The following is a 144,179-nucleotide window of genomic DNA, read 5'->3' as shown; positions in this document are numbered from 1 at the left end:
CATGGCATTGTTCAGAAATTCATTATTTGTTGAATTAAAAGTCAAACGTAGTCTTTTAAATATAATCATTTTAGGGAAGCCTGTGTGGGTCAGTTGGTTGGTTGTCTGACTCTACATTTCACCTCAGGTCATGACCTCACAGTTTGTGGGATCCAGTCCTATGTCGGGCTCTGTGCTGTCAGCGCAGAGCCTGCTTGGGACTTTCTCTCTCCCTCTCTCTCTGCTCCACCCCCCGTCGCACTTGCTCACACACACACTCTTTCACTCTCTAAATAAATAAATAAATAAATAAATAAATAAATAAATAAATATTAAAAAACAAATAGAATAACTTTATTGTGAGAATATACATATATTTATTTATTGTTATATATATATTTATTGTGAGTGTGTGTGTGTGTATATATATATATATATACATATATTTATTGTGAGTGTGTGTGTATATATATATATATACACACACACACACACACACACACATGCCATATATACCATAAAATGTTTTTAATTACATTGAACATATTGAACATATAACCTTATATTTGGGTAAATTTCTATTGAAGTTACAATGAAAAACAACATTCAAAGCCTATTACAAAAAAAGTAGTAGCTTTTTTGACTGTTTCATATGTCTGACAATTATGTCATACAAGAAATATTTGAGCATAAGAAAGTGCTTTGACAAAAAAATGACAAAGGGATTATTTGACAGCTGTCTGAAGTATTTGAAGAGTTGTCATAGGAAAGAGTGATTGAAATTGTTTAGTAGATTGATTTTAACTTTCACAAAAAGAGCCAGCATTATTAGATGAAAGTAAGCTTACCACATTTTAATAGAAGATATAACTTTCTGAAAATTAAGGTTACATAACAATAGGCTGAGTAACATAGTGAAGAAGATGCATGTATGCATATAGAACTATCACAATGGCAGGCCAATGATGCTACAAAATATACTTCTATGGCTTATAATTTGGATCAAATGATCCTTAGGTATTCTTATATGTCTCTTATTTTATGACATAACTCATAAAAGTTAAAACATAAGGTGGTTGTAATATTTGTTAATATTAAATCATTTACATAAACTACAGAGCAATGGATATTAGACTTCCTAATTCTCTACAGTGTTCTCCAGAATATCATGAAATTGTGTATGTTCCACACATTGGTAGGATAAGTAGATATCCATCCATCAACATGGCAAAGAGAGAGAGAGAGAGAGACAGAGAGAGAGAGAGAGAGAGATCGATCAAATTCTGGAAAAGATAACAGCAAGTTAACACAAATGAAAAAAATATATAAATGATATAAATGGTAGTGAGAATTCTTTGTGTAATGTCATAGTAGAAAGAGTTCATATTTTGATTCAGGCAAGCAAATTAGAATTTTGGCTTCGGGAACTCCCCAACTATAAGATATAGGATAATTAGAAAGGTAGACAGCTGGTAAGGTAGGGATGAGAATAAGTTTCAGATGTGCTGATTTGGTGGCGTTTGATATTGATGAACCAGTGTTAACTGACTTCAGACAGAGTGAATATGTCATCATAGGTGAGAATCATATCAAGTTAGAAACATTTGGTAACTATAAATAAGAAACAAAAAAGAGAAAAAATGGTTTTGATAAGTGTGGGCTGATGTGAGATAAAAATAATGAAGTTGTCATTGTTTTATTTACCTCTGTGAGCCCATAAAAAATTAACAAAGATTTACATAAAGTTAAAGATAGGAGAAATGCTATTTTGCATTTGAATGTCAGTTCTAAATCTGAAGTAACATGAATAAGAATGAATGAAAAGAAGACATTATATGTAATTTTATGTAGCATGCATATATATATATATATATATATATATATATAAATTTTCACTTTGACAAGCTCTTTATTGCAAACAAATAGCAACTCTAAATTTGAATCTGCCAATCTTTCATAAAGTAGTCATTTGGAAAGTAAATTTTTGAAATTTTTTTCCTTCTGGGTATATAAATGCTCTGAATTGCTATGGAATTAGACTGTAATCTCATTAGGGGCAGGTATCACTCTATGTGTGTGTTTATGTATATAATATACTATAGCTGGCATAGTTTTTTTTCCCCATAGAATATTCATAATAATAAAGTATGTTGTTGAGAGTACTATTTTGATAGATATCTTAATTACATTAATTACATTAATTAATTACATTAATATTTGTAATTAATTACATTAATTACATTAATATTTTGGCTGTTTAATAATTACTTTACTCCTTTAGTTTTATCCTTTCTCCTTGAAAATAACTCTTTAATTTTATCTTTTAATTTGCCTACTTCTTAGTAAATAAATACTGCCGTGATGCTGTTTCCAGCATGATCATCTAGTGGTGAATAAAATACTTCCCAGGGGACTCAAAGTAACTTTCTTCTAAGCATGCTTTTACCAAATTGATCATTAGTAATTTCAACAAAGGCAGGATGATGATTTCCCCTATAATGCAGCTTGGTGCTATCAATATATAATTTCCAATTCATAAAATCTAGCTGTAGTCTCTTGGCTTTGTCCTTAAGTGCTTCTCGATGAATCCTATTTCTTATTTCTCACTTGATTTTATATTTTTCCTCTTTTTGGAATAAGTTTTGTTTGATTCTTGCTATCTAAAGCAACTTTTTTGAATCTTGTATTTATAGCTTGCACATTTCAAGTGTTACTTATCCATTATATATGTGTTTCTTGCTGCTCCCATAGGCTTGCTTCAGCATAATTTATTCCTTCCTTTGGTTTTTCTTTTTTATCTTTTCTTCCTTACTTGAAACTCTTTAATCTGTTACATATATAAGAATATTTTAAGATTTTAACAAAATTACTCATTCTAAAATTTGAGCATTGATAAAGCTTGGCTTAATAAGAGCACCATATCTTTTATTATAAGACTTTTTATTAAAATTGAAATTTGAATAAAAAAATTCCTGAAAATTCTAAAAATATTTCAGTGAGCATTTTGAAAACTCTAGTTTACTGGGCGATCAAGGTGAATTCTTTTCAAATGCCCTTATGATCTTTTATGATGTAGTCTTTATAGGGATAGGATGAAGTGCTTATACAGAACACATGTGTTAACAACAAAAAATTAAACTATAAATTCCAAAGTCTAAGCGTGTGATTTTTTAAATAGTATGTTAGTCAAAATCGAAATCACTCCACAGGCTGTAACATATTATGCACAAAAAGAATAGCAAATCTCACCAGCAGCATTAGTTTATTGATTCATTTTCTTGCCACTGGAATAATTTCCTCAATTAGCAACACTACCTTCCCCAGGATCTGCACCCTCAGAGGCTTTGCCAATGTCCACTATCTGACCCTTGCTTTAGAAAGAAGTGCTAGAAGTTTCCTTCATAGTACCTGTACAGATTTTGTATCTATATTCAGAGATTGCTAGCTTTATTGCAATATTCTAGATGGGAATTTTTGATTTCCATATACTCATTTGCTTTTTTTTAACCAATCAGAGTCCCTCCTCTTCATTATTCAATTTTACTTTATTAGATAGCAACATGGATGGAGGGCTCTGCTCAGTAGAAAATAATGAAGAGATATTGATTAAGTGTACATTCCTTCCTCTGACAAGCTAAAAAGAGGGATGTGTTGCAGAATACTTCTGGCATCTCACACATCCTAGGTACTCAAGATAGCCTTTGTTTCAAGGTACAGGTAAAAAAAAAATCCTGTCTTTGATTGCATTACCCAATTTCTGGCAAGAAACTCATTTTGTAACAGTGAAAGTGAAGACTCCAGGGCCATGTTCCTGGGTTTAATTCTTGGTAGTGCAAGCTACTAGCTATTGGCAACTAACTTAATATCTCTGTGCTAAAATGGAATAAAAGAAATACCTACCTTTTAGGACTGTTGTGAAAGTTAAATAAATTTATTACTATAAAACCCTTAGAACAACGTCTGGCACATAGTAAGAACTCAATATATGTTAGTTATGATGATTCAAAAAGTGACACTGATGATTTACAGTGAAGATGGCAGCAGAATAGGAGGACCCTAGTCTCATCTCATCCCATGAATACAACTAGGTAACTACCAAATCATCATAAATAACCCAGAAATTGATCTGAAGACTGTCAGAACAAACTCCACAACTAAAGAGAAGAGAAGAGAAGAGGCCACTTTGAAGAAGGTAGGAAGTGCAGACACGCAATTTGAGAGAGAAACAAATCATTGCTGCCATGGTGGGGAGGCAGCCAAGATTGTGAAGGGCAAAAGAAAGACTGACACACAGGAGAGCATGTTGGGGAGAATGAATCCCCATAGCATTTGTCTTAGAAAACAAAAGGGACTAAATTTCATGCATTCTTGCAACCAGTGGGGCTTAAAGCCTGGAGTTCAAAAGTCAGCAGGCTTGGTTTAGGGAGAACCCAAAGGCATTGTGGCTGCTCTTGGAGAGAAAAGGCAAACAGCTCATGCACATAAAGCCTGAAAACAGTGATCTGAAAAGTGCCTGGGGTACATAGTGGGTACCCCATTTGCTCATCTTGGAGCCTGTTTCAGAGAGGCAGAATTCACACTGAGACCCCTCCAAGAACAAAGGAACTAGCAGGTGCCATTTCCCTCTCCCACCTGTCAATATAAGCACAGGGCCACCTGTGGGAACCAGTGTTGACACTTGACACCTAACTTGCTTACACCAACCCCTGACACATGTGCTCCAGTAGAACCACCCTTCCCCATCACACTTGTCTCAATCCCCCAGAGAACAAACCCTCTCTCCTAGAAGAAAGGACCAAACCCCTACTCACACCACGTCTCCCAACATGGGAGTTTTGTGGACACTTTGTTCTGGCCAGTGGCAGTGTGACATATCTCATTACACTAGCAGATCAGAGAATACCTCGTTAAAATGTACCACATTCAGGTCAGGGACCAAACACTGCCTAGCGCAGGCAAAGAGAGCATCTGCAGACAAGTGGCCTGAAGGATAAAGTAACCAGAACAATATAGAAGATCACATGCAGCACATGTTGGAGACACTACCAGAAACATCAAGCCCTGTGGAATAAGGACACTACACAGCAGCACATTACAGGACCTCTTCTTCATAAGGCCATTACCTGCAAGAACAAGAGATGTGGTTCACATTCCTAGCACACAGAAACAGGCACAGAAACATAAAATAAAATGAGGAGACAGAGAAATTTGTCCCATATGAAAGGACAGAACAAGGCCACAGCCAGAGATCTAAGTTAAACAGATGTAAGTAACATTCCTAACGGAATATTTAAAGCAATGATCATAAGGATACTCACTGGACTTGATAAAAGAGTATAAGGGGTGCCTAGGTGGCTCAGTCAGTTAAGGGTCTCTCTCTCTCTATCTTTATTGTTTTAAATGTTTATTTATTTTTTTTTTGAGAGAGAGAGAGAGAGAGAGAGAGAGAGAGAGAGAGAGAGAAGGGGAGGCACAGAGAGAGAGAGAGAGGGAGACACAGAAACCAAAGCAGGCTCCAGTCTCTGAGCTGTCAGCACAGAGCCCACTGTGAGTCTCAAACCCATGGACTGCGAGATCTTGATTTTGGCTCAGGTCGTGTGGTATCGAGCGCTGCATTGGGCTTACTGCTGACAGTGTGGAGCCTGCTTGGGATTTTCTCTCCTCCCCTCTCTCTGCCCCTACTCTGCTTCACACTCTTCAAAATAAATAAACTTAAAAAAAAAAAGACAGCAAGACATCAGTGAGATCCTTAATAAAGAGATAAAAAAGAACCAACTGGAGATGAAGAGTGCAATAAATGGGATTAGAAACATACTTGATACAACAAATACAAGGCTATGAGAAGCAATGGAACAAATTAATAACGTAGGAGACAGAGAAAGTAATCAAGATGAACAAAAGAGAGAAAAAAAGAATTGTGCAAATGAGAATATACTAAGGGAATTTAATGATTCCATCAAACATACTAGCATCCATATTACACAAGTCCCAGAAGAAAAAGAAGAGAAAATAAGGCATAAAATTTATTTCAAGAGATAATAGATGAAAAGTTCCCTAAACTGGGGATGGAAACAGATATCCAGATCCAAAAGGCACAGAGAACCCCCAACAAAATGAACAAAAGCAAATCCACACCAAGGCTTATGTGTTATAATTAAAATGGCAAAATATACTGATAAAGAAACAAATTTAAAGAATCAAGACAAAAAAAGGACAGTAACATACAAAGGAAACCCCATTAAGCTAGCAGGAAATTTTTCAGCAGAAACATTACAAGCCAGAAGGGAGCGGCATGATATATTCAAAGTACTGAATGGGAAAAATCTGCAACCAAGAATACTCTACCCAGCAAGGTTATCATTCAGAATAGAAGGATAAATATTTCCCAGACAGACAAAAATTAAAGGACTTCATGACCACTAAACTAGCCCTGCAAAAAATATTAAAGGGGACACTTTGAGTGGAAAAGAAAGATCAAAAATGACTGTATGATGTTAGAAAACACAAAAGCAGTTAAAATTAATATTTTTATAAAATATCAGTCAAGGAATTCACTAAACAAAAGGATATAAAATATGACAATATATAGCTAAAATGTGGGAAGGAATAAATATAGGTTTAAACTTATACAACCATCAACTCAATATAGATATGCAGATGAGGTTATATACAAACCTAATGATAACCATAAATCAAAAACCACTAATAAATAGGCAAAGAATAAAGAGAAATAAATCCAAATATATGACTAAAGAAAACCAGAAAAACATGAAAGAGATAAAGACAGGAAAGAATTAGAGAAAATTTTCAGAAACAATCACAAAATAGGTAACAAAATGGCAATAAATACATATCTATCATTAATTACTTTGAATGTAAATGGACAATGCTCCAATCAAGAGATGTAGGATATTAGAATGGATGAAAAACACACATACACGAGACTCATCTACATGCTGCTTACAAGAGACTTATTTTATACATACAGAGACCTGCATATAGAAAGGGAAGGTATGGAGAAACATTTATCATGCAAATAGATGTCAAAAGAAAATTGAAGTAGCAATACTTCTATGAGACAAACTAGACTTTAAAGCAAATACTGTAATAACAGACAATGAAAGATACTACATAATAATAAAGGGGACATCCCATAAGAAGACCTAACAATTGTAAATATTTATGCACCCAACATAGAAACACCCAATACATAAAAGCTAATAGCAAACATAGAGGAACTATGGAACTAGGGGACTTTAACACTCCACGTACATTAATAGATCATCTGAACAAAAAATCAACAAGGAAAGAATGGCTTTGAATGACACACTAAACCAAGTGGATTTAATAGCTATTTTTAAAACATTCCACCCTAAAACAGTGTAATACACATTCTTTTCAAGTGCACGTGGAACATTCTCCAGAATATATCACCTATTAGGCAACATAACAAGCCTCAACAAATTAAAAAAGATCCAACTCAGGCAACATATCTTTTCTGACCACAAGACCATGAAACTAGAAGTCAGTAACAAGAAAAAGTCTGGAAAGACCACAAATGGATGGAGGTTAAATAACATGCCACTAAACAATGAATGAGTCAAGAAGGAAATAAAGGAAGAATTCAAAAAGTACATGGAAACAAATGAAAATGAAAACATAATGGTTCAAAACCTTTGGAATGCAGCAAAAGCAGTTCTAAGAGGGAAGTTTATAGCAATAGAGGCCTACTTCATGACGCAAGAAAAATCTTAAATAACCTAACTTTACACCTAAAGGAGCTAGAAAACAAACAAAAAGAAACAAAACCTAAAATGAGTAGAAGGAAAGAAGTTATAAAGATAAGAGCAGAAATAAATTATATAGAAATATAAAAAAACAATAGACCAGATCGATAAAACAAGGAGCTGTATTTTTGAAAAAAAATCAATAATTGATAAACCACTAGCCAGACCTATCAAGAAAAAGAGAAAGGACCCAAATAAATAAAATCTCACATGAGAGAGGACAAATAACAACCAACACCATAGCAATACAATTATAAGAGAATATTATGAAAACTATAGGCCAACAAACTGGACAGCCTAGAAGAAATTCTAATGAATTCCTAGAAGCTAAATGGAAAAAAAAATAAGTAGATGCAGAAAAGCATTTGCAAAGTACAATATCCTATTCATGATAAAAAGTCTCAACACAGGAGGTCTAGTGGGAACATACCTCAACATAATAAAGACCATATATGATGAACTCACAGCTAACATCATCCTTAATGGGGAAAAAAAAACTTAGAGAGCTTTTCTTCTAGGGTCAAAAACAAAGATGTCCACTATCCTCACTTTTATTCAATATAGCCCTGGAAATCCTAGCCACAGCAATCAGAGAGCAAAAAGAAATAAAAAGCATCCAAATTGGTAAGGAAGAAGTAAAATTTTCACTATTTGCCGATGCCATGATACTACATATAGAAAACCTGAAAGACTCCACCAGAAAACTGCTAGAACAGATGAACAAATTCAGAAAAATTACAGGATACAAAATCAATTTACAGAAATTTGTTCAATTTTTTACAGTGATAATGAAGCAGCAGAAAGAGAAATTAAGAAAAGAATCATATTTACAATTGTACAAAAAAATAATAAGATACCTAGGAATAAACCCAGTCAAAGAGGTGAAAGACCTGTACTCTGGAAATTATAAACACTAAAGAAAGTGAAAATGACACAAATAAATGGAAAGACATTCTATGCTCATGGATTAGAAGAATAAATACTGTTGAAATGTCCATACAATCCAAAACAATACAAATAATGCAATCCCTATCAAAACACCAACAGCATATTCCACAGAACAAGAACAAACAATCCTAAAATTTATATGGAACCACAAAGGACTCTGAGTAACTAAAGCAATCTTGTAAAAGAAAAGCAAAGTTGGAGACACAACAATGCTAGACTTCAAGTTATATTACAATGTTGTAGTGATCTAAAACAGTATTGTATTGCCATAAAATTAGATACATAGATCAATGAAACGGAAAACAGAAATAAACCCACATTTATATTCTTCAGCAAAGCAAGAAAGAATATCCAAATGGAAAAAGACAGTCTCTTTAACAAATGGTATTGGGAAAGCTGGACAGCAACATGCAGAAGAATGAAAGTGGACCACTTTCTCACACCATAAACAAAAATAAACTCAAAATGGATGAAAACAGGCAGTAACTTCTCTGACATTAGCTTTAGCAACTTTTTTCTAGATAGGTTCCACGAAGCAAGGGAAACAAAAGCAAAAATAAGGTGTTGGGACCACATCAAAATAAAAAGCTTCTACACAGCAAAAGAAACAATCAATAAAACTAAAAGGCAACCTTTATTTTTTGTGGAACCTCCACACTGTTTTCCAGAGCAGCTGCACCAGTTTGCATTCCCACCAACAGTGCAAGAGGGTTCCCATTTCTCCACATCCTCACCAGCATCTGTCTTTTCCTGAGTTGTTCATTTTAACCACTCTGACTGGTATGAAGTGGTATCTCAATGTGGTTTCATTTGTATTTCCCTGATGATGAGTGACGTTGAGTATCTTTTCATGTGTATGTTGACCATCTGGATGTCTTCTGCCCATTTCTTCATTGGATTATTTATTTTTCAGGTGTCGACTTTGGTAAGTTCTTTATAGATTTTGGATACTAACCCTTTAGCCGATATGTCATTTGCAAATATCTTCTCCCATTCCGTCAGTTGCCTTTTAGTTTTGTTGATTGTTTCCTTTGCAGTGCAGAATCTTTTTATTTTGATGAGGTCGCAATAGTTCATTTTTGCTTTTATTTCCCTTGCCTTCAGAGACATATTGAGTAAGAAGTTGCTGCGATTGAGGTCAAAGAAGTTGTTGCCTGTTTTTTTTTTCTCTAGGGTTTTGATGGCTTCCTGTCTCACATTGAGGTCTTTCATACACTTTGAGTTTATTTTTGTGTATGGTGTAAGAAAGCAGTCCAGTTTCATTCTTCTGCATGTTGCTGCCCAGTTAGTTCTCCCAGCACCATTTGCCAAAGGGACTGTCTTTTTTCCATTGGATACTTTCCTCCTTTGTCAAAGATTGGTTGGCCATACATTTGTGGGTCCAATTCTGGGTTCTCTATTCCATTCCACTGGTCTATGTGTCTGGTTTTGTGCCAATACCATACTTTCTTGATGATTATAGCTTTGTAGTAGAGGCTAAAGTCTGGGATTGTAATGCCTCCTGCTTTGTTTTTCTTTTCCAACATCACTTTGGCTGTTTGTGATTCCATACAAATTTTAGAATTACCCCATGACCCAGAAATAGCACTACTAGGAATCTATCCAAAGGGTACAGTAGTGCTGACTCACAAGGGCACACATACTTCAACGTTTATAGCAGCATTTTCAACAATAGCCAAATTATGGAAAGAGCCCAAATGTCCATCAACTGATGAATGGATAAAGAAGATGTGGTTTATGTATACAATGGAATACTACTTGGAAATGAGAAAGAATGAAATTCTGCCATTTGCAACAATGTGGATGAAACTGGAAGGTATTATGCTAAGTGTAGTAAGTTAATCGGAGGAAGACAGATATCGTCTATTTTCACTCATATGTGGAACTTGACAAACTTAACAGAAGACTATGGGGGAAGGGAAGGGGAAAAATAGTTTCAAACAGGAGGGAGGCACATCATAAGAGACTCTTAAATACAGAGAACAAACAGATGGTTGATGGGGGGGCAGGGGAGAGGGGCAAATGGATGATGGGCATTGAGGAGGGCATTTGTTGGGATGAACACTGGGTGTTGTATGTAAGCGATGAATCATGAGAATCTACCCCAAAGCCAAGAGCACACTGTACACACTGCATGTTAGCTAACTTGACAATAAATTATATTGAAAAGTATATATATGTCTTTATTTTTTTAAATAAAAAATAAAAGGCAACCTATGGAATGGGAGCAGATATTTGCAAATGACATATCTGATAAATGGTTAGTGTCAAAAATACATAAAGAACTTATAAAATTCAACACTCAAAAAATAAATAATCCAATTAAAAATAGGCAGAATACATTAACAAACATTTCTCCAAAGAAGACATCCAAATGGCCAACAGACACATGAAAAGATATTCATCATCACTCACCATCAGGGAAATGCAACTCGTAACTAGAAGGATGTACCATCTCACACTTATCAAAATGGTTAAAATCAACACAAGAAACAGCAAGTGTTGTCGAGGTGGTGGAGAAATAGGAACACTTTTGCACTGTTGTGGGAAGGCAAACTGGTGTAACTACTGTAGGAAATAGTGTGAAGTTTTCTCAAAAAGTGAAAACTACAACTACCCTACAATAGAGCAATCACCCTACCGGGTATGTACCCAAAGAATACAAAACACTAATTCACAGGGATACATGCCCCCCTATGTCTATAGCAGCATTATTTATAATAGCCAAGATATGGAGGCAACCCAAGTGTTCACTGACGAATGGATTAAGAAGATGTGGTCTAAATATACAATGGAACATTATTCAGCCATAAAAAGAATTAAATCTTGCCATTCCCAAGGACATGCATGGAGCTAGAGAGCATAATGGTAAGCAATATAAGTTAGAAAAAGACAAATATCATATGAGTTCACTCATATGTGAAATTTAAGAAACAAAACAAAAGAGCAAAGGGAAAAAGAGAGAGAGAGAGAAACCAAGAAACAGACTCCTATCTATAGAGAACAAATTGATGTTTACCAGAGGAGAGGTGGGTGGGGGGATGGGTTAAATAGGTGGTGGGTATTAAGCAGTGAGCTTGTCATGATGAGCATCAGATAATGTATGGATTTGTTGAATCACTACATTGTACATTTGAAACTAATATATTGCATGTAAATTAACTGGAATTACAATAAAAACTTTTTTAAAAAGTGACATAAATGTATATATGTCTGACCTAATCATTATTTTGAGCACACCAAATAGAACATACACCTAGACCAATAAATGACACAAATTGGACAGCTATATATTATATAAATGTGGCACAGGCTCCTTATTACCATTAGAGAGCAGAATGTTCACAGAGAACAAACATATGGCTACCTGGGATTATAAAGAGTGCTCTACAAAACTAAATTAGCTTAGATAGATAGCTACAGAAATGGATGGATGGATGGATGGATGGATGGGACAAACAGAGAAAGAGAGAGAGAGACAGATGGCTTAGCTTCATTTTACTTCTTTGCTACTTAAAACTTTCTGAGATAGTTTCAGAAAGAAATTCTATGTAGTCTCCACAAATTGCTCAAGCAGGTGGTTGAGCAAAAAAAAAAATGTACAACCATGAGAAGCATTATATCAAGCACAAAAAAATTATACTTTCCATGATAACCCATTTATTCCTGATATGTACACTTTAGAAAAACATTAAATCTCCAAAGAATATAGTTTTGCTTATTAAAATTCAGATGGACATTTTCCTCCTCCAGTATCTAAGTTAATGGTAAAGGAAACTATGCCTTACCACAATATTTTGCATAATGTGTTTGCAATGGACTCAACATTTGTATACCCCCCCATTCATGTTTTGAAACCCTAACCCAAGTGATAATTTTGAAGATGAGGTCATTGGGAGGTAATTAAATCCTAAAGATGGAGCTCTGAATGGGATTAGTGTCTTTACAAGAAGAGGCCTCAGAGCTAGCTCACTCTCTTTTGCCATGTGAATAGACAACAAGAAGTTACTAGTCTACATCCCAGAAGTGGGCTCTCCCCAGAACCAGAATAGTGCTGGCATCCTGATCCCTGACTTGCAGCCTCCAGAACTGTGAAAAATGCATTTCTTGACACTCTGTGGTACTCTGTCATTAACAACCTGAGCTAAGACAATATTTCTTTGCATATTAAGCAGTTCATAACTTGCAAGCATTTTTGCACAGCATATTTATTAATGACACTCAAAGGATCTTAAGGTTATTTTGATAGGTATCATTGAATAGAGTATCTCCTCCATCTCTGTCCTACAAAAGTGGTAATGATTGTAACGCTGGTTTCACATGTACTACATTATGTCTTTCTGCTTTATTCTCTGGTGGACACAAGGAGACTAAAAAGCAAAGAGGTGAAGGAAAAGAAAGAAACTTACAGTAAACTTTAAAACCTGTCCTAATTTAAGAGCAAATATTTTAAACTATACAATTCTCTAAACTACTAATGAAAATGATAGTCAATATAGTCTACCAAGTTATGTAACAAAAGCAAGTCAAAATACAAAGAAAATAATGTAGTTATAAAAATAGAAAGGGGCTCAGCTTTAAAAAGAAGCTTTTGATTTCATTCTGGATGTACCATACAGAACAAAAGTGCATGCATTTAGTTAATATATCCCCTTTTAGAAAAAGAATAATTGCATTTTAATTACAGCATTTAAAACAAGATCACATTTTAGAGACTCAGTTTCCCCAAGTAAAGGATTTAGCAAATGTCTTGGTTTAGAAATGGGTAAATGGAGGTTATTTCTAGGCAGAAGGAAGATACCAGATGGCCAGCTTTGAAACAAATACAAGAAAATATGGGAATAAATCTTTAAAGATATTTTGTAGTTCAAATTTCATGCAACCATACATTTGAGATCAAGTCTTATAAATACATGAAATTACTCATACAAGTCCAAAATATTTCCATGATTATGGTATGTTGTAGCTATAACATCAAAAGATACTTTGTGTTGTTTTTAATTATTATTTAACAAAATTTGTTTAATGTTTATTTATTCTTGAAAGACAGAGAGAGAGAGAGAGACAGAGCTTGAGGGGGTAGGGGCAGAGACAGAGAGGGAGACACAAAATCTGAAACAGGCTCCAGGCTCTGAGTTGTCAGCACAGAGCCCGAAGTGGGGGCTTGCACTCATGAATGGTGAGATCATGACCTGAGCTGAAGTCAGACACTTAACCGACTGAGCCACCCAGGTGCCCCAAAAAAGCACTTTCTAATGTTAGTGATTAAGTATATCCATTGGTAAGAAAGGCCCTGGGAGGCCAGAACCAGGTAGTCCAAACCTCAGAGACCTGGAAATAATAATGAAAAATGATTAAAAATTCTTATAGAAAAAAAATTTTTCCATAAGAGATATATAAATGGACCATGGTAACCAGAGCAAAAAACACAACAGTGCTACGTTTGCTATGCAGACTCCAGAAGGACAATGTGAATGAACCAGAATTTAAGAGAGTCCTTGTACATTAAGTTCAATCCTGGCTATTCTGCAGAGTAGCCTCCTTTTGAATACTAATACTAATACTAATACTAATACTAATACTAATACTAATACTAATACTAATATAGCAGCAATGACTCAAATGGAGATTTTAATGCGCCAGACAGTATTCTACATGATTCATAGCTAATCTTCACAACAACCTCAGGAAGTAGGAATTATTACTGGTTTAATTTTATATATGAGGAAACTACAATATGAAAGTTAATCTGCCCATGGACATACAGCTAATCCATAGCAAGGGCAGAATATGAATCAGAAATCATAATTGTAATGACTGCAATCTTCTAAGAGGCCTAGATTTTTAAGTTTATTTATTTACTTTGAGAGAGACAGAGATAGCATGAGTGGGAGGGAAACAGAAAGAGAGGGAGAGAGAATCCCAAGCAGGCTCTGTGCTGCCTGCTCAGAGCCCAACGTGGTGCTTGAACTCACAACACTGTGAGATCATGATGTGAGCTGAAACCAAGAGTCAAATGCTTAACTGACTGAGCCACACAGATGCCCCAGGACTATTTTAAAGAACTGTCTCGATTTGCACTGGAAGAGGGTGCATCTAGGCTTACAAAAATCAGAAGAACCAGAAACTCCTGAAAGATACCGACTTTTGCTAGTCAATGGGCAAAAACCCTCAAGTCAATGAAATGGAGACAGAGAAGTTGCAACCAGTAGTTCTGTCCTCTTATGCTTCTAATGCAGCTTTCATGATTTTGGTTCATAATGCTGTCTGTACTGAAATGCAAGGAGTATGTTTGGAGAGAAAAAAAAACACATAAGAAAGGAAAGGTAAAGAAAAAGAGATACAAGCAAAATGTTCACAGGTGCCAAGTTACATGTATTCTTCTTTAACACAAGTTCTATTAAATTTATGCTGATTTTCTGTTTGCACAGCACACAAAAACAGCTCTACTACTCTCCATTACATTTGGCACATAGATTTGAGATGGCATGACATACAATACAGAATGCATATTATGCACTCAGTCAATTTGGGGGCCACATGGAGCACCTCAAAGGGTTAAATAATCATTGACTCGAGCAGAGTTTCTCTACCTTGACACTACTGAAAGTTAGGATAATTCTCTGTTATGGGGGCTATACTGTGAATCAGGATTTTTTAAGTTTATTCATTTAATTACTTTTAAGTAATCTTTGCACCCAACGTGGGGCTTGAACTTACAACCTCAAGCTCAAGAGTCACATGGTTTTCTGACTTAGCCAGCTAGGTGCCTCAATCACAAGGTTTTTAACAGCATCCACAGACATTAGTAGCACTCCCCTGGTCATAACAAACTTTTTTGAGAAATTGCCAAATTTCCCATAAGGGAAAATTTTCCCCTGTTGAAAATTACTTTGCTAGAGCATCTATAAACATAGATTCCAACCACATTGTTTCTTATTTAGGCAACTCTATATAGGCATGATCTAAGGTGAATAGCAGTTATTATTTATTTAATAAATTTTAATACAATTTTTCTTGGAAAAATACATAAGGACAGCAATACTCTGTGTGTGTGTGTGTGTGCGTGTGTGTGTGTGTGTGTGTGTGTGTGTGTGTGTTAGTTGACAAAGAAAATAAGTTAGTGAAGGACTGAAAGTTTATAGATTCATAGGAGGGAATTAATTCTCTAGCAAATAACAAATACTATCCAACCAAATATAAACAGCTAAGTATATGATTATCTTTTATTAATTTCTCACTTTGAAATAATTTTAGACTTACAGAAAATGTTTTACATGGTATAATTAAACAATTAAATCAACATTGACTCAATATTAATAACTAATCTACAGACAATATTGCAATTACCCACTAGTCTCTCCTGGTTCTAGGTTTCAATCTGGGATCCCAGATTTCATTTATGTGCCATGTTTTCTTAGTCTTTCCCAATTTGTAACAGTTCTCAGACTTTCTTTGTTTTTCATTACCTTGACCCTGTTGAGTATTAGCCAGTTATTTTATGGAATGTTCCTCAGTTTTGATTAGTCTGTTGTTTCTTCATGATTAAAGCTATGCATTTTAAAAATTTTTTAATGTTTATTTTTGAGAGAGAGAGAGAGAGAGAGAGAGAGAGAGAGAGACCGAGCATGAGTGGGGGAAGGGCAGAGAGAGAGAAAGAGGGAGACACAGAATCTGAAGCAGGCTCCCGGATCTGAGATGTTAGCACATAGCCCGATGTGGGTCTCAAACCCATGGATTGTGAGATCACAACCTGAGCCAAAGTCAGCCACCCAACTGATTGAGCCATCCAGGCTCCCCAAAGCTATGTATTTTTTTTTTACTAAAATACCCTAGAAGTAATTGATGCCCTTCTCAGTGCATCATATCAGGAGTACACAATGTAGATGTGCCTTATTACAGGTACTGTTAACATTAATGACCTGATTAAGACAGTGTCTTCTGGGCTTTTCCAGTGTAAAGTTATTATTTTTCTCTTTGGAACTAATAAAATTCTTGTGGAGAAATACTAAGAAATCTGATGTCCTGTTTCTTATACTTTAATCCACTAATTTACCATCCATGGTTGAGTCTCACCTGTGGCAGTTAGTACTGTGCTGTTTGCCTAATGGTGATCTCGGAATTCTATGGTAAGGAGAAGCTATTCCTTTTCCTACATTCATTCATTCATTCATTCATTCATTTATATTAGGTGAATCCATGGATAGTTATTCTTGAGTCTATGGCTTAAAATTCATTAATCTCCTTATTTATACTGTCCTTTGGGCATGAAAATCATGTAAATATTAAAAACTAAAGAAGTCATTTATGATTCAAACAGATTTTGGGTGCTTGGATGAGGTAAAGGCAGAGGATTTTATAAGAGAACTTGAGAGGTTTTTTGATGTGCCACAATAAAAACATTTTTCTGTTTCAATTGTCAAGATTATTGGACAGATTTAAAGGGGGATGTCTGACTCTTTGGATTACATAGTGAGAGCCTCAGAAAGGGGTTCAGATATCTGGTAGGCAAGACACATTAAAACCATGGTAGTTTGGGGAGAATATCTGTATTCTAAAAAGCATTGATTTAAAATTTTATCTAAAAGAAGATTTTAGTTGGGAAGTTTTCTTTTTCATTTGCCTCAAAATATTTCTCTTTATTATATTGAAACCTGAAATTTCCTTCTTTAAAATGTGCAGTGTAGGATAGTTGTTAAAAACGTGGGCTGGAGCCAGATCACTACCGTTGGAATCTAGATTCTACCTATGAATTGTCTAAAGCTTTTGCACGTTAGGTAACTCCCTCCAAACCTCAGTTTCCTCTGCTTTAATAAAGGGAGACAAGAATGATTATCTATCTCATGTTGGTGTTACCAGGATTGGAGGAGATAAATAAATGTAAAGTGCTTGGTGACATGCTTGGCATATACTAAGACATTTAGAAATGAGATGTGTGATTATTTTAGGACATTTTACTTGAAAGCAAAGCTAATTAAAAATTATTAGAAGCAGGCAGAAAGCATTTTGCTTTTTCTTGAGTTAATCTGAATGACCTTAAAATGCACCGATCTATTTTCTCTGAAAGATCATTACTGTCATCTTATAAAAATTACCTAAAGTCCAAGCCCTTAATCACTGGAAATATGTTTTTGTCGCATCCTTTTTATTTCTTTTCTTACCACTTTTTCCTTCTTTCTTCACTGTCTAAATTATCTTTTCTAGTAGTATCCACTACTGTGCTGATGTGAGCTCAAATTGTTTTCACAGTTCACTAATTCTTTATACAACTATGGCTAGTCAACAATTCAAACCATACCCTGAGGTTTTATCTTATTTTATTGTTAATTCCAATGACTACAGTTTTCATTTCTGTAATTTCTATTTGGCTCTTTTTTGAATCTGCCTGCATTTTTCTTTCTCCTGTGAGGATAATGAGTCACTTATCTTGAAGTCCCTTTCAGGCTTTTTTCCAGTGTCTACATTTTTTTTCATCCTTCACTCTCTCTGAAAGTTCATTTCTTTGCTACGCATTCAGGTCTTTGATACTGAGTTTATCCTCAGCAGGCACCACTTTCCAGTGGGGTCTCTGTGTGCCCTACACCCCGGGACGCCCTCTGGAGGACGATTCCACATTCATCACCGCCAGGGCCCTCTGGGTCTGGATCAGTGTTTATACTGATTTCTCAGCTGGTTGGTGTCCCTCAATACTTTGGTCGTGTGAATTTGGACCCTACAGCAAGGTGCTAGCATGAGGTTCCTATTTTTCAAACATGAAAGTTTTCACCGAAAGTCATAACAGACGGCAAACATTTTTACTGTTTTCTAAAACAGTGAATCAAGGTGCTTTTTTTTTTCTTTTCAAATTCCCATTCTTCATCTCTTTAGTCTTTATGCAGATAATGAAACTGTAGCTCACCTAAGTATTTATAACCTAAAGCTTTCAGTTCCCTCTCTCCCTATTGAATTTTTGCAACACTTTTACGATGACTGGCTATTAATGCCTTCTTCATTTCTAACAGAAAGATCTCTGCTCTCTTGGTATCAAACTCAGTTATGTAGAACACTTCAAAAAATTGTTTTTATTTTATCCAACATGTGGATATGTTTCATACATAAGGTGGATTCTTTGCATATCAACTCACTCTATCATAATGGCAGGAGTTTGATAGCCCATTTCTAAGGTTGGCTATAATAATGCTAAATTTATTTAAAAGTTAATGGAAATTGAATTTACAGCGATAATTTTAGTACATATTTAATGCACTCATTGCAATGTCTTGAAGAACACTTTGTACCTAGAACTCAGGAAATGAACCTGATATTGACTGAAGAGCACCATGAAAAGGGATACCTTCTGAAAATGCAGAATCTTATTCCCGTGATAATCACCAATTTCAGAAGTCAATATAGTCCCTGTGAATGTTAGAATGGTCTTCTGTCTCGGACTCTTTCTCTCTATATATGCAATTCTATAGTAATTCTAAGGGAACATGAATTTTCTGTGATTATAATTCTACTCTCTTTTGCCTATTTGTGAGTTAATTACCTAACTACTTTGTTAATGAATTCATTCATGCTCCATCTTTTTAAGGAAAGGTTTTAAAGTAATGGACAGTATTAGGCAGTGTTTGAAACCTCTTATGTGAATTAATTAATATTAAAAGCACAATTATTTACCTAAAACTGGGTGAAATTTCATGGGACAGGTGTCTCAATGAAATGTAAAGACCTAATTTTAATATTTAAAAGATATACTAATTATATTATTCATTTTCTATAGCTATTAAGTTGTTTTGAATACTCACTGCTGTGTGCCTTGCTAACACCAGATTCCAATCACATATGCTTGAACTGCTTACCGTGAAGCTTCTGCGGATCCATTCAACTTTCAGCATCAGAGGGTTAGGTGTTCCTATCAAGCCATTCCCCACTGACAAAATTATGGATCAAAATTCTTCCTTCTGCATGTTACATAATTTTCAAGCACCAATGAAAAAGTATAAGCTTTTTTAGTATCCATAGAGACAAGAGAATATATAGGAAAAAAAACACTTTTTATGCCTAATAGGTATTCCGAGATCTTCCATTGTGTCCCAAAACAATACATCTAGAAGTGAAACCATCCTCTAAATGATAGTATCTTGAGGAACTATATGCCTCAAGTCTTTTCTGCCTCTCATAGTTCCATACTGCATCTTTAAAAATTGGTTTCAGTCACCAAAAGCTTAACAAATTTTGGATTTGTGAGCCCTAAATCCATCCTAATTTTCTATACTGTGAAAAATGGCAAAAATATGTTTATTCTTTAGCCCAACATTGCTTTATGTCCAGAGCTTATTTGACTACTGTATATTGTATATTACTCTAGCCTTGGTGCAGTATACAACTTTCTTTCTTTTGTTTTTCAAAATCAGCACAGATAACTCCCCTTTGCCCAACTTGTACCCCCCTGCTGTAGTACCAGACGCTGGTTTGATGGATATTTAAGCAAACAGCAACTCATGGTGCTATAAGGAAATATTTATAAAGATAAAGTACATCACACTGTGGACATATTCACTAGTATCCTTTCCTGCTATAGAACCCCATGATACTCTGACCACAGATAGATATCCACAGCACAGCTGCTTGTAAACAAAGATACAGTAGCACTTCCATTCCGCATTATTTCCTTTATACATTTCATACCATTTCCTTAATATAGTAGATATAATATTATAGGGAAATAACATAATGTAAATTAATTACAATAAGGACAAGATGGTAATGAAATTACATTTTATTATTCTATATATCATGTAGGGATATGTCGGTCAGCTCATGTAGGTGATGAGTAATTGCTTGTTTCCTTTGCATAGTATCTGCTGTTATATGGTAAAAATCCTAAGAACAGGAACTTTGTATTATTTAAAGCTGTAATCTCACAGCCTGGCTTAGTGCCTTGTAGGCTTTCTATAATGAAGGAGCGATGTGAGTATTAGAATATTAATAAGATTACCACTCGATATGCTACTAACTTTTAATAACCATAACATAACTTTTAGGAGAAAATGAGATTCCCAACTTAAATACTATTCTTAGATTCTCCCACCAAACCCTGCCCATTAAACATATAACTAGATGAATAAACAAACAACTAACTAATCAACTCACTTTTGATATCCCTAATTGGGGAATTATTAACTTTTAACACAGAACCACCTCTTGAAGAGTTGCCATGCTGTATTATCTAGAGGGAGTGTCTTTGATGGCTATAAAACCTAAAGGTTAGTCTGTTACCTGTTAAAGAATTAAATGACCTGTAACTCTCAGACATACTTCAAACCCCCTTAAGGGACATGAGAGCAGAGCCAGGAGGCCACAGAGCAAAAGTGAAATTCCAACCAAGATGACATTTTATTTCACTGATGATGACAGAGACTTTTTCAAAGTGATAGGCATATAGCAGTGTGTCTTGAATCTATTTCATTCTTGCCCCCTAAGGAATATTTTATACATTTATTTTTCCTAATTACCTCTTCCCCATGAAATTTTAATACCACAGTCATAGTGTGTGTGTGTGGGAATGCATGTGTCCGTGTGTGTGTACTGTAAGCAGAGTTGTGCTTTATACATAAAAATGTAATTTTTTTTCACATCACAAGAACCACTTCACCCCCCTGCCCCCCGCCTTTGGGACAAACGCATCACACTTGAGAATGAATGGGATATACTAACATTACAAAGTGCTGGCTTTTAGCAATGCCAAAATGCTTAAGGTAACACCCTAAGAATGATGAAAACCATGGGAGGTGGGCAAGAGCATCTCTGTAAATGTATACGTGTTTGAATGTAAAAGGATGTGTGCACATGGGTAGATGTATGTACATGGAGTTGTAACGGCTCTCAGTGAAATACTCTCTGAGTGCAGTGGAGAGGATTCTCAAAAATGGAGGGCACAACACTTATCAACATTTGGGGAATAGTTTTACTATGCTTGGAATAGCTAGACCTTTGTAGTCATATCCTCTCTTAGGTAAACTCACCATCAGAGCTGAAGAATGATAATCTCAGTTTGTAGCTCACTCCCAGCCAGAAATCCCAAGAAAGATGGGGAAAAAAACACAGATTAGCATGGAAGGACCAGCATGGAAGGATGACAGTGTTTTTATAGACAAGATAGGAGAGCAGTTCTTATGAAGGGTGACCGGGAGTAGAACAGTGTGATGTGTGTCTGGTTCTCACTTGTATAGTCTGAGAGAAAGATAATATTTTAATCAATGTTGAATAATGATACCATATTGGTTTTGAGTAAAACCACTGCTTTTATAAGAAGGTAGAATAAAGAAAGAACCATTTATAAGGTCAGCAATGGTTTCTCAGGGTCTGTACTATTTGGCTGAGTATAGCAAAAGTTTTGGTGGAAAAGAATTACAGATCATTTGTTTAAATTATTAACATTTTAAAATTAATTTAAGATAGGATCGATTGAATAAGATACAAAATTTTATTTAAAAGCTCTTTCTTTTCTTTTATCCTTTCTACCTCCCTCTCTCCTCCTTTCCATCCTAATAATTAGGTAAAAAAAAATAGGTGGGGACTAATAGATAGGCATCCTACTGAGGAATGGGGGTCAGGTGGGGAGGTGGAAGGGTAAAAATATGGGCAAGGCCCAGCATGAAAGATCAGAGTTGAAGCAGAGAGTGTAGATGCTAATGGGGATAGGGAGACAGTGATGGCAAATAGAGACTGGCTGTATATTCTAGAGACTAATTTAATAAGTAATTAAGTTGAGAAAATGGCAACCAGCTTTATCACTGTCAGAGAAAAGAGATACAAATAGGAAAAGGACATAACTATGAAGAACCCTGTAATACTGGATTAGAATTAGAACCACTGGTGCAAATATACAACTATGTAGAGAGAAATATAGATGTAAAAGTATATGTGAATGTATATATACATACATTTTCTAGCCCTGTCTGAAACTGATGACTATCCAGCACTGTATTTGGTTTCTAAATGTGGTTCCTCACAAAAAAGAAGCACAGTTTCCTAGAAAAAAGAAAGGTCAAAGAATAATGGAAATATGTCAAAAAGACATAGAATCCATCTTAAAGAGGCTCCTACTAAACAACACGTATAATAATTTGTGCATCAAAATAGATGACCTACTGAGACACCTGGGTGGCTCAGTCAGTGGCTGACTCTTGATTTCAGCTCAGGTCATGATCTCATGGTTCACGGGTTGGGGCCCACACTGGACTCTGCATTGACAGTGTCCATGTCTCTCTCCCTGTCTCTGTGTCCCTCTCCTTCTCACATGAGCTCATGCATGCATGTGTACTCTGTCCCTCAAAATAAACTTTAAAAATTAAAAAAAAAAAATAACCTATTGAATAAAAGACTGACTCATGTGTTCATAGTGATATCAATGAATGAAAGAATGAATGGAAGAGAAAGATATTCCTTGCCATAAAAATACAACAAATAATTGTAGAAAAAATAATGGAAATAGAAATGTACTGTTAGATAACATAATGATTCATTCAATTAAGAAAAATCAATGGCAAAAAGTTTTTAAGGAACATGATTTATACAGACTTAACTTACCTCTCTCTCATCAAAATTGTTACTCTAATGGAAAAAATAAAGTACTCTCACAAAGGAAAAACTTAGCAGATACTGATTTAATCAATAGAATGAACTTAGCTTCTCAAGTAATGGGAAAACTGAAATCATATGGAACCCAATACAATGCCAGCAGAGTAAAGCATCACAACTTTGACAAAGACACCAAAATGCACAACATGAAACTAATAATGATGATAGATCAGATAAATCCAAACTGAGACATATTCTACAAAATTATGTAGGTGGAGGAGCCAAGATGGTAACAGCATGGAAGCTTGTGTGTCTTGCGTCCATGAAATACAGCCAGACCAACACTAAACCATCCTATACACCTAGAAAACTGATTGGAGGATTAACACAACAATCTGCACAACATGAACCACAGAACTCAGCAGGTACGTGGCATGGAGAGGTGAACTTGGGGAGAGAGAAACTGGTGGCAGGCAGGGAGCCGCCTTTGCAGGCACAGAGGACGGAGACTGGGGTGGGGAGAAGATGGGAAAAGCACCCCTCCCCAAAAGCAGCTGGACAGAAAGTGGAAAATTTGAAACAGCCACAGGGACTAAACTAAAAAGGGAGAAAGGAGAAAGGAGAGGGTTTAAATTCCATTAAGACTATAAACAAGATGAGCACAAAGTCTGCAACTTTGCAGCTCGATACCTGGCGGTGCTATGGTGGGAAGGGTGAATCCCCAGGAGCAGAGTGGGGTCCAGGAGGTTCTCAGGCCACATGGCAAAAAGTGGTTCCACTACTGGAAGGACATTTGGTAGAGACTGTTGAAGCCACCTGGTTCCAGAGGACCCCAGAAAACGGCCACATTCGCTGGTGCTGGAACAAGGTTGTTAAGTGTGAAGCCTGGTGCCAGATGTGAGTTGTGATTTTCCATAATCCCTGAAACGCTGCTGCTACACTGTCTTATGAAGTTTTCTTGGGGTGGGCTGGCACCTGGCTGCAGTCTCGGGGCATCAGCAGCAGCAAGGTCCAGCAGGCGATCCTGGGTACAGCCAGCATTCGGCCACTGCTCATTCAGCCATTGTTTGGTGAGACCCTCCCACAGAGGGGCAGAATAGGTCAAAGCTGCAGTCCTTCAGAAGTAAGGGGCTGGGGAAAATAGCCACATCTGAGATAAAACTCGGGAGAGAGGTACTGCCTGGAGCTTGGTAACGGAGAGTGAAGAAGTCAGGAGTGGATGAAAACTGAAGATGGAGGACAGGTGTGCAATTGCTGACCAGAGAGAACAGAGTTCCCATACTAGAGACTAGGTTGCTGGGTGACACCATTTTCACTGCTCCCGCTCATGCATATACGAACCTAGGAGTGCTGAAACAATCCACCCCAGTAGGCTAGCAGCACCATCTAGTGGAGAATGAAGCCGTTACACTGAGGCCCGCCCAAATGGGCCAACCTCACGCTTCAAGAACACAAGCCTCACTGCCCACCTAGTTTATGGACTATAAAGCACTTTATAGTCTGACTTCTAGGGGAAAACAAAGTAATTTCAGTCCTATTTCAAACTGTTAGCAGGTCCATCTATTCAATTTTTTCTTTTCTTTTCTTTCTATTTTACAGTATTCTTTTTCTTGAATACAGAAAGAGAAAAAATCATTTTTATTTTCAGTTTTTATTAAAAATATTTTTCTTTACATTTTTTACTATATTTTTTACTTTTCTGTAAATTTTTTCAAATTCTATCTTACTTCCATTGTTCTATTTTAGTCTACTTCAGTGTATTCATCTTTTCAAATTTTCAAATGATTTCCTTTTCTTTTTTCTTTTGCTTTTTTCTCTTTTTCTTTTCTTTTCTTTTTCTTGAATTCAGAAAGTTAAAAACTTCATTTTTACTTTCAATTTCTATTAAAAATATTTTTCTTTTATTTTTTTACTATATATTTTCCTATTACATAAATTTTTTTCAAATTCTATTTTACTTCCATGACCTCATTCTAGTCTAGTTCAGTGTATTCATTTTTTCAAATTCTCAAACGATTTCCTCCCCCCTCCCTTTTTTCTCTCTAATCTGTCAAACCACTTTCAACACCCAGACCAAAACATACCTAGGATCTAGCATCATTTATTAGATTTGTGTGTGTGTTTAATTTTTAATTTTAATATTTTTTAATTTTAATTTTCTACCTCATTAATTCCTTTTCTCCCTTCAAAATGACAAAATGAAGGAATTCACCCCAACAGAAAGAGCACGAAGAAACGACACCCAGGGATTTAACCAACCCAGATACAAGCAAGATGTCTGAAACAGAATTTAGAATCACGATAAAAAGAATACTAGCTGGAGTCGAAAATAGATTAGAAACCCTTTCTGCAGAGATAAAAGAAGTAAAAAATAGAATGAAATTAAAAATGCTATAAGTGAGCTGCAATCACGGATGGATACAGCGACGGCAAGGATGGATGAGGTAGACTAGAGAATCAGCGATATAGAGGACAAACTTATAGCGAATAATAAAGCAGAAAAAAAAAGAGGGAGATTAAGGAAAAAAGCACGACTTAAGAATTAGAGAAATCAGTGACTCATTAAAAAGGAACAACATAGGGGCGCCTGGGTGGCGCAGTCGGTTAAGCGTCCGACTTCAGCCAGGTCACGATCTCGCGGTCCGTGAGTTCGAGCCCCGCATCAGGCTCTGGGCTGATGGCTCGGAGCCTGGAGCCTGTTTCCGATTCTGTGTCTCCCTCTCTCTCTGCCCCTCCCCCGTTCATGCTCTGTCTCTCTCTGTCCCAAAAATAAATGAAAAAACGTTGAAAAAAAAAAATTAAAAAAAAAAAAAAAGGAACAACATAAGAATCATAGGGGTCCCAGAAGAGGAAGAGAGAGAAATAGGGGTAGAAGGGTTATGTTAGCAAATCATAGAGGAAAACTTTCCTAATCAGAGGAAAGACACAGACATCAAAATCCAGAAAGCACAGAGGAACCCCATTAGATTCAACCAAAACCGACCATCAACAAGGCATATCATACTCAAATTCACAAAATATTCAGGCAAGGAAAGAATCATGAAAGCAACAAGGAAAAAAAAAAGTCCCTAACCTACAAGGGAAGACAGATCAGGTTTGCTGCAGACCTATCCACAGAAACATGGCAGGCCAGAAAGGAGTGACAGGATATATTCAGTGTGCTGAATCAGAAAAATATGCAGCCAAGAATTCTTTATCCAGCAAGGCTGTCATTCAAAATAGAAGGAGAGATAAAAATTTTCCCAGACAAACAAAAATTAAAGGAGTTTGTGACCACTAAACCAGCCCTGCAAGAAATTTTAACGGGGAGTATCTGAGGGGACAAAAGACGAAAATATATACATATATATATATATATATATATATATATATATGTATATACACATACACATACATATATATAGACACACACACACATATTTGATATATTTTGATATATACATATATATATATGATATATATCAAAAGCAACATATATATATATACGTATATATCAAAAGCAACAAAGATTAGAAAGGACCAGAGAATACCACCAGAAACTCCAACTCTACAAGCATCATAATGGCACTAAATTCATACCTTTCAGTACTCACTCTAAACGTCAATGGACTCAATGCTCCAATCAAAAGACATAAGGTAACAGAATGGATAAGAAAACAAGATCCATCTATATGCTGTTTACAAGAGACCCACTTGAGACCTAAAGACACCTTCAGATTGAAAATAAGGGGATGGAGAACCATCTATCAAGCTAATGGTCAGCAAAAGAAAGCCAGAGTAGCCATACTTATATCAGACAATCTACACATGAAAATGAAGACTGTATCAAGAGATGCAGAAGGGCATTATATCATAATCAAGGGGTCTATCCACCAAGAAGACCTAACAATTGTAAACATTTATGCACAAAATGTGTGAGCACCCAAATATATAAATCAATGAATCACCAACATAAAGAAACTCATCGATAGTAACACCATAATAGTAGGAGACTTCAACACCCCACTCACAGCAATGGACAGATCATCTAATCAAAAAATCAACAAGGAAACAATGGCTTTGAATGACACATTGGACCAGATGGACTTAACAGATATATTCAGAACATTGAATCCTAAAGCAGCCGAATATACATTTTTCTCTAGTGCACATGGAACGTACTCCAGAATAGACAATGTACTGTGACACAAATCAGCCCTAAATAAGTACAAAAAGACTGAGATCATACCGTGCATATTTTTAGACCACAATGCTATGAAACACGAAATCAACCACAAAAAAAAAATTGGAAAGATAACAAATACTTGGAGACTGTAGAACATCCTACTCAAATGAATGGGCTAACCAAGCAGTTAAAGAGGAAATTAAAAAGTATATGGAAGTCAATGAAAATGATAAAACTGCAACCCATAACCTCTGGGATGCAGCAAAGGTAGTCATAAGAGGAAAGTATATAGGAATCCAGGCCTTCCTAAAGAAGGAAGAAAGATCTCAGATTCACAACCTAACCTTATGCCTTAAGGAGCTGGAAAAAGAACAGCAAATAAAACCCAAAACCAGCAGAAGACAGGAAATAATAAAGATTAGAGCAGAAATTAATACTATCAAAAAAACCAAACCAAACCAAACCAAACCAAACAAAACAGAAAACAGTAGAACAGATCAATGAAACTAGAAGCTGGCTCTTTGAAAGAATTAACAAAATTGATAAACCACTAGCCAGTTTGATCAAGAAGAAAAAGGAAAAGACCCAAATAAATAAAATCAAGAATGAAAGAGGAGAGCTCACAACCAACACAACAGAAATAAAAACAATAATAAGAGAATATTATGAGCAATTATATGCCAATAAAATGGGCAAACTTGAAGAAATAGACAAATTCCTAGAAACATGCACACTACCAAAACTGAAACAGGAAGAAATAGAAAATTTGAACAGACCCATAACCAGTAAGGAAATTGAATTAGTAAGCAAAAATCTGCCAAAAAATAAGAGTCCAGGGTCAGATGGCTTTCCAGGGGAATTCTACCAAACATTTAAGGAAGAGTTAACACCTATTCTCTTTAAGCTGTTCCAAAAAATAGAAATGAGAGGAAAACTTCGAAACTCTATAAAGCCAACATTACCTTGATTCTAAAACCAGACAGCGACCCCACTAAAAATGAGAACAATAGACCAATTTCCCTGATGAACATGGATGCAAAAATCCTCAACAACATATTAGCCAACCAGATCCAACAATACATTAAAAAAATTTTTCACCACGACCCAATGGGATTTATACATGGGATGCAGGGCTCGTTCAATATCCACAAAACAATCAATGTGATTCATAACATCAAAAAAAGAAAGGACAAGAACCACATGATCCTCTTAATAGATGCAGAGAAAGCATTTGACAAAACACAGCATCCTTTCTTGATAAAAACCCTCAACAAAGTAGGGATAGAAGGAGCATACCTCGAGATCATAAAAGCCATATATGAACAATCCAACGCTAATATCATCTTCAATGGGGAAAAACTGACAGCTTTCCCTCTATGGTCAGGAACAAGACAGGGATGTCCACTCTCACCACTGTTATTCAACATAGTATTGGAAGTCTTAGCCTCTGCAATCAGACAACACAAAGAAATAAAAGGCATCTAAATCGCCCAGGAGGAGGTCAAACTTTGACTCTTTCGCAGATGGCATGATACTCTGTATGGAAACCCCAAAAGATTCCACCAAAACACTCCTAGAATTGATTCATGAATTCAGCAAAGTTGCAGAATATAAAATCAATGCACAGAAATCGGTTGCATTCCTATACACCAACAATGAAGCGACAGAAAGAGAAATCAAGGAATCGGTCCCATTTACAGTTCCACAAAAACCCATAAAATACCTAGGAATAAATCTAACCAAAGAGGTGAAAAATCTATACACTGAAAACTATAGAAAGCTTATGAAAGAAATTGAAAAAGACGCCAAAAAATGGAAAAAGATTCCATGCTCCTGGATAGGAAGAACAAATATTGTTAAAATGTCGATACTCCTCAAAAAACCTACATATTCAATGCAATCCCTATCAAAATAACACCAGCATTCTTCACAGAGCTAGAACAAACAATCCTAAAATTTGTATGGAATCAGAAGAGACCCCGAATAGCCAAAGTAATCTTAAAAAACAAAACCAAAGCAGGAGACATCACAATCCCAGACTTCAAGCTATACTACAGAGCTGTAATCATCAAGACAGTATGGTACTGGCACAAGAACAGACACTCTGATCAATGGAACAGAATAGAGAACCCAGAAATGGACCCACAAACATATGGCCAACTGATCTCTGAAAAAGCAGGAAAAAATATCCAATGGAAGAAAGAGAGTCTCTTCAGCAACTGGTGCTGGGAAAACTGGACAGCGATATGCAGAAGAATGAACGTGGACCACTTTCTTACACCATACACAAAAATAAACTCAAAATGGATGAAAGACCTCAATGTAAGACAGGAAGCCATCAAAATCCTTGAGGAGAAAGCAGGCAAAAACCTCTTTGTTCTTGGCCGCAGGAACTTCTTACTAAACATGTCTCTGGAGGCAAGGGAAACAAAAGCAAAAATGAACTACTGGGACCTCATAAAAATAAAAAGCTTCCTTACAGCAAAGGAAACAATCAGCAAAACTAAAAGGCAACTGACAGAATGGGAGAAGATATTTGCAAACTACATATCAGAGAAAGGGTTAGTATCCAAAATCTATAAAGAACTTCTCAAACTCAATACCCAAAAAACAAATAATCCAGTGAAGAAATGGGCAAAAGACATGAATAGACACTTCTTCAAAGACATCCAGATGGCCAACTGACATATGAAAAAATGCTCAATATCACTCATCATCAGGGAAACACAAATCAAAACCACAATGAGATACCACTTTTCACCTGTCAGAATGGCTAACATTAACAACTCAGGCAACAACAGATGTTGGCAAAGATGCAGAGAAAGAGGATCTCTTTTGCATTGTTGGTAGGAATGCAAGCTGGTGCAGCCACTCTGGAAAACAGTATGGAGGTTCCTCAAAAAACTAAAAATAGAACTACCCTACGACCCAGCAATTACACTACTAGGCATTTATCCAAGGGATACAGGTGTGTTGTTTCGAAGGGACAATTGCACCCCCATGTTTACAGAAGCACTATCAACAATAGCCAAAGTATGAAAGAGCCCAAATGTCCATCAATGGATGAATGGATATCGAAAATGTGGTGTATATATTTGTATATATACAAATGTGGTGTATATATTTGTGTGTGGGTATATATATATATATATATATACCCACACACAATGGAGTATTACTCAGCAATCAGAGGCTGTCACAAAACAGCCCTTGATAAGTATAAAAGAATTAAGATCATACCATGCACACTTTCGGACCAATATGCTATGAAACTTGAAATCAACTACAGGGAAACATCTGGAAAACCTCCGAAAGCATGGAGGTTAAAGAACACCCTACAAAAGAATGAATCGGTCAACCAGGCAATTAGAGAAGAAATTTAAAAATATATGGAAACAAATGAAAATGAAAATACAATAATCCAAACACTTTGGGATGCAGTGAAGGCAGTCCTGAGAGGAAAATACATTGCAATCCAGGGATAACTTAAGAAATAGGAAAAATCCCAAATACAAAATCTAACAGCACACCTAAAGGAAACAGAAGCAGAACAGCAAAGACACCCCAAACCCAGCAGAAGAAAAGAAAGAATAAAGATCAGAGCACAAATAAACAATATAGAATCTAAAAAAGCTGTAAAGCAGATCAATGAAACCAAGAGTTGTTTTTTTTTAAAAATAAACAAAATTGATAAAACTCTAGCCAGACTTCTCAAAAAGAAAAGGGAGAGGACCCAAATAGATAAAATCACGAATGAAAATGGAATTATGACAACCAATATCTCAGAAATACAAGCAATTGTCAGGGAATACTATGAAAAATTATATGCCAACAAACTGGACAACCTGGAAGAAATGGACAAATTCCTAAGCACCCACACACTTCCAAACTCAAACAGGAAGAAATAGAAAACTTTAACAGACCCATAACCAGCAAAGAAATTGAATCAGTTATCAAAAATCTTCCAACAGGGGCGCCTGGGTGGCGCAGTCGGTTGAGCGTCCGACTTCAGCCAGGTCACGATCTCGCGGTCCGTGGGTTCGAGCCCCACGTCGGGCTCTGGGCTGATGGCTCGGAGCCTGGAGCCTGTTTCCGATTCTGTGTCTCCCTCTCTCTCTGCCCCTCCCCCGTTCATGCTCTGTGTCTCTCTGTCCCAAAAAAAAAAAAAAAAAAAAAAACGTTGAAAAAAAAATTAAAAAAAAAAAAATCTTCCAACAAATAAGAATCCAGGACCAGAAGGCTTCCCTGGGGAATTATACCAGACATTTGAAACAGAGATAATACCTATCCTCCTCAAGCTGTTCCAAAAAATAGAAAGGGAAGGAAAATTTCCAGATTCATTCTATGAAGCCAGCATTACTTTGATTCCCTAACCAGACAGAGACCCAGCAAAAAAAGGGAACTACAGGCCGATATCCCTGATAAGTATGGATGCAAAAATTCTCAACAAGATAATTGAATCTAAATAGAATTCAACAGCATAGAAAAAGAATTATTCACGATGATCAAGTGGGATTCATTCTTGGGCTGCAGGGATGGTTCAACATTCAGAAATCAATCAATGTTTTACAGCATATTAATAAAAGAAAAGATAAGAACCATATGATCTTGTCAATCAATGCAGAAAAAGCATTTGACAAAATTCAGCATCCTTTCTTAATAAAACCCTCGAGAAACTTGGGATAGAAGTAACATACTTAAACATCATAAAAGCCATTTATGAAAAGCCCACAGCTAATACCTTCCTCAATGGGGAAAAACTGAGAGCTTTCCCCCTGAGATCAGGAACACGACAGGGATGTCCACTCTCACCGCTGTTGTTTAACATAGTGTTGGAAGTTCGAGCATCAGCAATCAGACAACAAAGGGAAATCAAAGGCATCAAAATTGGCAAAGATGAAGTCAAGCTGTCACTTTTTGCAGATGACATGATATTATACATGGAAAACCCGATAGACTCCACCAAAAGTCTGCTAGAACTGTACATGAATTCAGCAAAGTCGCAGGATAAAAAATCAATGTACAGCAATCAGTTGCATTTTTATATACTGATAATGAAGCAACAGAAAGACAAATAAAGAAACTGATCCCATTCACAATTGCACCAAGAAGCATAAAATACCTAGGAATCAACCTAACCAAAGATGTAAAAGATCTGTATGCTGAAAACTATAGAAAGCTTATGAAGGAAATTGAGGAAGCTACAAAGAAATGGAAAAACACCCCGTGCTCATGGATTGGAAGAATAAATATTGTTAAAATGTCAGTGCTACCCAAAGCAATCTACACATTCAATGCAATCCCAATCATAATTGCACCAGCATTCTTCTTGAAATTAGAACAAGCAATACTAAAATTCATATGGAACCACAAAAGGCCCAGAATAGCCAAAGTAATTTTGAAGAAGAAGACCAAAGCAGGAGGCATCACAATCCCAGACTTTAGCCTCTACTACAAAGCTGTAATCATCAAGACAGCATGGTATTGGCACAAAAACAGATGCATAGACCAATGGAACAGAATAGAGACTCCAGAATTGGACCCACAAATGTATGGCCAACTAATCTTTGACAAAGCAGGAAAGAACATGCAATGGAAAAAAGACAGTCTCTTTAACAAATGGTGCTGGGAGAACTGGACAGCAACATGCAGAAGAATGAAACTAGACCACTTTCTTACACCATACACAAAAACAAACTCAAAATGGATAAAGGACCTGAATGTGAGACAGGAAACCATGAAAACCCTAGAGAAGAAAGCAGGAAAAAACCTCTCTGACCTCAGCTGCAGCAATTTCTTACTTGACACATCTCCAAAGGCAAGGGAATTAAAAGCAAAAATGAACTATTGGGACCTCATGAAGATAAAAGTCTCCCCACTGCAAAGGAAATGATCAACAAAACTAAAAGGCAACAAACGGAATGGGAAAAGATATTTGCAAATGACATATCAGACAAAGGGCTAGTATCCAAAATCTATAAAGAACTCACCAAACTCCACACATGAAAATCAAATAATCCAGTGAAGAAATGGGCAGAAGACATGAATAGACACTTTTCCAAAGAAGACTTTCAGATGGCCAACAGGCACATGAAAAGATGCTCAACGTCGCTCCTCATCAGGGAAATACAAATCAAAACCACACTGAGATACCACCTCACACCAGTCAGAGTGGCTAAAATGAATAAATCAGGAGACTATAGACGCTGGAGAGGATGTGGAGAAATGGGAACTCTCTTGCACTGTTGGTGGGAAAGCAAACTGGTACAGCCACTTTGGAAAACAGTGTGGAGGTTCCTCAAAATATTAAAAATAGATCTACCCTATGATCCAGCAATAACACTGCTAGGAATTTACCCAAGGGATACAGAAGTGCTGATGCATAGCGGCACTTGTACCCCAATGTTTATAGCAGCACTTTCAACGATAGCCAAATTATGGAAAGAGCCTAAATGTCCACCAACTGATGAATGGATAAAGAAGTTGTGGTTTATATATACAATGGAATACTACGTGGCAGTGAGAAAGAATGAAATCTGGCCTTTTGTAGCAACGTGGATGGAACTGGAGAGTGTTATGCTAAGTGAAATAAGTCAGGCAGAGAAAGACAGATACCATATGTTTCCACTCTTACGTGGATCCTGAAAAACTTAACAGAAGACCATGGGGGAGGGAAGAGGGAAAAAGGTTATAGAGGGAGGGAGGCAAACCATAAGAGACTCTTAAAAACTGAGAATAAACTGAAGATTGATGTGGGGTGGGAGGGAGGGGAAAGTGGGTAATGGGCCTTGAGGAGGGCACCTGTTGGGATGAGAACTGGGTGTTGTATGGAAACCAACTTGACAATAAATTTCATATTAAAAAAATAAGGAGACTTAACAAACAAATACACATGATGTGAAATTGGCTGACTTTTCCATGAACAACATTATCTGGCACCACCTGAATAAGGTCTGTGGATTAGACAGTAATACTATATCAAGTTAATTTTCTGATTTTCATGGTTTATTGTCTTTACATGGAATAGTATCTCTGTTTTTAAAATTTAGACACTAAATTATTAGGTGGTGATGGGCTATCATGTCAGTAATTTCCTCTCAGTTGTCTTGTGGAAAAAAAGCAATATGCATTAATTTTGCAATTTTTGTACAGTTTGAAATCATTCCAAGATAAAAATTATCTTTCCTTTTATATGAATATGGAATTTTTACAAATGTGATTTCAGGAAATCTAAATTAATAGCATAAAAGTTTTTCTTGCAGAGATTCTTTGGGGACTCATGTCCAGTTCTATTTGTCAGTAACTACACATGTGTAGTGTCCAGATCTTTTCAACCTGCTAAACCGCCTATTTTAGGAATCCTGACTTGCATTAAGTCTATGCTAAAGCTATGATTATTTTATGCTCATTTCAGGCTCTTTCTAGGACCAAATTCAGTATGAATTATTTATAAGAACTGAAGAACACTTTGGAAAAAGTATAATTACTCTTGTTGCTCATTAGAGTTTCTGTCCTGATAAATTAGGCTTAATTTTCCTGTACCCGTTTCCATTTTGAGAGAACAGTCAAGAATTTTAGTACTTCTACAAGTGAAATGTTATTAATTTTCCAATTTATCTCTCAAACATGCCATGGCCTTTTAACCTCATACTCCATCCCAGTTAGATTTCTGCTCCTGGACCACACTTTAGTCTCTAACTGCTGTTGGACTTTACTGATTCTAACTCTCTAAATCTTAGAACTTTTGAAGTAACTAGCCTTGGACAGAATTCAATACTTTCCTCATTAAGCTAACATATCAATTTCTTATATTCAAGAGAATCTGGAATACCAGCAGCATTTGCCTTGATCTCTAGAGACTATGATTTTGTGTTTTGAATTTTCTCACAACAACTGCAGTTGAGATTTTGAAGATCCTCTAGTGTTTCTTTTTTTAAATCTTATATTTTTAAGGTTTTATTTTAAATCTAGTAAGTTAACATACAGTGTTACATTAGTTTCAAGAGTACAGTGTGATGATTCAATAATTCCATATATCACTCTGTGCTCATCACAAGTGCACTCCTTTATCCCCATAACTTGTTTCACCTATCCCCTCACCCTCCTCCCCTCTGGTAACTGTCAGTTTGTTCTCTATAGTTAAGAGACTGTTTCTTGGTTTGCCTCTCTCTCTCTCTCTCTCTCTCTCTCTCTCTCTCTCTCTCTCTCCCTCTTTGCTCATTTGTTTTGTTTCGTAAATCCTCTAGCGTATTCTTAACCAAAGAGATAAATCTAGTTGAAACCATGGCTCTTCATTTTTTCCTGTCATCATTAAAGTTTACTATGTACAGGTGGATTGTAGCCATTCATAGAACAAAATTGTGTCCTATATGTTGATTTCTAGCAGATTAGTTTTAAGGAAGAAAAAGTAGATCCCCAGATCAAAACTATACTTTGATCCTTGCTTTTCCTACAAGAAAAGCACCTACTATTATATATAAGAGACCATGATAAATATTTATGGAATAAATACAAATGGGCTATAATGCATGCCCCTTAGGGGAAATAGTTTAAATAAATAAAATAAAAATTACTTAAATTATTGTGTATCGTTTTACAAAATACTAAAGGCTCTGACTCAGTGTCTAGCTGAAGACATCTATAGATGACCTTGCCAAGATACTGAATAATTTTATTATCTTTTTCATTAGAAGGATGTACTTATGTCTTTAGGTATGGGTCAGGTATTTGCATGTTTTCTTCTTAATTATTGAATGGTTGTATGCTTCCTGCAATATTATTCACACATGAATTCACTGGGTAGTTACTGAGTATACAGAGATTAATTCACTGGGTAGTTACTGAGTATACAGAGATAAATAAAATAAGAACCTGCATTCTCAGAACTCACAAGGTGATGTGGAGGAGGGTCTGCTTATACTTTTACAAAGAAAAGACCTATGCACAGTATTAAAACATGACTAATATTTATTAGGGTCTATAGATGTAATTCTTTGCATAAGCCATTTCACTTTATTTTCACAAGCACCGGTTAAGTGAATCAGTTTATTTTTTTTTAACGTTTATTTATTTTTGAGGCAGAGAGAGACAGAGCATGAGTGGGGGAGGGGCAGAGAGAGAGGGAGACACAGAATCTGAAGCAGGCTCCAGGCTCTGAGCCATCAGCCCAGAGCCCAACGCGGGGCTCGAACTCACAGACTGCGAGATCGTGACCTGAGTTGAAGTCGGACGCTTAACCGACTGAGCCACCCAGGCGCCCCTTATTTTTTCAACAAATAAAAATATGAACCTTTATTATGTGTTAGGTAGTATTCTAGGCCTTAGAGTTAAATCTGTTAGCAAAGTAGACAGAATGTCTTTCCTTGTGGAGTTAACATGTCTTTGGGGAGGAGAAAACAAAAATAAGCAAAATAAGCAAGCAAACTATATATTGAATGTAATGATGATAAGAGCTATGGAGAAAAGAAAAATGATAGGAGTAATATGGATGCTGGCGGGTTACAGTGTTAGCTGGATGAAATGGAATACTTTTTGTTATGTAATATTTAATAATTTATTAGATTATTATTAGTAGTAAAATTAGAAGCCAAAGTCAGAGCAAGTAATTTAATTTGGTGAAGGTCACACAAGATCTGGAGGAGACCAGTTTTAAACAGAGTTCTTGTGACTTCCTGTTACTGCCAATAGAGCTGTGACCTACCAACTTCCTATTCTGGCCACCACAGCAATATTACATAGAGCTTCTCTCTAAAAAATTATTTTCTTCTCCTCTTAAATATTCTTTCATCAATTGTATTGAAAAGAGGAATAATTTATTGAAATGACTTCCCTATCAGCAATGGAAAATCTAGATATCTTGGCTAGCCCTGAAGCAAGAGCTCAGATACTGTTTCTAAAGCATGCCACTCATTTATATGACTGATGTTAGGATGACTTTTGGAAGTCCGAAGTATAGCTCTGTGCTTCTGACATTTTGTGACCGCCTGTCTCTTCTAAGTACAGCAGAGCATGTTGTAAGGCATTTCAAACTTTCTACCTCCCTGTAAGTCAAAACACATCAGGCAACAAGACCAATAAATTTGGCAGTCAGCCAGCAAGCCTGACAGCAAATCCCTTTTGAGAGTCAGCCTGGTGGAGCAAGAATAAAGGAAGTTCACCATTATGCCGATTTACCTGGCAACCTGCATCACCTTTATGTCCACTTCTTCAACCGTCCGTATCATTTCTTTATAAATAGGACAATGATTTCCAGTGGCTCAGGATTTTTCTAGCAGCTCTTATTCAACCCTAGAGGATTAGCTTTTTACTGTGACCAAAGCTCATTGCCAGGTCACCATTTAGGCCCCTCAAAGACATCCCAGTTGATTACAACTGCTGTTTTCTTTATGTTATTGAAAGAGTTGTACTTTCTTTTTGGCCATGAATCTATCCAGACTGAATAAGATCTGTTGGCCCAGGACCACTCCTGTGAATTTTTCAAGTACCACACAGTGCTACACTGTCCTGAGTTAGTTAATGCTATAAAACTCTTTCAGAAACCATTTGAAAAACATCGATGTCCAACACCACGGAAAAAGAAGGTGCACCCTGTCTTGTTTTCAGAGGCATTGCTGGAGAACATCTCTGGTGTTTCAAATTAAACTGGAAACACTCTAAATGGGGTTATAATGGGAAAGAAAACCCTACTATCCCATTTCATCTTATCTTTTTTTCCCTGGGAGAGCTTATGCTTTCTGAAATTTACTAAAGAAATATCTGTTGTCTGGCATGACTCCTAAACTTTCTCTAGAGAAGTTTGTTGCATCTATGTTTTATGTATTCTTACATCTTTCTAATACTAATATACTACTACTAATATATTTCAAGTCAAGTTTTATAAACCATTTTATTAGCTTGGAAATACAATTTTATAATATGACAGATTACATAGCAATATAAGCTTGTCATTTTAGATGAGAAGCCATTAAAAATACCTCAACTTTTAGAGTTTTAGTCAGTTTTACTACCTACTATGTCAAACCTCTCAAATTTCTAAATTTCCATAATGATTATAGTTCAATGAATACTTTAATGTCCCATGTTATGTTCTGAATCCCATAACAGTTCAATGAGTAGGGGATAGGCAATAAATGTGTGCCCTGAATTCATTTAAGTACTTGCTCTTGATGTCTTTATTTACTTGCTTTCTGACAACTTTTGAATCCAAGGCAAGCTCCTACAATCATTACCAGACAATCAGAGGGCATCACAAATCCATGTGTGTCTATACCTTATTGTTATTAATAATATCAGATTCTGTTCTTCATGGAATTTTAAAATGTCAAATGCTAGAGATTTCCCAGTGGCCTTATTTCATATAATTACCTAATTTTATACATGGGAAGACAGAGGTAAGAGAAATAAATTGTTTAATGTTACATGAATAAAACAACATAATAGTTAATGGACTATATGGTAAGCAGAATTCTAAGATGGTTTCCAAGATTCCTACCTCATGGTATACGTACCTTGTATAATCCCCTCCATTTGAGTTGCAGTGAGTGAAGTAAGACATCACTTCTATGATTAAGTTATAGTATATGGCAGGTTGAGAAATTTTGGATATAATTCAGATCCATAATAAGTTAACTTTAAGTTAATCAAATGGAAGATTAGCTTTGGTGGGCCTGGCAAAATCAGATGAACTCTTTAAAAGAAGATCTAGCAATCAGAGGTAAAATAAACCAGAGAGATTGGAGGCAATAGAAATTCTCCTACTAGAAGACACACACACACACACACACACACACACACACACACACACAGCCATTTGTAAACTGTCTATAGAGGGAACTATGTAGCAAGAACTGGATAGTGGCCTCTAGAAGTTGTGAGTGGTCCACAGTTGATGACAGCAATAAAATGGGGAATTCAGTCCAAAAGGAACTTAATTAGGCCAACAACCAGTGAGTCTGGAAGAGAACTCTGAGCCCCAGATGAGATTTCAGCCATGACTAACGCTTTTATTTCAGCCTGGTGAGACCCTGAGTAGAGGTCCCAGCTGACCTATCCCTGGACTCCTAAATCATGAAAGCTGTTGGATAATAAATTGTATTATTTTAGGCAACCACATTTTTGTTACTTACTATATAGTAATAGAAAGCTGATATAAACTATAACTCAGGTTTTCTTATTTCAAAGTCAATGACTTTTTTCTATGTATTACCCAAACTGCTAATATCACATGTGTAATAAAATTAAGGACTGCATAAAACAAACCCAGATATAACTACTTTTAATAGAACTAACCATTATCTTCACATTTGGACATTTAGTTTACATGTCCAGATTATGACAGAACACAATCTGCTACCATCTGTGAATCCATATATATTCTGATTCATTCATTCCTTCCTTCAAAGCAAAAATAATATGTATATTTTCCTTATCATTTTCTTAGTACCAGGTGACATAAATACTAAGTTGAATGAAGTCAAAAGAATGTCTAGTTTCCATAAGAAAGATAAATGTGGTTTCCTAAGGGTAAATGTAAAAAAGAATGGAAGGTATGACAGAGCTAACAAATTGATAAATTGAGCTCAGAAAAGGAAATATCCCTTATTACTCTCAATTTAGAAGCCTGATTCTTATTTCAGACCACACAGATCTGAACTTTTTCCAAATTTGCCAGAAACACCTTTAGGAGAACCAGTTAAATTCCTTTTGACTCTGCTGGTTTCCCTCTTTAGCTGGAAAAAAATACATATATTTCTACCATACAGATAAGCTTCAACTGAAACAATTTTCTGCAGCCATAAACTATGTTATCCTTGTGGGGTGGATCAGGATGGTGGAATAGGAAGACCCTGAACACTTCCTCCTATGGACACACTAAATGTATAGCTACTTATGGATTAATCTCTGCTGAAAGAGAACTGGAAACTAGCTGACAATTCCTCCACAACAACAAATAAAAGGGCCACATTGAGACAGATAGGGAAGGCAGATACAGTGTCTCACCAAAACCCCCTCCCTGTAATGGAAACCCACAATGGGAAGGGATCTCATGGGCCTGGAGACTCTTCCTGAGGAAGAGAGAATTGCTTCACATCAGGTACCCTTGGGACCTACGCCAGAGAAATAAGGCCCCTAAAATGCTTAACTATGGAAAACAATCAGGTTTATACCCAGGAGATCCACGGGGCTACGAGGATCTGAGATATTCCTTAGGAGAGGCTCATGTGTAGACTCACTCATCCTGGGATCCAGTGCGAAAGCAGCAGCTTGAGAGCTAACTGGATTATATGTGAAAGAGCTTCATTTGTTAATCTTAAAGCATCTGCCAGAGCGACAAGGGCCATTTGGGACTTTCTCTGGGTACAAAGGTACTGGCAAGTTCCAGTTTTGCATTCTTCCTCCACAGCCTCACCAAAACCTTGCTAAAAATGCTGCCATATCCCTAATGACAAAAATGGTAAAGTAACTCTAACTATCGGCTTCTGCCTCACTAAAGCTGCGTGTCCTGCCCCTAGCACTCTTCCCTGCATGCTAAAGCTGTGTATATGCCTCACTCTTAGCACTCTCCTGCAGCTTCACTAAAGCCTGTGGATGAGCACAGACAGATGAGCACAGTCTACAGGGGATGCCCCTTGATCACCTGTCCCTGGTGGCCAGAAGAACTGTATTTCTACACAGAACTATAATAATTGCAAAGACAGTTCTGGGCAGGCTACTGTATACAGGGCACTACACAGACAGCAGATTGAAGCACATACCTAGTCTGTCTGTGAAAAAAGGTCTATCTACTTGTTCTGGAACTCCAACCCAAAGGACAGGCTTCAGGTTTGCCACACATCTAGAGGCTACAGAGGCACCTTCAGGGAACACAGGCAGGAAAATATGAATTTAGAGCCCTCCCTAGGTCTTGCCACAGCTCCCTGGAATCCCAAGGAAAGAGTGCATACATTTGCCTAAAGCCTCAATTTTTGCAACTGTAACCTAAGGGACACTTACACATCTTGTATGGAAGGCAGCAGGGCTTACCACTGGGCTCCCACAAGACTATATGTATCTATAGTGTTTAAAATCTGCTGCCAGAGGATATGGCTTCTTAGCCTGGAACCAGATGGTGAGATCATTTACTCTAGAACATTGGCAGATCTGGGCACACTCTCAACAACTGAGAACTATCAAGAATAAATCAGGCTACTTAGATGATCACAAAGGTTTGAGAGACACCCAAGAGGTAGAGCAAGGTTAAATGATAAGTTTCATCTCCTACACAAGGTCACTCCGTCAAAACCAGGAGAGGTAACTATTTCACCTAACACGTAGAACACAGAAAATCAAGCAATATGAGGAAAGATAGGTATGTGTTCCAAATGAAAGAACAAGACACAATCTCAGGAAAAGACCTTAATGAAAATGAGATAAATAATCTACCTAATAAAGCATTCAAAGTAATGGTCATAAAACTGTTCACCACATTGTGATTAAAAAATAATAATTTTTAAAATTTCAAGTAAAAATGCTCACTAAATTCAGGAGTAAAATGGATGAACAGTGACAATATCAACAAACAGAATATTAGAAGTATGAGACAAAAGTCACAGAAGTGAAGAACAGAATAACTGAACTGAAAAATACACTAGAGGGGTTCAACAGCAGACTAGATGAAGCAGAAGAATGGATCAATGGCCTGGACGACAGGGAAGTGGAACTCACCTAAACAGAGCAGCAGAAAGAAAAAAAGAATATTGAAAGGTGAAAATAGCCTAAAGAACCTATGGGACAACATCAACTGAAATAACATGTGCATTTTAGAGGGCCCAGAAGAAGAGAGCAAGAAATGGGCAAAAAACTTATGCGAAGAAATAATAGCTGCAAAATGTCCTAACCTAGGGAAGGAAACAGACATCCAAATCCAGGAAGTACAGAGAGTTCCAAATAAGAGAAACCCAAAGAGATTCACACCAAGACACATTACAATTGAAGTATCAAAGGTAAAGATAAAAAGAGAATCTTAAAAACAGCAGAAGAAAAATAATTTGTTATGTACAAGGGAACCCCCATAAGACTATCAGCTGATTTTTTCAGTAGAAACTTTGTAGGCCAGAAGGAAGTACCATGAGATATTCAGAGTATAGAAAAGAAAGCAAAAACAAAAACAAAAAGGGTGAAGAATACTCTACCCAGCAAAGTTATCATTCAGAACTCAAAGAGAGATAAAGACTTTTCTAGACAAACAAACTAAAGGAATTCATCACCACTAAACCAGCTTTTCAAGAAATGTTAGTGTAATTCTTTAAGCTCAAAAGACATCAATAACAAGAAAACATATGAAAGTAAAAGTCTCACTGGTAAAGGCAATATATAGTAAAGGTAGTGGATTAAACACTTATAAAGCTAGTACAAAGTTTAAATGACAAAAATGGTAAAGTAACTCTAACTACAATAATTAGTTAAGGGATACACAAAAGATGCAAAATATGACATCAAAAATATAAAATGTGTGGTGGGGGCAAAAATGTAAAGTTTCTAGAATTCATTGAAATTTAAGTTACCGTGTGTGTGTGTGTGTGTGTGTGTGTGTGTGTGTGTCGGCTGAACCTCATGGTAACCAGAAGGCAAAAACCTACAGTAGATACACAAAAGATGAGAAAGAAATCTAAATGTAACATTAAAGAAAAGCATCAAACCACAAGACAAGAGAGCAAGAGAAGAAGAAAGGAGCAGAGAAGAACAACAAAAACAGCAAGGAAACGATTAACAAAATGGCTAAGTACATACTTATCAATAATTACTTTAAATGTAAATGGTTTAAATGTTCTGGTCAAAAGTCACAGAGTATCTGAATGGATAAAAAACAAGAGTCATCTATATGTTGCCTACAAGATACACACACACACACACACACACACACACACACACACACACACAGTCTGAAAGTCTAAGGGATAGAAAAAGATATTCCATACAAACGAAAATGAAAACTGGTGTAGCCATACTTATGTCAGGCATAGAAGACTTTAAATTTTTTTAATGTTTATTTATTTTTGAGAGAGAGAAAGAGAGACAGAGACAGAGTAGAGGGTTGGGGGCAGAGAGAGGAGACACAGAATCTGAAGGAGGCTGTAGGCTCTGAGCTGTCAGCACAGAGCCCGACGCAGGGTTTGAACTCACAGACCATGAGATCATGACCTGCGCTGAAGTCAGGTGCTCAACCAACTGAGCCACCCAGGCACCCCAGGCAAGAAAAGACTTTAAAGCAAAGACTAATAAAAGACAAAAAAGGGCATTGCATAATGATGAAGAGGTCAATCCAACAAGAGGATATCACATTTGTAAACATTTATGCAACCAATATAGGAGCATCTCCTTATACAAAGTAAACATTAATACATCTAAAGGGAGAAACTGACAGCAATAAAATAATAGTAGGGTACTTTTGTATCCCACTTACATCAATGAATAGATCATCTAGACAAAAATCAATAAGGAAACATCAGTCTTCAGCAAACACATTAAACCAGATGGACTTAAAAACACAACAGAACATTTCATCTAAAACAGCAGAATATACATTCTTCTCAAGTGCACCTGGAACATTCTCCAAGAGAGATCACATGTTAGGCCACAAACAAATCTCAATGAATTTAAGAAGACTGAAATCAAATCAAGCATCTTCTTCAGCCACAATGGTATGAAACTAGAAAATCAATTATAAGAAGAAAACTAGGAAATCACAAATATGTAGAGATTAAACAACATTCTACTGAACAACCAATGGGTCAACAAAGAAATCAAAGGGGAAATTAAATATATACCATGAGACAAATGAAAATGGAAATATAGCATCTCTATGGGATAGAGCAATAGTAGTTCTAGGAGACAAATTCATAGCAATACAGTCTTACCTCAAAAAACAAGAAAAATCTCAAAGAAACAATATAACTTTATGCTTAAATAAACTAGAAAAAGAAGGATAAATAAGGCCTAAAGTTAGTAGAAGGAAGGAAATAATAAAGATGAGAGCAGAAATAAGTGAAATAGAGACAAAAAAAAAAAAAAACAAAACACACCAATAGAAAAGAATAATGAAACCGAGAGCTGGTTCTTTGGAAAGGTAAACAAAATTGACCACTAGCTAGACACACACAATAAAAAGAGAAGTCTCAAATAAATTCATAAATTAAAGAAGTTATAACTGGTATCACAGAAATACAAAGTTATAAGAGACTATTATGAACAACTAAATGCCAACAAAAGGGACAACATAGAAGAAATGGATAAATTCCTAGGAACATACAATCTTCCAAGTCTGAATCAGGAATAAATAGATAAACTGAATAAACCGATTATTAGTAAAGAAACTGAATCAATCATCAAATCCCTCCAAAACTAAAAACCCAAGACCAGACAGCTTCACTGGTGAATTCTACAAAACATGCAAATATTTGATACCTATCCTTCTCAAATTCTTCCAAAAAATTGAAGAGGTCTTATTTTATGAGACCATCATTACCATTATAACAAAACCTGACAAGGATACCACAAGAAAATAAAATTGCAGGCTAATATCCCTGATGAACATAGATGCAAAAATCCTCAACAAATTCAACATTAAAAGGATTGTACACCATGATCAAGTGGAATTTATTCCAGAGATATAAGAATGGTTCAAAAATCTATAAATCAATCTACATGATACACTGCGTTAAGAAAATAAAAGAAAAAATATTATGATCATTTCAATAGACACAGAAAAGGCATTTGACAAAACTCAACATCCATTTATGATACAAAACTCTCAACAAAGGGAATGTAATTCAATATCATATGACAAACCCCCTGCTAACATGATACCCAATGGTGAAAAGCTCAAAGCTTTTTCTCTAAGATAAGGAACAAGGTAAGAATGCGCACTCTTGCCACTTTTATTCAACATAGTATTGGAAGTTCTGAAAACATCAATCAGTCAAGAAAAAGAAATAAAAGGAATCCAGATTGGAAAGGAAGAAGTAAAACTGTCACTATTTGCAGATGCGTAAGGACTCCACCAAAAATTGCTGGAGCTAATAAATGAATTCAGTAAAGTTGCAGTTTACAAAATCAATATACATTAATCTGTTATATTTCCAGACACTGATAATGAACTATCAAAAAAAAAAAAGAAATTAAGAAAACAGCCCCACTTACAATTCCATTGTAAAGAGAATCAAATCCCTAGGAATAAATGTAACCAAGAAGGTGAAAGATATGTACAGTGAAAACTATCAGACGCTGAAATAAACCAAAGAAGACACAAATAAATGGAAAGATATTTTGTGTTCGTGGATTGGAAGAATTAATATTGTTCAAATGTCCATACTATCCAAACAATCCGCAGATTCGCTACAATCCCTATCAAAATTCCAACAGCATTTTTCATAGAACTTGAACAAACAAGATCTTAAAATTTGCATATAACCATAAAAGACCCTGAATAGCCAAAGCAATCTGAGGTTGAGAGCGCTCCTGTAAATACGCATTGACAAAGAAAAGCAAAGCTAGAGATACTGTATTCTCTGATTTCAAACTATACTACAAAACTATAGTAATCAGAACAGTATGGTACAGGCATAGAAACAGACACAGACCAATGGAACAGAATAGAGAGCCCCAAAATAAACCCTCACATATATGGTCAATTCATTTATGACAAAGGAGCCAAGATATACAATGGGGAAAGGACAGTCTCTTCAATAAATGGTGTTGGGAAAATTCAACAGCCACATGCCAAAGAGTGAAACTGGACCCCTCTCTTATACCATACACAAAAATTAAGTCAAAATGGATTAAAGACTTGAATGTGAAACCTGAAACTCCTAGAAGAAAACATAGGTGGTAAGCTCCTTAACATTGGTCTTAGCACCAATTCCAAAATTGAATCCAATTCCAAAAGCAAAGGTAACAAAAGCAAAAAGAAACAAATGGAACTACTTCAAACTAAAAACAAACAAAACAAAGAACTTTTGCATAGCCAAGTAATATTAGTGGGGAAGAGGTTCTGAGATACAGTGCCTACGTCTTTTCTTGACCCTGATGGAAAGCCTGAGGATGGTGTAGTTTGAGACCCAGTGTGTAACTGACCCTCTATTTTGGGAAAAGTAATCTATGCTCCATACTGTCTGGGTATTGACCTCTTCTGGTGGACTACCTGAAAGACTTCTGGGAAAGTTTGAGTGAAACAGATACATAATATTTTGTTTTCTAGCTCTCTCACTTCCCAAGTGTGTAAGGTAGCAAGTTACTTCTTGTCTTTGAAATAAGTAACTCATTCTTTTTTTTTCTTTGACATTTTAATTTCTTTTTTTTAATTTTATTTTTTTATTTTTTAAAATTTACATCCAAATTAGTTAGTATATAGGGAAACAATGATTTCAGGAGTATATTCCTTAATGCCCCTTACCCATTTAGCCCATCCCCCCTCCCACAACCCCTCCAGCACCTCATTCTTTTGAATTATTTTGAAATACTCTTCCTTGTCTACTAAAAAATGGGAGTAGTGATATTTACCTCTACAGAAATGTTAGAAGAATTAGTTACCTGCTGTGGTATTTAGCATACATTAGATATAAACTGAAGTCCTGTTTCCCTTTTGTTAAATCCAACTGTGGATTGTGTTGCTGCCTGTAGGAAGTCCCTATTTTTTTTTCCAGAAGTAAGCCTGAATGTCTTCAAAGGCAAACGTCAGTGTCTAAGGAAATGAAGATATGTCCGTGACCTGAAAGAACTTTGAGAAGTGCAGTCACCTAATGTCCACTCATAGTAGATGTTATATCATTTAATCCTGAGCCTCACTTCCCTGCAGTGAGTCCTTCAAGGAAACACATCTGCAAGATTAAGTAGAAATAATTTAATATGCAAACTTATTAGGATGAAAAACATGGCTATGAATATGACATTTTGGATTTTATAATAATTAATATTCATTGCTTCATATTTTAAATGAATTAATTATATTTCAGTAAACATTTACTCAATACACACTATGTATTGAACTGTATTAGACTATTAAAGCACAAAAAACATAAGTGCTATATATTCTATGCCCTTGAGGAAGTAAAATCTAGTTGTTTTTGCAGGTGAAATTGCAGGTGAACAGCTATAGCCCATTACATGAATCCTTCCCTAGAACATGACCAAAAGGCCATACCATCAGAATGTAAACATGTACTTACCTCCTGGTTTGCTAAACAATATGGATATGCATTCAAACTGTTCACATATGAGGGCAAAATAAATAAAATGATTCGTCTAAACCTCCCCGTTCTAAAAATGGTAATTCTCTTAATGTAGTATATGGCCATATTAGCTGCTTGGAGAAGAATATATCCCCATGTCTAATCACCAAGTTGACTGCTGCCTAAAATCCAAAAGGTGATTTTTTTCTTTTACCTTACATATGCTGCTGCTGGAAAACTTTTTCCCATTTTCTTCCTGTACAACTGGATTTTAGTACATTGTGTTCTACTGAAGTTCCATTATGAGAGGGAAAACGGAATAGATTACCAAATACAAGATTTCAACATGTCTTCAGATGAATCATACAGATAATTTAATATTCATTAACAGTATTACTACTAACCGAAGAGAGAGTAGCTCTTCGTATTTGTGTATATTCAATGAAAATGTGGACACATGATCTTAAAGAAATTGTGTGTTTTCATGGGATTTTATGAAGTGCTTTTACCACTTAAGCTTTAAAAGTACCCATGTTCTATTTGAGGTGGAAGTGCAGTCTTTCTGAGATATATTTGGGTAATTGATTTTTTTTTCCTTACAAAATGTTGATTGCGCCTGAATATTCTGATGTCTTAGATAAAATAATAGATACATAGGGGTTCCTGGGTGACTCAGTACGTTAAGCGTCTGACTTTGGCTCAGCTCATGATCTCATGGTTTGTGGGTTAGAGCCCCGCGTCAGGCTCCATGCTGACAACTCAGAACCTGGAGCCTGCTTCGGATTCTTTGTCTCCCTCTCTCTACACCCTTCCCCTGAGCGCTCTCTCTCTCTCTCTCTCTCTCAAAAATAAATTTAAAAAAACATTAAAAAATAACAGACACATAAATCAAGCATAGGATTACCTTTAGGCAGTTTAGCAATCCATAATACATATTTCTTGAGATAATCTTTGATTAGACTTGATAAACTAAATCATGCCCATTTTTCAGGCAAAATAATAGCAGTCACTGAGTATACATTTAAAAAATAAGATTTTAAGGGTTTTCTAGAACAGAAGGGTACTTGTACTTCTTTTTACTCATTTAAAAATAGATTTTAAAGTGAGATTACATCTAGAGAATATAAGATAAAGATATTTAACTTGCAACAAAAACTAGAAAATGACTTTTCAACTTTGGTCTGGTACAATATAAAAATTTCCCACACTTTATATATCTGTTAAAATGAGCCTTTCCTGTGTGTGTGCATGTGTCTATTTCAGTACATTAATAAAATTGAACTCACTGAGTATGTTTATTGACTGTTTTATTCTATGTTGCATATCTGTACTTTAATTACACTCTCAGAGGCCATGACTACATGCAATAAAAATTATCTCCAGAGATGACTTAAAATTTTCAGACATGTTAATAAAATTTTCATCTGTTGATTAAATGTATTATATTATAGGTAAGCTACCTATTAAATGGACAAATATTCTAGGTTGACAAATAAACACTATATTTTTCAACTTCCTTTTCCTCCTTGGCCATCATTTGCCCTGAATCTGTATCGCCAGTTCCTTCTATTTGGGTCCCAACTGAAGGTTCCATCTCATCCAATGTTTGACCTAATCCTCTCTGAGGCACAATGTATTTATTTAATTTACTTTAATATCTCCCACTCCAAGTCTTTTTATAATTGGCTAATAAGTATAAGTGAGGCCATAATTTGTTTTAATACTCCAAAGGTTCCTAGCTGCTTGATTTCCGTGCTCACTCAGCCCTGCCATGATTGAAGTCTTAACCAGTTGTTTTGGGGGGGCATTGTCTTTCACATTCACCTCCAATTCTGTATCAGAATGTTTGCACCCTGTTCTTCCTGGTTCTGACCTCTACTCCATCAACAGAAGCATGCAAAAACTATTTTCTCTAATTTTTGAAACCAGATTTGGTTGCTTCTTATCTGGTTTCAGAGAGCTTCAGGGTCTTTAATTAACCCAAGTTGAAGCAAAAGTTTTTCAATTCTCTGCAGTGTAGCTGAGATCAGAATATATGTTTCAAAATGAATTAAGTAAAAGCTTTTACTCTATTAATTCCTTTTTAGCTACTTTAGTTTGATTTTGTTCTTTTTCTTCATTTTGGATTGGACACTTTGGATTTTGCCAGAGCAATTAGACTGGAGTCTCTTGACGTAATGATGTAATGCTAATAATGATATTATTATTATCTTAGTTTTATATTTATGTCATCAGATCAGTGGTACTGGGCCAGGGAGTCTGGATCATGTGTTCTAATGATATATTTTGAATCAGAAGTTTCTAGGTTCTGTTTAATAGATCTTTCATGTAGAGAGGGCCTTATACATTTAGGTTCTCATCTCCTGTGAGAAATGGCTCAAACCAAAAGACCTGTCTCCACAAGAGCAAACCACACTTTGCAGGCTCAGTGAAGTCCAAATCCAGTTTTATAAAACAAGCATTTCTGTAAATAATATGTGGTATACAGAGTTGCGTTTCTGCCTTCTACAACATGGGGAAGATAAAGATGTTCTTAATCTGGCTTTATAAACCCCATTCACCCTATGGGCTTAGTAAATGTGAAGGTGCTTGCTTGATGGCACCAGTAAGTGAGATGGGGTTAAGAATTTCAGAGCTACTGGCATGTTATGGCAAGATGGGGGACAGAGGGGAACTTACATTTCCTGTAATGTTTGGAACGGCCTCACACAATGAAGAAAATACCAGCATCGGAATATATGGTAAGACACAAACTCTTCACAATTTTGTCATAACTCTGTTGGTTTGCTTGGTCTTTGGTGTCTTTGTTTATTTTTGTGATGGGCTCCGTGTGTTTCATGCTCTTCCAGACATGTGGAGTTTCCAAAGATCTCAGAATGAAGTTTCAATTGAGGCATAGTTCCACAATTAATTAATCATTCTTGTCCAGCCCAATAAAAAGTTTGGACGAGCAAGGCATTCCGTCCATAAATTTAGGGACATAGGAATGTTGCATTTAAAAAAATCCGTTAAGTCAAAATAATTCTGACTCTCAACTCAAATTCTGGCATCTAGCAGAAAACTTAATCTAGTCACCTTTTGAGCCTGTCTCCCCAGAGTCCTGCAAATCTCCCCGGACCGCAACATACTGCCTAGGGTTTGGCAGAGTTGTGCTAGTTTCAGCGTAAGTTGTAAGATTTCAAGGCTAACCTTGTTACTCCAGGTCTACCCATAACTTCAGGCAGCACAGCTAGTTCATTATAGTCCTGTGGCTCTGATCCGATGTGATGTGCTTGAGGAAAGCAAATCCATGAGGGTGAGAACTGCATAGATATTCCACTCGTGTACATTATATAGTGAGTTTTGTGGTTTTGTTTCTCATTCTTCCTATGTTCTCTACACCATAGCCAATTACTGCATTCTCTTACAAATACCATTTATAAAATGGGTTTACAATATACAAAACTTAAAATAATGAGGTTATATTCTTAGGAATAATGGCTTAATAAATGTTTGATTTTTTTTTTAATCTCCTGGGTTTTTTTGCTGGCTCCACAATTCATTTCAGGATATGTGTCTTCTTTTCTAACTAGTACTCTGTTGTTTTATCAAGGCAAAGGTTCTTAGGCTAACAGACTGTGTTTAGCCTTCACAACAGAATTGTAAACAGAAACTAAATGAAAACCAGGTTCATAATTTTATAGATTGTTCAACCCTGCTCTAGACATTGATGTGTTCTGTTACTAAAACATGGTGTCTGTTTTTAGTGATGATAATAAAGAAATACAGAATGTGATGTATATAAGGGATTCACAGTAATAAATAAATTAAAATAACCTTAGGGTTTTAGGTACAATAGTGAATGGGTGAATAATGAATCCTCTGTCTGGAATATCCTATTTTCTAAGCAATATGAATATGAGTATTGTTACATGTGTGACTAACTTTATGACATACCATCTTCTAAAAATAGAAGGTTGAAAGGATAAACAGGCAAATCCAGACGGAAGGAAATTAAGTAAGAGTTCATTAAAGAATAAATTTAAAAAATTTTCTCATATACAAAGTAAACACATAGTGTACTGTAGGATAAACACAGTGTAAACTTTCATTAAACAGAAGCACTTTCTATTTTCACAAAAACTAGCAAGGTGTGTTACCACATTGAAGACTTTACTAAGTTTTATGCAACTAGCTACTAGAGAAAATTGGCCAGACCCATTAGACTGGAGCCTATCACTAGAAATATTGGAATCACATTTTCAAGGAAATTTGTACATGTAAGCATTAATATTTCTGAAAGTACATTTATTCTTGGGGAAAATTATAATCATTTGGACCATTTACGCTTTTCTGTTTACATTTCTAATTTTTCTGATGATTTGATCTTCAAACTCATCTTAAATTAGAGTCGAGTTGTCACAGTCTTCTGTCCCCGCGGGCACCTCCCTTTCACTTTACATCCTTCCATTAGAAAGTACGTTTCAAATTGCTCTAAGACTCTGGAGGAAGGCTGTTCTCTTGTTTCAGTGTACCTCTTCTTGTGAAGCTGATGCAAACTTTTTTTTGTAAAATGCTAAATTGACTTAAATGAAGAAACTATTGCATTTAACTTACATGTTAAATCAAGATGCCTGTATTTCCGTAGTGGGATATTGATATCTATAGGAAACATTACTTTGCTTAAATTTAATTATAAAAAATAAACCAAATTATACTCATATGAAGAAGAGTCATATTTTATATATGACAACTACATTTTTGGAACTTTAATATTCTTCATCAGTTACAGTCAAAGGTAAGTGTTAGGTCATAACTATTTCATTTGTGAATTAAGGCCAACTAATTCCGTCTCTCTGTTATTTTAAACCTAACCTGACTATTGCTTTTTGGCTTTTCTGTGCTATACAGAAATTATAATGCTTTACTAGTTAAATACTTTAATTATGTTCCTTAATATTTCCTCGTTTGGAAAGGCCTTCTACATCCTCTGATTACTCATATTTAATTCTTATATGAGGTTTCATTAGTCACATTTGTTTATTTTAGTGCATTCACAGAGTTGTGCATCTACCCTTACACATTTAGGACATTTCCATCACCCCAGTAAGCAACCCTGTACCCATTAACAGTCATTCTCCTTCCCTCCACCCTTAGCCCTAGGAAACCACTAATCTACTTTCAGTCTCTACAAATTTGCCTATTCCGGATATTTCGTATAAATGGGAAAACATTACAACATGCGATCATTTATTACTGGCTTCTTTCACTTAGCATAATGTTTTTAAAGATCATCCATATTATGCCATGTATTAGTACTTTTATCCTTTTTATTGCTGAATAATGTTAAATTATATCAACATGTCATATTTCAATTATCCACTTAACAGTTGGTAGACATTTTATACATGTACAAGTTTGTGTGTGTGTATTTCTCTTGGACATATAGCTAGAAGTAGGATTGCGAGGTCTTATGGAAATTGTTTCACACTTGAAGAACTGCCAGATTGTTCTCTGGAACAGTTTCACTATATTACATCCTCAACAGCAATGTGTAAGGGTTCCAATTTCTCCACATCCACCCAAACATTTGTCATTACCTCTCATTTTGACTGTATCCATCCTAGTGGGTATTTCATGACAGCTTGATTTAGTCTCTAATGGTAATGATTCAGCATCATATTAGGTGCTCACTGGTTATTTGCCTATCTTCTTTAAGGAAATTTCTATTTAAAATCTTTGCCTGTTTTATTATTTTTATTTTTTAAGTTTATTTATTGAAAGACAGAGAAAAAGAGAGAGCGAGCATGGGCAGGGGAGGGGCACAGGGAAAGGGAGAGAGAGAATCCCAAGCAGGCTCTGCACTGGCAGCACAGAGCCTTAGGAGGGACTCTAACTTAGGAACTGTGAGATCATGACCTGAGCCGAAATTAAAAGTCAGATACTTAATTGACTGAGCCACTCAGGCGCCCCCAAATCTTTGCCTGTTTTAATTTTAGGTGGATTTTCTTTTTTTTTTTTTTTTTTTTTTTTTTTTTTTGTTATTGAATTGTAAGTTGTACACTAAAAACGTTGAAAGAAGTGGTGAGAGTTGAGACATACCTCCCTGGCTCCTGATCTTAGGGAGAAAAAAAATTTGTGTTTATCCTATTTAGAGGCTGTTGAGCTTCTTGGATGTTTACATTAATGCTTTTCAGCAAATTTGGCAAAAGTTAGCCATCATTTCCGTGAATTTTTTTTTTGTCTGTCCCTTTCTTTCCTTATGGCATTCATATTATATGCATGCTCGTGTGGCTAACAACATCTCGTATTTCCCTGAGTCTCATTTTTCTGTCTTTTTTTGAGGATTAGACAATCTTTCTTGATCTATCTTAAAGTTCAGTGATGTTTTTCTTCTACCAATTCGAGTCTACTACTTAGCCCCTCTAGCAAACTTTTCAGTTCAGTTTTCATAGCTTGCCTTTTCCACTTTGCTTTTAAAATATTTGTATGTTTTATTGATACTCTATGTTTGATGTCATATCTTCTTTTAATTCTTTATAGATGGTCTCCTTTAGTTCTTTGTACATATTTATAATGACTGTCTTGAAGTCTTTATATGCTAAGTCCAATGAATGCCTAGGTTCCTTCAAAAGCAGTTTCTATCAAACGCTATTTTTTTTTCCCTGCACAGATCACTCTTTGTTATTTCTATGCATGTTTCATATATTTTTGGTGAAAATCGGAGATTTCAGATAATATCTTGAAGTAAACTATGATTTCTTTCTCCTCTCCCCAAAGGTATAAATGTTGCTGTTGTTATTTGTTTGGTCATTTATTTGTTTAGTGATTAGGCGGAACCAATTCTATGAAGTCAACTTCCTGGCACTGTAAAATTTCCAATATCTGTCTTCAGATTATTTTTTTTAATGTTATCTTTGAGCCTGGTTATATAGAGGTCACCTTGAGTTAAAAAAAAAAAAAGTCTACTTAGTGGTCAAAGGCTGTGTTTAAGCAGCCTTAGCCAGCCAGTTTTTTGCTTTTTACCACTGGATATGTGAGTGTGTGTGTGTGTGTGTGTGTGTGTGTATGTGTATGTGTGTGTGTCAGACTGCTATAACAGTGCAAAGTATTTATGCTTTTGCCCCCTGCCCCACTCAGTTAGGTACTAATAGCTTGGAGTTTTCCTCTTCAATCCCCCTTGAGAGGCCTTATCCTTTGGTATGCGTGCACTCCTCCAGACTTCCAAGGACCCAAGTGGTTTTTTTTAACTTGACTTCTTGGAGTTTCTTTTGGATCAGAATGGATTATTGTTTGGCTGGTGTTTGGTAAGAGGTTGTGTTTAGGCCCCTTGACAAGTGACATTTCCATCATTTGTCAACTGATTTGTGCACGGCTTTGGGAAAGTTTGCAAGTCTGCTCTACATCCTTTATTTTAAATTTAAACACTCAAACAAGAATAGAAAAATAATAATTTATTCATTCAACACATGTATACTTTGTGCTACAATGTCCCAAGAACTACTGGGAAAGAAGGAGATACAGGAATGAACAAGAAAGGCAACTATCGGGCTGTTATGGATCTTACATTTTAGACAAGGAGATAGCCAGTCGTCAAAGAATTGCAATGAAGGCTGGATTTAGTTTTTTCTTTTTCTTTTTTTTTTTTTTTTGAGGATGGATTTTTAAAATTAACTTCTTAATGGTGAGGAAAGTCTGTTGAAAAACTGTTGCCCTCTCTCTGCCCCTCCCTTGCTCATGCTCCATCTCAAGAATAAACATTAAGTTGTTTTTTAAAAAACCCACAACATATGTTAATTCTTTCATAATTCTGGAGGCTAGAAATTCAAATTCAAGCTGTCTGACAGGGCTGGTTCTTTTTGGAGGCCCTGAGAATCTTTGGGTGTCTCTCTCTCCTAGCTTCTGGTGGTGGCCCACAATCCTTGGCACTTCTTGGCTTGCAGCAACACAACTTGAATCTCTCCCTCTGTTTTCACAAAGTCTTCTCTGTGTCTTTTTGTGCAAAATCTCTCTTACATTTCTTTCATAAAGACACTTGTCAATGGAATTAGGGTTCATCTTAAATCTAGCATGACCTCATCTCAAGATGTATAATTTAGTTACATCTGCAAAGACCCCATTTCTAAGGACACATTCGTAGGTAACTGGCATTAGGATTGGACATACCATTTTGAGAGTTGCAACTCAATCCACTACAGGAGGATTCTAGTTTTCTTTTAGAATTATTCATGGGAAATTTGGGTTTAGGAAGGGTCACGGTTAAAACTGGGGTGGTGACATTACAAATAGATGTGAAAGAAAATTACTAATGGTTTTTCTTGATGGTACATGAAAACAAAAACAAAACAAAACAAAAACAAAAACGAAAAACAAACAAACAAAACCTAGATTTCAACTCTCCCAGAAGACACTCACAGTCAGGAAAAAGCTGGATATCTCTTACAATGATTCAGTTTGATCTGTTATTAGCCCTTTCCTCTTTTCTTCCTATCTTCCTTCCTCCCTCTCTCCTTCCCTGTCTTTCAATCTCTGTTTCTCACTCTCCTCACTTTTCCTTTCTGCTACCTTCTTCCTTTCATTTTTTTAAACATTACACATAGTTTTATACAAGTTGCATCTTATCATGCATTCCACATGTCTTATGTTAAATATAATGAATCCTATTCATGAAGTCCTCATTCTATATTCATTAATTTGCCATAGTGTACACATTCTTCCATGTCTCCCATATTACATTCCCTCCCATCATCTTTTTCAAATTTTTTAATGTTTATTTTTGAGAGAGGGGGGAAAGAGAGAGAGCGACAGAATGAGAGAGCAAGCGAGAAAGAGAGAGAGGAGAGAGAGAATGGGGGAGGGGGAGGGGCAGAGAGAGAGAGGGAGACACAGATTCCAAAGCAGGCTCCAGGCTCTGAGCTGTCAGCACAGAGCCTGACGTGGGGCTTGAACTCATAAACCATGAGATCATGACCTGAGCTGAAGTCAGACGCTCAACCAGCTGAGCCACCCAGGCGCCCCTATATCCCCTCGCATCATCTTAAGTCTTAATTTTAATGTCTTTCATGATTCATGAACCTCATCTTATCTATTAGTTCTCTTCCTTCATCATGCTCTAGTCTCTCCCACATGAAATATCAAATAAGACAAAACTGTAGTTTCCCTCCATCTTTCTGTTTTTCTTCACAGCTAACATGCTTAAAAAATAGTTTATGCATATTTGCTCTGTGCCTCCCAACAATTCACCATGTCATTGGTATTCCCTCTACTCTGCAAAACTGAAACTACTAAAGTCACTACCAATGTTGCTTAATCCAGTAGCTGTTTTCTAGTCCTCATCTTACTGCACTTCATTCATGACAACATACAAAGAATGTCAGCTAATACTCTGACCCTCTCTTCGCTCAGCTTTCATAGCATTATAATCATCATAATAATCTGCCATTTCTCTCATTTTCTTTCCTATTTGCTTTTGTTGCCTTCTCCTGTGACTTTTGGGGTCCATCTCAGCTTGATACAAGGTACTTTATTCTATTCTCTGTTGTCTAAATAAGCGATGCTTTAACTCCTTTGGATTAACATGCCATTTATATATTGTTACATGTACACTAACTGTTCACATCTCAGTAATTTCTTCTATACTCTAAATGTATATCAAGCTACAACCTTGTAATCTCCACTAGATGTTGAATTCATGATATCTTCACTTTTTTTTTTCCTTCTGCAATCTTCTTCTTTTGCAGTCAATGTCATCACCATTAACCCAGGTCTTTGTGCCAATAACCCAGAAGTCATGATTGTCATCTTCCTTTCACTGGAGACATTCAGTTAATTACCAAGTCTTGTCACTCCCTACTCTGAAATGAATCTCAGATCCATCCAAATCACTCTGTCGCCACTGACAATACATCTTAGTTCCAGGATTTATCTTTCCTTTCCCGCACATTGCAACAACTTCCTAAAAGATCAGGTACTTCCTCACCATAGCACAATGATCGTCTAATCATATAAGTTGTATCTTTTTATTTCTCAATTCGAACCTCTTTAATTGCTTCTTCTTTCTCTTAACATAAAGTTAAAACTCCCTAGCATGGCTTGTGAGGTCGTGCATCACACGGAGCCCAATTGCTTTGCCAGCATCATCACCCCTCTCTACTGCCTTATATACTACCCCTTAGTCACACTGGCCTTCTCTCTATTCCCGAAATGTGCCTGTCCTGGCCTACTTCAGGGCCTATGCTTGGGTTCCCTGCGATCTCTGGCATATAATCATGCCATTCTCTCTTTGACAGCGAACTCCCTCTTATTCCTTTCATGTCCCAACTTGAACAATTACTCCAAAAGCCTCCCTCAACATCTTTTGCCCATTTTTTGTCACATCCACCCAGTCTATCTTATTGTTCATTGTAGACTCTCAAAGTATTTTACATTTTATATTCATAGTTCTGATCAAAATTATTTTTGTGATTATTTATTGAATGCTATCTTCTGAAATACTATAACTTAGTAAACAGAAAGACCATGCCTGGGTACTTCACCTCTTTGTACCCAGGGCCTGAATAGTGCACTTTGCCTTATTCATTCACCATATATTTATCATTTGCATCTCTACTTCAGGAATTATCGGTGTAGGCACGTTATTTTCTCAGTAGTGCTATGGTAGTGCTATTTTTATCTAAATGAAGGCATAAACCAAACTATACTATACAAAGGATGTCTGGAACCCCAAAGAAATGTAACACAGTTTCTGTCATCCAGAGCTTATACTTTATCTTGAACTATAAATATTCACAGAAAACACTTGAGAATCAATTTCTCACAATATACCATCAGAAGAAAGATATAGTGCAAACTACGTTCCCTGTGGCACATCTGAGGCAAGTAATAATTTCTTGCAATCCAGTTCACTCCAACAAGCTTCCCATATGACAAACACAAGTTAAAAATAAATAAAGCAATTTATAGGAGAGAATAATTCAAGTTGATATATATTTTTCAGATTAAGTACACAGCAGGTGTATTGTATATTTTTTATAATTTTGCAGTCTTTAACATCTGCTTACATGCTTCTGTTAAACCTTCTTATACACAGATCATTTATTACTCTTGGGCACACCACAATGTTATAGTAATAAATAGTAGGCCTACTTAATTGGTTAGTATATTATACTGAAGAAGCCACGGGCAAAGACTTGATTCCTTAAGCATGTCAGTGGGAGCCACTTTGATTCATCATCACAGACTGAAAATCTAAAATGGGTCACCTTCCTTAAGAATTCACGCCAGAGGTAACCACAGAGACTTGGGGCTTCAGCAACATGTTTTTATGCAATGATTATGCAACACAAAGAACCAGACATGAACAAGCAGCTAGACAAATGATCAGTGTAAATCTTCTATAAATGTAGGAGTAATATCCTAAGATAAAAATTATTCGACACAGAGAGTTTGGTGCAGGAAACAATGCTGTAGAATATAACACTCTCCTGAGTTGGTAGACGTGATCTAAAACATATCAATATACCAGTAATTAAAAGATTATTTCTATTACTAATTAATGACCATATCATTCTCAGCCCAGTTACCTTACAGATTTTAAGAAAAAATCCATGGGCAATTTTACCTGATAGGCGGGATTACTGACCAAGTAAGTATGACATGTGTGTTTTTGTGTGTGTTTGTGTTTGGGGGAGGATGGCACTCAACTAATTAAAAAAAGTAGGTCATTCTCAAATATTTCTGTTGGTACCATTTACTATACACTCGACTGCACCCCTCATAGACTGCGAGATGCATTGTCTAAGACGGATCGATAGCCACGGGCCACAAGTGGATATTTAAGATAATATCTGAATCAATTTAAAAAAATCAAGAATAATTTCCTCCGTCTCACTAGCCAAATTTCCAGGGCTCAATAGCTACTTGCAGCTGGGGGCTACAGTGTCACACAGTGCAAAGGGAGAATTTCCATTATCAATGAAATTTCAATTGGACAGCACTGCCTTAAAGGTTATCTATGCAGGATAATTTCTTAAATGATATCAAATCCTCAGTCTTATCATCTTAACACATTTCATTTATATAAACATCTCAAATTGTGAAAAGATTTCAGGAAGTATAAAACTACACATGTAATTGGAAAACTTCTCCAAGCTCATTTAAGCACTAACAATACTCATATGTAGAGAAGCAAATAAGAATTTGCATTCCCAAAACTTCAAAGCATTTTCACCTAGTAATTTATTTCAGACTATAAATTAATTAAAAGTCAGTCTCTGGGGAAGGAAGGCCCATGGTTGATTGTGGATTGATCATCTTTCTTACTTCGACACTTTCTTTTGATCTTTGAAATCATCTTAAAAGCAAGCCCTTTATCACATTTTCCATATCAATTTCAGCAAAGAAAGGCTGAAGTTTGAATACTTAGGGTCTTACCCTTTTTTATATTTTTCATCTGCTCAGTTCATACCAGGCTAGAATGGCTTTTGGCTCATAGCACACCTAACATATGGCTTCATGTATTTTATAATTATTTTTTATTTGATTAACTCAGATATATGAAGGCTTTACTCTGAGGGAACTTAAGATATCAGAAGTAAAACATGCACATATATGGATTTACTCCATGAACATATGTGGAATCACTCTAAACCATAGCACACACATACATACACACAAGGGGAACCAACGTCCCCTTCATCCAAGGGGTTCTGATCTATAAACTGGCTCAATCTGGAACTTGATGAAGGAACAATGACTCTCTTTTGGTGACTCAAGTTGGACTTGTGTTCATGTAACCTAGAACTCTCCCACTTATGCAAATCAGGTAAAAATTCAGCAGACTACCTCTTTCTTAGGAATTCCATGACCAACTAGCCAGAGGTATACATAGTGAGTCAGACTATTTTTTTTCTCCAAGACAAACACATTCTACTGTTTATTACACCTAGTACATTCTTAAATAAAAATGCATCACATAACATTTTTGTATAGATATCTTACAATATATCAATTGAAAAATTATGAAACATACCAGTAAGGAATATATTTTTTTCTTCATTAATGATTTTATAGCATTAACATACTGCCAGCAATAATATAAATAGTTTCAAGTCTTAAGACTTTTTCAGGGCCAAAAAGCTTGACAGAAGAACAAAGTGTCAATAAAAGGCATGATCAGGAGCTATTAAGACTGCTTCAGAGAGATATTAAAAATAACAGAGAAGGCCTGAGAAAACGTGACAGGGAAGGAAGGGGCTAGAAGTAAGTCTCTCCAAACACCCTTGTTAAACACATCTGGCAAAAAGAAAGTGCATAGTGCAAAAATAAATATCTTTAAGAAACTGTTAAGAGGATAAGAGAGACTTGAATGAGAAGCTGTGGGGGCTAGAAAGTTGTGTGGTGGGAGTGGGAGGGGGTGACATGGAGAGAGAGTTTGGGGGGACACAAAGGGAGGGCTGAAAAAACTTTCACATTTTTGATTCTGTGTTATAATAGGTTTTGTTTCCATTTTTCTGTCCCAGTTCTTGACAGCTGGATTATATCTGATTACAGCAGAGCACATAACATTTACATACTCCTATGGCATAGTTGTTGCTATATACACATATTATATATATTTATTAAATATTATATGTACTTATATCACATATATTATATATATTTATTTAATATATATATGTTTATTTATATTTATATTTAATATAAATAAATTTATAAATATATTTATAAATAATATATTTATTAATTATATTATATTAATATAAATAAATAATAAATTTATAAATATATTTATAAATAATAATATATTTATTAATTATATTATATAAATATATTTAACCAATATTTATACTGACATTTACCATCTTCTTTTTTTTACATCATGTATTCAATTTATGTAAAGGCTAACCACTGGCAAATCTAATCTCTGGTGTTAGAATTTGGGATAGTGCTCTCTTCCCTTGGGAAGGAAGAAATTGAATAATGACCAAGAAGGGGCAGATTGGTGTTGCCGCTATTGAGGTGGGTGCCGGTTACATAGTTATCTTTACTTTGTGGTGAGTTGTGCCAACTAATTTTATTTGTGTACTTTTCTATTTGTGTGTTATGCTTCCATTAAAAAACCTTACTTAAAAAAATGCATATGATAACCCTCTGTGTTGTCTTGTGTACTTTTTCTAATGCTTTTAAGATACTTTTCTTTGTCTTTGGTTTGATCAGTTTGACTGTAACATGCACTGGCATGTTTTTCATTGTAATTCTCCTACTTGTGGTTCACTGAGCCTGGTAGATCTGTACTTTCATGCTTTTCGCCAAATTGGGAAAACATGCTGCCAGTATTTTTTAAAAAGTAGACATATAGAAAATAGAGGGACCACTCTCATCTCTATGCATACCTTGTGGAAAAGATAGTGCCATATATTGATTTCCAGGTTTAAACATATACTTCATTCTGTAGGTCAGTATCATAAATTTTCAGGTTATTATCTCTTGGCTGGCCCCATAAACTGAACCAGTTTTCCAATTTGTTCAGTCAACATAAGCCTGTCAATAAGCCATGAACAATGAACTGCAGGCCATGTCTCCTAAAGTTCTTCCCAATGAAAGGATTTCCCTTTACTGTTGTGTTTCAGGGCTGCTAATGAGTGGAGATACGTTTGTAAACCAACAAGGCCCACACTCTTTTCTTTTCCACTAATTGGTCAGAGGAAACTCCTTACAAGGCCAATTTAGATGGATTGAGGGAGAAGTGCTCAAGGAATAGGGGCAGATACTAACAGTAGTCTGAGTCACCTGCTCACTCAGTTTCATTGTGGCTGTGTTCCCAGTCTTGTGGGGAGTGGACAGGTGTTGGGCCCATCCAGTTGTATGGTTTGGTGAAAGAGTCAACACCAGGTCATGATGGGTAGTGTGACACAGTCATTTGACGCTTCATGATCAGGTGTTCCATGTGGTCAGATGTTCCATCTCTACCAGGTACCAGCACAAAATCAGGAGTTTTGAAAGTCACTTTCTGTTTACAAAGCACCCGCACATGCTGTATCTTACAGGACACAGTATGCTTTCTGGGGCCACCAGTGTCTACAGGCATAAAAGTCCCAATGTCAAGTCAGGCCCTCTTCAAAACAAGATGCCACAGAAGACCTCGCTACTCATCTGTTCCTGCGATTTCGCCTGCAATCTATCCTTATGCCACAGCTTTTCCTATGAATTTTGGTGATATAGAGCTGATTTTTCTAGTAGCTTGTTTTGTAACATTAGGTTAACTTATTTTCCTAATTATTTTCTATTTTTCTGGTGCACCCTTATCATTTAGATACATTGCCTCTTTTTTCTTTTTTTAACACTTTGGTATTAGCATCTCATATGTTACTATTTAAATGAGTGTCCCAGGTGGGACTTGAGGGGTGTCTGGGTGGCTCTCTCAACTATGTACACCTCACAGCATTTTAAAATAGTGGCTGTTTGTGCAGCCTCCTTCACTGCTCTGAGATTTGTGTCTTCTGAAACCCTGTCTCCACCTTTTTTCTTTTTTTAAAACCACCAATGATTCTGCCTCCTAGTTCCAGAGATTTTCCCCAGTGCAGTCTCCATCCTGGAAATTCATTGTGATGGTGTTTCTGAAGGCATCACAACTTCGGTTGTGCCCCTGTAGTCACTCCTACATTCATCCCAAGTGGGAGTGATCCAACTTCTGTTTTACCACTCGTCTCAGACCCACTTGCTTAATGTTGCATTCATAAAGAGGTCTCCCCTTCAGGCAATGAAGTTTTTTGGCAATTTCTGTGACCCATTGCTGGATGGACCATCACAACTCACTTTTCCTCTATTTTCCAACTCTATTTGGCTGCTAAATAATCCAGATACTCTCTGTTTCCAAAAAAAGAGAACTTGCCATTTAATGCAATTTGATTAAATTATAGTACATTAAAGTCACATTTTTCACATAAATTTTCCAATTCACTAAGTACCACTTCTCTCCATCATATATATAATCACATATGCAATTATATAATCATACAATGTAATATATACATATGTATACATAAGCATATTGTATATATTATAATAATACACACATACACACACATACACCTTTTCTTATTCTAAGATTTCTATTTGGTGCTTTTTCAAACCTGGTTGTTTTAATTATCTCTTGGCTTGCTCATTTTTATAATTTGCTTTTTGATTTTTAAAAGATTTCATATTCAATTTTTATGCTATTCATTATTATTATATCTAAAAATTTGTAAGAATCTACATTTGAATATTTTTGTTGTCTTTCACTACAAGCTTGTACTTGACTGATTTAGCAGATATCCGGTGGTTCCTTCACTCAAGAGGATTTATATTGTGTTTGGGGCCAGGGACACTACATCTGAGGATGGTTTAACCATCTTTCCAGCACTCAGCAGGCATTTTCCTTAGGCATGCCTACCTTTTGGAAATGCTTATAAATCACTGTGCCCACTTTTTGTTTTTAGATCATTTTAACTGGGGATTGATTCTGATGATTTCCTTTACATCCTTTAGAGCTCAGCAATAAATTAAAATGTTTGTTTCATTTTTGTCCCATTTCATTTTAATGGAAGACCCTTAAGTCTATCCATCAGGTTATACTATTCTATAATTTCTCTTTAACACCATGTGGTTTATTAGTATTTGTGTGACTACATGAAGGAATTCATATGATAATTCATATGGTTTATCTTCCCTCCATCAATATAATTCTAGGTCTACTGGCTCTTTTACCCAAAGCATTCAATGAGAGTAAATGGATTTTATTGAACTTGAATTCTATCACTTTTCTTTTTTATTTTAACTGTGACAGAATCCTTGTGATTTATCATGACATTCTTTAAAAAGTTTTTCTTAATATTAGTCATATATTCCTCTAGACTGAAAGCCATTCTGTTTAAATTTAACTCTGCTTATCCCTAATTTAGTCCATTTTTAAATTAGTTGACCTTATTTCTTAGAGTTTTAGGCTTACAGAAAAACTGAGCAGGAAGTAGAGAAAGTGCCCACATACCTCCTTCCACACACCCCCATCTGTTACCTTATTATCAACCTGTTGCATCAGTGTGGTGCATTTCTTACACTGATGAATCACTATTCATATGTCATTAACTCAAGTTCATAGTCTAGGGTTAACTCTTCGTGTTGTACATTCTATGGGTTTTGACACATGTATACTGTCATGGATCCACCATTATAATATAATACAGAATAGATTCACTGCCCTAAAAGTCATCTGGGCATCACCTATCCATCCCTTCTTCCTTCCCTCCACACTTCTGGCAACATTGATTTTTTTTTTTTAATATAGTTTTGCTCTTTCCAGAACGTCTTATGGCTGGAATCATGCAGTAGGTTGCCTTTTCATTCTAGCTTCTTTCACTTAGTAATATGTGTTTAAAGTTCTTCCGTGTTATTTTATGGCTTGATAGTCCATCAATTTTTATCACTGAAAAATGTTCCATCCATTATATGGATGTGTACCACTGTTTATCCATTTACCTATTGAAGGGTATCTGGATTGTTTTCAAGTTTTATGGTTATAAATAAAGCTGCTCTGTGTTCAGGCTTTTATGAGGACACAAGCTTTCAACTCACTTAGCTAAACATCAGAGTGTGACTGGTGGATTGTATGGTAAGACCATGTTTAGCTTTGTGGGAAACTATCAAACTACCTTCCAAAATGGCTGTACCGTTTTGTATTTCTACCAGTGATAAAGGAGAGTTTCTGTAGCTTCATACCAACATTTGGTATGGTCAGGGTTTTGAATTTTACTCATTTTAATAGGTGTGTGTTGGCATCTTGTTTCACTTTGCAGTTCCCTAATGACATATGATGCTGAGTATCTTTTCATAAACTCATATGCCATCTGTATATTTCCTTCAGTGAGGTATGTATTCAGATCTTTTGCTAATTTTCTAATTGTTGAGTTTTAAAAATTCTTTGTGTATTTTGGAGAAATTCACGTTATCAGCTGTGTCTTTCGCAAAACTTTTTCCCAGTCTCTGGCCTGTCTTTTTATTCTCTGATCAGTGCCTTTTTCAGATCTCAAGTTTTTAAATTTAATAAAGTTCCACATATCAATTTTTTCCTTCATCAACCGTGCTTTGGGTGTTGTATCTCAAAATACATCGCCAAACCCAAGGTCATCTAGATTTTTCTCCTATGTTATCTTCTAGAAGTTTTATAGTTTTATCATTTACTTTTAGGCCTGTGATCCATTTTGAGATAAATTTTGTGAAAGATGAAAGCTCTGTGTCTAGATTCATTTCTTCTGCATACTGATGTCCAGATATTCTAGCACCATTTGTACCACGTATCCATAAATACACATTTTTCTACAAATAGCTACTATATTAATGCTTCCAGGTTATTTGTCCAAAGAGAGAAAATAAAATTGTTGCACCAAGAACATTTCTCATAATATTACTTTTCTTGACAGCATTAAGATATGCTACCGCATCAAGAAAAGTCCTTATTAAAGTGACTCAGACTAGGGGCATCTGGGTGGCTCATTTGGTTGAGCGTCTGACTCTTGATTTTAGCTCAGGTCATGATCCCTGGGCTGTGAGACTGAGCCCTGTGTCAGGCTCCACAGTGGGCATGGAGCCTGCTTAAGAATCAATCTCTCTCTCTCTCTCTCTCTCTCTCTCTCTCCTCTTCCCTTGCTTACTTACTTGTTCTCTCTCAAAAAATAAAACACATTAAATTAAATTAAAGAACAAAGTAACTCAGCCAGAAAATAATCTGTGAGTTTAAGTCAATCTTATGTTGTGAAAAAAATCATGCCTTCTATATTTCAGATTATACTTCTTAGGTAGTAGTGTTTCCTTTGGGGCTTGCCTTTAATTAAGGATTAAGTGACATAAAACATATGGAGTTGAAATACGTGCTTTATAGCACAGAACCTCTTTTTCTAAACTGGGTACATGCCAAGACACAGAAATGCATAGAATTATGCGAAAAACATCGCTTAACATTCTGCCTTTTGTTTAGTTATCCCAGGAAATAAAATGAGTTTCTTTCTTTTCCCCAAACTTTATTTGCATTAGTGGTATGCTACCTGCTGAGTCATCAGCACAGAAATCAGAGGTTAATTTCCTTCCTACTAAATGAAGCAGATAATCAGCCATTGGAGGATGGTGCCTCTGCTGTAAATAAGTCTTGACAAGCCGAGGGATAGCCCAATGCATCACTCGGTCCTATTCAAGCCATCTGTCCACAAATTAAGTCAAAGTAAGGATATTAATCTGTTACATTTCAAAAGCTGTCCTGACAAACCCACATGGACATTTTAAATGGCAATGGATAACTGAAACACTTTACTAATATTCCACAGAGTCATGGGTTATGGTTTTTGTAAACTTCCTTTACAGCAATCAACATGTGGAGAGTATTTTTCACCAGATGTACAGATAACAACTATCAAAGCAGATGCTTCTCAAAGCATTACACAAAGGAATTAAAAAAAAATAAGTACAAATCTAAATTAGAAGTTCTATCAACTTCATGGCATAAAATTACATCATTTTCATTGAAAACAAATTATACAGATGACTTGGGCTTACTATGAGCTTTCCAAGAAATTGTGATTATGAAATACTCTCATCTCCTTCAAAGAAATATGTGTCACAAGCTAGAAGTAGAAAACTGTAAGGGCTGTCACCTACCATGCAGAGAAAACATGTCAGATAACAGAGAGGCAGAGATTCAATTCATCTTCCTGAAAAGAAGCAATTAGTGGATGGTTTATAAGAAACAATCATGGCTGTTAGAAGGTTAATTTCTACTTGTCATTGATTAAAAATAATATATACCTGTGCAGATAGGCATATTTAAGACAGATTGTATAGCACATTGGTAAAAGTTCTGTTTAATTCAAGTTCTTTCAAAAGGGTGACATGGTGACATTAATACAAATATGTCATTATATAAAAAGATTTTTATTTTATATATATGTATGTGTATAAATACACACAATGTGATAACTGGTGAGGTTTATTTTTATTCATTCCTTAGACTATCTTTTAACCCCTCTTACCTGTTTTCTTTTTTCACAACTTCACTAGAAATATGTGATCAAGATACAAAATAGTTTACTATTTTTGCCCTTATTCTACATAAAAAGGGAACACATCTAATAATACTGTTTCATGTAAAACTTCTCTTGTAAAATATATTTACATATATAATGAAAGCAAGTTTTAATTCACTGATAGATCTCTTTGCAGAGTAGTTCTGATGACTGATCTGTCATGCCAAACAATTTCTTTTTTTTAATTTAATTTTTTAATGTTTATTTATTTTTGAGAGACAGAGAGAGAGAGAGAGAAAGGGAGAGAAAGAGACAGAGCATGAGCAGGGGAAGGGCAGAGAGAGAGGGAGACACAGAATCTGAAGCAGGGTGCAGGCTCTGAGCTGTCGGCACAGAGCCCGACACAGGGCTTGAACCCATGAACCATGAGATCATGACCTGAACTGAAGTCGGATGCTTAACTGCCTGAGCCACTCAGGTGCCCCAAAAATGTCTTTTCAATGTATAACTTTGGATGGTTTCCATAAAGTATAAACTATATTTTTTATCTAATATCCTTAAAACCTACTCTCTTGCCTTCTTAATAATGACTTATTGATTTAAAGAAAACACATAATATCATTCCCATTTTACAGATTAGTCAGTTGAGGCTCAGAAAGTTTTCCTGATTTGCCCATGCAACATCATTTTGGCTTTGAATCTGATGCTTTCTTCTTTAGTTATTCTTATAAAACAAACAATTGATGTTCTGGTATATATGAATTCTAATAAATATCATAGCATGGGTAATTTTTACACGTGTTATTTTAAGATACCACCCATTGAGATTTGTTATTCCAAACTAAGATCTGTCCCTTTAAAAAAAAACAAACTGTACCACAAAATCAAATGGCATTCTCATGAATTTTTAAATACTTCAAGATAAAAGAGATTAATTTATTTTTAATTATTCTAAGAATTACCACTATCACCTATTATTGCACCATAGAAGGTCTGTGTTGGCCTTGAATCAGGATCAGTAACATGTGCAATATAATTGGAGCTAAAAACAGATTTTTATTTTATAGCAATGATCTAAAAATACCAGAGAAAATCAAGAAAAATGAACTCTTTTACCAGCGCAGAGTTTTAGGAGCTTTGCAAAGCTGGTACCAGAATTTGCTGATGTTGGGTCAGAGTTCAACATGTAGGTTAAACTTCAATTAGCCAGACCCTGAGTGAGAAATGGGGTGAAAAAGAGTCTGAGGAAAATTTAAGTGGATCTTTAGAACTCACTCAAGATCAAACCTAGTAGACAGAGTTCAGATTTGAGATAGAAAGAGGTTAAACCAAAGAAGCCGCGGGCTTGGGTTAGCCAGTTGTTTTAACTGTGTAGAGTTGGAGTAAACCTTCCACTCCTTAACAACAATGTGAGAAAACAACATAATATTACTTCTCAGTCCTTTTGTTTCCCAGAAAGTGAGAGGAGCAGAGATCCTCTACTGGTCGTAGGTAAGCAAAGGAAACATTTTTTAACCACCAACAATTCCATGGCTACCTGTCTTGCCCTGTAGAAATATTCCAGAAACATTGGTTTGATTCACATGGCTTTTTTCAGACCTCCCATTTAGTTACCCCAATGGAGTGATTATTAAAATTCAAATTCTGTGCTTGGCTTACCAATAATTTTTATCTATTAGCCTATGTTGTATAGAATGTCAATCACAATACAGTAGCCAATGAAGATTAATGTTAATAATACTAATATGATATCAGTGAAAATCATAGGACTTGTCACTTGGCGGATTAAGTCACTCAAAGCAATTTAGACCTTTTCCTTCCTCATGTGTTCTTGTTTTTAACTATCTGCAGAGCTTTAGGGACAGCCAAGAAAGATTTATTTCTGTAATTTTCTTTAAACTGTTCATATATCTTTCTTAAACCATAAAAAAGCCTACGCTGAACTTGGTTTTATGAACAAAATCATATTTTTGTCATGCTACATTTTATTGTTAATATATAATACTTTAATGAAGATATATCTTTTTTTTGCCAGCCTCCAATATTTACCAGTTTGATATTATATTTTTGTGGGGCTGTGTTTTGTCTGATTGTCTTTTGATATCATGTCATCAAGAAGCTATTCAAATGGAGAAGGTAATCTCCAATTTGGAAGCAACAGGCACAGACAATGACATCATTTTTTAAGCAACTCTTTAGTCTTTATTAAATATTTACCTAAAGTTCACCTAGCATAGCAGTATTAAACTATTATTTTTTAAACATAAAAAAATATATATTTTTGGAAATGTCATTCCAAAGATGACTACTAGAAAGAAAATACATATAGAATGCTTTTTAAATAAAAGTATATATGGGTTTTGGGGTGCCTGGGTGGCTCAGTTGGCTGAGCATTGGACTCTGGCTCAGGTCATGATCTCATGGTTCTTGAGTTTGAGCCCTGTGTCAGGCTCTGTGCTGACAGCTCAGAGCCTAGAGCATGCTTCAGGTTCTGTGTCTCCCTCTCTCTCCCTCTTTCTCTTTCTCTCTTCCTCTCTCAAAAATAAATAAACATTAAAAAAAATTTTAAATTGACTTTAAAAGTATATATAGGTTTTAAAAACTCATAGAAATAAATACATGGAAATGATAGATTTCCAGCCTATGACATGATTATATATGGCTTTACTTTGTATTGTATAATTCTGGTGTTTTATAATTTCTATGTTCTACATATATTATTATATCTATAAACAAAAAGTCTACTATGTAAAATAATAACATTTTCACTTATAAAGCCAGAATTTTACTATTAAAATTGGTTATGTCCCATTATCTTAAATAGGTTCCACAAATAAACTGCACAATATTTCATTGTGTGTTTTGATGTGTGGTAGGACCCATAGATAGATAAAGTACCTACATGACTTCATTATGTTATTTTTGACAGGTGTTGTATTGTGCCAGTAAACATGAAATTATCTTATATGACTTCCCCCCCCCCCATATTATAAATTTCTTGAGCCCAGGAATCTATAATGTAATACTTCTAATACATTTTCCCAAAGATTTTAACACTACTGATATACTACCTTAAGTAGACATCCACTACCTGGGTAATCTTGGGCAAATTATTTAATCCCCTCCAAGCACATTTGCTTTGTTGAACAGAAAAAATGTATAATAATGAGCATACTGATCTAATGCACCAGCACAGTTGAGTGAGAGTATGAATGACACATTATGCATAAAGCACAGTGTTTGGGACATATTCAAAATTTAAGTAATTATAGCCATCAAGATTACTTATCAATATATAATTTTATGATCCTCTTTTATTTGCTTATTTTTAATTGAGTTATAACTGACATAATAGCATTGTGTACATTTAAAGTATACAATGTGTTATTTGATGCACTTATATATTGCAATATGATCATCACTGTAGCATTAGCTAACACCTCTATTAAATCCCATAATTATTATTTTGGGGGGAGGTAAGAACATTGAAGATCAAGCCTTTTGGCAACTTTGAAGTATATAATATAGTATTGGCTATAATCACTATTCCTTGCATCAGATCTCCAAAACCTATTCATCCTCTAGTTCTAAATTTGTGGTCTTTAATCAATGCCCCTCCATTTCCCTTGCACTCCCAAGCCGATAATCATGGTTGTACTCTCTGTTTCCACAAGTTTGGCTTTTTTAGATTCCACACATAGGTGGTATCTGACAGTATTGGCCTTTGACTTGTCTCGCTTAGCGTAATGCCCTCAAAATTCATCCATGTTAACACAATAGCAGGATTTCCTTCTTATTATGGCTGAATAATATTCCATTTGTGTATATATACTATATATACACATATACTATATCTATATACACAGACACTACAATTATATGTAAATACACACACACACACACACACACACATATACTATATATGCACACACAATTTGCTTTATCCATCTTCTTTATCCATTCATCTGTTGATGCACACTTACAGTGTTTCCATATCTTGGTGATTACAAATACTGCTACAATAAACATGGGGAATGCAGATATCATTCTATTATCCTGTTCTGATTTCCTTTGGATGTATACCCAGAAGTATGATTGCTCAGTCACATGGTAGTTCTAGGTTTAATTGTTTAAAGTAGGTCATAACAAACTACAACCCTTAGATCAAAATTAGCCTGTCATATGTTTTAATAAATAGAGTTTTATTGAAATTCAGTCATACCTGTCCATTTACTACTGTCAGTGGCTGCTTTCACACTGCAACAGAGTTGCGTGGTTGCAAAGAAGATCATTTGTCCTTCAAAGTCTAAAATATTTATTCTCTGGCCCTTTACAGAAAAAAGTTTGCTGATCCCTAGTCTTAGAATATACAGTCAAACCCCTTATCATGCATATATGACACATCATGGTCTAGCTACCATTTTATGTTCTGCTCATCCTTACTAATACCACATGCTGTTATGACATAGAAAATGTGCTTCCCAATTTTTTTATGTCCTTCAGGTATTAAATACTTTGTATGCTCCTTTACACAGGTTTCTCTCCCATCTTCTCAACTTTCATATGCTTAGAGCACCGTTTTATTTTTCTGGCATATCTCTGTTTGATGCAACCTACATTTTTAGTTTCCTTCCCTCACATGGACTGTGATAGATACCTGGCTTCCATTCATCCTTGGCTCACTTTGAGCTTCTTTGACATGTCTCATGAGGGTCTACGTTATTCTGGCTACTGTGCTCAATCACAGAACTGGAAATATTAATAACATATATTCCATGTCCTCAAAAGATAACTTGAGCTAGTGATAGATCTCGAATGGTTGTTGTGAATATTAAATTAAGCAATGTATGGAAACGCTTAGAACAGTGGCAGATGCCCAGCAAGCGTTCAATAATACAATAGCAAGTACTTAATGAGCGCTTTTTAGGTTCCAGACACCATTTTAACAGTAAACACACAATCTTTCAATTGCCATTTGAAAGATGCCATCATTGTATCCATTTCACAGATAAGTAAATTGACACTCAAAAACATTAAGCAAATTTCTCAACAATACGCTGCTAGTGAATGCTAGTGCTGTGTTCTGAACTTAAGCAAAACTATTTCCAGAATCCACAGGCTCAATCACTATGTGACTACATTTTCAAAATAATTCTCAATTATGATTTTAGTGTATATAGCGGTTTCTGGCACACAGAAGGCATTGATATATGTTCCATAAATGAGTTATTAAAGGAATAAATATAGCTAAGAAAGTATAGGTTGTATACAATATAACTTTTAAAAAGTTGTTTCTACATGTGAACAGTTTTCCATATGGCTAGTATGTAGGATGAATAAAATGACTTGCAAAATATGAAAATGAAAAAAAAAATCTAAATATTGAGCCAGTGGTTCCTGAGCCTGGATGATTACCAGAACCACCAGCAGTGATTGTTAGAAATGCAGCTTCCTGTATTCAAACACTCATCTATTGATCCAGGGTATTTGAGAGTGAGACCCAAGGACATGGTAATGTATGAAAAACAAAGCAAGAAAACAAACAGACATAAAAAAGACATTCAGACCTGTGAGCCAGAATGATGATGCAAATTTATGCATAACTTCCTCATGACTGCCATGACCAAATGTTAAATATACACTAATAATACAGAAAACAAACTACCTCTGTCAATGTATCTATCCGTATAACAAAGGTAAACATCCACAAAACACACAGTTCAATGGGAGAGAGATGGAAAAGACATAGTACTCAATAGGAAGCTTCAGAATATGGGAATCCTAGATGAAAAGCAGATTAAGAAGACAGTAACTCCTACAGAGTAAAGGGTGAAATAGTATACAACATACGGTGGAGGGTTAGAGCCAGGCTCACTGTGTGAAACTGTGAGTGAGGCACCCCCAAACAGCCTGGAAATAGCAAGGCTTGATTTTAGATATTAGCAGACAGACAGACAGACAGACAGACACACACACACACACACACACACACACAGACACACACTTTACACTACCTAAAAAGCCTATATTTATTTAACTACATGTAAAATAGTTTTAAGTGACCATACCAACTATTAAAGAAGTTTCAAGAAATTCCAAATTTCAAGGCCAGAATTATTAATACCAAACCTGGTCAAGGACACTATGAGAAAGAAAAATTACAAGCCACTAAACCTGATGAATACAGATCTGAAAGTTCTCAACAAAATACTAGCAAATAGAATTAAGAATCACATTAAAAAGATCCCATACCAGGGAACCAAAGTGGTTCAGTCACTTAAGTGTCCAACCCTTGATTTTGGCTCAGGTCATGATCTCATGGTTCTTGAGTTCGTCTCACACTGGGCTCTGTGCTGACTGTATGGAGCCTCCTTCAGGTTCTCTCTCTGCCCTTCCCACCTCCTATCTCTCTCTCTTTTTCTTTCCCTCTCTCTCAAAATAAATAAATAAACTTAAAAAGAAAAGATCACATACCATGATCAAGTTGGAATAATCCCTGAGATGCAATGATATTTCAACATATGCAAATCAATAAATGTGATACTCCGTATTAACAGAGTGACTGACAAAATCTTATGATCATCTCAACGGATGCAGAAAAGGCATTTGAAAAAAATCAGCATCCTTCCATTATAAAAAACTTTCAATAAAATGGATAAAGAAGGAAAATACCTCAATGTAATAAAGGCCATATATGACAAGTCCACAGCTAATATCACGCTGAAACTTTTTCCTCCAAGATCAGGAACAGTATAGAATACCCACTACTGTCATTTCTTTTCAACATAGTGCTGAAAGTCCCAGCCAGAGCAAGTAGGTAAGAAAAAGAAAGAGTTTCCAAATTGGAACTGATGAGGTAAAACCATCTGTGCAGATGATAGGACCTCTATATAGAAAACTCTAAAGACTCCACAAGAAAGCTCTTAAAACTAATCAACAAATTCAGTAAAGATTTAGGATACCAAACTGATATAAAATGTCACTTGTGTTTCTGTACACTAAAAAACTATTGGAAATAGGAATTAAGAAAACAATCTTATTTATAATAGCATAAAAATAGTAAAATACTCAAGAATAAATTCAGTCAAAGTGGTGAAAGTCTTGTACACTGAAAACTGTAAGTCATTGGTAAAACAACAACAACAACAACAACAACAACAGAACAACAACAAAAAAAAAATGAAGACACAAACACATGGAGATGTTGGTCAAAGGGTATACACCTATAGTTATAAGATAAGCAGGCTCTGGGAAATGAATATACATCACCATGACTATAGTAAATAATACTGTATTGTGTACTTTAAATTTTCTAAAATAGTTGGCCTTAAAAATTCTCAAGGGAAAAACAAACTAATAGTAACTATGTGAGGTGGTGGGTCTGTTAATTAACCTGATTGTGATAATCACAAATTATATGTATGTCAAATCATCATGTTGCATACTTATGTGTTTAAGTAACCTGTTTTAAATTTGTCAATTATACCTCAAATAAAGCTGAAAAAAGTTAGAAGGTAAATTTAAAAATATGTATACACACACACACACATATTTCCATCTGAACAGCATGAAAAATACAACATCTTAAAACTTGTGCAATACCTCAAGCCATACTCAGAGGACATGTTGTAGAATGAAATGCAATTATTCAAACCAAAAAAAAAAGCTAAATAATGAACTCAGCATTCAGGTCAAGAAATTAAAAGAAACAAATACAAGTACATTTAAAGAGATAATAGAAGGAGCATAAATTAACGCAGAAGAAAACACAAAAGAAGAGATAACTGACAGAATCTAGTAAGAATGATAAAACAGAGATAAAATACAAATTGGTGGAATTAGGAATAAAAATTAGGACACATTTACAACTACAGCAATATTTTAAAATAATTTATAATATTAAAAAATAAGTTTACTGACAGATATATTTCAGATAAATTGGGTAAACGCAGATGGTGAAGAATCATGGAACCACTACCTAGAAATATTAAAATTTAAGATGCAGAATGATTGAAATGGAATGTGGATTTATAACTTGTAAGCTATAAACAAAATGGGGAAAGAAAATACTAGTAAGATTTTTAAGTCATAAAATAATCACAGACTTTATGTTAATACATTTTGCAAATTAAGTGGAAAATATTTAGAAATTACACATTATCTAAAATCACCTACTCTTTAGGATATTTGATCGGTCCCCAAAATAAACTAAGTGTACAGAAATCTTTCTCTATGTGATCTACACAAATAACCAAAGAAACTAACCCAGTCCCCCAAGGCAGACAATTATAAAGAAAACTTATTAAATTTTAAAGAAACTGATTTTTTATATCATACAAAGCAAATAGTGCCAGCTATAAAATGTACGGAGACAGAAATTCCTCAACATCAAAGATAATAAGGGAATAAGGGAATAAGATATAAAAATTTCAGAATGAACAAAGATGCTAAAATTCTATTTAAGACATAAGAACATTCATTCAGCAGTGCATTAAAGAAAATTTCCCATGAATATACTGGATCCAGTCTGAGAATTCTAGGATGGATAGACATCAACACATCTATTGTGTATTTCACCACATTAGACAGAAGGTGGGAATAAAAACTCATAATCATCCTAAATACTTGCAGATTAATTTTATAAAATTCACTATTCAATTGTGGAAAAAAATCACCAATTTAGGAAGATACAAAAAAATTGCCTTAGCCTTAAGGTTCCTATCACTATATTTAATAGTAAATCCTTAGGCACCTCCAAATTAGTGGCTGTTTGGGATAGAATTCTGTCTCCTGCAAATTCGTGTGTTGATGCCCTAACAGCCTGTGCCTCAGAATGTTACTGTGTTTGGAAATAGTACTATATATGGGGTGATTATGTTAAGATGAGGCTATTAGGGTGGCTCCTAATCCAATCTGACTACTGTTCTTATAGGAAGAGAAAATATGGAAACACAGTGAGACACCTGGGGCATACTTACACAGAGGAAAAGACCATGTGAGGACATCGGGGGGAAAAAGCAGCCATCTGCAAGCCAAGAGAGGGGGCCGCAGAAGAAATCAAATATATTGACACCTTGACCTTAGACTTCTAGCCTCCAAATTGTGAGAAATAAATCTCTGTTGCTTAAGCCACCCAGTCTGTGTTACTTTACGGCAGCCCTAACAAACTAATACAGCAGCAAAACAAGAAAGACACGACCCTATTTCTGCTTCATTTCAATACTATACAAGGTAACATAATTGATGAACGGGAAAAAAAAATTACTTTTTATCTAGACCAAACAATTGTTTAATAAAACCCCAATCTATTGGGGCATCTGGGTGGCTCAGTTTGTTAAGCAACCAACTCTTTTTTTCGGCTCAGGTCATGATCTCACGGTCCGTGAGTTTGAGCCCTGTGTCCACATGGAGCCTGCTTGGGACTCTGTCTCCCTCTCTCTCTGCCCGGCTCGTGTTCGCTCAGACTCATACTTTCTCTATCAAAAAAATTAAACATTAAAAAAAACCCAAATTTATTAATATTCCTAGCTAAAACATTGATATGTAAAGATCAATAGCATTCCTGTATCCTAGCCACAACTTAGAAAAAATAATAGTAAAAGAAAAATAATAAAAACTATATGATAAAGAGGAAGAGATCTAACCAACAATTTTTTTAATTTTTAAGAAGAAAATTTTCAAAATATGTTGAATATCATGTAAAAACAGACATGGATAAATGTAAGAAAACACAACCTATTAAAGGAGGAGAAAATCTATCAAAGATCTTAATTCTTGTTGGATTAAAACATATGGTTCAATGTATTCCCAATAAATATCCCAACAAGATTTTTCATAGAAGTTGATTAATTGATTCTAAATTTCATCCGGGACTAAAAGCATATGAGAAAAGGAAATTTTGAAGGCTAGGAACAAGTGAATATATTTGATAAAAAGACATAGAATCATTTTCAAGTTGTACTAATTTAAACAGAGTGCTGGTAAAATAATATAGGAAAACAGAGAGCCCACAAACAGACTTTAACACATATGTGGAATTATTACATGATAAAAATATCAGAGAAGAAACTAATTAATAGTCAATACTGGCTCAACTAACTTTACATATATAAAAAGTAAAATCTAATAGGACTGTGGATAATAGTACTTCATATCTTGTGCCAAGAATATCAATCTTTACTGTAAAGAACAGAACACAAACAAAAAATTGACACATTAGTGAAAATAAGAAACTAGTTTTTAAGGCAAACTATGTAAGACATTAGCATTTAGTCACAGGCTGAGTAATTTTTCATTTACATATTTTCTCTAATAGTGGAACTTTACAATATTACGATTATCTGTTTCAGATGACTACACTTGATAAAAATTAGATTTTCCCATTATATTTTCTAAATCGGGGTTAAATAGAAACATAAAATGCTTAATTCACTTTTTTATAGGGTTAAAGACTTTCAATTATCATCAGTTTAAGAGAAATATATCCAGTTATTAGAAATCTTTTCATTTCTTTCTATTTCCATAGTATTTCATTTCACTGAGGTTTCCATAGGTCTCCTGGTTGATCCAACCATAATGTGGTCTTTAAAATGAATGAGCAGTGGGGAATCTGTTTTTTTTATTAACGCTTGAACTTCTTGGTGAACTCCTTCTCTCTCTGCCTTCCAGACTATTGAAAAGGGGGAGATAAATGAATTCACCCTCTCTATAACCTACTGGTATAAATCACTGCTCCTATGAAATGACATCACTATTTTAAATATGGGTTTAAAAACCCTTCTGTTAAGTTTACAGAAGAAACAGTGAATCAATTATAATAGGACCTAGGAGTTTATTTTTATTTATTGCTATAATTAAGCTATAAAGAACAAAGTGCGAAATTTAGTTTTAGATAGCATATTGTTACATGATAAGGTGTTGTAATTTTTTTTTATCCGCACATGTCCCTAAATGGATTTCTGTTGTGAACATAACGTGGATGATGTGTTCCAGATACTGGCATTTTAAGACAACAGAAGCATCCAGAGACCAAAAGGAGCTAGAGTCCTCAAGAGAGCCACCAAAGATTCTTTAGAGGCTAGAACATCTTTCTCTGTTAGTTTCTATAGTGATAAGCATTTCTAAATGCTCATGCCTCATTTCTTGGAAGCTGCGTCAGGTTCCACAGGCCAAGATAATTACAGCACTAGGAAAACAGAAAGGGGAGAGACAGAACTACTCTATGAACATAATATGAAAGGATTAAAATTAACAAAATAAGGAACTAAAAAGTTGTCAGTCTCTTGGAAATTCTTTAAATTAAAAAAATATATATGCCACTATAGTAACATGCATATAAGAGATTATAATTGACTGAATAAATAAGACTGAGCATTAAAAACAATACAAATAAAAACTAGTAGAATGCATGATCATAGTCTTAAATATTTAATTTAGAAATAATGACATTTGGAAACTAATATCGATGTGACCAAGCTAAGAAATTTTATTTTATTTTTTTAATATTTATTCATTTTTTGAGAGTGAGAGAGATAGAGCATGAGCAGGGGAGGGGCAGAGAGAGAGGGAGACACAGAATCAGAAAAAGGCTCCAGGCTCTGAGCTGTTAGCACAGTGCCCGATGTGGGGCTCGGGCTCACGGACTGCAAGATCATGACCTGAGCCTAAGTTGGAGGCTCAACCGACTGAGCCACCCAGGAACCCCACCAATCTAAGAAAGTTAAAGATAAAAACTAAACTCAAGTAAGAAGATTGGAGGGAATAATATCAATAAAAGCAGATAAATGTAACATTCAATAAAATTAAAGGTTAGCTATTTCCAAAGTGTTTGTTTACTTAAGTAGAAAATCATCTCATGAGATCTAACATAAAAGTGCAGATATTCAAGCATACTTTTTAAAAAGAAAACCATTACTCTAATGCAAATATAAAATGAATACACATATGGGGCACTTGAATAGCCTAGTCAATTAAGTGTCCAAATTTGGCTCAGGTCAGGATCTCGTGGTTTGTGAGTTTGAGCTCCGCATCAGGCTCTGTGCTGACAGCTCAGAGCCTGGAGCCTGTTTCAGATTCTGTGTCTCCCTCTCTCTCTCTGCCCCTCCCCTGCTTGTGTTCCCTCTCTCTCTCTCTCAAAAATAAATAAATAACCATATAAAAATTTTTTAGAAAGTAAAATGAATCCATGCAAAAGATTTTATGCAACTCATTAATTAATGAAGAAACTACTAGGCTGTTACAACAGTCCAAAGTGTATTTGAGGAATTAGGTGTGTATAATACAGACAATTTAACATAGAAATGAGGATACAATTTCTAGTTGTTGTCTTATAGGGACATAAACTGCAATCTTTGAAGTTAACCTTTCCACTACAAAAATTCTTTGTACGTCTACCAGTTAGAAACTTACAAAATAGACTGCCTCCACAGCGTTGTAAAATAGCACGTTCATTACACGATCCATAAAAGTCTAACAACTGAAAGAGCATTAATTTTATATATTTTCAAGTTTCAGATAATTTTCTGACAAAGGTAGAAGTAAACATTAAAGAATTTTATAAAGGATATTACTAGAGATGGAGCCAATATTACCAACATTGAACCGAGTCAGACAGCATTACACCAAGTAAACACATGAAATCATGCATTATGTATAAAAAAAATTACATTCATTAACTATGTCAAATTCCAACCCCCAAATTCTCAATAAATTATTAACAGAACTATGCCACTCTGTGAAATATAGAAGGGCAAGTTTGAACGGAAAGTTGAAAAAAGAATTCTGGCATGATCACTCTAACACAGTTGCATTTTCAGGCAGAACACTTTCAGAAAAGAGTTTGGTTATCTGAAAATTAATTCCCTTAAACTATCCTTGGAAAAATTCACATGATTCCACATGCACAGTACTAAGATGGATGATCAGGAGAAATTTTTGGATATGTGCACAAGAGAGGATATATAACTACATTCACTGCAACATTGTTTGTGAAAGAAAATAATTAGGAAGAAATTAAATGGCCTTCAACAGACGAATGGATAAATTGTGGGATTGTCACAAATGAACGATTGAAAGCTACATATACAAATGAGGATAAATTTCATAAATAGAAAGTTTACTTTAAAAAAGGAAGTTGCAGGGTAGTATAAACATTCACGGTAGCATTCGATAAATAAATTGCAAACTCTACATAACAATGCATTATAGATTCATGCATATTTAGATTCATGCATATTTATAGATTCATGCATATTTTTCAAATATATGAACATTTACAAGAGAATGATAAACACCGACATCATAAGCCAGCTGCCCTTAGAGAGAGAACAAAAAATGAAAAGGGAAGACAGTGGACCTCAAATGTATCTATGAGGCTTTAGTTTTTAAAAAGGACAAGAATTTCTTAAACATAAATAAGAACCTTGTTAAGATTTGATAGAGTCAGATTCTGGGTATATGCATACTCAAGATTACTCATATTATTCTCCATTCCCATATCTGAAAAAACAAAACAAGACAAAACAAAACTTCATAATTAGGGAATAAAACCAAACAGGAATTTAGGATTTCTGGATGAAAGATACTGATAGAGAAAAGAGACACCACCATGTGAAAATCTAAATTATATTTTATGGTGATATATTTAAAAGGGTTGATTCAGATAGAACACAGCTGATCTGGAGTTATGGTATAATATGGAGAAGTGAGAAATGGGTTCTCTGGATTTAAAACTAGGTAAGGGAACCTAAGAAACAAATTTAAATTAGGATATATACCTCCGTTTCCTTGTCTGTAAAATAGATAATTAAATGGATCTTGCTTCAAGGAGTTTTTGTGTGGATTATATGTGATTAGAAGCAGAGGGCCATTTGTAAAAATTTTTATGTGGCTAAATATATTACTGGAATCTTATGATAATTAGGGTACCTAAATCACTTGGTTGATTAGCCGTGAATTATCTTTACTGTCAAAGTTTCTTCTTTACCTCTATCTATACCATACCTATATACCTGTATCTACATATCTATATCAGCCTTATCTTCATTTTTATCAGATAAATTTAATGATGGGCCATTTGTTTGGCTTAAACTATCTGGTTTACTTAGATATTTTATACAATTTTCATAGTACTTAAAACTTAGGTTTTGCTAACTTGTATTTAAATTGAATCTCTTTATAAATATCTGTGTAGCTTCATAATTAAATCAAATTTATTTATATATCCACTTTGTGACACTGAAGCAAACCAAGTATTAACTTCTTTAGCTTATGGCTGTTAAATTATATGTATACAATACATTGATTTTACATAAGCATGCATTTGTTACATTCCATAAACAAGATTCAAAATAGCAGATACTCAGAATAGAATCCATGGAATGCACAGCAACATCACTATATATATACACACACATATATGTACATATATATACACACACATATATATACATATATATACACATATATATACATATATATGTATTTTACTAGACAAATGCTCAGATCAAAGAAATCATTGTAAGAGAAACAATACTAGTTTCAAATGAGGAAGTAAAGATAGGAGGTGCAGGATTATGCATACTTTGAAAGAAAAGACCTTTCTTTATCAAGAAGATTAAAAGACTAATGGAATTTTGAGATAATTTTCATTGTGATTTTCAAGTAATTTTAATCCTCTGCCAGTTTTGCTGTACTCACTTCAAATGATTTCTGACTCTCCCACTAGAATTAATCTAATTCCCTAAATAGCTGTTTTCAACTTTGAATTGTGAATAATTCCTATCATTAGAAAAAAAAGTACCAACAGCAAGAGATTATGACTAAAATAAGTAATAGCAATTCCTTGCTTACTTAAATGTTAGATTCCAGGTTACTGAAATTATATTCATTTGCCATGAATGAGATAACTCACACTGTCCATTTTTATATCAATTAAAGTTCTCTATTGATTCCTAATATATCATACAATGTTTTCTTTCTATATTCTTGATTATATCCAGCCTTGCTAACCATTATTTATATTCATCTCCCTAAAATGTTATTTAGGTGCCCAATAAGTAGTATTCAATCAATAAATTTTAAATAAAACTATCAAAAGCTGAAGAGATCATATTCCTTTCATCTTTTACACCTCCTCTCTGGTTTTTTTTAATACTATTAATAGTATGTCAATTTGCCAAAAACGTAGCAAACACTTACTGAACATTTGTTATGGACCATATTCTGCTATGCACAGACCATGAGAGTAATAAAACATAATCATTGCCTTACGCAAGTCATATTTCAGAATGGGCAATATATATAAACTAATTAGTACATCTTGTAACAACTTGAATGTTGTTAAGCATCTTCATAAATATATTTTTAATAGGTTGCTGTACTCCTTGTTCTTCTTGGGTGGTCCAACTTTATGGAAAAAATAACAATGTATGCATGAGAATGTTAGTAAAGAGCATGGGGTTAAAAAGGTGTGGATACTTAAGCGTGTTTAATACTATACATTTCTATTTCCTCTGCAAAACCATTCCTTTTGTCAGGTCACAAAATACTTTGTTTTGTCCCAGCAAGCTGCCCAGTACATCAAGCATAAAAGCCACTCATAGATATTTGGGCCTGGAGAAGTAGCTGAGTAGATATACATGAAAAAAAAAATCACTGAAAAGTTCTGGAAACTCAGTTGAGGTTCACTCTACCTCATTTGGAGGCCCAAATGCCATAAAACAGTAGTGAAACAAATTACATCTAGAAGACATGTGGAGGTGAGACCCATTTCAATTTAGCATTATTCGTATTTTCCAAAGTAAAACACAATTCAGTTATGCTACAATTAGTTGCTATAATCCCTTAGCCAATTAAAAAATATTACTAAATTTCAAAATTTAAAGAAAAATAAGACAGAGGTATAAAAGCATGTTAACAAGTGATTTTGGTTCTGTTTCTGCATTTCTACATCTTTTATCCCTTCCAGTTACTTTGTGTCTTTTTACCTCCTGCCATTTTCAAATTAGCTTAAAAGGGATTTAGATGATTATTCATTCAATTTAATTGAGTATCATTCGAATACACTGCCTCCTACTTTTCCAATTTCCTCACACTTGAGGAGGGATTGCTAAGGACCCTATACAAATGCGAACTCATTTCCTCAACTTTTCTAACTGCCTTTCAGGGAGATATTAAAGGTGTGAAAAATTTAATCGGAAAGGATAAATATACAGGAAGCATAGAGCAGCTTGAAATGAGATTCTAAGGATATTCTAATAATTGTAATCCAGCCTTTAAAACCTCTCTAATATTCTTCTACTCAAAGACTTTTTACTGAATGTGGGACCAGTGCCACACAATGTGCTACGTGTTAACATAAAAAAATGCAATTTTTCAATTTTTTTGCATATATGTGTGCTATGTATTTAGTAGGTTTAAAAAAATCACCTCTCATTTATTCACTTAATTTTACACTGTAAACATTTTTATATTGATTACAATTCCTTCCTGTACAGGAAGAACAAATAACATGTGCCACTCTGAGCCTCTCTCTGACATTTTTCTTACTGTATCTCTCATCATTTTTGTGTGAATTTAATAAAAATAACTAGGTGTTCCCAGTTCAGTTCCATTCTTCTTTTCTTGCTCTTGGGAGGGATCTCTTCACTGAGAAAAGGATTTCTCCTCTGTTTTTCCAAGGTTTCAGGTTGTTTAAGGCCTAAAACTTTTGGAAAATGTGCCCCATTCTGGTGCTATCTTAAACTTGCTGGCTAAGTCTAACTAATTTGGGGGTTCAAAAAGCAAGCCTGGTTGCCTTTCAAATTAAGCACCATGCTCAAAGATGGCCTTTTTTTTAATAGTAAGAATGCTACATTTTCTCATAAATTAAGATGCCAACTTTTGGGGTGAGGTGTATATTTGTTACCAGATTTTGTAAATATCTATCATTTCCCAGCTGTTTAAAGTTTTGCTCTCTTTGTTGTTGTTGTTGTTGTTTTAAATAGGGGTTAGTGTTGAATTCTGTTGTAAATTTTTTGATATTAAGAGGGTTCTAAAATTGTTCTCCTTACATCTACTGTAATGGTGAACCTGTATTAATACATCTGCTAATATTAACTCAGTCTTGAATTCCTGAAGGAACACACTTGGTTTTGACACACTAGTTTCTACTGAGTTCTCAGAATCTCTTTCCTAATATTTTGTTACTTTGAATGGAAACATGCATACGGGAGAATGCATACATCAGACCTGTACAGAATGATGATGAATATACAAAAACTGAGCAAACACATGTACTAGCAACCAGATGAAGGAAAAGAACATCTTCCCATACTAGTCCCCCTTGTGCTTCCTGCACATCAGTAACCCTGGCCCTGCCTTAATCCAAGGATGATCATTATTCTTTCTCTAATAACAGAGGTTGTTTCATATAGTTTTAATCCCTATTATCACTATTTAGTAAGCCATTATGTAAATATTCCATAAAATATTAATCCATTCAGTTGATTTATGGACACTGTGATAGTTCCAGTTTGGGCTGGAATTAAAAAGAAGGCTGCAAACCCAACAAAAACGAAATAAACACTAGAGACAGATGCTCTGAACCTTCCAGGAAAAGGTTTAAGTGAACAGATAGCATTTCTGTTGAACATGTACATAGAATTGAATTTCTATGTCATACGTGATATCTCTTTAGCTTCATTAATGCTAGAGGGTTTTGTTTTGTTCTTTTTAAGCAGTTGTACCAATTTACAGTCTCATCACAAGGTCTGAGAGGACCAGTTGGTCATGAAAATCTGCATTTTTCTTTGCTGTCGGCCATTCCAAAAGGTGTGTAATGGTGTCTAATTATTGTTTTACCTCGATTCCCCTTAAGAATAATAAAACAGCATTTTTTAGATGCTTAGCAAACATTTGTATCCTCTTTTTGAAGTGATTGCTCAAGTCTTTTGCCAGTTTTTCTCTTAGGTTGTCAGTATTTTTCTTACTAATGTGTAGGAATTTTGTTGTATATTCTGGATAGCAAGGACATTCGTTGGGTGTATGTATTTTAAGTAACTTTTCTCATTCTGCCAGTTACTTTTTGCCTTCTTGGTGTCTTTTGATAAACAGAAGTACATATTTTCACACAGCACTAATTATTTTTTTCTCTTCTTTGTAGTGAGTGCATATTGTATCTTCTTAGTGTATTTTGTGTCCTGTTAAACAAATTTTCCCATTCCATGGAATATATTCTACTATGTTTTCCATTAAAATACAGTTTTACCTTTTACAAGTAAATCTGCAATCCATCTGGAATTAATTTTTGTGTATGATGTGAGGTAGGTGACTACGTTGGAAAAAAAAAAAACTCAATCTTTCACCATGTAGGGATGCAGTCCTTCCCTATTATGTCTTTCCCCTGTGTATTACCCACACAGAACATTTCACTTTCTGACACTTCTGGTCTGGTGTGTGTTGCGGGGGGGGGGGGGGTGTGTGGCTCCCCACACAAAGCAATTCTCTGTGACACCAGCTGGTTGTCCTAAAATTTTACTCAGTTCTAACATGTTTCTCTCTGGCTGCTTTCAATATTTTCCCCTTAAATTTAGCTTTCACAAATCTGATTATGATGCTTTCTGGTGTGTATTTCTTTAGACTGATCCTGTTAGGAGTTTAAACTTTCTTGAATCTGTAAGCTTATGTCTTCTGCCAAATTTGAGAAGGTTTTAGCTGTTATTTCTTTGAGTGCTTCTTCATATCCACACCCTTTCATCTCCTAGGACACCAATGAACAAAAGATACACCCTTTATTAGTGTCCCACAAGTCTGTGTTTCCTGAGTCTATGTTCATTTTTTTCCCAATATATTTTATCTCTATTGTTCAAACTGGATCATTTCTTCTATTGATTTTTTTTCTCTTGATTCATCATCAAATACACTTGACTATTCTCTCCCTGTCCTCTACACTCTGATATTCAGCCTATCCAGTGTTTTCTTATTTAAACTAATGTAGTTTTCAGTTCTGAAATTTTCATTTGGCTCTTCATTACATCTTCTATTTGTTCGTCAAGAATTCCCGGGCTTTTTTTGTTTTTTCACTGTTGTAAGAATTTTTGTAGTCATTTCTGGAGTATGTCTTGTAATCCAGGTTAGAAAATTCTAATGTGTATGTCATCCCAGTCTTGATATCTGTTGTCAGTTCTTATCTGAGTTGAGATTTCTTTGGTTCTTGGCATGATGAATAATGTCCTATTGTATGCTGGAGATTTCAGGTATTATGTTACAAGACCCTGGTTGTTCATTTCTGTTAGCCATCAGTAAGTCTTCAGGTTCAGAAAACATGTCCTGGCCCCGTCTTGTGTGTTATGTTGCAAATGCCAATTTAATCTTCCAAGCCTTCGCTGTGCTATTCTGGTCTTTCCTGAATGTCTGCCACCTAGAGGCCAATGTGAAGCCTAGCAGCAGTTCACACTATGGTTCACTTCTCAGACCTCTTGCACACTTAATTATGGTTGGTTCAAGCATCTTTCAGTTATGGCTCTGCTCAGGACTTAATGTGCGAACTTAAAAGTGTTTTTCTCCAGCTTGTTCTTCTCTGTCATTTCTCCCCCGGCACTAGTTGGAGGGCAAGGCTTAATGTCTCATTGCTCAAGGGGGATGGAACTCAGGTCTCCATCCATAGTCCCTGCAGCCAGATTCCACGATGTGTTTATAATAAAATGAGAAATTCCATTTTTTAAAATAGGATGTTTTAAACGTTTTGTGATAATATACAAAATGAATATTACAGCTTTGTACCCAATTGAGGTTATTTATCTCATGCAAACATGAATGATCCTAAAATATTATTCAATTATATCTTACAGAAAAGTAAAAAAGGAGCCAACAAAAAGTTACAACTAACAACTTTTGAAAAGGTAGCTTTGTTATACAGAGAAGTTTTATAATCCAATGTCCAGAAATGTTCCTATTTTAATCGTATTGGCAAAATATGTATAATTAAGAAAAATGTGAACATCTACATAATTTAAGTGTTTAAAAATCTTCCAAGTAGGGGTGCCTGGGTAGCTCAGTCAGTTAAGCATCCAAATCTTGATTTTTGGCTCAGGTCACTTTGTGAAACTGAGCCCCGCATTGGGCTCCACACTGACAGTGAGCAGCCTGTTTGGGATTCTCTAGTTCTCTGCCCCTCCCCCACTCATGCTCATGCTCTCTCTTTCCAAATAAACAAACATTTAAAAAAAAAAGAATAAATATGAATCTCTCATATTCAATAACTAAGTTATAAAAAAGAAGGATCATATGCTATGATCAAGTGGGATTCATCCCTGGGATGCAAAGATAGTTCAAAGTACACTAATTAATTATTGTGATATATCCATTAACAGAATGAAGGACAAAAATCATGCAACCATCTCAATAAACTACAACACAATTTTGTAACAAAAAGTCCTCAACACACATAGAAGGAATGCACCTCAACATAATAAAGGCCTTATGACGAGCCCGTAGCTAGCATCAGACTAAACAGTGAAAATCTAACAAAGTACCACACAGCAAAGGAAACAATGGATAAAATGAGAAGACAATTTGTGGAATGGAAGAGAATATTTGCAAACCATATATCTGATAAGGGGTTAGTATTCAAAACATATGAGGAACTTCTGCATCTCAACAGCAAAAAATAAACAAACTGATTTTTTAGATTTATTAAATACCCTGATTTATCTATTAAAAATGGGTAAAGGATTTGAAGAGACATTTCTCCAAAGTTTACACTGACTCTTTAATTGTCCAAGGACTTGCTTGGACCAATAGTCTAACAGCAAACATGCTGCAAGAAGAGAACTGAAAAGTTCATATACTTTGGGGCTTGTCCTTCTCCTGCTCGGGGAACTTTGCAATTGTCCTCCTGTGAACAAATCCAGACAAGCTTGTTGGGGACTGTGAAGCCCATCACCTCTAGCAATTCAGAGGACAGCCAGAAGCAACTAGCAGCACTAACCAACTGACATGTAAGCCAAGCCATACTAAACCAGTCAGCCCCCAGTTGACCCACACGCTTACTGGAGTGGCTTTGGTGAGTCCAACTGAAACCGTCAGAGACGCCGACCATCTGAGGCTGCCCATAGTGCTGAACCACAGAAAAGTGAGTTAATACAGAATTATTGTTTTAAGTCAGTAAGTTTGGGGAGGTTTGTTATACAGCAACAAACTATGCTATATAACAGTGATATGTCATAGAGTACATATATAGCATATATAACTTTTGCGGTACATAATGCCTATAAACTGGTAACCAAATCAATCCATTTTACCTATTGCTACTGCTTTTACTTTTATATCTCTCCATGTAACCATTTTTGTGGTGTTTTTTTAAACTAGAAACTTTATGAAAATGAAAAAGACTTGCTAAGAATAATATGGTCCCCATTCTTTAATGGCAAATGTTTAGTTATTATAGGTAGTGCAGTATGTGTACTGTGAGAGTCACGCTATAGATGTCTTTATCCACGTGTATATGGGAGTCTGTGAATATTTATACACCTAACTATACAAATGAACATTTTTAGCAATCCCTATATATGCTTCAGTGAGTACTCATAATATATACCTAATAGAACGTTTTCAATGCTTCTCAGATTCTCTTCTATGTATTCAGCATTATTCTATTAAAAAAGAGATGCTCTTTTTCAAATTATTTTATTGTAAGATCCAGTAATTGCCTCCTCTGAACCCCCAGCAATATGAGGGTGCTTAAAACAGAACGTCACTATTTTAAATCTTCATTTCTTACTGGAATCTAAAATGCTCATTTTAAGCAGTATAATATGAACTGAAAGATAGCACCTTGCCTTAATTTGACAGGGAGAGGCTGTCTTTCTCTAATTAGCACTAATTTAATTAGAGGTTAAAAGAAAAAAAATATTAATTGAGTTATATCTTTGCCAGTAATAAATGTGTCACAGTAGACAGGGGCACATCCAAGATCTCCACTCTAAGGCAAGGTCAATAACATTTTCACAAAAGAAGTTAAAATTGAGTTGAATTACAAAATGTCAAAGGAACTTCCCACTCCACAAATAGTGGAGCCAGTATAAAAAAGGCTGAATAAAATAGAAAATGATCCCATTTGACCTATTCTCCATTTTTCTTTCTTAATATAACTGATATAAACACATTTCTTTTTCTATATATGTACGTGTTGAGTACTCGATAGATCACTATAGGCCTTCCAAGTCTTATTGGTAAAGCGGTACTGAAAAGAAATCTGACCATATATAATTAGGATATGGTCCATTTTGGGGTAAAAATGACTGTAAATATTCTTACGCATACCCCCGCTTCTTTTTGGAAGAGGTTGGATGGAAAGTTTCACGGATCTTGAGTTAGGAAGTTCAGCTGTGCTACCTGGAGGTTATTGTCTGAAGCAGCTGGGAGCCAAGAAACCCGCGTAGGACCCTAGAAGCTTCTGGGGTGCCACAAAGCAGGCCATTTAATTTGTTCTATTTAGAGTTTAATTACAGAGTCACCACTCCACTTGTTTTGAAAGGGTAGGAAAAGAAAAAAACAAAACAAAACAAAACTCAATATTTCCAGAGCTAAATGGAGAAGTTTATGTTACAGTAGTCAAACCTTATTACTGAAAGTCGCCTCTGCAAACTTCTAAAACGTATTAAATACAGTAAGCTTGGGTTGGTTATACTTTGACAGCTAGAACCAAGAAACATTATTTCTTAGCTCCTCGAACCATTTCAGTATAGCAGAGCTCATGCTGTCCATGGTGAATTATTAGAAGTCATACCATGTGCTCAGTTTCAAAGAAAAATGTTCATTTCACCCAAACTCAGTACCATTGCTTTGTTTGATTTTTATAGCATCTAAAAGATTCTGTCATTTGGAAATTTATATTGCTGCAAAAATGGCAGAAAAATACTGAGAAAAGAGTATATGAGGTAGTTTAAAGCAACTCTGAATGATGCAAAGCTTAATCAGAGGACGACACATGAGGCCTCCTTCATTTACTACGTTAGTCTCAACTATTTAAAACTTGCATCCATAAATCCTGGGACAGTGGCACATCTTACATACACAAAAAGAGAATAATATAATTAGTTCCTTCCCATAACATTTATAGGAGCCATTAATATAATGGAAATACAAATATTGAAATATAAATTATATGCAATATTGCAGTATATATACATATGTATTATGTACATAGTTGGGAAGAAAGGTGACTGAATTTACAATAAAAGGTGAGCCCATATTTCAGTATAGATACATGTTAATTATTTGTACAGCTTCATTGTTATGCTATGATATTAGGGATACTTTTCTAGTAGGCACAGTTCATTCTTTCCTTCAACTAAAATGATGCACAGAGTAGCTATTTCATGCTAAGTACCGTGCAAAACACAGAAGACACTGCAGTGGATGCAACATGAGCCTGATCCTTGCACTGCTTCTTGTTCAATATAAAACTGAAAGGAAGCTATATTTCATATGCCAAATTTGATCAGTTGTCAGTGATGTCTCAAGTGACAGCAGTATCCCATTCCTGGTCTAGTAACTTTTAATAAAAAAGGAAAGAAAAAGAGGGAGAAGGAGGAAGAGAAAAGGGGAAAGAGGAAGAAATAAGAGAATACTATATCTCAATTGTAGGTGAGTAAATCACTGATAACGTGATGATCCTTAGCTTCTCTATGTTGGTAAGGTGAAGAAAAATCATGCTTCTGATTATAGAAATTTGGTAAAATATATGAAATATTTAAACTCAAAATGCCTATACTACATTCAGGTAGTATTGTGATATTTTGTGAGTGAACAGATTTCATATATATATATATATATATATATATATATATATATATATATGTTGGCTAGCTAGGATGCATTAATTCATATGTTTGAGAATTTATTATTTCCTTTTATAATGAGTGAGTGGCTGTACTTCCCTTAGTTCAGAATTTCAGGAAGTCAGTGTTCATAGTTTACAGCCCCTGGAGGGGAAAAGGTTTCATGAAAACATAATGAAGCAGAGTAAAAAAAAAAAAAAAATGATCTATTTCTTCCTTATTTGTCCAATTATAAAAAAAAACCTAACATTTTATGCAATGCCATGGTCTGAATATATGAGACCATTTAGATGCTTGGAACATTGATTCAATACATTCATTTATTCTTTCATTCATTAAATAAATATTAATTGCAAACCTACTGTGTTAGTAACTAAGTAAATTAAAAACGAATTTAAGAAGGTCTCTTGGGGACACCTGGGTGGTTCAGTTGGTCAAGTGTCCATCTCTTGATCTCAGCTCAGGTCATGATTTAAGGTTTGTGAGTTCAAGCCCCCTCTGTGCCGATGGCGATGGTGTGGAGCCTGCTTTCAATTCTGTCTCTCCTCTCTGCCCCTCCCCTGCTTGTGCTCACTCACTCAAAATAAATAAACTTAAAAAAAACAACAAACAAAAAAAACCAGTATCTTGCTATCCAGGATTCCTGGTTTGCAACCAACCCAGATTTTTATGTCAATCACCCAAGGTCAAACTGTGGCAATACTGCATAGTGTTCTGATCACAGGTTTGCAAACAGATAAAAGGGATGGAACTATCCTAGCTTGGCAATGGTTTAGGCATAATCTCTGGTAGGTTATTTCATCTTTGTAAGACTAAGCCTCTTCCAAATGGAAGATAAATGCAAATGTCAAACAGAATAATAATAATACATATCGTAAAGGGTTGTTGTCAGAATTAAATTAGGTAATAGATGTAAAGTGTTTTGCATAGTATTTGACATACACTAAGTACATGATAAATGGTAGTTATTATTTTTATATTATGTCAAGCACATATTTAATCTTTTGTTCTTCTTTATAAAAAGGACCACTCTTCTCAAATGAATAATAAATGAAGACAAGGAAAAATTCAGGATAATGTGAAATATTAGAAATACTTCATATAGCTTCATTTCTATAATTTAGTCAGCTGTGAAAATTTGGGAAAATAACACGACTTTATTTTGCTTCCTCTTCTAATAAAGAGCATAATAAAATCGACTCCCCAAGGTTGTCAAAAAAGTAAATGACATAATGTAAGGTACCAGAAAGTCCCTTAAGAAAAAAATGATTTCTGTTCGAGAAAAATGCTTAAATATTTTGCAGTAGGTGAGATGTTAAGGATAGGAATCAGACTTGTCCCCCTTCCACAAATCGTCTTTGTGAGAAAATGAGAACTTCTATTAATTATAGAGAAACATCACATTAGTTCTGAGAAGAAAGAAGAGGAAAGGAGTAAAAATGGGAGACAAAGAATTGATGGACAAAAGAAAGAAAAGGAGATGTAAATTTTTACATCTTTACGTTTTTAGATAATGTTGCTGCCTGTTTTTTGTTGTTGCTGTTAAAGATTTTCAGTTTCCCCATTTCCTCCTATTTTAGTGCTGAGGACTGCACACTTTTGTGGCCGTTTAATTAAGTTTAGAGTTCTCAGCTTACCACGCTTCCCTGTGGTGATATCATATGATACAGAAAATAGTGGGAAATAGCAATCTACAAATTTGGAAATATATAGCTTGATTTATGTATTCAATCTAACCTAGTTTATCTAATGGCAAAATAGTGCCTTGCAAAGGGACATTCAATCTTGTTTTGCCTTTATGCTGTCAAATAAGAAGTTAACCTTTCTCATGCAACAATCCCCAAATTAAAATATTCAAAAATGGTTCCAAGCACTTACAAAAAGGCTTATGCCGCTATTAAATGACCATTATCAGGTTACTGAAATAAAACATATGCCTAGGACTTGGAATATAAACTTATTTGCATTTTCCAGTCATCTCAAGGTGGACTGGTAGAGCTGACCCGCCCTTCTGCCCCGACAAATCCTGTAACTTAAAATTGCCTCCACAAAAAGACCATCTCTGGAAACAACCTTCCTCTTGAAACATAACTTTTGGCATTCCACACTTGCAAACTAAAATTTAAGTGACTAATAAAAGAAACTATTATTTGATATATAAATACACACAGGGCAAGGGATAAGATCACAATGCTTTAGTTACACATCCTCGGGAGGATTAATTTCCACAACAAAATGTTACATTGTATTGAATAGCTTCATTGTTAGTGATACTATTTGGTGTTGTTTATTTTTTAAATGTTTCTTTTTGAGAGAGAGAGAGAGAGAAAGAGAGAAAGCAGGGAGGGGCAGAGAAAGAGAGAGACACAGAATCTGAAGCAGGCTCCAAGCTCTGAGCTGTCAGCACAAAGCCTGGAGCAGGGTTCGAACCCACAGACCGTGAGATTATGACCTGAGTGGAAGTTGGACACTTAACCGACTGAGCCACCAAGCGGCCCCCATTTGGTGTTGTTTAAAATGAAGTTTAGCTCACTGGATTTAAAACATTAGAAATTACATTTACATTATTAATAATCAAGGTTTTCCATATAGTAGAAAATGAAGCATGCTATAAAACCAAAGAAATGAAGAAGGCACACTGTCACGTTAGAACAAAATTGGAAACACCAGCATTCACACATGATTTTAAAATAATATAAATCTTTCTAGGTCTGTACAATAACATTACCTAGCAAAGAGGTCATTCTACCAGCATAAACCTGATATAATGCCTTCGTTGACCAGATTACCATTTTCCACCAAAAGGAACCATGACTTTATCCGTGAGGTAGTTGGTTGATTTCTTAGTTGGGGTAGGAAAGACACAGGTGATGCTGGCATAGCTCATTTTAACAGACAGCAAGGAATTTTATGTGGATGTATGAAGAAACACAAGAATCCAGGCTGAGAGGGCTAATAGTAGTGAGATTGCAACAATTCATTATCAAAATAAGAATGACTGCAGTCCCCTGAGACCTATTTAATCTATAAACTGCCATAAGATCCTAATGATGCCACCACTATAAAAGTTACCTACAATATTTACTATCCATTTCTCCAATTAAAGTAAATCTTTAGATACAACTTCTGGTTTACAGGTGTTGAAACCACTGTTGTGTGGTAATGAAGTTATAGGGCAAGGCAACTGTAGCTCTGACCTATAGATCACTGTACCGATTTATAGGCAGTCTATTAAGCACAAAAACAAATTCTATGCTGTAGATTTGATGGCATCCCAAGTTTCTCCCCTTCCAAAAAGTTCCAAGAGCACCTTTAATGAAAGTTTCACTGGAGGCTTATTCTGGCGGTTATACTTCACTATTTATTTTCCACTTGGAGTCCAATGGAACAGAATCCTGTAAATATTAACTCCTCAGAACCCACCACGAGTGCTATGCAGATAAACGAATGCAATCGGACCTAGCATATTTTTATACCTTGCTCATGAACAAATGGCAAGTGCTCTACAATAAGCTCAGTCAATCCAACATATTAATTTTTTTTGTTTTTGTTTCATCAGTGGAAAATAAGTTTTAATATCCACAACCATTCTTAAAGCCTCTGGTGATAACAAGTAATCATATATCCATTCAATCAAAACAATACCTTCTCAAAAAAGAACCTAATATAAATGGCCATATTGCCTCAGCCTCGTTTGTAATAACAACAAAGAAAATTGTAATGAGCCTGTGCACAAGTTTGTCTAGGTTTAGATGAAACATGACTTAACATCTAGTCTTACTTCCAGGTGTTCTTTGCCATTCTGCAGGACAGCCCAGGCTGCTGGTCACAGGTGGGTGAGCTTCTTTTTCAGAAGTCTCCTCTCCCGTTCATGGCAACGATGTTGGAGTCCCCAGAGCACCTGGAACTTCCCCAGCCTCCAGCACTGTCATCAGTGACCCAGCTTGGGAAAGCCACCAGGTAACAGCCAGAAATTCTGCGTGGCCAGCAGGTCCCAGCTGCCTAAGCTGCACAAAGCCCAGCCTCTCCTTCCCATCCGGCCCCGCCTTCACCTTCCCCTTCGCCTAGGCTAAGCCACGCGCAGCAAGCAGAAGCAGGTGGGTTCTTTTATAGCAAACAGCAAAACGCCAAAAAGAAGTTGAGAGAACCCTCCCCCTCCTCAACACTTTAGTATCCTAGCCACTGGAGAGACTTCCTGACACTCAGTAACCGTGTGCCTTGCAACGAGGGGAAAAGAAACTCCAATCAGCCAGACTGGAAAAAAACAAAAACAAAAACAAAAAAAACTAAAACTAAAACAGGTCCACTCTTCTGGGAAAATATTACAATAAAATCTCTTGGTAAGTTGTTACAAACAGGTCATAAATTGCATTATTTCCTGGCAAACATGACATTCCAATGATCTATGGCATTGTAACATATCACCACCAAAAATAGTAGCTTAAAACAACAATCATTTTATTCTGTCTCATGATTTGTCTGGGTTTTGAAGATAGGAAGAGTCTGGGTGGATCTGATTTGGTTTTCTCTCATCATTGCGGTCAGATGTTAGCTACAACTAGGACAGCTGAGAGCCAAAGACTTCAGGGGGTGGTTGGACATCTCTCTTGTCTTTCTGTAGTGTTGGGGTCTGTGCGGGAGTTCTCTTTAGTTGGGTTAGTGTGAGCTTCCTCACAAACTTGACCACCTCAGAGCAGAAAAACCGTCCACAGTTTCAATACAATTCCTGAACATTATTTTCATTCTGAGTAGTATACAGTAATAATTTGGCATGCATTCTTTACTGTTCTGTATATTAAAAACTTTAGGAAATCTTTTAAAAATCTTGCATTAGAGTTGTATATATTCATCTGCTACATTAAGAAAGAAACCCTCAGCTCACTACTTTTTCTATTTGTAGTGCCTTGAAAAATTGATCTAACCTCATTAGGCCTGAATTTCCTCACTTGTAAATTACAAAATAAAAATAGTGTCTCATGCACTCATTATGAACATGGTGCATGCCCGTTTTAACAATAACAGCAAATAACAGATGTCTGATTTTATTGGTGAGGAATCCGAGGTTCATGGTAATGGCTCATTATATACAAATTTAATAAATTAGGCTCAGAAAGATTAAATAATTTAGAACCAGTAATGAATGGTTCTTTTCTTATTTGTTTGCTTGCTTGTTCACTTTAAAAATAAGGCTCTTAGACTTTGGAAAAACTATTTGTAATTTGGTGCCAGAATAAATAGGGCTGAGAGAACTGGGGAGATGTTAGAGGGTGCAAACTTGTAACTAGAGATGAAAACATTCTGGAGCTCTAATGCCCAGTATAGTGATTACCATCGACCACACTGTATCACATACGTCAAAATTGCTAAGAGACTAGATCTTAAACGTTGTCACCACCATTTAAAAAAATATGATAATTATGTGATGTGATAGAGGTGTTAGTAATCCCACTGCAATATATAAATGTATCAAATCTACATGTTGTGAACCTTAAACTAACACAATGTTATATGTCAGTTATAGCCCAATATAAAAATAATAGGGCTGTGAATAGGAAATAAACCATAAATGGAAGGCTTTAGGAATGCATCAGTCTTCAGCACTTTTGAAAAGATGGGCAATCTGTATAATACATAGATGTACTAGAAGAGGCATGCATAATAATATAATCATTAGGCATGTGTAATAGCCATATATAATAATATATGTCTATTTGGCCAGGGCAAATAATGAAAAATCTGACCATATCTTTGAGTTTCATCATCTCTTTTTTGGGAACACCAACGAGGTCAAAACCTCATAAAGATGAGTCCCAGTAACAACAACGATAAATATCTAACAATCATTGAACATTTTCCATGTTTCTCTCTTTCAGGCTTTATTCCAATGGTATTGCATGTTACTCCTTTCAGTTTTACCATAACTGAGCTTGGTAAGCCATACACATAACAAATCACTCTCAAACACAACAAGAACATCCTCAAACATGAACAATGACTAAGACCCTTCCGTAGTCTTCCATTCTACTCTTTGAGGAACAAATTAATGAGTCCCCCCAATATACATTTGAAGATGACTAACATAATTCCTTGCACCTGACTCTCCCTGAACTCTTCACAATGTGCTTCATCTGTGTGCACTGTAGAAATCTTACTGATTTAGCGCACATGCCTTCTTTATCTGAAATCTCCCACAGTTTCTGTGTAGGCTCAAGTTAAATCTTTGGACTTTCTACATGGATGACCATGGTTAGAAAAATGAGCCTAACACATGTGTCCAGAGAAGTCTGTAAATTTAAGACGCATAATGATGCCAGTATTTCTGTGTGCTTGATTGCATTATTACTCTAGGGTACAGTTAATAGGTTCCCAAATTAATTAGGTCCACAAAATATCTAGGATGTGGATGTGAAACCACATGCCTCTGCCCTTAGTGTCCAGCTACCCTGTCATTGCACAAGGACATTAAAATGTTTCTTCTAATGATGACGATGAGTAGTACTGTACCGATAATCCTGCATACTAATAAATTACTTCAGCAGTTCAGAGTGGTCAAAAATAATAACATTAGGACAGAGTAAAAGGTTCAGAGTGAGAGTACAAAGACATCCCCAAGAGTAACATGGAATAAAAAAGTCATTTGTTATGAAAATTAGGTTTAAATGTGAATGTAGTTCCTTAGAACAGCATAAGGGAAAATGTTCCTATATGATCTAATTTAGCCATCCCTCCCAATTTACTTAAAATTCCTCTAGGGAATTAGCAATTTAAATACAAAATGTCAATGATTAGACAAAATACATGTCATGATTTTTTTTTCTTTTTTCCACTCTTAGAGACCAAAGCAATTTTTTTTTTTCCTACGGAGAATATTTGCTTTTAGAAACAGTGAAACACTGGGTTTTTAAAGTTACAAGTTTTCTATAAATTATTTGTCTTGAATATAAAAAGTTTAAAGAGCTGAGAATTTTTAAACTGATTTGGAGTTATTTGAGGAATACATGATAATACCAGTATTATACAGACAATGCTAACATAAGGTTTTATAGTTTCCACAGAAGTCTAAGAGGAAGAATATATCTTGCATGATAGCTAAAGTACCCGAAAGCTAATGCCATTTGAGTGTTGTTAAAAATATTGGAATGGATGACTGAAAGAGTTTCCAGTATTTTCCTTTTTTGGTGGATGCAAAGAAAAAAAAAATAACAAGATCCTGTTAATACCCATTTCAAATATTCCCCCTATTCTCCTTTATTAAGAGATCATAGTTGTATCACTAGTGTACGTTTGACTAATTGACTCTTATTTCATTAACTACTACTTTTTCTTTGGCAGAGTGAGATGTTCGTAAATGAAAGAATGTGCTCTGGGGAGCACCTGAATGGCTCAGTCAGTAAAGCATGCAACTCTTGATCCCAGGGTTGTGGCTTCGGATACCATGTTGGGCATGAAGCCTACATAAAAAGAATAAATAGATTTTTAAAAAAAGAGAGAATGTCTTCTTAAATTCTCAAAGCACAGGTTCACAATAATCAACTTTTAATTGAGTACACAAAAGAAAGTTGCTTTACTTATCTTTGGGTATCAGATAAAGTCTACAGACAGAGCTCTATTATCATGGCCTCTGTGTAATAATGTAACCTTTATCCAAAGAGAAGTCTGACCTTTAACCTGGATCCTGGGGAGGAATCTCTAAGCCCTGAAAATGTGTTTTGTTTATCTGGGAGCCTTGAGCCAGACAACAACAGTGTGATTTGGAGGGGGATGCATTAGGTCATATTGTATCAGCTCAACTTCCACAGGGACTGGAGACTGTGGTTGGCCACATGGCCAGCCAATCAGGTTTATGTGCTCAAGCCTGAGTAAAGACTGTGGACACCAAGGCTCAGGTGAATGTCCCTGCTTGGCAATCCTTCATGCACACTGTTACACATCAATGCCAGAAATTTAATGATGTTTATGACTCCAGAGTCAAAGGACAGCTGGAAAGCTCTACTTTCCTGGACTCTGCCAATACACCCCTCTCTTGACTGATTTTTATGTTTCCTTTTTTTTTTTTTTAAAGAAACTGTGAGTATAATAGCTTTAAGAGAGTTTTATGAGTCCTTCTAGCAAATTATTAAACTTGAGGTTTTGGGAACCCTCTAAACTTGTAACGTGTCAGAAATGAGAGTAATCGTGGGGACTATTCTTTCTCTAACTGCAGACTCCTATCCACAACGGCTAACGAATATCATCAAATATCTCTTATTATGCTAATACAATCTTACAGTGAAATACTTTTCACAAGGTAGCCATAAAAATTCTCTTTGAAGGGGCTTGTGCAGCTAAGGAATAGAAGAAATAGCTTTCCTATTTTTTTCATCTTGATTCCATTAACTGAAACCATACAGAGAGTATTTAAAAAAATACTATGGTCAATATAGTTTAAACAAACATATTAAGTTCCTAATATAGATATATAATGAAATTATAATGAAAACAAAGACATAGATCATATAATGTTCCCATCAAAGACTTACAAAAATCTTACATGCCATAACATGTACAAATTATATATAATTCCAAATAGAAAGAACAAGGTAGAAGGATTGCCTTTTCTCCACATCCTCATCAACACTTGTTACTTCTTATCTCTTAGGTGATAGCTGATAGCCATTGTAACAGGTGTGAGGTGATATTTCATTGTGGTTCTGATTTGCATTTCCTTGATGAGTAGTGATGTTGAGAATCTTTTCGTATATCTATTAGCCATTTGTGTGTTTTCTTTGGCAAAAAATCTATTCAGTTCTTCTGCCCATTTTTTAATCGGACTGAATTGTATGAGTTCTTTATATATTTTGGACATCAATCCCTTATCAGATAAATGATTTGCAAATATTTTCTCCTGTTCTGTAGGTTGCCTTTTCATTTTGTTGATGATTTATTGTGCTGTACAGAGGCTTTTATTCCAACAAATCCTAGAAAAGTACAAGACTAGATGGATTCATTGGTAAACTCTAAAAAATTTTATCTTAACTATCCTTCTTGGGGCGCCTGGGTGGCTCAGTCGGTTAAGTGGCTGACTTCAGCTAAGGTCATGATCTCCTGGTTCACAAGTTCGAGCCCCACGTCGGGCTCTGTGCTGACAGCTCAGAGCCTGGAGCCTGCTTCAGATTCTGTGTTTCCTTCTCTCTCTCTCTGACCCTCCTGTGCTCATGCTCTGTCTCTCAATCTTTGTCAAAAATAAACATAAAAACATTAATTTTTTTTTTTTAAAAGCAATCCTTCTCAAACACCTCCAATAAACTGAAGAGGACAGAACACTTTCAAACTCATTTTATGAGGCTGACATTACCCTGACACTAAAGCCAGACAAGGATACTACAAGAAAAGAGAATTACAGACCAATATCCCTGATGAACATAGATACAAAAGTCCTCAACAAAATATTAGCAAATTGAATTCAATAATGCATTAGAAGTATTACATACTATGATAAAGTGGGATTTATTTTAGGGAGGCAAGGGTGGTTGGACATCTGCAAATCTATGTGATAAGACCACATTAAAAAATAAAAAATTAAAAAAATAAATAAAAGATAAAAATCACAAGCTCATCTTAAAAGATGGAGAAAAAGCAACAAAACTCAACATCCATTTATTACAAAAACTGTTAACAAAATAGGTATAGAGGGATCATATCAACATAATAAAGGCCATATGTGACAAGCCCACAGTTAACATCATACTTAATGGAGAAAAGCTAAAAGCTTCTCCTTTAAGATCAGGAACAAGATAAAGATGCCCATTTTTGCCATTTTTATTCCACACAATATTGAATGTCCTAGCCAGAGCATTTAGACAAGAAAAATAAATTTAAGAAAATCCAAGTCAGAAATAAAGACAGAAAACTGTCTCTATTTGCAGTTTCATGATCTCCTATATAGAAACCCTTAAATGCTCCACCAAAAAACTAATAAACAAATTCAGCAAATTTTCAGGTTACAAAATCAATATACAAAAATCAGTTGTTTCTATACAATAACAATGAATCATAAGAAAGAATTTTTATTTAAATCCATTTATATTTGCATCAAAAAGAATAAAGTACCTAGGAATAAATCTAACCAATGAGGTAAAAGATCTGTATACTGAAAACTTTGATGAAAGAAATTGAAGATGACACAAATAAATGGAAAGATATTCCATGCTCATGGATTGGAAGAATTAATGTTAAATGTCCATACTACCCAAAGTGATCTACAGATTCAATGCAATCCTCACCAAAATTCCAATATCATTTTTCACAGAATAGATAAAACAATCCTAAATTTCATATGGAATCACAGAAGACTATGAATAGCCCAAGCAATCTTGAGAAAGACGAGCAAAAGCCTGAGGTATCACATTCCTGATTTCATGCTATATTACAAAGCTATAGTCATCAAACCAGTGTGGTACTGGCATAAAAACAATACACATTGATCAATGGAACTGAATACGAACCCAGAAATAACTCCATCCATGTACAGTCGATTAATTTATGATAACAGATCCCAGAGCATACAATGGGGAAAGGACAGTCTTTTCAATAAATCATTGTAATTTGTTAAGTGCTCAGCATCAGGGAATGTGATGCAGCAAGGAGACTACATGTGACATTGGGATCTCACTCTGGTTTAGCTCAGTAACAGGCTACCTGGGACTAGGAATTCTGCTTCTGCAGCAGGATGAGTTTTGTTTAAACTCAGTTTCCCATGAGACTGGTGGGTTTATCCCCCTATCGGGAAGTACCGTGTCTGATTCTAACTTCCCATTGACCTCACATTCTACAGGTGTTTGGCAGCCGGTTTACCCACAAATTCTTGGCAAATGGTTTGGTGACAAGCAGTCAGTGTATAGGTTGTAGTTATCTCATGAAATTGGAGAGTAACATGGGGTAGATATACAATCTTTCTTCTGAAAGACAACCCACAGTTTGTGCAGAAGAATGCACTGGGCCTGGCAAAAATCTTGCAGGGACAATGGTAGGATTACCCATCTATCTCATGAACTCTATTTTTACCAATCATTTATACTCATCCCTTCATTCTTCTCCTTCTTCTGATAGCCTAAATGAACAACATTCCCATCGCTAAATGCCCTCTTAAAACTGCTGATCCAAATGGAAGATTAGTAGAAACTGAACATCTAGAGCTGAGCTGAAGATTACAATGAAGGATTTTCATAAAACTCAAGAAGACAAAAATTTGCTGAAAAACTCAGATACTGGTTAGGATCTGTTAAATACTTATTCCTGGACTGCCAGATAATTTAGTGAGGCATAGAAGATTCTCCTCATTCTGACCCAGCTTCCTTTCCAGCCCACTTTCCTATCACTAACCTACTCCTAGACTTTCCAGACCTCTCAAACTTTGCTGAATAAAGCCTTTGATTACTTTAACTACTTTTTGTATGTAATTCCCTCTTTCTAATCTTGGGAAATAACCTATTTATTTTTTAAACTTTAGCTCAAAACTGACTTTGTAAAACATGTTTTCCACCATACCTCCTCAGCCCCTCCAACATCTAAGCTGTAAACACACTTGTTCCTTGTCTTTTTTAATAGGAATTGGCTTATTTAATTATAATTTATGTCTTTTATGTTTACCTTCTAAAATGATACATAATCTCCATAAAGGAAGTACCTTATTCAGCTGTGCATCTTTCAAGCCTATGCCTGAAATATTTCAATAAATTCATGTTCAAGGAGTAAACTAATGACCACTCTCCCAAACACTTGAAATTCCTAGAGGAGTTTGCTGCAGAAGAAACTCTGTACAGCATAGAAAATAAATAAATGTTGCTGACTCATGTGGAAAGTTAAAAGTGGCGAAGTTGTATTCATGTCTTATTTATAGTCCAGTTGTTTCCTGCCTCCCAGACAATGTTTATCCAGGTAATGGCAATTCCAATTAATATTACTATACAAAAGTGTATAATCATATGAATAAACTCACTAACAAAGATCTAAAGAGCCTTTGGATTGTCCAGATGTCTGATCCCATCTGTTGACATAGAAAATGGAAAGCTTTGTCTGTTTTAAGCTTTACCAAAAATATGCAAAGCTTTGTAAAAATACAAAATTTGTAAGAAATTGCTCATTCCCTTCATCCTTCTTGAGAGTATGTGTATATATACGCATGTGTTTATTTGTATATGTATATATAATATGCATGTGTACAATACATGCATATAAATACAAATACAAGTGTGTATTGTGTGTGTTTCTTTGTTTCAGAAAATTTTTATAAAATATTCTGCGATTTTTACACTACATAAAACTGTAGTTGCTTTAGAGTAGGAACCAAGGGTGAGCTTTCTTTCATTAGGAACTGATGTAGGAATGCCTGCTGTATTTGGAACTATTAAGTATTTTAATCATTATACACTCAACATACATTGACTAGAATATAATTCAGTAAGATCCTACATGTTTTCCTAGTAATGATTTTATTTTCTTGGCTATTATATATTTTCAAGTAAGTTGAGCCAGTTAACACTTTTATTTAAAAAATGAACATTACTGATGTGGATTTAAATAGCACATTATTAATTATGTCTTTAATTTTGAAAATAGATTTTCCAAACTCACAATTTTTTACAGGTTTTGAGAAACACTTTTAGATGCTTTTGGCCAGCACAAAGAGAGACTGTTGTTGCCTAATTTCACTCTGACCCCTCCCCCCCCAAAAAATCATCAGTGTCCCTAAAACTTGAAAAAGTTCTGTTTTTAATTCTTTCTTCCCAAAACAATCTCTGACGGCTACAAATTCCAGGTTTAAATTAAGGAGTTGTTCATTCATTTATTTATTGAGGTATTGAGTATTATTATCACTTCATGCATTAAAATCAACAACACTCTGTATATTCAAAGTATTTCCAAATGATGAGAAACCACCCGCAACCATAAAAAGGGTAGAAACTTTCCCTTCTTCCTCATTCCTCTTCTGTATTTAAACAATTCTGAGCAATAGGTTGTTTAGTTCCTGTCCTGGCTGTTCTTTTTTTTTTTTTTTAAGTTTATTTATTTATTTAGAGACAGGGAGAGAGAGAGAGAGAGTGCACAAGCAAAGAAGGGACAGAGAAAGAGGGAGAGAAAGGGAGAGAGAATCCCAATATGGGATCCCAATCCCAATGGGGGGCCCCACCCCACAAACTGTGAGATCAAGACCTGAGTCAAAATCAAGAGCCAGATGCTTAACTGACCAAGCCACCCAGGTGTCCCTAGTTCTGGTTGTTCTAAGAAATTCTGTGATTGCAGAAATTACCTGTTTTTGCTTGCCTTTAGTGTCCATAACAATAATTTGATGCTTCTATACAGATAATACTAATGAAATAAAAGTAATATTTTTTAGTCATCATTGTGTGCCAGCCACTAGTCTAAATGCTTTACCTTTAGAGTCTTACAGGCAAGTAACAGAAGTCCCAAGTTACAGAGAGGAAACTGACGGCAGAGGTTAAGTAACCTGTCTATGGCTACACAAATGCTAAAATTGGGAATCCTTAACTGCCTGAGTCCTGGGTCCAGGCACATCACCAATGTCTCAGAGGAGGTAAAGGTCCTTTTCAACCTCAACATGTAGTCTTTTTAAATTCACCCAACTTAATGTACTAGAATGTAGATCTATGTTCATAGCACAAACTAAAAGTGAAACATTATTTTTTCTAGAGACAAAATATAAAAAATTGGACTTGTACTGATCAACATATTGAAAAGGAAGGTCACAGAGACCACCCAGAATGTTTTATTCTACCGAAGGAAAGTAAATAGTAATAAGATTATATTGAAATATAATGACATAAATTGCAAACTAGGAGCATTACACTAACTCTGATGGCTCCTGTAATTCTATTCATTGTGCAGTAAAATTTATTTATATGGATTTGTGTGTGTATGTGTGTGTGCGTGTGTGCACGTGAGTGTAGTTATTACCTAATAAGACAAGAAATCACTAAAGATGTTTCAACTCATTTTCTTGTTTAGTACCTCATTAAATTCAATGAAAGCTATACCTTAATTATTTTGTTTTTCTGCTTTTCAAATCTATAAATAGCATTGGCATTTGTCCAATAAATGGCATGCTCTGTTGAATGAAAATGTAGACTATCTACTAATTATTGGATTTAACATAAATGTGAACTTTTCTATAGTGACATTTTTTTCCTATACAAAATCATTAGACTTTTCCAGATGGAAAGAAATGACACATTTCTCTAGAATAAATAATGAACATTTAGAAGTAGGGATTAAGACAAGTGAGTTTACAGCACTTCATCTATCTTCTTTCTTTCCTCCTTCTTTCTTTCTTGCTTTCTTCATTCCCTTATTGTCCTTAGTTTTTAAATGTTACAGTCTTCCCTTTCTTTCCCTTCTTCCTCTTGTTTTCTTGCACTGCCGATGGCCAATGCCTCAGGTTTCTCTAAGAAAATAATGATCACTGCTAGTGACATGTAGGGCCAAGATAGGAATCGAACTCCAGTGTAATAAAGCTTATAGGCAGCTGTGGGGGCATTGTCTTCCACTACTGACACATGTTGCCTGAGGGAAGTCCTATTGACCTCATTTACTTGTTCAGAAACGGATGTGACTTGTCTCACAAAATCACTATTAGGGAAGATGAATAATTATGGTATATCAATACTGAATATAAAGAAAGAATTCAAAATTAAAAAAAATCTACAAATCCAAAATTGTATTACTTTTCACATTTCATCAAAAACATTTATGATATATTGGGTGCTGGTACAGAGCTGAATATACAAACACAAGCTATGAAAAGCCCTTATTTAGAAGGACTTAAAAATTACATGACAATCACATGAAGAAACATTTCAATGCACTGTGTTATGTATTATAGTTCTGGTGGAAGATAACAATAATTATAAGAAAACAATGAATTGCTTCTCTGTTATTAGATCACCTTTAAAAAACTATTGTACAATTGCACTGACAATTAATTATACATTGGATGACTCTGTCGTTAGCTGGAATGAAAACTTGAAGATTGTTAATGAGGTTCTGGACACAAATCAACATTTTATATACTCGATTTCATGTGAAATAAAGTTCTAAAAACCCTGGGTAAGAAATGGGGTACATGTTCAATATTGTGAATTGCTAGTTACCTTTCTTTCTGTGGTCATCCATTTCTCTCAAGTCAGAGTGTAGGGGTTAATATTTTTGTTGAAAAGCTTATTATGTCACATATAAAATGTCCAATATTTAAAAAAAAACTTAAACATGAGTTACAAAAGTCTTCAATATAGTAAAATTCTGAAAGCCATGAAAGTAAGTAAATTAGAAAGTTATATCTCCCCCAGCAACCATAACTCAGCCACTGCACAGAGAATGTAGGGTTTTGGCAGTGTGTACTTACTATAACGTGTGTGTCTTTTTATATATACTATATGTAGCCTGCCAGGGATATTTTCACTCTGGGAACCATGAACTGAAATTTTCTGACCCATGTGTATTAATAATCAAAGTCTTAAAATCATAGTAATATAGTTTTTGGCAAATGCTTCCTTTTTCTTGCTATATTTTCAAAGCATATGAAGAAAATTGTGTTATTGATTCCCAGAGAAAGAAACATATGAGGCAGTTTTGAATAAGTGTAGATTCATAAACTTACATTTTATAACTGCTTGATATAAAACATATAAGTTCAGTCAGGGGCCCAGTATCTTGTTGTTTTAATAAAATGATAGTAACACTACATGCTTTATGACAATAGTACTTTGTTCTCTAAAGTTCTGAACTCATTGCAGCAGTGATAATGACCCATACTCTCTAGCTAAAAGAGAAGTGGTAAACTTTCATCTATACAAACATTTATCATCAAAATTTGTCTACTATTCTGTCCCCCCCCCATCTTCATGAATGTGAAGTAGAGTGTTTATTATATTCAAGGAGGGCAAAAGAGATGCTTTTATTGAGAATTCTCTCTTTTGAAAACTCAGATTGATTTTCTAGGATGTAACACAGTCCAAACAGATAATCTAAATAGGGTTGGGAAGCTTTGTTCTTCTGGACTGAAAACTATTATCCTTTTGGCTGGTGAAGGTCATAGCCTTATTATGTAACTCAAGAAAGTAACATGATACTGAGTGTGATGCTAGAATGGTCCATCTCATCTGGTCACAAATATGAGACTAGAAACATTGCTGCAGTGGTGTTCCAGCAACTGTTGAACAGACAGCTCTCTGTGGAGAAGTTTAAAAGTTCCTCACTTATGGCATTTGTCAATTTCCCTGGTGTAAATGCTCCCACCACTGTTGAGTTCAAGCTACCAAAGTAACCTTAACCAACTTGCAAAGTTACAAACAATGCAGCAATCGGCTCTTGTGATCCAGGGCAGTCTGGTTCTAGCATACCACTGCACTGCCCACCCTTAAGATGGCATGCAATGGGCAGTTTTAAATAACATAATTTTAAATCAATCTCATGCCATAAAGAACATCCACTGAGAACAAGACAACATTTAATTTGGTCTAGTAAATCATATGCATGCAGTATTAATGTGTCATGTGTGTCTTTATTTCCAATACCTGTGTATTTAAATCTTTAAGAAAATACCAGTTTCATGTCTGTTTGGACTTTCAGGGTGCTATAATACCTGGAATGATTTTTATCTATATTTTATTTGGGTGAAACTTTTAATTAAAAACAAATAAGTTATGAATTCCCCTGTAATGGACATTCCAGGGGTATAGCTCAGGGTTAGAGCATTTGACTGCAAATTATGGACATTCTTTATAAGAGTATAGACCTTTAGAGAATTGTCTCCAGATCAGATTCATCTCTGTAACCTTGTTGGTATTCTAAAACGTGTTTTAAAGATAGTGTGCTCAATAAATCTATTAAATTTTGAATAAATGAATAAATAAAGGAATGAATTTAAAAAAGATTGTGCTCTTTGGCATTCTGATGAGCAAACATATGATGAGGAATAAGAGCATGTTACTTGTACAATAAATCTGAAATAATTGATTTTGTGTTTCATCATTCTGACATAGGCAAACAAATTTAATATCTGATCTTTTGTCTTAAAAATGAAGAATAATTTTAAGTCTGCAGACACTGCAGTGGTAAAGACATTTATAAATAGAATTTGAACAGGCTAAGGACTTATTGATTTAATAATTACAACTTTGTTACAGTAGGTGGAATTGAAGGTCTCCACAGTAATGCCGTTTGATGAAGAACAATGAGAAAGTAGACACAAACATTGCTATATAGGAATACACCTTTCAGCCCTTCATGTATAGGGTATTCTATTAAAAATTCAATGAGCTATGCACATAATTAGACATTCTTGCTGTCACAATGAATCACCTTTATGAACACTCTGATGCACCTTGACGTGGAGAGCTGGCTGGCTTGCCTCTAAATAAGGATCTGCTAACTAATTCATATAAACTTCTCTTGCATTTCTAATAGGTTCGGAGAGACTCCTTTTTAACAACCAGCTTGAACACAAGAGATACCCCTACTTCAGATACTGCTTCTCAGTGGAGGGATTTTGCAAATGTCAGGAGGAATTTCTTATTGTCACAAGGGCTGTCATTTAGTTCCATGCAGCGAGGCACAGAGATGGGGTGGGTAGGACCACTAAACATCCTTGAACACACTGGAAATTCTTGCTCAGTAAAGAACATCCTGACTGAAATATAGACAGTGTCTGTGGTAGCCAGCTTCCAAGAGCCCCGCTCCCCCAAATATCCACCTCATGGTATTCACGTGTTTGTATACTCCCATCCCACACTACACCAGGATTGATCTGTGTGATCAATGGAATATGGAAGAAGACATGCTATATCACTTCCAAGATTAGGTTATAAAAATACCTCTTTCTGTCTTAGTTGCACGTTCTTTTTTTTTTTTTTTTTTTTTTTTTTTTTCTCTTTCTCTCAGATAACTTACCCTGAAGGAAGCCAGTTGTTCTGCTCTAGGATATTCAGGCTGCCCAAGGAGAGAGGTCCACAAGTAAAGGAACTTATCCCTTTGGCCAGTAGCTAATAAGAAACTAAGGTCTGCCCACAGCATTGTGAGTGAGCTAGCAAGACTACCTTCTGGTCCCAGTGTTCATATGACTGTGCTCCTGCCCAACAGCTTTATTGCACTTTCAAGGGAGACCCTTTAATTTCAAGAGGGAGCCAGAACCACTCCAGCTAAGCTGCTCCCAGAGTCCTGACCCTGTGTGAGATAATAAACAGATCCTTTTCTTTTCAAGCTGACAAATGTTGAGGTAATTTGTTACACAGCATTAGATAACTCATACAATGACCCTATTGATAGAGTCTGGCAGCAAATGTTTTGTTGATTTATCTGAAAATCCCACACATATTCATAATTAGTCTACTTATGCTCTCTACAAAACCAAAAATACTTCTTACTGACCAGTAAAAATGTGATTCATTTAATATGGTATTATCTTTAGCATAGTTTAGAAATGATGTCATATAAAATATTTTATTCTAGAGGCACCTGGGTGGCCTATTGCCACCCATTGCCCATTGCCATGGATTAGATGTTTATGATTAATTGAATTGCTGGTGGGACAGAGAAAAATTAGAGTATGGAGCCATCCCACTTCACAAAGACCTTAAAGGCATCTCTTTGGCATCAAATGGTTGAAAAATATCCTGTGTTGGAAAATCTCTTTTACTCATTTATCCTATTGAAGCATTCATGTATCACTTCACATGATATAGATAGCTACATTAATTAAATTAGATGCATGGAGATGATTTCGGCTCGGTCATGATCTCCTGGTTCACGAGTTTGAGCCCCATATCAGGCCTGCGCTGAAGGTGCAGAACCTGCTTGGGACTCTCTTTCCCTCTTCTCTCCACCCCTCCCCTACTCTCACACTTTCTCTCTCAAAATAAATAAACTTAATTTTTTTTTAATGAATACATCGACACTCACTTTTCAGGAAAGAAATTTGGTTTTGAATAATATTTCCACCTAATATATCTATTTTAAATTTGAAACAATTTCTGGGGAACCTGGATGGCTGAGTCAGTTAAGCATCTGACTCTTGATTTCAGACCAGGTTGTGATCTCACAAATTGTAGGATAGAGCCCCACTTCCTGCTCTGTACTAACAGTGTGTAGAAACTGCTTGGGATTTTCTCTCTCTCTTGCTCTTCCCCTCCTCCTGCCTTGTGTGCATGCTTCAAATAAGGAAACACTAAAAAAAAAAATAGAAATAATTTCTAATTTAAAGTAATTTTAAATATAAAACAGGTTTCTAAAATCTTGCTTTAGAGGTAGGGAAGTAAAATGGAAGTAATTTAGAAGAAATTGATGATTTTGAATAGTGATCTAGCCCCATCATTTGTAGTTTTGTAAATATGGTGAACACTTAACTTCTATGACCCCCGGTATTTGGTCTGCAATATGAGATTAAGTATACATTTCCTGCAGTGTTACACCTAGGATTTTATACATATTAAATGAGATCACATTGAAGAGGCCAGAAATTAGTATATGTTAGATAAGTATTGGTGACTTTCTGACGATGAAAAAGTAAAGTGATAATGATTGTTGGGGTAGATCTTATAAATATTACAAAACTATTTGCAGTAACTTTTTTTCATTCTCTTTTTCACACACACAACTCTGGGTGTGGGTATGTGAGTGTGTTTAATGTGGTAAAATGGCATGGTAGGAAAGCTCTCAAAGCCTTTAAAGATCTTTCCTTCTGTATCTACAGCCTATGAATCCCCTGACAATACCAAGAAGAAGAAATGAGAGGAGTAGTGATTGATTGGGGAACACTCCAACAAGAGGACTGTGTGTTGGGGCCAATGCCTGCACATGGCTTTGATCTTAATAACTCTCCATTACACATACTTCCTTTGGCACCAGTGAAACAAGGTTTGATTTATTTTTGATGGATCTTCTCCACATTGGAACTCTATTGCTTTCAAAGTTGTTGCTGCAGCAATACCTGAAGTGATTTTTATCACTGCCATAAAAACATTAAATGATTTCAGGTGCCAGAGACCTTTTTCGGGTTCTGGTGTTTGATAAGTGAAGTCAGTTGCTAAAAATGTTTTTCTGCTGCTTTAACTTTTGACATGCCCCTAGAAAAATCTATATTCTGTACTCAACAAGTTGTCTGATGCCTTATAAATGTGGGAAACACACAGATTGAGATTTGTGAGGCATTTGTAACATTCTACACAGAATAACAAAAATATTTAAGCAAACTCATAGGAAGTGTTATTGTTGTTTGCTTATTGTTATCTGTGTGGGTTTTGTTTGGTTTCATCAGCTCTCATATAGTTTTAGCTAAGTACGAGGTTGTGGAGTGCCGCATGTGCTCTTTTCTTACTCCCAACTTAGAGATTTAAAGGCTAACTGGTGAAGTACATCCCTTACTCATTAGGCGATTATAACTAAACAAGCAAAGCACAGGAGTTTCCATTTGACTCTAATTTTAATGTCCTCTGGCGCTGCTTGTTTAATGTCCTACTGGGGTGGATTATAGTGTCTCTCCAAATCAGGTCAACTTCTAGAGAGTGATAGTATGAATGAGTGCCAAAGGTGCAGAGAGAAATTACCTGTATGAGAATCGCACAAGAGTTGCTGGAATCACCTGTGACTTCATTGTAGGCTCAGATTTAAGGCACTCAGCATCAAAGGGTCTGTCTAGAATGGGGTTAAATAGTAAACTTTGTATGAGAAGATTTCTCAGAAGATGGAATATCTATTTCTCCTTCAACACATAAAGGCTACTCTGAGGTTTATAGGCTTCCACGAGTAATTATAATTATTTCTCAATATTTCAAGAATTTAAAAAGGAAATGAGGCGAGTAACTGAAAAATTATAGCCCTGCGTATGCCTACATCTGCCTGTTTTCCACTTTCAAATCCTCAACTCCTAAGTTAACTGATATAATTATATATAAAGATTCTGAGCAGCTGTAATATCTTGATTCATTTATTTTAAAGCAATCCTTGGGAATTTGTGTGTACAGTGTGTGTGTGTGTGTGTGTGTGTGTGTGTGTGAGAGAGAGAGAGAGAGAGAGGGTGCCAGAGACAGAGACAGACAGACAGAATACCATAACATTTAATCAGTCATATATGAATGCATCTAAAAGGATAATGTAGAGTAGCATATTGTAAATAGAGACTGTCCTAGGAAATATAAACTATAAGATAACTAGTCTAATATTATATCATAGCTAGGCATATTCTTATGTGCTTATATGTAGCTTCTTAGAGTTTAGAAATTAACCGTAGAAAAATGTTTTTCATTTCTATGTGCAATAAAGCCACAGTTCTTCCCAAGCTTCCATTTTGCCCTCCCCCCATTTCACTGACTAGACATGAAATAAAAAATACACCTGATTTCTATTATCTAAGTAATTACTTTTTCAAGGAACTGTTGATCAAACGGCAACAGTAAACCAAAAAATGTTAGGTAAAAAAAATCACTAAAATAAAACTGACCAAGCCAAAGCAGAGAAAAAGTTTATCAACTGTTTTTAAATTTCTAGTGCCATTAACATCCTTAGAAAAGAGTTATAAACAGAAACAGGTTTTCTATAACAATGGGCACAAACCTATAACAAACCAGGAAAGATTTTACTATCAACTTTCCAATGAAATCTAAAGGATAGTTGGGTTCTACAGAGGACAGGTTTAAGAGAGGACCTTTAATTCATCCCTACTTAATGGAAACCCTTACTGAATACACTCTACGCTTTCACTGGCCACTGGAAAGGATTATATTCATCTTATATCAGATATCCTTTCCAAAGTGTCTGCAGCCTTTTCAGCTCAGAATCCCCTCTACTCAATTGAACCAAAATAATAAAATATCTAGGAATAAACTTAAAGGGGACCTACACTCTGAAAAGTATAAACTTGGATGAAAGAAATTGAAGATCACACAAACAAAAAGATATTCCATGCTCATGGATTGAAAAAACTAATGTTTAAAAAATATCCATATTACCCAAAGCAATCTACACATTTAATGCCATCTCTATCAAAATACCAACAACATTTTTCATAGAACTAAAACAAATAACACTCAAATTTGTATGGAACCACAAAACCCTGAATAGCCAGAGCAATCTTAAGAAAGAACAAAGCTAGAGGTATCATAATCCCAGATTTCAAGATATATTACAAAGCTGTAGTAATCAAAACAGTATGGTAATGGCATAAAAATAGGCACATAGGTCAATGCAACAGAACAGAGAGCCCAGAAATAAACTAAAGTATATATGGTCAATTAATAAATGTCAAAAAATGCAAGAATGAGAAAAGGATGGCTTTTTCAAACAAATGGCATTGGAAAAACTGGGCAGCTACATGCAAAAGAATGTAATTGGACCACTTTCTTTTTTTCTTTTTTTTTCAAATATTTATTTTTGAGAGACAGTGTGAGTGGGCGAGGTGCAGGGGGGTGGGGGTGGGGGGGCGATAGAGGATCCAAAGTGGGCTCTGTGCTGACAACAGACAGCCTGATGTGGCACTTTAACTCACATCAAACCATGAGATCATGACCTGAGCTGAAGTTGAATGCTTAACTGAGCATTCAGTTCACTGAGCCACCCAGGTTCCCTGAAACTGGACCGCTTTCTTACACCATACACAAAAATACACTCAGATGGATTAAAGACCTAAATGTGAGACCTGAAACCATAAAACTCCTATAAGGAAACATAAGCTGTAATTTCTTTGACATTAGTTATAAAACAACACAAAACAAAACACATTTTTTGAGGTATATTTCTTCAAGCAAGGGAAACAAAAGCAAAATTAAACTATCGGACTACACTAAAATAAAAAGCTTTTGCTCAGTGAAGGACACCATCAGCAAAATAACAGGGAAACCTACTGAATGGGAAAAGATACTTACAAATGATACATCCAATAAGGGGTTAACACCCAAAATATATAAAGACCTTATATAACTCAACACCAAAAAAAAAAAAAAAAAAACAAAAACAAAAACAAAAAAACAAATAATCTAAATAAAAATGGGCAAAGGACCTAAACAGACATTTTCTCAAAGAAGACAAATAGCCAACAGACACATGAAAAAATGCTCAACATCACTAATCATCAGGGAAATGCAAATCAAAACCACAATAAAGTATCACCTCACATCTGTCAGAACCACTAAAAAAAAAAAGACAAGAAATAACAATTATTGGCAAAGATATGGAGAAAAAGGAACCTTTACACACTGTTGGTGGGAATGCAAATTGGTGAAACCACTGTGGAAAACAGTAAGGACATTACTCAAAAAATTTAAAAAAGAATTAGCATATGACTCGGTAATCTCACTACTGGGTACCAACCCAAAGAAAATGAAAATACTGGGGTGCCTGGGTGGCTCAGTCAGTAAAGTGTCCAATCTCCACTCAGGTCATAATCTGGAGGTGTGTGGGTTTGAGCCCCACATCGGGCTCTGTGCTGACAGCTCAGAGCCTGGAGCCTGCTTCAGATTCTGTGTCTCCCCCTCTCTCTGCCCCTCCCATGCTCATGCTCTGTCTGTCTCTGACTCTGTCTCTCAATAATAAATAAATGTTAAAAAAATTTTTTTAAAAGAAAGAAAATGAAAATACTAATACAAAAAGATATAGGCATCCCTATGTTTATTGCAGCAATGTTTACCATAGCCAAGATAGGGAAACAACCCAAGTGTCCATCCATAGGTGAACTGATAAATAAGATGTGGTTTATATACAAGGGAATATTATTCAGCCTTAAAAAAGCGTGAGATCATGTCATTTGCAACAACAAGAATGGACCCAGAGGGTAATGTGCTAAATGAAATAAGTCAGAGAAGGACAAACACCATATGATCTCATTCGCATGTATGTGGAATTTAAGAAACAAATAAAACAAATGAAAAAAAAGAGATATGACAAACAAACAAACACAACCCAAACCAGACTCTTAAATAGAAAGAACAAACTGATTATTGCTAGAGAGAAGGAGAGTAGGGGAATGGATGAAATAGATACAGAGATTTAAGAGTATACTTATCATGATGAGCCTGAAAGGAAAAACATAAAAAAAGAAGTGGAAGAAATACATTTGGAATAATACAAATATAAACTAAACTAAAAAAAAAAATTGAATTATTTATACACAGCACTTGCCTAGAATAAGTTGCCATATGTTAACTATAATGCTTATATAAAACATTATAATCTATCATTTCCTTTGTAAGAAATAAAATGCTTGATAGAGCTGATTTCAATTAAGACTATCAGTTAAAGAATTAAGGAAAAGGGATAATTTTTAAAAGAGAAAACTAGATGATGAGCCATTTGAAATAAAGCCTTATTTCTGTATCTCTGACACTTGGGACAGCGCAATGCACAGAACAGGCATTTAATAAACATGTATTAATGATAATAATTTTAAAAAGCTAATGTAAGAGGAGATAACTGGTAATTTGAAAAAAGTCATAGATCTGAAAAAATTATTATCATTCAATCCTGATTACGAAAGATTGTTCTTAGTGTAATTTAAGTGTCCTAGATTTTTTAAAACAAAAATTCTTTGTTAATGCCTTTAAAAAAATATTAACACTTTTTAGCTATATCTCCCTCCAGGGCATATGGAATCCAAGGTGGTTCCTTGGTTTCCAGACACAAGCCTTGTGAATAAGTCAAGCTCACTAGCACCCTGCCCCCAAGTGAGGAAGAGGCAGGTGATGATGAAGTTAAGGCATAAAAGGAAGACCAATCCTCCTACACAATTATTTAAACTACCTGCTTTACACACTAAATTATATAACTGAACTTTATGTATCTTCTTCAATTTCTTCATCGATTCTGGCCCCTTCCCACTTATAGGCAGCAGCACATGACACAGCATGGGGGTGGGGTGTGCTGCCCCCGGAGCTGGCCTGCCTGGGGGTGAAGCCTAGTTGTGTAATTTACTACCTGGGTGTTCTAGTCCATCTGGGTTGCCGTAACAAAAATATCATAGGCGAGGAGGCTTAAAAAACAATTACTTCTCACAGTTCTGGATCCTGGAAAATACAAGGTAAAGATAAGGATTCAGTATCTGGTGAGGGCCTATTTCCTGATGCACAGACCACTGTCTCTGAAGGGCCTGGTTCATAGAGATGGTTCTCTAGTCCTCACATGTTGAAAGGGTGAATGCACTCTGTGCAGTCTGCTTTATGGGGGCACTAATTCCATTCTTTTATAAGGGCTCCACTCTCATGACTGAATCACATCCCAAAGGCCATCTTATTGGAAGTTCGGATTTCAACATATGAATTTAGGAGGGACACAAACATTCAATTCATAACAGGGGGTGACATTGGGCCACTACCTCATCCATCCACTTTGATCTTTGTCTCCACATTTGTAAAATGGGACAATAATAATACCTACCTCATCTAAGGAAATAAAATGAGTTATACTCTATAAAGCAGTTAGTGCACTGCCTGGGCATAATACATACTATATAAGTGTTTATCAGATCAAATAACTGTAAACTGAGAATAATTATAATACTTAGTGGGCATATTTTGAATGGTTGATATAAGAATTAAATTTAAAAGTAAAATGTAAAAACAAAAACAAAAACAAAAACTCCTCTACTAATATTTATAGAATATCCTGATTCTGGTGGTAAATGACAGAAATGAAAACAAACAAACAAACAAAAATGGTGATTTACATGTGGAGATGTGACCCAACAGTGAATGCAGACTATGTAAGCCTGAAAAAAAATCCATAGGTTAGGTACAGTCCATGAATTATAATTTTTCATTCACCTTTTTTGTAACATATGTGTCTCCAAGATACAGGAGATGCAAAAAAAAAAAATGAGTATGACAATTTAAGTGAATTTAAGTGATTATTAGAAACAGTGGAAAGAAAACTAAACATTACAGGATAATCAATAATATGTAAGATAACTTGATACTCTTTCAGAATGCAAAATGAAGGAGCAAAAGGAAAATAATGCTGAGGTAACTTACTTAAGTTGTGAAATAAAAGGAAAAAACCTTTTAAAGTTTTTAACCTTTTATGTTTTTAAAGTAACCATAACAATAAGGAAAGAAGAAAAAATTAAATCTGTATTACAATAAAAGTTCACAGTTAAAGAATGAAATGAACTAAATTTAAGCAGGAAAAATAATTAATTAAAAAATACAATGAAATGACAGAAATTTCACAAATAAAAGTCATATGGGGATTTAGGAATTGTGAAAAGTTAAAAAAATGACATGCAAAAGTACAAAGAAATAGGTCGATATCAATATATTCAAAAACATTACATACTTTCAGAAATGAAGGGATATCTACAGAATTATGAGTAAAAATATTGTCAATAAATATGTACTAATTCTAATTGTCATTATTTTTTTCTTGGTCATAATGAAAAACAAAATACATGCATACATATAACCAAATGAAGATATTCTGAAGAAAAGCTGAAATATATATTCACCATTTGTACTTTTTCTGAAAAACAAAACAAAACAACAAAAATTAAAAAAAAAAACTGTCTAGTTATCTATTTTTTTGTTGAAAATTAGTGTATTAAAAGGGTTTGGCTGAGGGGCACCGGAGTGTCTCAGTTGGTTAAAGGACAGACTTTGGCTCAGGTCATGATCTCACGATTTGTGAGTTCAAGTCCCACATCAGGCTCTGTGCTGACAGTTCAGAACCTGGAGCCTGCTTAGGATTCTGTGTCTCCCTCTCTCTCTGCCCATTCCCCACTCACACTCTGTCTCTCTCTCAAAATAGTAAACATTAAAAACAAAAAAGGGTTTGGCTGAACTAGCATTGGAAGTCAGTCACCCAGCATCACTTCCACCACTTTCTGAGAAGTCAAGAAAGTCATTAAGACTATGCCGATTTCAAAGGAAAATAAATTGAATCCTATTTATCCATGTGTGAAATATCAAAATTTGAAGACAGTTTTAATCCACACAGTACCCTCATTAAACAGGCTCATTCAGAGATGATTGAATCTCACCATACATAAATCAAAACATAGCAACTCTGAGTACAAAAATTGTGGAGTAATAAAAGGAAATTAATGAAATAATCATAGACTATTTACGAAAGAGCAACCATGTTAATAATACATCTTAAAACTTGGGTAGGTTGCTAAAGTATTATCCAATGAAAATATAGATGCATTGCTTTAAATTATTTTGTTATTAAACCAGAAAAAAGAACAATAAGTAAATCAAATAAGTGGGGCTAAACTAAAAACCTTCTGCACAGCAAAGGAAACATTAAACAGGATGAAAAGACAACCTATGGAATGGCAGATGATATATTTGCAAATCATATATCTATTAAGAGGTTAATTCCAAGAAATATAAGGAACTTGTAAAACTCAACAGGAAAATCATACACAAAAGACAACTCAATTAAAGATGGCCAACGTTCACATGAAAAGATGCTTAACATCACTAATCATCAGGAAAATACAGAGCAAAACCACAATGTGATATCACTTACACCTATCAGAACGACCATCAAAAAGTAAAAAAAAAAAAAAAAAAGAAACAAAAAAAATAACTAGGGTTGGCAAAGATGTAGAGAAAAGGGAAGTCTTGTACACTGTTGGTAGGAATTTAAATTGGAACAGCCATTATGAAAAACAGTATGGGGGAGTCTTCAAAATATTAAAAATAGAACTACCTTATGATCCATCTATCTCACTTCTGGGTATATGTGAATGAAATAAAATCGTTACTTCAAAGAGTTATTTGCACTCCAATGTTCATTGCAGTATTATGCACAGTAGCCAAAATATGGGGAAAAAAACCTGAGTCTATCCGCAGAAGAATGGATAAAGATACACACACATACAATGGAATATTATTTGTCCATTAAAAAGAAGGAAATCTTGCCATTTGCAACAACACATATAAACCTAGAATACAGTAGGCTAAGAAAAATGAACTCAGACACAGAAAGACAAATACTACATGATCTTACCTATATAAGGAAGCTAAAAAATGTCTGACTCATAATAACAGAGCAGAATGGTGGTTACCGGGGCTGGAGGGTGGGGGAAAAGGAAAACATTAATCAAAAGGTACAAACTTTCAGTTATGATTTGAATAACTTTTGGAGACCTAGTGTGGTGACTATAGTTAATGTATTTACACTTGAAATTTGCTAAGAGAGTACATCTTCTGTGTTCTCACATGCGTGCGCGCACACACACACACACACACACACACACACAGAAAGATAGGGGTACCTGAGTGGCTCAGTTGGTTAAGCGTCTGACTCTTGATTTTGGTTCAGGTCATGATCTCATAATTCGTGAAATCAAGCACTGTATGGAGCTCTGTGCTGTCAGCACAGAGCCTGCTTGGGATTCTTTCTCTCTTCTTTCCTCTCTGCCTCTCCCCACCCTCTCAAAATAAAGAAAGTAAAAGAAAAAAGAAAGAAAAAGAAAGATAAAGTATAGTTGCATGAGGTGAGGAATATATCAATTAGATTGATTGTGATAATTATTTAAAGATACATACATATATCAAAATATGAAGTTGAACAACCTAAATATATACCTTTTCTATTTGTCAATCATACTTCAATAAAACTGGAGGAAAAAAGAAATAGAAAAGTTATCTGTCAAAGGCAAAATCAAATCTACACAAAAGAAAATTATCTCTGCAAAATATCCCGCAAACTGGATAGTTTCACCGTCTCTTTATGTCTTCCAAACATTCATTTCCATGCCATATAGATTGTTCCAGGGCAAAAGTAATATAAAAATCTCCAGTATTACTTCAAGAATATCATAAGTATATTGATATACTTAGTGTTTGGTAAAACACTAATAGAACTTAAAGACAAAATGTTGGTATAAAGATATTACTTAAATATTACTTAAATATTTTCAGTAAAATAATGAAATTCAAGCCAGGCACAAAAGAACCATCATCACTGATAGAAGTGTAAATTGATTTGGTAGTATACAACGTAAACCTTAAACATGTTTAATCTCCATAATGCAATTTCTCCACTCCTGGAACTTTGAGCAATTAATCAGAGACGACTTCAATTATTAAATAAAAGTATTTTCTCACATATTTGTATTAATTACAATAAATTAGCAATAAGTTGGAGAAAATTAAGATATTGCATAGGATATTTCCCATACGGTCTAAAACAAGCCTGTTTTGATTAAAAACATTAGAAATAATTACATTATGTATTAGAAAATATTAATTTTTTACCATTAGAAAAACATTAAAATGTTTTAGTATTTTTAGTTTCATTTACAATAAATTTATACTCAAGGGGAAATAATGATAATAGGGAGAAAAATGGGAATTATCTCCTAATTATAATGCATTAACCTTAGACTTATTTTATGGCTCCTAGAAAAAAGTTTCTATAATAAAGTAATCCCTTTAAATAGAAATACTTTGTACTACTTATGTATTTTTTCATATACTGCTCTAGATTTCAGCTCTTTGTGTGCATATTTCCCCTCACTTTTGGACTCTCAGAAGACAAGTGGTCCTTCTAGTCATAACTGTATCTCTCATGATTAAATAGACAAATGGTGATCAAAATGAATCTCTTATCTGGATCTTGGCTCATTTCCCTCTCTCTCTCTCCCTCTCTCTCTTCTCTCTCTTTCTCTTTCTAAATTCCAGTTTTCTCAAGTCTTCACAGAGTTCAGTAATTCTACTTTGTGGTGAAAGGATTAGAATTTGTGGGGATAAGAGCCTGTCAAAGACATTGCTCAATCACAGTATCCCACACATAGATGCTGTACTTATATTTACTCTATGTTTCCCTTTATTTGCCTGTTTCCCACCGGTTCCATTTCTGCCATGCTGGGTTCAGTTCTATGCTGCAGGGGCTGGAATTCTGCATATACTGTTTGCCAGACTTCCATTTTTGTTCTTCCAATGGGAGTCACTAGCAAGAAATTGAAATTCTGGAGGGAAAAAATTTATTTTTCTTTCACTTTTCCTGTTTTGGCAACAGTTGTTATAAGAGCGGACTACTAAGCAAGCGTAGCAGTGGGAGGCTTAGGAATCTAGCAACATCAGTGGTTGGGGCTATGCTAGCAGTGCAAGCTAGCCTCCAGTGGCTTTTGGTGATTCTGGTAGTTTTGTAGTGGTATGGTGTCTTATTCCGAATTTTTATCTTAAGGTCAATATAAAGACCTATCTCAGTGTGTTTGGGCTGCTATAACAAACTACCATAGACTGGGTGGCTTATAAACAACAGACATTTATTTCTTAAAATTTCTGGAAGCTGAGAAGTCCAAGAGTGAGTCACTGGGAGATTCAGTGTCCAGTGAGGGCTCGCTTCCTGGTTCATATGGCTGTCTTTTCTCCATGTCCTCACATGGCTAAGAGGCCAAGAAGTTCTTTGTGGTCTCTTTTATAAGGCACGAATCCATTCCTCCAGTTGCCTTTTAGTTTTGCTGATTGTTTCCTTCACTGTGCAGAAGGTTTTTATTTTGATGATGTCCCAATAGTTCATTTTTGCTTTTGTTTCCCTTGCCTCCGGAGATGTGTTGAGTAATAAAATGCTGCAGCCAAAGTCAAAGAGGTTTTTGCCTGCTTTCTCCTCGAGGATTTTGAAGGCTTCCTGTCTTACGTTTTGGTCTTTCATCCATTTTGAGTTTATTTTTGTGTGTGGTAAGAAAGTAGTCCAGGTTCATTCTTCTGCATGTCGCTATCCAGTTTTCCCAGCGCCATTGCTGAAGAGACTGTCTTTATTCTATTGGATATTCTTTCCTGCTTTGTCAAAGATTGGTTGGCCATATGTTTGTGGGTCCATTTCTGGGTTCTCTATTCCATTCCATTGATCTGAGTGTCTGTTCTTGTGCCAGTACCCTGCTGTCTTGATGATTATAGCTTTGTAATACAGCTTAAAGTCGGGATTGTGATGCCTCCAGCTTCAGTTTTCTTTTTCTTTTTTTTTTAATTTTTTTTTTACGTTTATTTATTTTTGAGACAGAGAGAGACAGAGCATGAACAGGGGAGGGTCAGAGAGAGAGGGAGACACAGAATCTGAAATAGGCTCCAGGCTCTGAGCTGTCAGCACAGAGCCCGACGTGGGGCTCAAACTCACAGACCGTGAGATCATGACCTGAGCTGAAGTCTGACACTCAACTGACTGAGCCACCCAGGTGCTCTGCCCTTCCATCATTTTTAAACCTAAATCTTTGTAATAAATTCTCCCTGCTGTTTGACCTTAGCGTGGTTCCTTCCTTCTACCTCCCTACTTCCTTCCCTTCCTTCCTTCCTTCCTTCCTTTCATTCTTTTATTTTATTGAACTATGATGTACATATATATTAGTATGAAACATCTCAACAGATTTAAAATTCTCAGTGATTATATTTGGGAAATAAGGAAAAACAAACTAATGCAATGAAATTATTGAAGAGCTTGGTAGACAATGGATCAAATACATTGAGCTAATATTTGAGACATTCCCATGAGCGAAACATCTGGAATAAATTTTACCATAACTCTATGATGGAGGTACTCATAGAATGGCTATTTTACATATAATATGGAGGAAAAAAGTAGGCTAAGTTCCCCCAAAATCACACAGTTGGAAAGTTTCAGAACTAAGACTCAAATCTTTCCTGTTTATTCATGTGATATATTTTTATTAATTTATAATGATAAATATTAATATATATTAAGTTATTGATGCATGCATATTAGTTAATACATATTTATTAAATGCTTATTATCAGACATCAAGGCTATATGTATTAACAGCATTGATGGAATGGAAAAAAAATCAGAACCCAGCACCCAAACCCTTAGAAACAGTCTTACACTACCTTTCAGGGCAAAACAAAGGCATAGGTGCTCTTTCCTCAGCCCTATTCTGCTAACAATATATTCTTCAGATCCCCATCAGGGACAACTATATTTTTAGTATTTTATTTTAGCATAGTATCAGTCTTCAAAGAGTGACTTACAAGACCCGTGGGGGTTCCTATAACACTTTCAGGGGGTCAAGCTCAAAATTATTTTTATGCTAATATTATCATATCATATTACCTTTTCTCTGTGCCATTCTCATTGTGTGATATTTTCATTGATGGTGCAAGAGCAATGATGGAAAATCCCCTGGTAAGTTACCCCAAAACAAAACACGGCCCCAAAATGTATTAGTATCATCATATTCTTCATTACTATAAACTAGCTGGAAAGAAATTTAAAACTCAGTTGCACTGAAGATTGTCCTTGAAGGTCAATAAAATTATTAACTTTATTGAATCTTGATATTACAGTACATGTCTTTTTAATATTTTGTGTGACAACATGAGAAATATGCATAAATAATTTCCCTGGTACACTGAAGTGTGATGACTAACTTGAGGAAAAGCACTCGTGCATCTGAATGTCCTAGTAGCTGATGTAGCTGCTGTTTTCATGGAAAATAATTTTTACTTGGAAAAACAAAACAAAACAAATGGACAACCTATGGTTAATCAGACTTGATGTATTTGACACAAATTTTGTCAACAATGAACAAAGAGCCTGTAACTTCCAGGAAAATAACTGACAGTAATTTTGTCCAGTCAAATTTGGGCTTTCAAGTGAAAATTAGAATTTTGGAAGACTTGTATTATTCCCCAGGGGCTTGAAAGCTTCCCAATACTTACTTTACTAATGAAAGTGGTTGTAATAGTAAGAAGATGGCTTTTTGTTATTGTGTAATGAAATGTGTCAAACACTTAGAAGATCTGCATAACTCAGTGAGCCAACACCTCTCAAATAAACAGCCCCTACAGTTACAAAAATCATGTATGAATAAAAGATCCATACAAAGTGCAAGACAGATCAATTAATTTTATGGAGTAAACTTAGTGCACTGATTGAGATTGTTGATTTTTGCTGTGTGATCAATTATCATCACATTTCCACAATTTTCACATCTCTAAATGAAGTATCTTTGTGAGGTTGGATTTTCATTATTTACCTCAACCAAGACAACATATTACTACCTATTGAGTGGAGACACAGGTATGAGAAAGCTACCATCTTCTATTAAGCCAGCCATTACAGAGATTTAGTACAATGCCATTCTTCTCACTGAAGTTTCTTGCCTCTGTGAACTGGTGAATTCCCCGTACACAGAGGGAAAGGAGAGACCTGAAAAAGAGGCAGCCATTCAAGATCTGCAGATAGCAGGTTTAACAAGCAAGGGAAGTTACTTAGGAGGCTTGTCTTGGGTGGCAGCAAGACAAGTAGATCTCTGCACCTGCTCTCCAGAATCCTTAAAGTTTGTACAGAGACTTTACTGGGGTTCTGTCAAGTATACCAGGCAGATGGTTTCCACAACACTATGCTCTCTGAAGGCTGCATTCTTGGAACTACTTCAGCTATGGTTGGTGGACAGACGGATTTTCCAAGGACAGTGGAGGGGGATGCAGCCTCCAATTGCCTAGATCTAGCTCATGGGTCGCATCCTCCTGATGACCTCTTCAAACAAGGAGTCCTGAGGCCAAAAAGTTTGAGAATGGCTTTACTTAGCATTTATTAATAAAGTTATTAGGGGTGCCTGGATGGCTCAGTCGTTAAGCATCTGATGTCGGCTCATCTCAGGTCATGATCTCACAGTTCATGAGTTTGAGCCCTGCGTTGTGCTCTGTCCTGACAGCTCAGAGGCTGGAGCCTGCTTCAGATTCTGTGTCTCCCTTTGTCTCTCCCCCTTGTCTGCTCACACTCTGTCTCTGTCTCTGTCTGAGTCTCTCTCAAAAATAAGTAAACATTTAAAAAATTTATAACAAAATAAAAAATAAATAAAGTTACTAGTAGACTAGAATTTACATTTGGCAGCATTAAAAGTTTCCCTCTGTTTATTTAGCAAAGTTTTTCTTGGGAAAGAACACCACTTCTTGATATGCCTTTGCTAAATAATGGAGCCAAAGTCCTTCTTTCAGCAGGTGGAAGGAAATGAGCACCCACTGTTTGCTTACTGAAAAGTAACAAGTATAATGAGCTTCCTATGGCTTCAATGAATGGACAACATCTAAATCAGCAATTCTTAATTTCCTATAGAATTTGTATCTATCTGTATTCGGGCCTAGATTCACCTTCTAGTCCCTGGCTATTTCTGGTTTTCCCCGTTCATCCTTTTCACCTCTTCCTTCTATCCTTCCTTCTTTCCTTCCTTTTGGCAGAAATTCTCTCCCTTCTTCCCTCCCTACCTCCTTCCTCCTTCATCACTCTTCCAATGATCACCACTTTCTTTCTAGCCTTATTGAAATATTGGTTGACCCAGTTTAAAATGGCTTATGTGCATGACCAGGCTTGTGGGGTAATATTGGATCTTTGGAGAAAATTTTAATTGTATTATCTCTAAGATTATCTCCAATCTAATCAGTCCCATTTAATAATACCATAGGCAATTCCGGTTGCAATAACTGTGCCATATAAGAAGTTGTTTGACAAGAAAATCACATAACCTTTTGAAGAACATGGCAGACCCCCTGATGTAGACAATTAAAAGACAAGAATACTCTTCTAAGTCTAATTTGTTATAGGACAATATGCAATTAGAGACTGGTTTTCAAAATGCATTCATGTAATGGCATTCAAAGTGACCATTAAAAAATCTTTGTATTTAAGACTATCTAAGAGAATTGTAATATTTGTATGATAGGCAAGTGATAAAATTATATGAATATTTGGAATGTATATGGATACAGTAGGAGCATCTGGTTGGCTCAGTTGGTTGGGCATCCGACTTCGGGCTCAGATCATTGTCATGATCCCACAGTTTGTGAGTTAGAGCCCCACATTGGGCTCTGTGCTGACAGTTCAGAGTCTGGCTCCTACTTCGGATTCTGTGTCTTCCTTTCTCTCTGCCCCTCCCCCCTCTCAAAAATAAATAAACATTAAAAAAGTTAAAAAAAAAAGAATGTATATGCATACATTTAAAAAGGCAGTAAAAAGTGAAGAAAATATAAAATGCAGTGATCAAGGGTTGGAATATTTATAAATGTGTTAAACCTGTTCCTTTTGAAACCTGGATGAAAAGTGATAATAAATACCTCTAAAACAGAGAAAGATACATAGCAAGATGCTTCACAGCTCAATTGGCTCTGAGGTAGTGTTCTGATATGAAATGAAAACTGGGAAGCCAGTCCCTTACCATCTACTATGTCAGAGTTCCAGATTTATCTTGCACAAGCTAAAGCATTCTTCCAAGAAACACCATCTTTATTTAATGGGAAATGATATTTTGAATCACAGTCTTCACATCACAAATGCTTACTGCTATGTGTTGGCCCTTGTTTTTCAGTCTTTATATGTCACCTGTTCTTTTCACCTAGAGACACAAAAAACTTTTTTTTTCTTTTCCTTTAACATTCAGGAGTTTTGCTAGAATAGGTCTTGCTCTTCATTTTCTGGGTATAGAATATGCTCTTTTTACAGAGATGACACCTGAAAATAATTATTTTATTCAAATTCCTCTAATCACATTGAATTGATTTTGCATAATTTCTGCTATATTCAAAGCAACATTTTTTTCCATGATATGAAATGAGTTTGAACTATTGTGAAGGTGGATCCTACATTTTGCTTTTCTTTTGGAAGTAATATAGAGAATTAGCATGGACATATTCCAGATCAAGTATGAAATATAAATTTTCTTTATTTTTTTAAACATTTATTTATTTTGAGAGAGAGAGAAAGGGGAGAGCGAGGCGGAGAGAGAGAGAGAGACAGACAGAGAGAGAGAATCCCAAGCAGACTCTGCACTGTCAGCAGAGAGCCCAACATGGGGCTCAAACTCATGAACCGTGAGATCATGACCTGAGCCGAAACCAAGAATCGGTTGCTCAACCAACTGAGCCACCCAGGCGCCCCTGAAATACAAATTTCTATGTATAATTAGTGGGTGCTGCCCAACTCTATGGAAGTTTTTTCTAGGCGGACAACTTCCATGCAGGACAAAACATTTAAAAAGAGAGAGTTAGAGAAGTATGGTTGGCAATGGTTTCATGGTTTCTAGTGACTAATAACAGTGCTACTCTGATCCATTTATTAGTCCGTGAAATGGCTGTCATGGTGTTTGAGTCCACACACAATATGTAGAGTGTTATTTAGCTTCCCTTGATGCACAGAAACAGATAAATATTTACAGTGTGATATAAATGTTATAAAATTAACAGCGTTGTATGGTGAAAGATGGTGGCTATACTCATGGTGAGCACAGTATAACATACAGAGATGTGGAATCACTGTGTTTTACACCTGAAACTAATGAATATTGTGTGTCAACTACACTCAAATTAAAAAATATTTTTAATCCCTCACAACTCTAAAGAATCTCAGCAAACTATTAGTACTCTTACTTATTCTCCACCCACTTTTTAAAAAAGTAATCTCTATGCCCAATGCAGGGCTTACACTCATGACCCAAGATCAAGAGTCACATGCTCTACTGACTGAGCCAGCCAGGCATCCCTACATCCACTTGTTGAGTTGTATTTTTAAAAAGGTATAAGGAATGGTGTTTTAGAAAAAAATATGTCCCCTAAAACACCTCAAATCTTTCTTCTTAGTGTTTGGAAGTTTCTTTACTTGGTTCTTTCTGCATTCATTCGATGTCTTCCTCTTCAGAGTTCTCTCCTTCCTCAGCATTAGAGCTCATCTTTTTGCATAACCACTTTAATGCATAAAATATCAGTAGGAATTATGAGAACATGCATTAGATTTATATACAAACTGTAACCACATAATATAGTTGAACAGAGAATAATTTGGGACTTATAGACTGCGTTGTGAGTGAAGAGAGGGAATAAAGTTAGCCAAACTCTAGCTAGTTGAGAGAAGCCAACAGCCAAGGGACAGCTGAAGACATAGAACTAAGTGATTGATCAATTTGCTGATGGTAAAATAAGAACTAGGATCCAGAAAATTATTTGATTGAATTTCGGGACTCAGAACAAGGCAAGCAATACATCAGAAATAAGGGAGACCAAACCAAAAGAACAGAAAACTAGACTCTTTGAAAAGGTAGATTAGTAAAAGTTACAGGCAATCATTCAGGAATCGGATCATTTATAAAAACTGAAGATGAAACCAGTTGTTCAAAACAGTGGGGATGCAAAGAAAAAAATTATGATTAAAGATACTTTGTGTTAACATATGGAGAGGAAAATGTTTTCCTGTAAAATACAGTATGATATTCAATCCTGCTTGACTTCTTCAAAATGGTATTTTTACCTCTGTGAAATGAATCAAATTGGTTATAAAGTCAAAAATGCCCAAACCCGTGTGTATAGTTTTTGTTAATATAACCTGAATTTATTATATTATTTTGATTAAATAACACATAGCACTTGCCATGTCATAAACACAGCCATAAACACTTTTATTTTTATTTATTTTTTAAAGCTTATTTACTTACTTTGAGAAAGAGAGAGAGAGGGACAGCATAAGCAGGGGAGGGGCAGACAGAGAGGGAGAGAATCCCAAGCAGGCTCTGTGCTGTCAGTTCAGAGCCCAATGGTGTGTGTGTGTGAGGGGGGGCAGGGGTGTCTCCATCTCACAAACTGTCAGATCAAGACCTGAGGCAAAATAAGAGTTGGATGCGTAACCAGCTGAGTCACCCACATGCCCAAGCACTGCCATGAACATGTTTAAGCACAGTCATACTTGTGTTTAAAACATAACATCCCCTAAAACAAAAAATTCCATAATCATGTTTTGATTTTATCTTAATCTCCAGCTTCCAGTCACTTTCTACATTGTACAGTTTCTACCTTTGCTTTGTAATTTATTTAAGCCCTCATCTCAAAACACAGAAAGGATCTTATTGCTTCTATAGCTTGGACCCATGGCTTCCAAGTTCAGTCATGATTTTATTATTCTTTTTTTATTCTATATTTTTATATTTATTCTATATTTTTATTCTATATTATTCTTTTGAGAATTCTGTGATTAACTGATCTTGGTAAATCTTTCTCCCTGGCTTTGATACTGAGGAATATGTAGGTTGGCAATGTACCTCACGACAGTCAAGTTGCTCTGGCCCCTATAATAAGATGAAGCCAATGATCGACGGCTGTTACAGGAAACTTTTGTTATTTTAGTTTTAACCTGAAATAAAGGAGATTAAAAAAAACATACCATAAAATGCATTTTGTAACTTTTAACACATTCAATTTTACCCCACAAATATTTATTAGGCATATGTTACCTATGAGAAATTGCGATGAACTGTGTGTGGGGTTATGCTGTAAATGCCTCTCTTGTTAAAATAATCCTGTAACTTTACAAAATTACAACAGAAAACACTGCTCCAGTACAACAGGAAAATCAGTTTTGATGGGAAACATATAGGACTTTGTTTATTTGTTTATTCATTTTTTTTTAGAATTTTTGAAGCTAGTAAAAGTATCTCTGAAGCTGTCTCACGTTTTGCTGTATCACTATATATAGTGAACTTTTAAAAATAGAATCTCATCATAATTTTATTTAAAAGCTATTTATTTTAGTCCTTATTTAATGTCCATTGGACATTCATAAGCACAGTAAATACATTTGTCTCATCAATTTACCTTCATGTTTCTTAGAGCACCTAATAGTGCATGACAAATATGAATAAAATAAATGCATGAGTCAAGAATATCTAAAAAATGTTTAGAAGTTCTATAATTCCAGACATACATTATAATACTTTGAAATTCTAATGTACATTTCTGTGACTATTGTAACAAATAAAAACATGTTTTAGTAAAGCGTTTTTAAAATCTCTACATATGAGGTTATTTGAATTTACTAATATTCAATTAGATAAAATAATCATTTATAGAATTTGACTTTGCCATCCCTCAAGGAATCAAGTTTCTTCGAATGAAACCTGTATGTTGTCCTTCCCATGCCGACTCAACAGTTAAAAAGAAAAATAGTATTTACCTTAGAAATTTGGCATAATAATTACATTATTACATTACTCCTAAAACAATTTGATGCTTTTGTCCTCAGGGCTTAAATTACTGGCAAGTAGGAGGTAGGCATGGGGAGAAACTGAGTCCAAAACATTAAATAGCAAAATGTTTTTGTCTAGCTAGAAAATAATTAACTTAATATACAAATATTCAAACATTTAACTTGAAAATGCTAATGATAATTAGTTTTATGTAATTGCGTGGTATTGGACTAAGTTACTTTGGGTTGGAAGAGTAAATATTGTTACAATATCTACACTACCCAAAGCAATCTACAGACTTCATGCAATCCCTATCAAAATACCAATAGCATTTTTCACAGAATGAGACAAATCCTAAAATTTGTGTGGGATTACAAAAGACCTCAAAGAGCTCTAAAGCAACCTTGAAAAAAGAAACAAACTGAAGGTACCACAGTTCCAGACCTCAAGTTGTAACAGAAAGCAGTGGTAATTAAAACAGTATGGTACTAGCATAAAAATAGACACGTAGATCAATAGAATAGAAATAGAATAGAAAACCCACAAAGAAACAAACAGTTATATGGTCAATTAATCTTTGGCAAAGGAGACAAGAATACACAATGGGAAAAGGCAGTTTCCTCTTCAACAAACGGTGCTGGGAAAACTGGACAGCAACATGCAAAAAAACTACTGGACTACCTTCTTCCACAAAAATAAGTCAATGTGGATTAAGGACTTAAGTGGAGACCTAAAACCATAAAATTACCTGAAAAGAACACAGGCAGTAATTTCTATGACATCAGCTGTAGCAACATTTTACTGGATAGGTCTCCTGAGTCAAGGGAAATAAAAGCAAAAATAAACTATTGGGACTACATGAAAATAAAAAGTCCAAAAGTCTGCATAGTGAAGGTAACAATCAACAAAATAAAAAGTCAAAGATATTTGCAAATGGCATATCTAATAAAGGGTTGGTATCCAAAATATATAAAGAACTTATACAACTGAACACCACAAAAACAATCCAATTTAAAAATGGGCAGAAAGCATGAAAGGACATTTCTTCAAAAAGGACACCTAGATGGCCAACAGGCACATGAAAAAGATGCTACCATCACTCAGCATCAGAGAAATGCATTCAGCACATCAAAACCACAATGAGAAGCCACCTTACACCTGTCAGAATGGCTAAAATCAAAAACACAAGAAACTACAGGTGTTGGTGAGGATGTGGAAAAAGGGGAATACTCTTGCACTGTTGGTGGGGATGCAGACTCATGCAGCCACTCTGGAAAACAATATGGAAGTTCCTCAAAAAGTTAAAAATAGAACTGCTCTATGATCCAGCAATTGCACTACTAGGTATTTACCCAAAGGACAGAAAAATACTAATTCAAAGGGATACACACACCCCAATGTTTATAGCAACAGTATCTACAATAGCCATTGTGTGTGTGTATTATATATAATATATATATATATAATATACATATATATATATTATATATAATACACACACACACACACATACACAAAGGTGTAGTATATATGTATGTGTATTATTCACCATAAATTAGAATGAAATCTTGCAATTTGCAACAACATGGACAGAGCTAGAGAGTATTATACTACACAAAATATGTCATAAAATGACAAATATCACATGATCTCATTCATATGTAGAATTTAAGAAACAAAACAAATGAGCAAAGGAAAAGAGAGAGAGAGCGAGAGTGCACACGAAACCAACAGACTTTAACTACAGAGAACAAGCTTATGGTTACCAGTGGGGAGATGGGTGAAATAGTTGATGAGGATTAAAAAGTACATTTATCATAATGAAAAAATAAAATAAAAATGCCAAATAATATGATGATTCATTTTATACAGTTATAGAGTATTAGACTAAGTTACATTGGTTCTCATTCTCATCTATTTTCTGAATGTGTAACTGTCTCAGAAAAGCATCTCCATTCTTTTGTCTTGTAACTCCACAGAGAATTATATTCGATAACATCATTGGTATGAAATAAACCTGAAACAGTGACCCTGTCTCATCGAGCTTTTTAAATGAATTCTGAGTTTCTGATTGAAGCCATGGTGTCCTTGTAAACATGGCAGGGTTACTGAAGATGACTGCCAAGGTGAGGAATATGAAAGGCAATGTGTTCATCAAAGACAGCCTGGCTAAGTTTTGATGGGAGCTAATTGTCAGGAATCTAGTATCATTTTATACCGGTACTAGATATTTGATGGAGCTTTCACTAAAACTGTCATGCTCTCCTGAAGTCACTATTGAAAATAAAGCAAGCATTCTTAGTGTGGATAATTGGAAGAATGCATTCTCTTTTAAGATACTACTTTCTACCTGTAATATAGCTATTTGCACATATATGTATACTGCATATGTATTATATAATATACACATATGAAAAAATATATTACTATATATTGTCTATATTGTCTATATATTACTATACACACACAGATATATATATATATATATATATATATATATATATATATATATATATAATCTTAGTTCAGGCTACTCCAACAGAATACTGCAGATTGCATGGCTTAAAAACAACACAGATTTATCTCTCACAGTTCTGACGTCTGAAGTCCAAGATCAGGGTGTCTTGAATTTTGATTGTTTTCCAGGCCAGTGATAGGCAGTCCGATAGTCTCTTATGATGTTGGGCAGCAGCAACAAGCCATAGTCCCCAGTTAGCCATGCAATCAGGAGAGTAAAGAACTGAAACACTTCTATTACCGATAAATCCATTCTGCTTTTCACTTTCAGTACAATATTCAACAAATTATGAGAGATTCAACACTTTGTTATAAAATAGGCTTTGTTTTAGAAGATTTTGCCCAACTGTAGGCTAATGTACGTGTTCTGAGCATGTTTAAGGTATGATGTTCAGGAGGTTAGGTGTATTAAATGCATTTTCAACTTAAAATATTTGCAACTTCTGATATATTATTGTAAGATCTTCATTTCAAAAGTAAAAGTGTAAAGAAGTAAGAAAGTAAAGTTATGAAGGAGGAAAGGATAGGAGAGGGGAAGAAAGGATACATATATTCTTTATATATCAAAATATACCAAGGATAACACAAAAGATACATATGGTAGCTTCTCCAATTCATGAATCTTTGAGAAGCTGCCTATAGCCAAGCAACTAGGACCAAAACACTTAAATTTAAATATATGCATATATTGGGGTGCCTGGGTGACTCAGTTAGGCATCCAACTTTGGCTCAGGTCATGATCTCATGGTTTATGGGTTCAAACCCCACATTGGGCTCTGTGCTGCCAGATCAGAGCCTGGCGCCTGCTTTGGATTCTGTGTCTGCCTCTCTCTCTCTGCCCCTCCCGTGCTCATGCTCTCTCTTTCTCTCAAAATAAATAAACATTAAATGAAATAAATATATGCATTTTATTAGAAAGTTGCCTCTATTAAAAAGAAAAAAAATTACCATATCCATTCCCATTGATCCTGTAATGCTGCTTGTAGAAATGTACCTAAGAAAACTATACAATATGCATTAAAAGATGAAAGTCCAATAATATTTCTTGTAACACTTTTAAATAATAGGGAAAAAATAAGCTACATGCCCAACAATAAGGAATAAATTTAATATCAAAGGGCAAGAAATATACAGTTGGGTTGTATGTGACCATAAAATCATTATCTTAGAAGAATATTTCACAATGTGATTAAAAAAACAGATTTGTGACATATTAACTGAGGGAAATAAAGATCAGTGACCTTGAGTAGATTTAAGGTCACACAATGTGCAAATGAAGAACTGGAAATGAAATCAGATTTTCTGAACTGTATATGTACATATGAAATCAGAATTCAACTGCAAGTATTTTCTACCTACTTGTTTTCAAGCTCATGAATCTTAAATTGAAAATGCCCTTTGGTATATATGCATATCAAATCACCACATTGTTCACTTTAAATAATATAACTATATTTGTCAATCATTCATCTGTAAAGTTTAAAAACTACAAAAAAAATAAAGAACTTTATGTAGGAGAAATCAAACCAATATACTGTCAAAAATAATGTGTAAATAATGACATTTTGGCATATAAATTATTCAAATAAATATTTTAAATATTGCAAAATTTGCATAATAAACTTGTCTTAACCTTTCCCCTCAGAAAAGGCCCTATGGAGAAAAAGGAATATAAGATACCAACAAAAATAGTTATTGATATCATTAGAAGGAAACTGAGTGGATTGAACAAAATCTTCCACACTTTTTACCTAAATTATATACTTTTAGATGAAAGTAATGGGAAAAAAGCAGTAGACTGGATTTCCTTTTGAGTTACAGCCATTCTTTGAGAAAATCAAGGCCATTACATTGGATGTATGAAAAACAAACAGAACACCTATGACTATATCAACAAGCAACACAAAGTTAAAAAGAAGTCCCTTATCTCAAAGGGATTTTGATGTCATTTCTTTTTATCAAAAATATTATCTCACCTGTTGTCTCTACCTATCAGATGTCTTGATTCAGGGCTTTCTGCCAAAATGGTTTCAGGGTCATCCTAGAATCAAGCCTGGACCTTGTTGTACAGGTTAGCTAGTGCAAAGGCAGTGTATTAAGCTGTGCCTCAAGTGTGGCCCAGGCAGTAAAGGTTGATGTTGTAATTTGAAGGTTGGCATTTTTTCTAATGCTAATACTATTATCTGCATTTACCTAGGCTTTATTTAAGGAAAACGTGCATTATACTATAATTGTGTCAAAATTCTTGATATTTTCCAAATTTCCAATGAAGTCATTTACCTATTGCCAGCTATCACAGCTTTAGAACTAAGTCATCTAATATAATGCTTTCACTTTTCCTTCTGTGAAAGTCAAATGATAGAACAATCTTAGGAATACCCTGAGGATACAGTGTCATTGACATGACAATCTGATGTAAGATGTTAATTCAAATCAGTATTTGACTATTCAGCCTCAAATATCATAAAGGAAGACATAATATCCTGGTAATCTTTATTTAGTGCCATTCTACATTGTTATTTGTGCTGGTTCCTTGTTCAGAGCCCAGCTGTCAGCAATAAATAAATTACTCCCCAGCTAGTAAATCACAAAACTCTCCTGAGCTTCTCAGAGAAACAAAGCAAAATGATGAATCTGTAGCCTTAAGAGGTTTATCCATAAATATCCATTTTGTTTCAGTCACTTTGGGTCCACTGGATGGAAGATCAGTTTTCTTCCATAAACCACTGGAAAAGTGTTTATCTGGAAAGAAACACAAATGAAACAAGGTTCATTCTCTGATCTCCATCAAATTTCAGGATTTCCTTACAGAATTAGTAGTATGGGAAAATTTTTGACTTGGTTTTCTATGGATATGTTAAGTGAGAGCAGATATTTAAAAATCAGAACAGAAAATATAACTCCCTTCTTCAATAAAAATGGAGTTATCATTGATTTTATTTCTCTCTTTCAGCTTTTCCCACCTTTAAGAAACATTCCCAGATTTTCTGGGAGAGGAATGGCTCTCATTTGTTCATATTTGAAGTAAAAAATAGAGAAAATACTGGTAGTCAGGGCCATATATCTTAAGTGACTCAGATAATAGTTTTAGTAAGTGCTTTTTTCTTTAGAGATTCAAGCCCAGACTAGGAGCAACTAAAAGCCTTTCCTCACTGACAATGTCTGGACTCACCAGGGAAATATATTCTGTCACTGTGAACTTATTCCTAAGTGGGATAAAATTTTCTGACTAGCATTCAGCTTCTTAAAATTCAGTTGACTAGATATAATATTTTATGATTGCAAAGCATAAATCATATCAGTGAAGCAGCCCTAGGTATTACTATATTAACTATTTTCTAAATTTTTAGAGAGACAAAATTTTTAGGAAGGAAAGGTTACAGAAGATATTTTTACAAAGAGTTCATGTTAAGTCCCTGCTATCTATATGTACAAATACTTAGAAGGAAATAGCTAGCAGTGTAATATAAGATGACATGAATTAATTTGTATATTATATAGCAGAATGACATTATAGAGCTAACTAGTTTTATCCTGAGCATTTTTTTTCACAAAGAATAATTAACTGAATTAAAAATTAATGCATTCATCCTAAGTGATTTTTTAAAAATTTAAATATTAATATTTTCCTTTAACTTAGGTTAAATTGATATTTTATGTAACTTAATCAAAAAGGTAACTGAGAAAGGAAACAAAGAACCCATGTGACTTTTACTGAGCATGTTGGAAGTATTCCAAAGACTGAGGAGCATATATGAATTAAGGACAAAGAGAACCCAGTTTTGGGCCCTTGTAAACGTATAGTTTTACAGATTTCAGTTTCTATTTTCTGTGGTCAGAATCTACTTTGTTCTGTGGAATAATACTGATAAGGTAGTAGTTTTGTTCTTACATAAAAAGCATTTTATATTTGCAGAATTCTTGGTTATTTATTTGTTGATTTCACCTCATAAGGTGAGTGACAAAAGCTATTATTTTCATAAAGAAAAGGCCACTGTCAGCTTTAACTCAAGGTCAGTGTGCTTTATTTATGGTCAGCGGGGTTTATGTTTCTATTATAGCGTCTGCCTTAGAACATAACTGAGGAAGGCATTTCAGAATTGAAATCCCAAAATTCAGTCAACCACTTGTAATTCGTGTTGTATCAAATCATATCTTTGGAGGATAGGAAATGCCATTCTGCGTATGACAAAGTCCATTAATATAAGCCAAGACATTTTATTGGGCCCTTAAGAAAGTCATAAAATTAACTAACACATGGTTTTGCCCTCAAGGGGTGAATGTGCAGTGGGTTCACACCCTAGCTATATATTAGAATCACCTGAGCACCTTATAAAAATTACTAATGCCCATCTACTAACAAGACTTCTGATTTGCCTTGCATGCAAACTGTGTTGAGAACTAGTGGTGTGGAGTGTCTTAAACTTCAGGGCACACATGAATCATTTGTGGATATATTTAAAATGTAAAATCTGAGTTTGTAGGTCTGGGATGGCTCCTGATACTATGCATTTCTAACAATCTGCCAAATGATAAATCATGTTAGTTAATATAATAAACAAAGATGTCAGTAAGATGAATACACATAAATGAATGAATGTTCTAGGTTCCCATTCCAAATAAGTATAAACAAAACTACATCAAATGTACTTGTCATCACCAGTGAAATAAAAAAGAAAAATACAGGAAGTTTCTTATTATCCAGTAATTAATACTAGAATAAAAGCCACAAAGAAAATTCAAAGTGACCTAGCGAGAGAGAGAGAGAGAGAGAGAGAAAGAGAGAGAGAGAGAGAGATGGTAAAAAAGAAAAGAAAAAATGTAGAATATAAGCAGGTGAAACAATTTTTTAAATGATTGAAACATATTTTAAAAAGCTCAAAAACTATGAATTATGACATTTTTAATAAAAATGAAGTCAAAAAATAAAAATAAAGTCAAAATTGTAACTAGGTACTTATCTTTAACACAAACAATAAAGTAATAATATGCTTTGGGGGTTAGTATTTCTTTGACGAACTTTGTGATAGTATAATGATAGAATGGTAAACTTAAAAAGTTGATTTTTATAGCTTGGTTTCAACTTAATATGGCAAAAGTTGCACAATTTCATTTGTGAATTTATTAATTTTTTTTAACCAACTATCTTCTTTTGAAAAAATATCCTTACTTATATTCATTTTTTCTACTCCAATTTTTAGCTAGCCTCATTATTAGACCTTATTTGCCAAAATATGTGTGGTATAGTTTGCTGAGTTCATTTGATCAAATTTTAAGATATCCCCAAACTATGTCAGGTATCTGCAAATTCATTACGTAGCTGTTTTCTGTTAGTATCCACCCCTGCCTCCTCATTCATCTCTTCAGTTTCATCAAGTCAGAGAAAGAATGACCTACACATAAATTATTTGCAAAGTGAGGGTCTATTTCAATATTAAGTGACAGGAAAAATAACTGAGAAGCAATTAATTTCATAAGTGGTCCAGTTTTGAGTAAAAGCTCTAGTGTTATGACAACTTTGATTTTATCTGCACACTGGTACTTCCACGTGACCATTTGTGGAATGATGTCTTTTCTGCTCTAGAGCTCTCTTATTCACATTCACTATGAATTCAACTGCACTGTGAATCTAGTTCTGGCATTGCGCCAAGTGGAAGGAACCAGTGAGTGCATTAAGACTCTGCCAGGTAACAGAAATATGAGGGTTAAAAAAGAACAGAAAGTATATCATTGGTCCAATAGAAAGGTCTGCTTCTACGTCATCCATGAGCCCTGCGTTTGCTCTCCTTACACAATCAGGCCTATTTCAGAAACCCTCTGTCCTTGCTCTCCATCTTTCTTGATATCTTTGGACTGGGTAAGCTTTGACCTCTGTTCAGTAGATTATACATTCTGCTCTGACAGTGCATGGATGCCCCTAAAGGCTATTGCTGTCTTATAATGAGAGAAATGTTACAGCCAATCCCAATGTCATCAGTTAGGTTCCCAGAGACCTCCACACATGCATTTTTGCATAACTGACACCTGATATGTGCTGTTTACTTCCTTGAAGGTTAAAGATCATTGACATAGCAGTTCATCTACTCCTGGGCTAGAAATATGTGCAGTTTCCTATCTAACCCTCTATGCTACACATTCCATTTCATAGTCTCACGCATGTTCATATCTGAGAATATTTACTTATATTCTTTAAGCAAATTCTAGTTTAATTTATGTATCAGTTCTAGCAATTTTTGGTGAAGTCTTTTGGGTTTTCTATGCAGAATATTATGTCATCTGCAAAGAGTGAAAATTTGACTTCTTCCTTGCCAATTTAGACGCCTTTTATTTCTTTTTGTTGTTTGAGTGCTGTGGCTTCCAGGACTATGTTTAATAAAAGTGGTGAGAGTGGACATCCCTGTTTTGTTCCTGACCATAGAGGAAAAGTTCTTTTCCCCACAGAGGATATTAGCTGTGAGTATTTCATATATGGCCTTTATTATGTTTGAGTTAACTTACTTTGCTGAGGGTTTTTTTTTTTTATCATGAATGGATGTTGTACTTTGCCAAATGTTTTTCCTGCATTTATTGAAATAATCATATGATCCTAACCTTTCTTTTATTAATGTGATGTATCACAATTGGTTTGCGAATATTGAACCACCCTTGCAACCCAGGAATATATCCCACTTGATTGTGGTAAATGATTTTTTTCATGTATTGTAAAAATATAAAGCTTCTCTGTAGTGAAAGAAACAATCAATGAAACTAAAAGGCAATCTACTGATTGAGAGAAGATATTTGCAAATGGCATATCCGATAAAGGGTTAGGATCCAAAATATATAAAGAACTGATACAACTCATGGGGAAAGGGGAACCCTCTTGCACTGTTGGTAGAAGTGCAGAGTGGTGCAGCCACTCTGAAAAATAGGATGAAGATTCCTTAAAAAGTTAAAAATAGAACTTCTCTATGATCCAGCAATCACACTACTAGGTATTTACCCAAAGAATACAAAAATACTAAATCAAAGGGATATATGCACCCCAATGTTTATAACAGCAGTATCTATAATAGCCAAAATATGGAAAGAGCCCAAGTGTCCATTAACTGATAAATGGATAAAGAAGATGTGGAATATATATATACATGTATGTGCACACATACATACATACATATATACACACATACATATACACACATACATATACACACACATATATATATATATATACATATATATATATATGTATATATATATATATATATAAACTGAACAAACTGATGATTACCATAAGGGAGGTGGGCAGGGGAATGGGTGAAATAGGTGATGGGTATTAAGGAGGGCACTTGTGATGAGCACTGGGTGATGTATGGAAGTATTGAATCACTATATTGTACACCTGAAACTAATATTGCACTGTATGTTAGCTAACTGGAATTTAAATAAAAACTTTACAAAAATTCTAGTTCAATCTTAAAGAGAACAGAGCCTCAAAACATACAACGCTGTTTTTATTTTTTATTTTCTAACCAATACATGTGTCTTTATATCACTGAACCAATAATTTTCACCTTTCTTATCACTTTAAACGTGGTGAAGACTAACAAACTTATGCACTGAACCACTTTATTTAATTTTGTAACCACAATAGGTTCTTTATAAATGCCTTTCTCATGGGCGCCTGGGTGGCTCCTTCGGTAGGCATCTGAATTTTGCTTTCAGCTCAGGTCATGATCTCACAGTTTTGACTTTAAGACCATCAGGCTCCGTACTGGTGGCACGGAGCTTGCTTGGGATTCTCTCTCACCCTCTCTCTCTTCTCCTCCCCCCCCCCTCTGTCTCTCTCAAAAATAAACTCAAAAAAAATTTTTTTAATAAGATAAATGCATTTCTGAAAAAAAACGTACTTAGCTATTCATTCAATTTCTCTTCCTTGTTCTGGGTTTTTGGAAAGTAGGTTTAGTATATGTTTGCATAACTCTGGTTTAAATTATAGAAGAGGCTTAGTAAATAAGCTATAGTGATGTTAAAATATTTCTGATATTTCAAGTTTCATATGGGTTTGGTTTTCCCTATTTTAAACAAAAAATATTTCTTTCTAATTACTCTGTACATTTCCCTTTATTTTAGTTTCCACAAAGTATCAATATCATATTATACAGTTGAGAAGTAATAAATACATGTTGGAATTTCAGAATAGTATAGCTAATCCTCATCTTATGATACAATAAAAATGAAGTGTTCTGAAGAAAGCCTAAAGACTAGCAATTGTCTATAACACTAAACCTAAATTTTATAAATTATCAAGAGTATTAAAATAAGGAGTATTTTAAAAAACCTTTACTGAAAGAAGAGTTATATGCATTCACATGCAAAAACATAAAATATTTATGCCATGTTAAAATCTTGGTTGCCTTTTGAAACATTTGCATATTACACAATGCTTTGATTTTTTTTTTTCTTATTTAACTAGGAAGATTGCTATCCCCTTAAGAATATTTATAATTTTTTTCCAAGTGCCACATACAAGGATCACTTTTTCTATTTTTTTTCCTCTCAATGTTATATATCTTTATGAAAAGTATTTATTTGCCCAAATTCTGTATATTTTAATTTCTATATTCATCTTTTGTTATTAGATGACTGTAAAAGTTTCTAAACTTAGGGTTTTGGAATATTTCCATTTTATTAGCTATTTGTCATGTGTAAAGCTTGCAATATTTGTAATACTATGTTTAATTTAATTTAATACTATGGGTCAAGCTTCCAATAAAATACTATGTTTAATTTTATCCACAGTTGTCTTCTGAATATAACTCTTAGTGCTCACTGATTAATTCAAGAGAATTTTTATTCTTCTATCTTCTATTTTCTTGTCTCATAATTTAAAAAGATTAAATTTTGAATCCTAAATGGTTCCTCAGTTCTCCAAAACCCATTAACAAGCAGAGGCATCTAAATTTAATAAACTGCTTGTTGAGTGAATCTCAGGAATGTGTCTTCATCTGATGGGCCTGTTTGTGAGGCCTACATCTGTTGTTAAGCTATCAATTATATATGTGGTCTCCATCTTTAAAATTTCAGGAGATGGATTTAGTGCCTGAGAGCCATGATTAGATTCAGAAGCTGGGAGGCAGAAGGCCAGTGCAGAGTTCTTGTAGCAGTGAAAGCTGTCTGCTGACTCAGCCATAATCCATCCACTTTCTCAGCATGCTTTCATCTCATGCCATTTAGTTTGGGCACAAAGGGATTCCCTTTAGGTGGACTAAGGGAGTAGTAAAGTCTCTTTATTCTTTTCAACCTCACTAAATATTAGGAAATAAACCAAGATGATAGGAGTGATATTTCATTTCAAGCCTTTAATAACTAAAACCATATTGTTTTCAATTTCTCTGGCTACAGTTATATTTGAACTATGTATGATCAAGTGAAAAGACTCTAGATAGATTTGTGCAATTGGCTTCCTTCTTTTGGCACAGACTTCTGCATTAAAATAGGACTAAGATTAAAATTATTGACAAGAGGGATATTAGTACTTAAATGTCATTCAATAGTATTGTAAGAAGTACTGATATCAATACTAAAAAGGCTGAGCTTTAATCTCAATAACAAAATGAGTCTTTTACTCAATGAAAAAGTAATCAATTGACTTTAAAGTAATCAGTATTTGAAACACAATTAGAAAATTTGTGGGGGGGGGCGGATAACAGCAACGGGGATAAGGTTCAAGTTCCTATTTACAAGTTTCTGAACTGAGCCTCTATTTATTGAATGACAATGAATGTCACTTTCTTTTGGCACTGAAATAAAAACCAAGTATCATTACTTCACAATTGGACAAAAATGAGAGCTATAAAAATTACTCATTTTTTAAAAGTTTTTATTTCTTTATTTTGAGAGAGACAGAGAGAGAGAGAGAGAGAGAGAGAGAGAGAGAGAGACCCATAAACCGTGATATCGTGACCTGGGACAAAATCAAGAGTTGGATGCTCCGCCGACTGAGCCACCCAGGCACCCCTAGAAAAATTACTTTATAACCTGTGCATATTTCTTAAAGTTAAAAAAATTTTCAAATTTTGTATTTTTTGATAGGATCTAAGTTTTTAATGCAAATGTTCTATATATAAAGATAATTTGCCCCCAATTTTAAGTTTTCACAAAAAACAGAAAGTTGATTAAGATTAGCTTTAGGTGGTATTACTTAAACATACTATTTGATAAGTTAATACATACTGCTTTTTCTTTTCTTCTTCTTCTTTTTTTTTTTTTTTTTTTTGCTAATATTGTGTTATATACTACTTGTCTGAAATTTGGGTAAACAAAAGTACAATTCATTTCTAATGTTATCTGGACATTTTATTTCAAAATACAAAATATTTTATAATATCTTTCATTCTACATTGAAAGACTTAAGCAATCTTAAGTGCTAAGTCAATTTTCTATTAGGAAAGTGATTATTTTCTCTGAGAAGGTATTCTACCAACTGTACTCAAAATTGATTTGATGCTGAAAACTTAATGGTTCTTTTATGGACTATTTTTAAGGTTGTTGTATAAAGATGAAGTTTTAGCTCAGGGTTAGAAATATGGTCAGGGTTATGGTTAGGTTCAGGTTTAGGATGGAGTGGGTTAATTTACTGAAGACCTTATGTTAAGAATGTTTGTTTTGAGCCTTATTCATATCACTTTACATCTTTATTCCTCATTTTCTTTCTCTGAAAAATAAGTGTGCGATAGAAGTATTTATCTTCAATTTATATAATAAAGTGGATTTTAAGAGCCCAAGCTCTTATCGTTACAAAAATCTAAGTACATAGGATTTAGAATGAAAAAGAAAGATCTGCATCTATGTTCTGATTTTACTACTTAATTGCTATCTGGACCAGTCTCTGTCTCTGAGTCTCCCTTTATAGGATTTAGAGTGAAAAAGAAAGATCTGCATCTATGTTCTGATTTTACTATTTATTTGCTATCTGGACCAGTCTCTGTCTCTGAGTCTCCCTTCCTTCGTCTTTAAAATAAGGTTAATAACAACTCTCATGAATAATGCTGAGGTTGTACTCAGTAACATATTTGGATGTATTTTGTACACTCTTAAGTATCAGTCCATTTTGGTCCCATCATATGACCTTATTGTGGTTTTATCATATAGGAAATTTCATCAGTTTATGAACAGAAACAATCTTGGTATTTCATATATTAAATAAAAACCTATCCCATTTCATTTTAAATATACAAAAACA

Source organism: Panthera tigris, chromosome B4, assembly GCF_018350195.1.
Source record: "Panthera tigris isolate Pti1 chromosome B4, P.tigris_Pti1_mat1.1, whole genome shotgun sequence".
NCBI classification, from domain to species: domain Eukaryota; kingdom Metazoa; phylum Chordata; class Mammalia; order Carnivora; family Felidae; genus Panthera; species Panthera tigris.
Note: the sequence above shows the minus strand (reverse complement) of the source record.